Source organism: Canis lupus, chromosome 18 (assembly GCF_048164855.1).
Source record: "Canis lupus baileyi chromosome 18, mCanLup2.hap1, whole genome shotgun sequence".
NCBI lineage: Eukaryota > Metazoa > Chordata > Mammalia > Carnivora > Canidae > Canis > Canis lupus.
Window position 1 is genome coordinate 20,407,096 of NC_132855.1, and position 144,179 is coordinate 20,551,274.

General features: G+C 40.5%; 2 long non-coding RNA genes across 13 annotated transcripts; one reads left to right on the forward strand and one right to left on the reverse strand.

Moving 5' to 3' along the window:
• Nucleotides 1–10,105: 10,105 nt before the first annotated feature.
• LOC140608791 (uncharacterized) lies at nucleotides 10,106–90,834 on the reverse strand. Of its 12 annotated transcripts, none has more exons than XR_012010776.1 (8): nucleotides 90,583–90,834; nucleotides 84,369–84,497; nucleotides 73,429–73,607; nucleotides 53,124–53,310; nucleotides 50,888–50,976; nucleotides 12,082–12,464; nucleotides 10,585–10,881; nucleotides 10,106–10,492 (listed from the first exon to the last, which is right to left on the reverse strand). It is a non-coding gene; the product is annotated as an uncharacterized lncRNA (long non-coding RNA). The 12 variants fall into 12 exon arrangements; XR_012010777.1 differs by adding an exon at nucleotides 51,667–51,718 and having other exon boundaries at nucleotides 10,106–10,881; XR_012010781.1 differs by adding an exon at nucleotides 75,001–75,166 and having other exon boundaries at nucleotides 10,106–10,881.
• Nucleotides 51,373–62,414, forward strand: LOC140608792 (uncharacterized). Its single transcript, XR_012010783.1, has 3 exons — nucleotides 51,373–51,543; nucleotides 60,561–60,668; nucleotides 62,296–62,414. It is a non-coding gene; the product is annotated as an uncharacterized lncRNA (long non-coding RNA).
• Nucleotides 90,835–144,179: the final 53,345 nt, after the last annotated feature.

Genomic DNA, 144,179 nt, shown 5'->3' on the forward strand with positions numbered 1-144,179 from the left:
TTCTCAGTGAATATATCCTGTGGTAAAATGAAGGTGAAATAAAAACTTATCAGCCAAGAATTAATAGATGTGTCACCCTCAGGCACGTACTAAAGGAAATACTAAAGAGTGTTCTTTACAGAGAAGGAACATGATCACAGATGGAAATAAGAGATGAAGAAAGGAATAAAGACCAGTGGTAATAAGAAATAAGGGCAATAGAAGTATAAATATGTAGGGAACATAAATACTGATTATGATACTTTGTGAAATTTGTAATATGTATAGAATTAAAGTGCATAACAACAATGTCCTGTAAGTTCAGGAAAACTGGGGGAGGAGGGATAAATTAATGTACTAACTTTTTGTATTTTCCAAAGAGGGTAAAAATACAAAGCAACATTAGCTTTGATAAATCAAAGATATGTATTGCAGTCTCTAGGGAAATGCCTATAGAAATAGTGTTCACCCCCATGTGTATACACACACACACACATAGAAAAAATATAGGAAGTGTTCACCAAAATGTTAATTGTGATTGCATGTAGGTAAAAGCAACCTGGTTAATTTTTACTTTCCTTTGGTTATCTGTATTTAAAATTTTTTTCATCTAACATTTAAAGAAGGGATCATCAAGGAATCTCTGCATTTTAATTTTATGACTTGTCTATTTCCTTTTCCAGCTCTTCTGGACTACAGCTACATGATTAAAAATAAATTTGCCATTAATTTGAAGCCCGTTTTTAAAAAACTTAACAATATAACCTGAATGGCTTTCTCTGTCATTAAATATTATAATATAATATTTGTAATGGCTGTAGAATAGTGCATGGTATAACTGCTCCATAATTTATTTTCCTATTGTTGGACATTTGGATGGTTTCCAATTTTTAGAAGTAATAAATACCTCTAATAAGCATTCCTTCATATATGATTTTTTCCTGATGATATATTCTTAGAGGTATAATTGGTGGGTCAAAAAGCTGACAAAATATTAAGTTTTTTGATTCATATCACCCAATTGCCTTCCATTAAGGCTGTATCTAGCTGCTTTTTAACTGAGCAGTATAAAAGTATTGGGGATATATAAAAATAGGCTTAAGAGTGTGTGCACTGTCTATGACAGCTTGAAGCTTGCTGTCCATGCTGCTGTGGTCACACTCGGAGAATTATACCCAACGGTGGAGGATTGTGTGGAATTCACAGAAAGGAAGTAATCTTAGGAATCTGTGTTAGTCAGGGAGAGCTTCATGGAGGAGGTGAGGCTTGCTCAAGGGAGGCCTCAAAAGCAGGTAACTGACTGGTCTAGAGGTCAAGGGAACAGCTGATGTGAAGCAGAGACCCACTGGCCCCAGCAGGTGTCTGAGGGTGGCTGGAGGGGAGAAGGCCAATGGAGCAGGAGCAAGCTGGTGACAGACTGGCTGCACGCCGGGCAGCCCACCTCTGCGGGACTGGGTAAAGCAGGTAGCAGCATCCAGGCTCTGGAACAAGGCGACGGTTTGATGAAGGAGACACATCTGTGTCCTCATTTGACCCCCCACACTTGGTGGTTCCTCAGAAACAGACAGAAATTGGGGTTTTTCTCCTTTTCGTTTTATTAAGAAAAGAACTCCAACCCTGCCAATTTGCTAGATGTTCTTGGAAGGATAATAAAGATGAAACTTTCTTCCTCTCTCAGCAGAATGGAATTAGACTCACCTTGTTACAGATTGTGCTGCTACCAATTAAAGAGAGAGAGGAAAGAAACTCCGCAGAAACATTCTCCACTTTCCAGCTGCTTTTATTTAATCCGCATAAATTCCCCGAGGACCGTCAACTAAATCGACCACCAAATATTGAAAAATAAAAACAAACTGTTAATTAAAGGGATTGCAAAGCCTGCCTTTCCTTTGGCTTAGGAAAAGGGGAGGGAGTGGAGACGGTGGATGGGAGCCCCTTCCAAGGTGAAGAAGAAAGAAAGAAGTCTAGGGCGCCTTTCTCTCCCTCCAGGGACTTCAAAGCAAAGATGTGTCAAGACTCCAGGAATACTCTTGCAGAAGCAGGCAGGGGCCTCCTTAGAGACTCGTGGAAGGCCGGTGGAGGAAGCAGAGGCAGGCGGCCTCCCTGCGGATTGTGTCCCTGATCTGCACCCCTCTGTGGGGTTTGGATTGGGGAGTGGGGAACGACTTGTCTCTGAATTCAAAAGCAAGGCTTTGGGGATCAAGAAATGGAATCTTGGATTTCTAACCTGTCGGTTTCTGTTTTTCTTTAATAAGAGGACCTGAGGTTTGTGAGCCACAGTCACACTGCCCAGGTGACTTTAGGTGATTTGCTTTTTCTCTTCAAACCTGTCTCCTCTGTCAAATAGGGCTAAGGCTTAGAGTACACCTCTGAGGATGTTGCATTAGGTGACACGGGGCCCTTCACCCACCTAGCAGGGACCTGGCACACAGAAAGTGCTGGAAAATTAGGTCTCATTCACACTCCTGAGGCTAGGGGAACTGTTGCCTGGGTGGACCTCCATGGTAATTAGGGGTCAAGTAAAAATTACAAGCTTCCTTTACATATATATAATATATAATATATGATATATATATTAACAAGCTTCTTATTAAAAGGAAAAAAATCTTCCTTTTAAAAACGTCTTTTAAAAGAATCTTTGAGGCAGATGTGTTCCCTCTGGGCACATATGCCATATCTGATTCCAAGCATGAAGTGGGGTTCACAGGGAAGACAGGCACACAGGCATCGGTAGGCCTCCCAGACCATGTGAGCATCAAACCAGATGAAACCAGGCGCCAAAGAAATCTGAGGAGGTGGATTTTATCAACTATTTAGTGCCCTGCTGTTCAGGTCTTTTTCCCCTGATTTTCTCTGGCTCAAACACGTGTACTGTTGTGGTTATCTTGACCTATGTGGGAAGCCTGAAAATAATTATGTGGCACCGAGTTGGAATACATTTATTGATCCACAGGATTTCAGATTAGGGAACTCCTCCCTCCACCGAGCTCCACACACTAGGATTTAGAGGCTGGTGCTTGTAACTTCGCCTGAGTCAGGGTCTAATCCCTGTCCTTTAGGCGACCAGCCTTCCGTGGGGATACTGCCCCTGTGCTGTGGGGCTGCTGACTCAGCCTGTCAGAGTGCGTGGAAGTGGAAGGGGGTCCAGGGCTGGGGCGTCATCACGGGGCACACCCAGAGCCCTGCTCACATGCTGATGGGCCATCAGTCAGGATGCAGTGTGGTGGAGGCCGTGGAGGCCCACGGGAAGGCTGGCCATCTCCGCTTGGCTCTGGGGGCCAGGCTCCCCTTAAACTAGGCAGCGTCCAGAGGATGGTGCTCACAGAGCCTCCTGCAGTACAGGGGTGGCTTCTTCCCCTTCAGGGGCAACAGGGAGGGTTGGGGTGGTGGTGGAGCGTGGTCTGTGCTTCTGGGGGACACTTGGAAACTTCTGCTCTCCAGTCAAGGCCTTCGCTTTGCAAACATTTGCCAATCATCCCCCGACCACTTTCTGTCTCCTTTCTCTCTCTGCATCCTTAACCTAGTCCTATTTTGCTAAAAATATCGTAGTAACTGACATCCTGGAAAAGAAGGAGTGGGACAAGTCATAGTTTGATGCTCTGCCTCTTAAAATTCCCATCCAGTTTGCCAGGTGGCAGGAGCGAGGACGTTCTTTGATGTGGTGGTTGGCAAAGGCACCCAAAGAGAGGCCCTGGCTAAGCAAAGCCAACGTAATGTCCACCCTGTAAGTCCACCTTCCCTCCCAATTTCCTCCACGTGCCCAGGAATCTTAACTACATAATCATTAGAGATGTGATCTCTGTACAGTAAATTTTTAAGAAGGTGCTCACATGATCCCTTCAGCCCCCAAATGTATCACTGGATTGTATGTAGCATGTTTTCTCTGCTGTGTATTTACTGTATTTACCCAATTTACTGTATTGGGTTTTTAATTAACTATTTTTTTCTGAGTAATGCATGCTCGTAGCTAGAAACTAAAAATGTCCAGGTGATGGGACGCCTGGGTGGCTCAGCGGTTGAGCATCTGCCTTCAGCTCAGGGTGTGATCCCGGAGTCTTGGGATGGAGTCCCACGTCGGGTTCCCTGCATGGAGCCTGCTTCTCCATCTGCTTGTGTCTCTGCCTCTCTCTCTCTCTCTCTCTCTCTCTGTCTCTCTCATGAATAAGTAAATAAAATCTTAAAAAAAAAAAAGCAAATAAACCCATGGCAAAATAAGTAAATAAAGTTATAATAATAAAGTTACAAATAAAATGCCATAAATAAATAAATAAATAAATAATAAATAAATAAATAAATAAATAAATAAATAAATAAATAAAAAACTTCCAGGTGAGTGTGCATGAAAAGCAGGCTCCCTTCCCCTGCCCCCACCACCTACCCCTATGGCCTTTGCTTCCCCTGTACAAGGGGCAACCACAGTCACCACAGTGACCAGGTTTTCTGCAGCCTATCAGAGTTAGTCTACATACATACCAGCATGTATGTCTGCGTGTGGGCACGTGGTGTGTCTGTGGGTATCCTTTTCAAACCTGAAGAGGTGCTACCAATAAACACTGTGCATATTGATATTTTTTTCACTCAATTACTTGGAGCTTGTCCCACATCAGAATCACCTACCTCATTTGCTGTATAGTAATTTAACCAATCCCCCACTGACGGGCAGCTGTGTTGTTCCTAATCTTCTGCAATATGAACAAACTGCAGAGAATATCCTTGTGCATATTTCTTTGGGTAAATTTCATGTATCTGCGATTGTCCCTCTGAGTTAACATTAGATTGCTGGGTCGAAAGGCATATGCTCTTTAAAAAAAAAAGTCATCTTCTTTTTTTCTTTCTCCCTCCCTCCCTTCCTTCCTTTATTTGTATTAAAGTATAGAGACAGACAATGTTATATTAGTTTCAGGTGTACATCACAGTGAGTCAGCAGTTCTATGCATTTTGCAGCGCTCGCCATGATATGTGTTACCATCTGTCATCATACAGTTATTATAATATTATTGACTATATTCCCAATGCTGTACTTTTCATCCCCATGGCTTGTTTATCATACAACTGGAAGTTTGTATCTTTTAATCCCCTTCACCTATTTCACCCATCCTCCCGCCCTTCCCTCTGGCAACCATCTATTTTTCTCTGTATTTATAAGTCTGATTCTGCCTTCTGCTGATTCATTAATCTTGTTTCTTAGATTCTGCACAGGAGTGAAATCATATGGTATTTTTCTTTCTCAGTCTGACTTATTTCACTTAGCATAATACTCTCTAGGTCCATCCACGTTGTCGCACAGGGCAAGATCTCATACTTCTTTATGGCTGAGTAATATTCCATTGTGTATGTACACACACACACACACCCCACATCTTCCTTATCCATTCATCTTCTGATGGACACTTGGGTTGCTTCCATACCTTGGCTATTATAAATAATGCAGTGATAAACATAGGGGTACATGTATCTTTTTGAATTAATTTTTTTCTTTGGGTAAATACCCAGCAGTAGAATTACTGAATAGTATCTATTTCTACTTTTAGTTTTTTGAGGAACCTCCATACTGTTTTCCACAGTGACTACCCCAATTTATATTCTCACCAACAGTGCACGAGGGGTCCCCCCAAATCCTTGCCAACACATGTTGCCTGGCCTTCCCCTTGACAATGCAATAGGGACACCCCACCTTATGACATGGGGTAGGCAGGAAGACAGCCAGCTCAGTGGGATCCATATCATATGTGATCACTACCGGCTGAGCTTTCTTGTTTTCCAGCAGGGTAGTGACCATGTTAACCCCAGCTTGAAGGACAGGTGGCCTTTTAGTGGGGACATACCCTTTGCCCTCAGCTTTCTTCTCAGTCTGGACCAACAATCTCTGCTTCTTCTCTTGTTTTGTCTCTGGTCTGTACTTGTGGGCCAGCTTAAGCAGCTGAGTAGCTGTTTGGTGGTCCAAGGCCTGGGTGAACTGGTTAATCAAGGGAGGCACATTTAGACGTTTATAGAGATTAGCCTTTTGCTGTTGCAGCCGGATGCAATGGGGCCATCTGACAAAGCGGGTGAGGTCCTTTTGGGCTGGATGTCCTGTGTGATGCCAAAATCCTTAGGGATTTTCTTAAATGGGATTGACCACCCTTTTGGCCTTCTGCTTCTTCACAAGAGCAGGGGCTGGGGCCCCCGTTTAACCCATCACCTTCCTTCCTTTAGGCGTCTTAGGTGGCTGAAGGAGAGAGGCCATATTGTCTTTTGAAAAATGTCTATTCATGTCCTCTGTCCTATTTATTTATTTATTTATTTATTTATTTATTTATTTAGAAAATATTTTATTTATTTATTCATGGGAGACAGAGAGAGGCAGAGACACAGGCAGAAGGAGAAGCAGGCTCCATGCAGGGAGCCCGATGTGGAACTTGATCCCGGGACTCCAGGATCATGCCCTGGGCCAAAGACAGGCGCCAAACCACTGAGCCACCCAGGGATCCCCACCTCTGTCCATTTTTAAGTGGATTTTTCTTCTTTTTTTTGGTATTGAGTTGTAGGAGTTCTTTATGTATTTTGGATAGTAACCCCTCATTGGATGTATCACTTGCCAATATCTTCTTCCATTCAGCAGGTTGCCATGCCCTTTTGTTGATGATTTCCTTCTCTGTGCAAAACTTTTTAGTTTGATGCAGTCCCAGTAGTTTATTTCTGCTTTTGTTTCTAAGGTGTCTTAAATCTTGACATCTGCTTCTTGCTTCAGGTGTCTAAAACTCAGATACTGCTTTTACAAATGGCTCTAGGAATAGTCTTTCCAAACTTATATTTCTTTGGCCTTGTATTTCTTTGGAAACCTCGCTTTCCCTGTACTGTGATCTGTAAAATTCTGGCTTTGCCAACAGAAGGCCTCTGTCTCTGCAAACTGAGTGTGCATGTCTCCTTCTCCTTCCTGTCGGGAAGACCCCACATTTCTCTGCACACTATGGCAAGAGAAGGGTTGTTTTTGGAAAACTTTGGGTGAAGTACCTTCAGTTTTGTAACCAGGGTACGCTTGCCCTCCCCTTCACTTTGCACAGATACAAAAATGCTGTGCAAATCTATTACTTAGCTCCTTCATGAAATTTCTCTAGGTGTTAGTGTCTGATCTCTTTGTGGCAGATTACATTTTTCAAAGATGAATGCAGTCATGTCTCCTACTCCCCATGCTCTCTTGCAATGTGACCTTGACGCCCTCCCCATTAAGAAGGATTTTTGTCCCCCTCCTCCTTGGATGTTGGTGAGCCCACGATTGGGTCTTTCAATAGAGTATGGCAGCAGGGATACAATGTGGCTTCTGAAATAGGGTCAGGCCACATAGCTACAGCCTAATCTTCTCAGAATGTTCACTCTCCAAAGGCCCCCTCTTGGGACACTTCCTCTCAGAATCTAGCCACCAGGCTATGAGAAGCACAATCAATGAGGGGGATCCAGCTCGAAGTTCCAGCTGAGCCATCCTTCCATTTTTCCCCAGACAAGCACCAGACAAGCCAGGGAAGAACCCATTTGGGAAGCTGAACCTCCAATTCCAGCTATTCCAGCCCCTAGCAATCCAGTTCTCCCCAGCTGTGGCTCCAGACATGATAGAACAGAGAAGAACACCCCCACACCACCACCCCACGCACACACACTGTGCTTTTTCTAATGAGTGATTTCTGGAATCCACAAGCATAATAAATGGTTGTTGTTTTACACCATTAAGTTTGAGGTGGTTTGTTATGCAGTCAAATTAACTAGATAAGACACGTGCACACTTCATATCCAGTGCTGTGTGATCACATGGTGATGGGACTGGCTGCTTCATTCAGAAATGCAAAGCCCCCAAGAACCAACAGCCCCTCTCCCCTCTATTTTAGAAGAAAGGGAGACAATGGAAGTTCAGGTTTTTCTCTAAACATCGATTCAATGATTTGAGAAGCATGAGTTTTTTTTTTTTTTTAAGATTTTATTTATTCACAAGAGACACAAAGAGAGAGAGAGGCAGAGACATAGGCAGAGGGAGGAGAAGCAGGCTCCATGCAGGGAGCCTGATGCAGGACTCGATCCCGGGACTCCAGGATCAGGCCCTGAACCAAAGGCAGACAGACACTCAACCACTGAGCTACCCAGGCATCCTTAGAAGCATGAGTATTTAAAAGAAAAAAGATACCATAAACATTAAATATACTACTCAGATTCTAGTGCTACTTTTGTAATATAGAGTTGCAAGTTTTATTCCCTTTGCTGCAGATGCCTCGGATCTTGCAGCCATCCATTCCCGCTCTGAGCCCCTGCTCACACTCAGCTGTCTGGTTGAATGATATGGAATCACCATTTTTTAGGTTACAAACGGTTCAATCTCAGCAATTTCATGTGATTCAACCTAATGCTAACTTCCAACTCCTCAAATAAGTACCATTGGATTGTATTCTCTAAAAAAAAAAAAATATATATATATATATATATATTTATTTATATGAAAGAGAGGGCAGAGGGAGAGGGAAAGGGACAAGCAGACTCCCCACTGAGTGCAGAGCCTCCATCCCAGGACCCTGAGATCATGACCTGAGCTGAAGTCAGATGCTTAACCAATTGAGCCACCCAGGCACCCCCTGAATTGTATTCTTAAGTCTTGACCTAAATGGGATTTAACTCTGAGCTTTCCTTTCCTGTCCTACTCCACCTAAATTGGATTATTCTGTATCATAGCATCTTGTCCTTTCCCCCATAGCACTTATCACAATTTGTAATTACATTTGTGTTTATTATTTAATGTCTGATACTCTAATTAGACTTCTATAAACTCTGTGACAGTGAGCACTGTACATCACCGTATCCCAGCCCCTGGCAGGACGCCTGGCACTCGTAGGCACTCAATAAATGTCCACTGAATTAATGTATATACAATGTGGCTCTTTTCATATGCAGACAATGTTTTTATTCTGTTGCCAGAGTGTCCTGTACACAGTGGTCCTTGTCATTGTATCTGGATCCAATGTAAGCTTCTAGAGCAATGAATGGTTCCTAATCCTGACCACTCATTAGAAACATCAGGGAAGATTTTAGAAAATACTGAGGGCTCCTTCCTCACATCAATCAAAGCAATATCTTCAAAGAATGGAGGCCAGGCAAGGCTGAGAAACACTGCTCCAGAGGGCAAAGACCCCATCTCCAGAGATCTCCAGACCTAGTGTTGTGAAATCTTAATGCTTTCTTGCCATTGCCTTAGGGGTAGAGTTTCAAACCACAATCAGGTAATTTTCTGCACAGCCCCAGGAACCTTCGTTGGATGCTTGAGTTATTGTCACCAATAGTAAGTTTTCAAGAATCAATCAAACTTACTTCGCAAGTAACTTTTGTTGTGGCCTTACCAAGGGGTGGCCTGTCCAATTCATAGACTCAAACACTGCCTCCAGATCCACCCCAAATAAACATGAAATGTAAATTAAAAGAATATGTTCTTCAAAGCAGACTCTCCAACCTCTCCTTCTGACTATCCTCCCATGCTCACGCCCTTCTGGTAGAGAAATTCTCAAGCCAGTATTTAATCTTTCCTTTCTTATCCTTCCAGCTCTTGGGATTTCCCATAGGTCACAATTTAAGGGGACTCCACACACCCATGCATTTAACCTTCTTTCTATATAGCCATCTATTTGTCCATTTGATCAGAATACCCACTACGTAGCCTTTCTATACACTCAGGACCATGTCTTACCTATTACAGGCCCACCAAACTGAGTAAGACATGGTTCTGCCCCCCAGTCAGTGCATGGAACCAGAAACTGAAACTAGGGATGTGCTATTTTGACAATTTTCAAGAATCACCACTGGGATGCAGTGAGGAAAGTGATTCATTATTGGTAGGAGAAATAAAGGAAGGCTTCACAGTGGTGGCACAACCTGGACACTGATCAGTAGGGGTCCCCTGGGTGGAGAAAACGGACAAGTGACAAATGCCTGGGCGCAAGCAGAACCTGGGAAGTAGAATAAATACAACAGTCTTGGATGTAATCAAAAGAAATCAAGGAGTAGATAGGTATTTGTTAACCCTTTACTTTGAGGATCAGAACACAGACGGCTCTCCCTTCGTCTCCTAGGTACAGAACATGTTGTGCATTTGTTACCCACATTCACACACAACTAATTCCATTTTCATAAACTTTATTGGTTCCACCGCATTCTTTATAGCTACTGATTTTATACACTCTTCTCATCAAACTGCAGGTTGATTATTTCGCTTTGTACATATTGTAGTAATTGAATTGCTTACTTTAATGGCACGATGGTTTTTGCACACTTGGCCAGTGACACTGCTGACATAGCACACTTCATCTCACTTTACTGCATTGTTCTTATTAATTCTTCCACAGCCAGCTAAGCTGTTTCTCTTGGGAATTGCCTGGGAGGCAGAAAGTCTTATTTCTGTCCACTTTGGTATTCCTGAGGATGAGCAGAATTTTGAATTGGTTTCACTTTCCAGTAAATACAGGCTGCCTTGTTCCAAATCAGGGAGTGTTTTGCTGATCCAATGCTGTATAACAAACCACACTGAGAAATTCAGTGGCTTCAAATAACAACGACTGTTCATTGCGTTTCATGATTTTATGGGTCGACTGGGCTCACCTGGAAGGTTCTTCTGCTCCACATGGTGTTTGATGGGGCTGCAGTCCAGCAGGGGCTTCGCTAAGATGGCACTGTTAAGTGGGCTCACCAACGTGGCTGGCAGCCAGCATTGGCTCTGGACTGGAGGTTCCACAGGGCTGTCAGCCAGAGTACCTTAGTTCTCCTCCATTTGGTCTTTCCCCACGGCTTGAGCTTCTCATAGCATAGTCTAGATCGTAGCATTTCTAGCGCCCAAGAGCAGAAACTACAGATGTCTTAAGTCTCAGCCTTGGATGTCACAGTGTGGCTTTTCTTATCCTGTGGGAGGAAGAAAGTCACAGGGCCAGACTCAAGGTGAGAGGCTGTAGACTGCACCTGTTGAGGAGAGCTGTGGCAAAGCATTTGCAGCCCTGTGCAACTCACTTAAGTGGTGTCCCTGTGGACATCAATTTGCCTGCTGAGGACACGATGTACCACAAAATGTAGCTCTGACATTGCACACTTGTCTCACAAATGCATAAGTCTACTGCATTTCTTGGAAATCAGCTCAGAGGCCAGCACCATCCCCTCCTTTTTAAAGAAGTTATCTTACTGCTACGGAGAATAATTAGATTCAGGACCTATGCTTCTGTTTGCACTTCTAGCTCACCACTAGTGATGACCATTGGTAAATAAGAGCACGTTTGCATTTCACTTTTTCATTTATAGTTTGTCCCAATTGCATTTTTGGTTGACTAAAACTTCTATATCTTTTACAACCTCTAATCAAAAGAGAGCTCTAATCAAAGCAGGCTTAAATAGGTCTCCTTGAGAACAACGTTGTAAGCAGCAGCATAATTTGCCAATTGTTCTGGTCTGATGTTGGGATGAACTCTTAGCTATAACATTTGTCCAAGGCAATATTTTTCTAAATATTGCCAAATTGGTCTGGCATTTTGTACAAATTCATTTATTCATTAGTCCATCCATTCATACATCACCTTTTGGGCATTTCCACTTGGATAACCCACTCCAGTGCTATTGATACAAAGATAAATGAGACAGAGCCCCTGCCTGCCCTTCCCAGTCAGAGGAACTGAAATGTACACACCTGTGTATTTAACACGCTAAGCAGTGATGAGGGCAATGCTGGTGTAAAGCAAGGGATGAGGAAACACAGGCCAAAGGGCAATCATTTTGCCTAAGAGAGTCAGGGAAGGCTTTGTAGAGTATTTACAGGAGAAGGGCAGATGCCACGGGAAGGAGCAGCAGAGGAGCTGGGAGAGGTGGGTTGGGGCAGATTGGAAAAGGCATTGAATGCTGCATTTGGCTGCCCTCCTCTGAGCAGTGGTGAGAGGGCATAGGTTTCTAATAAGCAAGGGACACTGTCCTGAAGGATGACACTTTTGGCATTGTGGTATGGGAATTGGAGGAGAGTATTTCAGAAAACATCTTATAGAAAAAGCACACAGGAAAAAAAAAAAAGAAAAAGAAAAAGCACACAGATGTAAGAAGGGGCGGCACATATGAAAAACTCACAAATGGGTCAGTATTGCTAGAGGAGTGGAGGTGGCTCAGTAAAACCAGTGGCATCCCACGATGTCATTCCAAGTGGTGCCAGGCACCCAACTGTTTGGTCCCCAGTCTTCTGTGGTCTGGGTGGGCAACTAAAGCCTCTAGTGTGTGTCTCTGTACCCAAATGTTTCTCCTGCCCATGGCATTGGGACACCTTGGCAGTGGACTGCCTTCCCAGGCTACCAGTCCTTCTTGGCTCTTCACACTCCCTATACTGTGCAGCTCCCCAGCTTCGCCCTGCCAGAGAGGTTCCCCCTGCCACTCTGCTCCATGTCATGTCCACTTTGATCCTTGTCTTGTTGGAGTAGAGGGGTCACAGAGCCCCTGGCTGTTGTAACTCTTGGCTCCTGGGGGGGAAAAACAGAATTAAGATATCAAAATCCTTTATGATCTGTAAAGTTGTGTACAAACAGTATTATTGCCATCACAGTGAGGTCTAGAATTCTGTAAATCATTGGTGGTAAGGAGCCTGTGTGTTTTTAATTTCCTTTAAGGCACTTGGCCCAGTCTTTGGTGTTATATATATCCTCCATAAGTAATAATGCGTAACTAATAGTAATAACATATAGTTTATTTAATATCTCTGTTTATCCCTTCCAAGTATTGGGGTAATTTTTCCTCCAAGTCTTGGGTTCTGTGGACTATTTTAAATATACACCAACGGGCACCTGGGTGGTTCAGTTGGTTGAGTGTTGACTCTTGATTTCAGCTCAGGTCATGACCTCAGGGTTGTGGGATCAAGCCCCATGTCAGGCTCTGCGCTTAGTGTGGAGTCCACTTGTCTTTCTACTCCTGGCCTCCACTCCCCTTATGCAAGCTCTCTTTCTCAAATAAATAAATAAATACATACATACATACAGACATACATACATAAATAAAATATTTTTAAAATGTGCACCAAAGTTCAAGAGTTCTTTATCAATCCTTTCCTTCCCATTTTGGAATTTTAATACAACAGCCAACTGGCCATTAAAGCCTATATATCATGAGAGTGTAGGGACAAAATTAAAGATGAGAAATTAATGAGACAATGAGACACCACTTCACACCCATTAGGGTGGCTATAATAAAAAAGGTAATAACAAGTGTTGGGGGGATATGGAAAAATTGGAAACATCATACACTACTGATGGAAATGTAAAGTGATAATTTGAAAACAGTTTGGCAGGTCCTCAAAAATGTTTAACATAGGCTTATCACGGGACCTAGAAATTGCTCTCTGAGATGTATATCCAAGAGAATTGAAAAGTTATGTTGACATTAAAACTCGTACATAAATGTTCACTACAGTGTTAATGACCACAAAGTGGAAACAATCCACATATCCATGAATGGATAAGCCAAATGTGGTATATGCATGTAATGGAATATTATTCTGCCCCTAAAAGGAATGAAGTACTGATACATGCCACAATCTAAACAAATGTCGAAAGCATTATGCTGAATGAAAGAAGACAAAAGACAGAAGACCATGTACTGTATGATTTTGTTTCTATGAAACATTCAGAAAAGACAAATCCATAGAGACGGAAGGTAGGCTGCTGTTTGCCTAGGGCTGTGTGTCAGGTGGGGAGGGCAAAGGGGGGTGGCCACGAAGGGTATGGATTTTACTGAGGGGTGGTGAAATGTTCTAAAATTGATTGATGATCGTGGAACTCTGTAAATATACTGAAAACCACTGAGCTTTAAGTTTTTTAAAAAAATTTTATTTATTTATTCATGAGAGACAGAGAGAGAGAGAGAGAGAGAGGCAGAGACACAGGCAGAGGGGGAAGCAGGCTCTATGCAGGGAGCCCGATATGGGGACTTGATCCCAGATCCCAGGATCAGGACCTGAGATGCTCAACCACTGAGCCACCCAGGTGCCCCGAACTTTACGTTTTAAGTGGGTAAATTGTATGGCATGTGAATTATATCTCAATGAAGTTCTTTTAAAAAAGAAAGGACTGCAGAGAGATTTATAGGCATTCCAACTTTTTTTTTTTTTTGGTGTCCATCTATCTTCTAGTTCTGATCAGCCCTTCATGATGAGCTCCTCAGCTCCAAGACTGAAGTTGTGACCCCCACTACAATTCTCCCCCATCCCTGCAAGGTGCTGCACACGTAGTCGGCCTCTCAGCCACCCTTCCTTTCCCAGAATCCTTAGTGAACCATTCCCTACTTCTGCAGCATGAGCCTTGTCCCTGGCTCTATAAATCACCCTCTCCATTCTGCTCTCTCACTTTAAAGTGATCTGAGATACTTTGTATAAAGGATGGAGCAGCACATAAAAATAACTAGTATTGTACCGATTTGTCTCATCCGGTGGTTTGGAGGATACATATTTGTAAAGTTCTAGCAAATGTGAGAAGCCACAGAAAATTGCCTCTCATCCAAATGGAAGAGCTAGATTTTTTATTTTGTTTTATTGATCAGTGAGGTAGGTGCAATGATATTTTACTTCATAGTTTTTCTGCAGGAGTGACATCCCCCCAGTCTGCCGAAACTGCCAGGCCAACTAAATGAGCCAGCCAATGTGCAGCACACCGGAGGCAGCCATAAGGAAGGCCGCCCCTCTGGATTCATGGGCCCGCCAGCTGCATCCCCCTAGACTGCAAAAGCAACTTGAAATATATGACTTACTCAGGGAGCACTTTGTTACAGACAAGTTGAAAGAGTCTGTTTGACAGTTGAAGTCAGACCATTTTGATTTTTACATAAAGATAGTTAAACATTGTCTTGACAGGTTTATTCTAATTTGGTAAAGGCCATAATTTTATAGGATGGTAACTGTTTCCTTGCAGTCATGATTCCTGCTGTTACTCTTACATTTTCTTCTAATTGGCAGATTGATGGGCTCCCAAGAATTTGCTCAAAAACCATTTGCAGAAGAAGAAAGACATTTGATTTCAGAGGGGCTTACTTTCTCCTCTGAAATACTACTTCTAATAACATTGGTATGGGGGCTGTTTTTACACACAATTTACAAATGATTTCTGGCATATTAATGGATTTTTGCCTATTTAAATTTTATTTGTATGAAACATGCTTAGTTTAAAAGTCAACTACTACTACAAGAGCTCTAAAGAAAAACAGCAATTCTTTCCCAACCAACCCCCTCCCCCAATTCCTGCTTCCATGAGATTCCAGGAAATTCCTTTCATCTCTTTAGCTGTTTCTCCCATTATTTCCTTCACATTTCTAAATAAAAATATTATACTGCTATTTATTTTTCAGGTCTAGATATTGCTCATTAACTTCCTGCTATGGGAGATCAGAATTCAGCTCTCATATTTCTCCACCTTAATCATCACTGGAATTTTTTTCTTCTCTACCCTATGGGATCCTCTAATTTATTTTGTTTAAGATTTATTTATTTGAGATAGAGCAAGAGAGAGTGCACAGGCAGGGGGAAGGGCAGAGGGAGAGAGTCTTCAAGCAGACTCCCCACTGAGCACGGAGGCCAACTCGGGGCTCTATCCCATAACCCATGAGATCATGACCTGAGCGGAAACCAAGAGTTGAATGCTCAACCGATTACACCACACAGGCACCCTGGATCCTCTAATTTTTGTGTGTTTGTTGTTATGGTTGTTGTTAACTTCGTGTCTTGCTTGTTTTGGTGGAGCCAAAACCTCTACCTTGTTTTGGTGGAGCATCTTCTCGAGTAACTTTCTGAAAAGTAATACCTGGAAGACACATTCTGAGATCTTATCTTTCTTTTCCCTTCATTTTTGGTTGAAAGCTTAGCTAGGTATGAGACTCTTGTTTGGAAAGTATTTTCCCTTAGGACCTCAAGACATTATTCCATGGTCTTCTAACTTCTCGTATTGCTACTGAGTCTGATACCATTCTGGTTCTGCATGTGACTGTTCTCTCCACTCGTACCCTCGCACCCCCACCCCCACCCTGGCTTTCTCTGAGTTTTTATTCTTTATCCTTAAAACTAAAATATTATGACCTGCTTTGCTGTGGGTAATTTTCATTCATTGTGCTGGGCCTTTGTTGGATCCATTCACACTGAAAACTCACACCCTTCAGGAACATTTTCTTGTATAATTTTTTAGATAATTCCCTGGTCTGTTTTATCTGTCCTATCTTTCAGAAATTAGACTTGCTGAATTCATTCTCCACTTTCGCTTCTCTACATTTTTGCCTATTCTGTTTTCTGGAAGAGTTCACCAATTACCTGTCAATTCTATTACATTTAAAATCTCCATTATTATGTATTTAAGTTCCAAGGGCTTTTTAGTGCCCATTGGCTATTCCTCTTTTCCAGCATTCTTACTAGTTTTCTTCCTCTCTGAGGATGTATGTTCCCTGAAGTCTTGTCCTGCTCCCTGCACTGCCTGTGTGTCCTATACTGTACTTGCATCATGGAACAGATAACTCAATGCACAGCTCTAATATGACTGAGCCAAATTAACTGAAGGAAATCACTATTGAAATTTTTATCTTTTTGTTTCTAGAGACACTACACCATACAGAGTCTCTTCCTTATATGTTTGACTTCCCCCTCTTCTCCCCGTCTTTAATCGAGAAGCAGTAAGTTGATGGATCTGTTTCTAAACTTCAAAAGAAAAAAAATACCTCTGAGACTCTCCTTATTCTCACAGTTTCAATTCTTCCCTCAGTGTGAATCCATGGTGCTTCAGTCTATATTTCCATACTGTCTCATGCATAAGACCTGGTTTTATATCAACTACTGCCTATCAGACATTTCCTCTTGAAGATTCTGACATACTTTGAAGGCAACTTGTTTGCCCTAAACTACTTTCAAACCAATTTCCCACAAAATTAACTGCCCCCAGCAGCATTTCCCTCAGTCTCTCAGACTTGAAACTCAGAAACCACCTATTGGCCATTCTCGCCTTTAATTCCCTTAATCCATCAGCACTCAGCTGATGCTTACTCAGAATTTCTCATATTCACACATACCTCTCCATTCATTATCATCCTTCCATGGGAGGGAAGGTATATCTGAGAATGTTCTATGTACTAGGGACTGTGGGGAGGCCCAGTGCCATGACACATGTAAGATGTGGTCTCTGTTCAAGAGGCTTATGACCTATGACCTGGAAAGGCATAAAACCAAGTTAGAGCTATGTATACTCATCTTCTAGGTCCTTACTGTTGCAGGTTGGATTCTCCAGGAAGCAGACTCTGAGGAAGTGCAGGAAGTTTATTGGGGATGGAGAGGAGTGCTGCTGGAGTCGACACCCAAGGAAGGAAAAGGAAGTAGGTCTGGGCAAAGGGAGAAGATGACTTGTGATGTGGTCTTTGTGGCAGCCTCAGCAGACACTAAGCGGCGTTCTGAAGCTGGGACAACTCTAAAGAGTTGGGGCCTGGGAGCCAGAGCTTTATACTTCCATGGACCAGTCATTGGATACAGGGCACCAAGGGGGTGGCCCTTGGACAAAGCAGCTCCTTTTCAGAGGCAGTCCCCAAGGGCTTCCTGCCAGCAGCACTCCCAGCACTCGGAAGGGTCAGGCTTATGTGGCTAGTGGAGACTTCTGGCATCCACCAGAACTATAGACTCAAGCATAGTCTTGGACAACTCAGCATAGATAACAAATAGGGGTTGGTTGACTGAGTAAAGAATTCAGGAAGAGTGAGGTAATCTTTCATTCATTCATTTTATTACATGCTAACCAAACAGTCAGACTGTGTTAGGTACTAGATAAAAAATGATAGAATTCATAGGATCTGTCTTTAAAACGCTTGTAATCTTGTAGGGAATACCAAAAAGTAAGCAAACACTCTAATATTGTGAGAATCATGAAACAGAGGATTATAGACTAACAATGCATTTTCAAAGAAGTTTTAGAATGTTATAAAATGCCAAATGAAAAAAAAAGAGAGAATACAAACTGTTTAAACAGATTTGTTTAAGCATTCAATTTCTATCATGTATTTTTGTTAAGCTGATGCTAAAAAAAAAACCCTTGCAATCTGATTTTTAAACTTTCTGAATGATTTATTAAAGTTACCAGTCACCTAGAAACACTGCGTTCACTAAACTATTGTCAGCCAATATTCTCTGTTGTTTTTTGCAGCATTTGATTTTTTTCCTTTCCTGAGTATGCAAAAGTATATGAATATATGTATAGAAAAAATGCTGGAAATAAATGCATTTAAATATTAACACGGCTTATAACCCCAAGTTGTTGGCTTATATGTGATTTTTTTCTCCTTTAAGTCTTTTTGTCTAAAATCTTTTAATTGTCCCAATTGCCTACAATAAATCTGAGTGTCTTTTATAACGTGGGGGGAAGTACTTTAAAATCCAGTGTGAACATGTTGTGGCAATGCCATGGGAACACAGAAGGAAAGGAAACTCAGAGCAGCGAGGGAGGGACAGCTCCTTGGATGAGGTCTAGCCTCTGCTGAACAGTAAGGGTGAGTTGATGTGGGATGAGGAAGGATGGGGTGTGCATGATGCTGGCATTGAATGCCATCTCAAGCAGAAGGAACAAAGCAGACTCCTGCCCCTGGGTGTGAAGAAGCATGTTGGGGGAACTTCAAGTTCAGAAAGGCTGAGAAGAAAGGGAACCATTGAGTGGTAAAAGATGAATCTAGAAGGGCAGGAAGGGAGCAGATCATGAAGAGCTGGAGGCATCAGGAATGTGGACTTCATCTGGAAGCCCGAGTCAGACACCCCCACACCAAGGTACCGAAGCCTGGAAGGACCTCTGGCTGAATGAGATGTTGATTAATGGACACGGTTGTGTGGAACTAAGTTAGAAGCAAAGGCTGATTTAGAATGAAAAGCTTCATGCCTGACGTGGAGTTTTCTGGCTGTAACAAGGCGACCTGATTCGGGCAGGGAAGGTGGTCTGCTGCACACAGAGGGAAAGTGATTCAGACGTGATCCTGGGCAACACACGTGCACGCATGTGCACACGCACACACATACACACACTCTAAGGACTCCAGCATCTGATTTTAAAAAGAACAGACAAGGGCGAGCCCGGGCTCACTCTGCATACTTTACAAGTGACAGCCAAGATTTGTAGGTAGCCCCATCCACAGACCGGAACTCCCCACAGGTCACTAACAGCGCCGTTAGCAGCCTGGGAATCCATTACAAACACATGTCCAATGCGGCAGGAATGCGTTTTGCTGAACATTTACCTTACCTTTGCAGAGCTCAGCATCTCTGTCTTGTGTGCCAGTTGGGCTGGGCTCACGAGGGAAGCCTGTGGATCTGCTTTTTTCCAGGGCACCTTGGAGAGCACCCATGCTACTTTTCTGTCTGTCTTGATTCCATCTGTGTGTCCCCACTGGTCACTACTTTTTCTCCTGCACCTGTCCCTCCCCCTCCTCCCTCCCCACTAGTACTGGCTCCTGGACTCTTACCCCTTGTCCCTCAGACGGCTGCATTATGCTTCTAACTGCAGCCCCGCTCACCTCCACCTCTTCTCCAACTTACCACCTGGACAATCTCGGGAGCAGAGATAGGAGGGAATCACTTCCCTGCTCAAAACTCTGACGATCTCTGGCAGAGTCCAAACTTCTCACCATTTTTCCATGCATGTCACACAATCTTGCCTCTGAGACCAGATCCCATCAACCTCCCAAGTGTTTCTCCTGCCTGCAGCTTTGTGGGAGCACTTGCCATCGCAGAGGCACAAACTTTGCAGGCTCACCCCTCACAGCCTGGTTTATGTTATGATTTTTTCCCCCCTTCTCTGCCAGGCTGTCATGGGAAGAACGGGTTTGGGGATTAGACCAGCGTGGGTTTTAATCCTGTAATGGCATTGCTGAGTATGTGATCTAGGGTAAGATATTCAATCTCCCTGCAGTTCCTTGTTTGTGAGGCAGGAATCTGTCTCCCTAAGAGGGCTGTTGAGAGGATTAAGTCAGAGAGTGTCTGTGCAACAGAATGTGGGAGAGGACTTATCCTGTCAAGTCAGCTCTCAATTGACTCTCCAAGGTGGAGACCGTAGGTGATAAGGAACCCCACAGTTGAGGGGTGGAATGAGACACATCCCCAAGGACTTACAAAGAGGGGCCTGTGAGATCCAGCAATCATGGCCCCAACAGACTGTGCAAGAGAAGGCCAGAGATTAACCGAGCTTCATGGGGCTGACATAAATTTGCCCAGTAACCCTGTCTCACTGGAGGTAAGAGGGCAAAAGCACATGATTGAGGGTGAAGTTTTCCCCCAAATATCCTCCTCAAAAAACCCTCTCTCTTGGTGCCTACTTGAAGCTTCAGCCCCAACATCGCTTTCCACAAAGATGTAAAAAAAAAATCATGACCCCACCACACGTGAGCTCTCCAAGGGAGAAAGGTAGCAAAAGGCAGCCAATTACTGCCAGAGCACTTGGGTGGAGGCCAGTGTGGTTGCAGCAGCCAAAGTGTCTTGTTACTCAAAAGCTCTGCTGAGAATTTATTGCCCATCTTCTTCTAGTCAGGGAAGGTTGGCTGTAAGTTTGCCAGCTTGCTCAAATAAAGAGAGGAGGATATTGAACAATTACAGGGGCAGCTCATGAAGTCAGGCACAGCTGGTCTTCATGGGGATTGCAGATGGGAACTGGGAAGCCATTAGGGATCCAGGCAGGTTTAACCTTATCTGAGTTGGAAGTGTTGCTTTAGTCTAGACTGGACCTGAATTGGGCCTGTTTTCTTAATTAAAAGTGACCAGGGGAGATAGAGATCTGACATTGTCCAATGTCTGACAGACTGTCTTTGAAGGAGGCTAAGATGTTCCTAGATTAAAACCTACTTTACTGGGGCCATTCAGTAAAAAAGTATATCCTATATGTATAAACATTTAGCACATGTGTTTGGCATCTAATAAGTGCTCAATAACTATCAGCTATACCAATAATGGTTTTAATTGTTTTAGTATTATCACCTAGTGCCGGGCAACAGTATTATTATTAAAGTTATTATGTGCGGGCGCCTGGGTGCTCAGTTGGTTAAGTGTCTGCCTTCAGCTCAGGTCATGATCCCGGGGTCCTGGGATCAAGCTCCACATTGGGCTCCCTGCTCCACAGGGAGTCTGCTTCTCCCGCTCCCCCTGCTTGTGCTCTCTTACACGGTCTTTCTCTCTCTCCCACCCTCTTTCAAATAAGTAAATAAAATGTTTTTTTTTAAAAAAAAGTTATCATGGGCATATCTCTCCTTCGACTGGGCCAACACTCCATTTGTTGAATTAATTGTAGTGGGTGGGGGAAGAGCAAACTGCATGAACGTGGATTCCTTGAAGCCAACAATGAAGAGCCATGATGCACACAGGAACTAGCGGGGCCTGGGAGAGCCTGATGCCCAACACTAGAGTGTTCCATTCATTGGTTCCAACCGACTCTAGCCCAGGTATGTGGAGTTCTGGATTCTCTTCAGATATGATATGACTTCTGACAAGGAGCAGGGACAATAAGATTGAAGCGAAAGAAGGAGAAGGTAAGAAAAAAGACACTTCTAGGTGTCTTATTGTGTGCCATCGATAGTGCTGGGCCCTTTACATTTGTTATCCCATTTCATGAGATGAAATAAGGAGCAAATGCAAACCGTGGCTTGTATTACCCCAATAGGACATGGATAGAGTTTTTAAATGTGAAATGCTTATACAGAAAACTATGAGCCTTTTTTCTTCCATTATAATTTTTGTGTAAACATGAAATGACAAGAGTTTAAAGATGGAGCCTCCCTGGGCACAAGCATAAGAGCTCCTAATATAATCAAAATCCTCTTATTTATTTTCTTGCCTAAGTGGCTTCTCCCAGGAGGACAGCAGTTGCATTTCCTTCTTTCTGTGCAGCCGTGGTTGCAAATTAATGTTCTCTGCTATCAAAACAGCTATATGCACCTCTGCCAAATGTAGTTATCTCATCCAATAATAGGAACAGCCTAGAGACAGTGGAGTTTTAAACCCCAGATCTTAGAAATTCTGGGCAATTAGCCACTCACTTGCAGAAAAGAGCAAAGAAGGGCAAGGCTGCAGTAAAACAAAACCTTGTTGTGACAGCTGTTGTTCTAAATAATATCTCTTTTATAGTTCTAGACACTTCTCCCAGTCTATAGGCTAGCATGAGTGAATTGAGGTGATAAATGGGAGGAAAGAGAAGGTGAAGAATAATTAGCAAGTTCTCTGGTTAGAAGTGGTTCAAGGTGGCAGGAATTAATGGAGAATACCTTTACTTTCAAACTGGGATCAGAAGACATAAGGCTAAGAAAAAGTCATAGAAATGTAGTTTTAGAGAGAATTTTAGAATCAAGATATATCTGAAGCACATTAAGTGAATGATGTCTACCAGATTAAAGTCATATCTATATACAAGCCTGTAGAATTAAGTGGTAGCAATATAAAAATCTGTTGAATTAAATAAATCAGGTTTTTTTTTTTCTATATGTGTTCATTAGCAGGGTATAGTTTTCAATTTAGAAATAGCTAAGGTGAAAAACTACTGGTTCTAGACATCTATCTTAGGTTAGCTGTAGCTGGAAAGAATTTGCTTCCAAAGACCTGGCTTTAAAAAGTCTGCTGGAGGGCAGTCCGGGTGGCTCAGCAGGCTGGCGCCTCCTTCAGCCCAGGGCATGATCCTGGAGACCTGAGGGTTGAGTCCCACGTCGGGCTCCCTGCATGGAGCCTGCTTCTCCCTCTGCCTGTGTCTGCCTCTCTCTCTCTCTCTCTCTCTCTCTCTGTCTCTCATGAATAAATAAATGAAATCTTAAAAAAAAAGCCTGTTGGAGATAGTCATAAATGCACCTACATGATTTGACTCAGTAAAAACTCGATGTGCCCTTAAAAGACTGTTGCTTTATCTTTCACTATTTATGTTGAGTAATTCTAACACATGACTGTCTTGTTGACCTGGCATTAGGTTTATATGGAAAAGTGGGCATAATTAGCTCACAGCTCATGGGAGGTAGGGCTAGAGGCCTCAGGTACTGTCCTAGACTGGCCCCAACTAGCTCTGGGGGTAATATCTTCCTGGCAGACACGGTTAGCTGCCTACCAGATATTCCCCCTCTTCTTGCCCCTCACTTCAGAAACATCATTTTGCCCAGAGCAACAATCTATCCAATTCAAAATATTGACTTCTCAAGATTCCATTGCAACCAGGGCTGATACTTCATCTTCTAATTTGTTGAATATATTCTCTTATTATTACTACTGAGTAATCCCCTCAATTGTATGCATGGTTCTAGATTGTATTCATTGATTATACATTAAAAAGCAAATATTGGTTTTACCAAGACCCCAGGGAAATGAACAGGGCTAAAACCACCTCTTGCCTGGATTATCTTGTCCATGTATCTGGAAAGGAGTCATTTTAGAACTAACCTTTGATGTGTGGCATCAAGGAATCTTGATGCTAGGGCAAGATTTCTTTTCTTTCTTTCTGTCTTTCTTTTTTTTTTAGGATTTTATTTATTTATTTAGATTTATTTACTTAGAAGGAGAGAAAGAGAGTGTGTGAGCACAGGATTGGGGGAGAGAAAGAATCTTGAGCAGCTTTGTGCTGACTGTGGACCCCAACACCGGGCTCAATCTCACAACCGTGAGATCATGACCTGAGCCAAAATCAAGAGTCGGTTGCTTGACCGACTGAGCCACCCAGGTGCCCCAGGACAAAATTTCTGTTGGGAGAATGAATCAGGGTTTAAATTGGAAAACATTCAATTTAGAAAAAGTTTTATAAGATTTATTTATTTATTTATTCATGAGAGAGAGAGAGAGAGAGAGAGAGAGAGGCAGAGACACAGGCAGAGGGAGAAGCAGGCTCCATGCCAGGAGCCCAATGTGGGACTCAATCCTGGGACTCCAGGATCACGCCCTGGGCCAAAGGCAGGTGCCAAACCGCTGAGCCACCTAGGAATCCCCTAGAAAATGTTTTAAAGCTTTACAAAATTTCAAATGATGTTCATTGTTGACTGTCTTAAAAAATGAAGACCTCAGGATCGAAGAATCATAAGTACTTAAAAAAAATTAATACTTTTCTGTGTTTTTAAAATATTCTACAATGAAGATCTACTACTCTGTAACCAGAAAAAAAAAAAAAGAGATTTTTAGAGCACAACAAAAGGATTTAGAGGAAGAAAGAAAGGTCTAATAACTCTAATTTCCCTAGAGAATAACATTACATAAAATAACATTAATAAAAATAAATATTAGTATTAACATTTTCATCAAATATGCTCTTGAATGTCATCTGCAGTTTGCTTCTACCGTGAGCATTCCAAGTAACTGAAATTTTTAATGTCCAAGGATTTAATAATGTGCTCTGTAAAATTCCCACTGATCTAATCATCTTTCTCCTTATGGACAGGCAAGAAAAGCCCATTATCTGCCATGCAAGATTCTGCTTCCAGAAATGGCCTAAATCATGGGTCTGGAAACAAGAATTGAGCAAATCCAAATAACTCCTGGCTAACACTAGTATGACATTTGGTTGGGGAAGATGTCCCGAGAGAAATGTAAACTATTTGAAAACATCCTGTTACTAAAACTTGGACATAAAAAAGAATGACAAACGGACCCAATAACTTCATTCTAAGCACGCATGAGTTTGGCTCCTGTGGATACATTCTAACCACATACTATTTGTCATGTCCTCTTATATGGATATCATCCCTACCACATGAGGAAAGATCCACTGACATTTATTACTCACCAAAGAACAGGTTGGAAGCAATCGGCACCCTCACTCCTGGCCTGGAGTTGAGCCGAGTGAGTCATAGAATCCCCAATCCTTGCTGAGTGTCTTGTTCAGCTTCCCTCCAAGGCTCACCCGTGGGGACTGATTAGAACCATCTGCTTAAGGGCTATTATGCTGATTAAAAAAATTAAAAACTACAAGTTGTCCAACAGGAGGAATACAAGAACCAACAGGGCAAAATGACCAGATCTTAAACCATGCTTGGACTGCATAATCCCTGCAAGGCTTCAGAGGCATCCAGCTGAGACCTCAGAAGGTGTGGGTCAAGTGTTCTGAGGCTTCCTTTCCACTGGGGTTGGATCCATCGATGCAGGGATCCAGGAGCTCTGAGGCAGCGTGTGAATGTGACTGCTACATTTTCTCTGCTCTCAGTCCAGCTTCGTTTGGGAAAATTTGTGGAAAGGCTTTTTGGTCTGGGTAGTTTCTTTACTGGCAGATTTACTCTTTCAAGGTATTTTTAAGGCAAGGGAAGTGTAATAGGAAACTGAGGTGTATTAAGAGTTAGCTACTCCCTTGGAAAAAGTGGAATGATTAAGCGCACACTTTGAAGCATGCAATGTGTGATCAATATGTGGGGAGAGAGGATCGAGATGAGGAAATCTTAACTAGAAAGAGACAAGAGAAGAAGGTTTCAGTGCTAACACCACTTAAAAGGCAAGCATTCCTCTGATAATGAACTGTAGCTACAAAACCACAAGGGGTGACTGCCGATTGCTTTATTAAAAAGTAAAAAGATGAGGATGTCTAGACAAGAAAATATTAGGGATAACGTCTTAAATGTTCTTGTACTGAAAAAAATATAAAACCATATACAGTTCTTTTTCATTTTCCTGCTTTTTCACAATCCAAACCCAAGAGATGAGGAAATTGTGGAAGAAATTACCTGGAACCCAGGGCCATTCCCACATAAAACATAAACAGATGCCTCAATGTGACTGAAACTTTTTTCTCATCTCCTTTGTAAGACAGTAGTTGCTTTGAGGATAAAGGTCTGTATCTGATTTTTTTTTTTAACATTGTTCCTCCCACACACACACACCCCGTATTAGTCACAGAAAAGGCTCTCAATAAATGCTGGGTGAAAAAAAAATGCTAGGTGAGTTGAATTGAATTCAACTGAATTGTAATAGCTTGGAATTTTGTTGACCTTGTTCTGTAAGCCATATTTTCTGTTAGTTGTTGTTTAGATCTGCTGCTATTATCTCTACCATATGAAGAAAGATTAATTGCTATTATTACTCACCAAAGAACAGGTTGGAAGCAATCAACACCCTCACTCCTCGCCTGGGTTCAAGCCAAGTGAGTTCCAGAATCCTCAATCCTTGCTGAGTCCCCCGTCCAACTTCCCTCCAAGGCTTACCCGAGGGGACTGATTACAACCATCTGCTTAAGAGCTATTATTCTGACCAAAAAAAAAAAGCAAACTACAAATTGTCAAACAGAGGGAATACAAGAACAGGGCAAAATGACCAGATCTTAAACCATGCTTGGAATGCGTAATCCCCACATGGCTTCAAATACATCCAGCTGAGACTTCAGAAAGTGTGTGTACAGATTAAAGATGGAGAATGAAGACCAGGGAGTTTGGGATAAAGAGAGTGAAATGTGGTCTCGATTGCCCCCATCTGTTAAATGAGGAAGATGGACAAGGATGACTTCGAGTTTCTTCAACCTGAGCACGTTATGAGTTTTGCTGCGTCCTTCCATCTTGTTGATATTTTTGCTTCTCACATCTCCCAATTCAATCTCCCCCTGAAATATTGCATTTTCTATTCATTCCATCACTATTAATCTAAAATATCAGAATGCCCAGCAAAGAGGGCCTTTAAATACAGTATTTATTAGATAAAATATGAGCCATTTCTATAACAGCACTACTGGCAATGTGGTTAGTAACACGTTGATAATGTCACTAGATGGTAATTTATTAATATGGAGAGTTATTCACAAGGAAAACCATGATATCATGATAAAAGAAACACTGGGATATCTGGAAGGAGATTCACCAATATTTGATTATCTCCGATGATAGGATTCTGACTGACTAGTCTTCTAGCATTTTTACACTGAACATAGATGACTTATGTTATAAAAATAGGAAAGAAATAAAATACTGAACCTATTATCATCCTAAAAAAAACTGCTAATGCTATTCTTAAACTTTTCCTTGGGAAATGATTCCTTGCTCTCCATTTATCTGCTCAAGACTTCTTGACTTTAGAAGTGAACTGCAGCTTCCCACGTGACCTGGAATTCACCCTCCAGTTTGCATTAGCTCCACGGCTGCTCAGGCTCTTCCCATACATGGGGTCACCCACAGTTCTCCTGGTCACGATCCAGTCAGCTCCTTCCAGGTGCCTTTTTGTGTCACAGAGTTGAGAGGATAAACATTATTCCTGGACGACTTTGAGGTTGCAGTCCTAGGTGCCACTTAGGCTCTGCAGTGAGATGCTCTTGCGTGAAGGAGGCAGAAGCTCTCTTCTGCCGTGGTGCTGCTTGACAAGCAGCCGCTGACTCACGTGGTTGCACCAGCTCCACCAGGTCATGCATGTGGTTGTGGCCATGCAGCAGCCAGAGTGGTGGCAGTTTGGTTCCTCCAGTTTCTGCACCTCCACATCACAGCTGCCGTGGTGTGGCCTTGAAGCCAAATGTCCGGCCTGAAGATCCCCTGACTTATTCCTCTGGCCCCACATATGATTTTGTAGGCACCTAATTCCTTGTGTTTCATCCCTTTCTGCTTGATGTGCCTGGAGTGGCTTGTCTTCCCTGCACTGACCCTGGCAGACACATCGCTCAGGCAAAGTACCAGATGTGCAAAGCTTGATTCAGATCCTAGCTTCTTCACAAAGGCTTCACTGAAGATTGTGTGGATCTAACTAGCAATGACCTCACATCCTGGATTCCACTAGATTAGACCAGTGCTAACAGACTGCTGAGGGGCCCTCTTTGGAGGGTTTTGATTTGTTTTCTATTTCGGGTTGCATGTAACAAAAACAACTTTGGGACCCACTAGATTACCCTTAAGACAAGAATCCTCTTGCATAGGTTACGCTATTTCTTGTAGGATATCTGTGATGTTGCAACCGAAAGGAGTAGAGACAAAGAATGGGGTTTGTGCTATGCTTTCCTTGAGGAATGGACTTGTATGTTTTTCACTGTGGCTCCTTTCGGGGACATGAAATCCCACCCTTCCCATATCAGTTAAGCCTGGCTCATCTTCAGTGAGACAGGAACAGCTGCTCACCATCCTCTGGTTAGCATTCTCTCCACTCTGTCTGGGCTGTGTCTCCTCCTCCTGATTTTCAAATTTGTGCCCATCCACAGTGAAATTTGAAACTTTCTGCAAAAGGATTGGTGGTTTATATTATTTTGTACAGAGGGCTGAAGCAAGAAAATTGGCTTCTAGTGAGAAACTTACTGTGCTTTATTGTATCATGGCAAGGTTCAAAAATGAGAGGTCAAAATAGAAATGCCACTTTTCACCCATAAAGTTGAGTAGTTCATCTGACCATCTGACTTACACACAAAAATAATAGTTGTAGATTTAGTACATTTGCTCACAAATACATTTTTCTGTAAATCTGGATTGAAATTACCAAAAAAATGTTTTTGGACTGCAGCTCCTATAGAATTGAAAATCACTCTCAGTGCCCAAAGATGTTATAAAAGAAAGAACAATAAGGATGATAATGATTCATGTTAACACATCTTTCATCAAAAGCATTCTGATAACGTTTTAGGCTCCATGTAGGGATAACACAGGGTGTTTCTGGTCGTCACTGTCTTGGGGTGACTACTACAACTGTTTAATGATTTAATGCCTGGTGATTACAGCATAGGGAAGCACTAAAGGATCTAGTCTCCAAAAGCAATGCTGAGGAGCATAAAGTAATTCTGGGCAGTATTACATATATTCTAGGACCTAGGAATACTGTTTTCAGTATCATTGGACTCTTTAAAAAGCATCAAGTCAATGTCGTGCATGATAGGGGTTTCCTTTGCCCCTCTTGCCCCCTAACATGCTAGAGTTTTGTTTGTTTTGAACTCAAAGGATGACAGTTTCCTTCCGAAGAGGCATCTCATGTGAGTTTGCATTTAGGCTTGGGACTTAAGTGGCAGACACACACCAAATATCCAACTCAATGGGTGCTGAGAGGATTAGAAGAATGTAGAAGAATGTAGCATTATTATTATTATTTTAATTAAGTGTAATTGCCTTATTAATCCTCATTTGCATAATACTTGGTAAAGCACTTAGCTAATACATAGCTATATTTGCAATTTATTCATCCAGAATATTCCTATTCAGCATTTAAATAGCACCTATTGGTTTATGATGCTAATATACTAGATTCATGTTTCTGTTAAGGCTTAAATGAAAGAAGTTGAAAGCCAAGTCCATTATATTACCTTCTTTATATAGAACCTTTCATCATGAAGGATTCCAAATTGCTTTACAAAGTACAGTGAAACCTTTTACAATGAATTCCTAAGGGGACAGCTATAGCAATGTTAGCTGCGGCATTTCATTGTATGAGCATTGTATTCAGCATTATGGGATTGATGGGGAAGGGGTAGATTTTAAAATCTTACAGCCCTTGGGAACTCAGATTTTGTTATCTGCCAAGGTGTCTACAGTCCAGAGCAAAGGAAAAATTAAACTCTACTATTGATCTATTGTTAAATGAGATGTTAGTCTTAAAATATAAAGAAAGTATGCACAAGGAATATATTTAATGCAAAAAACCCTTCCTTAATACAATAAGTGAGGAATATGTCATATGCAAAGAACATGCTCATAAATACCAAGTATCTGATAATTAATACATTTCTCAAGAACACAATTTTCTTTCTTTTGAATAGTTTGTTGAAGTATAATATTCAGGAAAGTGCACAAGCTACAAAATGACAACTCAGTGAATTTTCAAAAAGTGAGCTCATCTGTGACCGTTGTCCTCTTGGAGAAATTGAATGTTGTCAGGACCCTACAGGTCCCCATATCCTCCCAGTTATTACCCAATATCCTAAAGGGAACTGCTCCCCTGACTTATAACACAGTAGATTAGTTTTGCCAATTTTTAAATTGTATGCAGATGAAGTTACATAGTATATATTCTTTTTTAATAGTATATACTCATTTATGTTGGCTTCTTTTGCTCATTATTATGTCTATGCATTTATCTACATACGTAGCAATAGTGCATTCACTTTGATCGCTGTGTGGTAGTCCATTTATGAATATTGTAGAGGAGGGAAAATTATGTTTTTCCTCCACCCCTTTAAGTTCTCTACTGGGACCTCTACAAAAGACAGATTAACCAGAAAAAAGTATACAAATTTGTTTAACGTAAGTTTTACGTGACACAGAAGCCTTCATTAAAAAATGAAGATCCAAAGTAAATCTGAGTATTTTTATGGTAGGGTTGATGTAGAGTGGAAAGTTGTGGAAAAATGTGATAGAACAAAGATAATGAAGTAAGTGTGGTAGGCTGTGGGAAACTTAGCAAGGCCTGTTCATTCAGATTTCTCTTTGTGTCTCTCTATTTTTGAAGATAAGGATGTTCCTTTCCTTGGAAAGTGAAGGGCACTTCTCCCATGAGGATTTTATGACCTGCTTCAGGGAAAGGACAGAAAGTCCTTCCTGCACATGCCATTTCTCAAATTTCTTAGTTTGAAATATTTAGTAGACCAAGGTGCTATATTTTGCAGTACTGTGTTCTGAACCCCATCAATACTATAATTTATGGGATTCCTGGGTGGCGCAGCGGTCTGGCGCCTGTCTTTGGCCCAGGGCGTGATCCTGGAGACCTGGGATCGAATCCCACATTGGGCTCCCGGAGCATGGAGCCTGCTTCTCCCTCTGCCTGTGTCTCTGCCTCTCTCTCTCTGTATCTGTCATAAATAAATAAAATATTTTTAAAAAATACTATAATTTATTTGACAAAGGACATATACCTAGAATATATAAAGAGCTGAGGTCAATAAGGAAAAAGCAGACAACCAACAGAAAGGGTGACAAAAATTTGTATAGTCAGTTGGACAGAAGTGAAAAGGTGAAAAGTCCCATTAATTATTATAGAAATGCAAACTAAAACCAGAAAACACCACCATTCTCCTTAGCAAAAGGGCTAAATGGAAAAAGACTGACAATATCAAATGTGTGGGTGGGGGGGATGGTTCATAAATTTCTGATTGGAGTGTAAAATGGTACAACTTCTTTGCAAAACTGTTCTAGTTTTTATATTAAAAAGCAAGACATCAGGCCCTAATCAGTCACTCATGCTAAGCTTTGTATGAACAAACTGAGACATAATATAGTTTTGGCTCGCCCAGAAATGGAATCTTAACCAGTCAATCAGGAATTGCCTGATCAGCACTGGTGAGATAAGCTGCCTGATAGATCCCTGCCATCCTCTGAAGGAAAGTAGCTTTGCAATAACCAACCCACATTTTGCCTAGTGTAACTTCCTTTTTCCTGCTCCCTTCACCTCTAAAAGTCATTCATTTTGTACAGTTCTTTGGAGCTCCTACCCATCTGCTAGACCAGATGCTGCCTGATTTGAATTAATTTTTGTTCAAATATATTCTTAACATATTTAATATGCCTCTATTTATCTTATAACTGATAAAGTCAAACATACATCTATCTCATTTCCATTCCATTCTTAGATATTTACCAGAGAGAAATGAAAATACATGTTCATATAAGTACATGTGAGAGATGTTCATACAACTTTATACATAATAGTTCAATCTGGAAACAATCCAAATGACCACCAAAAGTATATTGGATAAATAATTTTTTCTTCTTTTCAATAGGTCAAAAATAGCTTTGCTAGCAAACAGAAAGAAGGCAATAACAAGCATTAGAGCAAAAATCAATGAAATAGAGATAGAAAAACAATAGAGAAAAATCAATGAAGCCAAAGTTGATTCTTCAAAAGATCAACAAATTAGATAGCTTGCTGATATGGACAAATTTTGGGGAAGAAAAAACTTCCAAATTTATTCAAGAAGAAGTAGAAAGAGATTGAATTAGTATCAAAAAAACCTTCCACAGGAGCAACCGGATGGCTCAGTCAGTGAACCATCTACCTTTGGCTTAGGGAAAGATACCAGTATTCTTAAATGGAGACTCTCTTTGGGCTCCCTGCTCAGTGGGGAGCCTGCTTCTTCCTCCCTTCATCCTGCTGCTCTCCCTTCTTGTGTACTTGCTCTCTCTTTCTATCAAATAAATAAATAAAATCTTGAAAACAAACAAACAAAACCTCCCACAAAGAAAAGCCCAAGACCAGATGGCTTCACTGCCAAATTCTATTCAACATTTAAGGAAAAATTAATACTAATTCTTCACAAACTTTTCCATATAGGAGAGAAGGGAAGACTTTTCAAGCCAGTCTGTGAGGCCAGCATTACTCTGATATTAAAATCAGATAAAGACATCATAAGAAAACCAGAGAATAATATCTCTATGAATATAGACCCAAAAATCCTTCACAAAAACACTAACAATAAAAAAGATCATAGCTATGCTCAAGTGGGATTGACCCAGAAATGCAAGGTTGGTTTAACAACTGAAAACCAATTCATGTAATACAACACATCAATAGGAAAAGGATGAGAATATACATCAATAGAATAAGGACGAAACCCATTGAAATCCTTTCAATAAATTTAAAAAAAAAAGCATTTTGGATGTCTGGGTAGCTCAGTGGTTGAACGTCTGCCTTTCGCTTAGGTTGTGATCCTGGGGTCCTGGGCTGGAGTCCCACATCAGGCTCCCCGCAGGGAGCCTGCTTCTCCCTCTGCCTGTGTCTCTGGCTCTCTCTCTCTGTGTCTCTCATGAATAAATAAATAAATTCTTTATAAAAAAAAGCATTTGACAAAATTCAACACTCTTTCCTGATAAAAATACATAACAAACTAGGACAGAAAGGAATTCCCGCAATCAGATAAAAGACATCTATGAAGGAACACCCAGGTGGTTTAGTGGTTAGCGCCTGCCTTTGGCCTGGGGCATGATCCTGGAGTGCTGACTGTCCCTGCATCTCTCTCTCTCTGTCTCTCATGAATAAATAAAATCTTTTAAAAAGAGACATCTATGAAAAACTCAGAGTCAACATCATACTTAATGGTGTAAGACTGAATGTTTTCCCCCTAAGATCAAGAACAAGTCAAGGATGTCCACCCTCACCACTTTTATTCAACATTGTATTGAAGGATGCAGACAGGGCAATTAGGCAAGACAATGATATAAAAGGTATCCAAATTGGATACAAAGAAGTATAATTATCTCTATTTGCAGATGACATAATCTTGTATATAGAAAATCCTAAAAACTCCTCTAAAGAAACTATTAGAACTAATAAATAACCTCAGCAAAGTTGCAGAATGCGAGATCAACACACAAAACTCAATTGTATTGCTGCATGGAAGCAATAAACCAACCAAAATGATATTGAGAAACAATTATATTTACAATAGCATCAAAAAGAATAAAATACTTAGGAATAAATTTAACAAAACTTATTGTTTAGCAAATTTAATGAAAATATGAGTGAAAAATCCATATTCTGGAAACTACAAGATATTGTAGTTAAAAGAAATTAAAGAAGACCTAAATAAATGAAATCATATGTCCATGGATCAAGAAACATAATATTTGGATGGCAGTATCCCCAAAATTGATTCACAGATTCAACACAATCCTTTTCAAAATCCCAGCTGACTTCTTGGCAGATGTTGACAAACTGATCCATATGAAACTGACTCATAAAAACATTCAAGGGGCCCACAACAGTCAAAACAATCTTGAAAATGAAGGACAAATTGTAGTACTCACAGATCCCAATTTCAAATTTTCCTACAAAGCTGTAGTAATCAAGATAGTGTGGTATTAGTATAAGGAAAGAGATACAAATTAATGAATAAAACTGATAAACCAGAGATAAAGCTTTATGGAAACAAAATAACATAAATAAGAATTTATTTCAATTGATTTTTGATAAGGTTTGCCAAAACAATTAAATGAGAAAAAGAATAGTTTCTTCAGCAAATGGTACTCCACATGCAAAAGAATGAAATGGGATCCCTACTTCACATCATATACAAAAATTAACTCAAAATGGATCAGGACTAAGTGTAACAGCTATGACTATAAAACTCTTAGAATAAAACATAGGGGTAAATCTTTATGACCTTGTATTAGGCAGTGCTTTCTTATATATTACACTGAAGTGCAAGCAATAAAAGAAAAAATAGATCAACTGGGCATTATTAAAATTAAAAACTTTTGTGTCAAAAGACACCATCAAGGAAGTGAAAAGATAACCTACAGAATGGGAGAAAAATATGGCCCTTCATATATCTGATAAGGGACTTGTATCTAGAAAATGTAAAAATCTATTACAATTCCATTAAAAAAAAGACAATCCAATTGAAAAGGCAAGGAATTTGAATAGACATTCCTCCTAAGAAGATGTGCAAATGTCCACAAGCATACAAAGAAATGCTTAACATCATTAGCTACTCAGAAAATACAAATCAAAACCACAATGAGATACCCCTTTACATCAAGTAGGATGACTAGAATAAAAAAGAGACAATAGGGATCCCTGGGTGGCGCAGTGGTTTGGCGCCTACCTTTGGCCCAGGGCGCGATCCTGGAAACCCAGGATCGAATCCCACGTCAGGCTCCCGGTGCATGGAGCCTGCTTCTCCCTCTGCCTATGTCTCTGCCTCTCTCTCTCTCTCTCTCTCTATGTGACTATCATAAATAAATAAAATTAAAAAAAAAAAAAAGAGACAATAATTTCTGTTGGTGAGGATGTAGAAAACTTAGAGCCCTTATACATTGCTGGTAAGAATGTTAAACAGTTCACCCAACTTTGGAAAGGAGTCATCATGTGGTTAGACAGAATTATCACATGATCTGGCAACTACACTCATAGATATATTACCAAGATAAATGAAAATATACGTTCATTCATAGATTTGTAAATGAAGGTTCACAGTAGCATTATTCATAGTAGCCAAAAAACAGAAACAATGCAAATGTGCCTCAATTGATGAATGAATAAATAAAATGTGATATATCCACACAATGGAATATTATTCAGCAATAAATAGAAGTACTAATGCATGCTATAACTTATATAAACCTTGAAAAACATTATGCTACATAAAAGAAACCAGCCATAATAAGCTCACATACTATATGATTCCATTTACATGAAAGGTCCAGGATAAGCAAAGTTATAGTGACAGAAAATAGAGGATGAATGAGGGGAGTGCTTTTGGAGAATGACAGGTAAGGAGTATGGAGTTTTTGGAGGGTAATAAAAATATTCTCAAGTTGATTGTGGTGATGGATGCACAATTCTGTGAATATACTAAAGCCTTTGAATTGTACACCTTAAATGGGTGAGTTGTATAGTATGTGAATTATATCTCAATAAAGCTGTTAAAAAATAGCTTTGTTTCCAAATTACAAAATCAATACACATTCTTTGTAGAAAACTTATAAAAGATTGAAAATACAAAAGGATAAAATAAAAGTCAACCATAATTCCACAGATAACAAGAGTTAACTTTCTCTGTGTATCAAGGACATTCTTGTGCTCTTCTAAAGAAAGGAACAAAGTCCTGAACGTACAAACTAACAAGAACCTTACTGGCTTTACCAGTTCCCCCAAATCATTGGCATGTGATCTTGTTCTCACAAAGCCCTGATATTGTAGAAATATGTTCATTCTCTGATGCAGCTTAAAAGTGAAGCCATTTTCACTTTAGCAAGTGAGTTTGAAAGTGAAATCTCTTGGGGCTTTGGTGGAGTGAAACACCCAAGGATAAGTTTTCATGGGAGGTAGAGGACTAGAAAAGCCCATAATACCTTCTGGGCACCTAGAAGGCATTATGGGCTTAGGAAAGAAGAAAACAAAAATAGAAAAGTGAAGTAGAAGGCTAGGGGACAAGGACACATCTTTGAACACAAGCCTTACCCATCTTGATGATTTTGCATAGGACTAGTCCAGGATCTGACAAGAGGCATGCCAATAACCATGTCTAGCGGAGCTTAGCATTTACGTGATTGCTAACAATAACCTCTACCCTTCAGATGATATGACAGATTATGTTTTCCAGAGATGGCCACATCTACACATTTATCCTATCCCACATGCTCTTTTTACAGTGTAGCTAACACGTCTCCACCAAGAAATGGAGATCTATAGTCTCTCACCTAGACTCTTGGAGTAATTGCCCTAACCTATGGTGAAAGTGATGCTATGCTATATGACCTCTGAGGCCAAGTCAGAGAATGAATACAACTTCCACCTGGCTTCTTCTCTCAAGACACTTGATTCTGGAACCTACCTGCCATGTTTTAAGGAAGCCCAGTCCACAATAAAAAGCCACACGTGGGTCTTCTAACCCTGAGTCCCAGCTATACCAATAGATATGAGTGAAGAGCCTTTAGATGATTCTATCTTTTAGATTTCCAGCCTTCCAGCTGAAGCCACCAACACTGAGGAAGAGAAAAAGACATCCCTGCAATATCTGTCTTGATTCTTCAAAAGGGCCCATAAAGTTAAAAGGTGAGGCAAGTGTCAAGGACATTAGACAGATTATTCTTTCTCCTTCCTAAATTTAATGCCATTTTTATTCCAGTTTCCAACACTCGCTAACTGTAATGGTGAATCAGAACCATATAACCATCCAAACTACAAAACCACCCAAAGAATCCCACCATCCTTCTTCTGGAATGTTTTGCTTGCTGTCATATTATGCTACCCATGTTAGGTGTCCTATGTTGAGTAATGGTCTTGGTTATGAAATGATAAGGTGACCAAATGCTAAGGTGCATGCTTTGATTTGAGATCCAGCTGAGAACCATGACTTTTATACTAGTCAGTAGCTTGTATATATGTTCTGTAATGTACTTGTTAAATCCCCTTCCAGATCCTTGACAAACGGTCTTTGATCAGAAATATGGCTCAATAGAACCTTCTAGAAAGACATGCAAGAAGCATATTTTCCTTTGGGGAGTTAGTTAGTCTGGAGGGAAAAGAAACATTTTTACTTTTTATCCATTTTTATCGTTTGCATTTTTTGTAAGCATGTATTGCTTTTGTTAACAACGATGAAAACAAAACAAACCAAAAAAGAAGTTAATTTTTTAAAAAGATTTTATTTATTTATTCATGAGAAACAGAGAGAGAGGCAGAGACACAGGCAGAGGGAGAAGCAAGCTCCCTGCTCCAGAAGTTAATTTTTAAAAAAGGACATTGCTTCTGTAAGATGTTCACCTTCATCTGGATAGAATTTTCTTTTTTCCCCTTTTTTAGAGAAAGAGAGTAGGTACGTACAGGGGCAGAGGGAGAGAATTTTTTTCTTTTCTTTTTTTTTTTTTAAGATTTATTTATTTGAGAGAAAGCACATGTGAGCAGGAAGTAGGGGCAGAGGGAGAGAGAGGGAGAGAAAATCCTGAAGCAGACTCCTTGCTGAGCACAGAGCTCATGTGGGGCTCTATCTCACAACCCTGACTTTGTGACCTGAGCCAAAATCAAGTGTCAGACAGATTTTCAACTGATTGGGGCACCCAGGCACCCCTGGAGAGAATTTCTTAATTTCTTTTGAATTTACATCTGTGCTACAAGTGTAACAAAGGGGGACATCTGGGTGGCTCAATGTTTGAGTATCTGCCTTTGGCTCAGCACCTGATCTTGAAGTCCTGGTATCAAGTCCTGCATCAGGCTCCCCACAAGGAGCCTGCTTCTCCCTCTGATTATGTCTCTGCCTCTCTCTGTGTGTCTCTCATGAATAAATAAATAAAATCTTAAAAAAAAAAAAAAAAAAAAACAAGGGTAACAAAAGGAAGTTCACAATCCTTGGCATTTGCCATTGTTAAAGGAAGTTCTCTTTCTAAATCCCCACCTAGATTCTCCAGGAAATTGTGATGCCATAAGTACTTGGGGAAAACCTATAAGTTTGCAAAGACTACCACACTTTGATCCAAGGCCTTAAAATCCCTTGTGTAGTTCACTCAATTTTAATAATTATTGAGTCAAAGGGCCAGCATATCTCTGTTTCAACTTAAACCTTGGTCTTGTTCTTCTCTTTAGATGTTTTTGTTTTGTTTTAAAACCTTTTAAAAAAAATTTATACTGCTGATCCTTATAAGCTTCCTTAAATCCTTGCTAAAAGCAGTCCAAGTATATGTAAATGAACAAATTAAATAATGTAACAACTGAAGGTAAACAGCTTTATCTGGAGCTAAATGGAATTTAAGAGTTGATCTAATCCAACTCCCTTATTTTACCAATGAGTACAGGGAGACTCAGCATTGTTTAAAAAAAATTTTTTTAATTTTTAAATTTTATTTAAATTCAAATTAATTAACATATAGTGTAGTGCTGATTTCAGGAAAAGACTCAGTATTGTTAAGGAAGGCAAAAAACCATCCTTATTTGCCTGGCACTGAGAAATTTCTAGGGACATGGGACTTCCAGGGCTAAAATCAGGACTAGTTAGTCATCCTGCTGGGTTAAGTGATTTTCCTTAAGTTACACGGCAGTTAAATGGCAGGAATGGCACCAGAGCCCAAGCATTTGGCCCTGTAATACAACACTCTTCCCTTATTAAATGGCCTTTTAAAATACAATTTTAGGAAAGCAAGAGATAAAAATGTGCATCTAGGAATAATTTGAGGTCCATTCCTTAATTTTTATGTTTAATTTTTTTTCTTTCTCTTCTAGGTTTCAAAACTAAACCTTTTGGGTTTTCATAGGGAGTTGTACTTGACCTTTTCTCCTGTGCACAGTTGTGTCCATAGCTAGAAAGTTCTAAACTCTCCCTGAAGATAAACCCCTCATCCTCACAGCTTCCTTCAGACAGGTGCAGCTGAGGATGAGCTTCTTCAGAATGAGAAAAGAAATTTCCCTTCGTCTCACTACTCCAAGCCTCCCTGTTTCCCAGAGCAGAAGCTGACAGAGAACTTAGACTCACAATGGAGCTATACAAAGTCATGTGATCTCCTATGTCTTTTTTCCAATATAATACTGCTCATTTTGAAGAAATAAAACTAAAAATATCTCCTTCCACTTGTTTTACTTCCTCAGCCCGATTAAGAGACTGAAAATTACCTTCAGTGATACTCTGAGCTAAACAACAGCTTTTACAACTTACTGTGGAAGCAGATTCTGAAAAATTTTACATTCTCAGCTTATACCTTATTGGTCCAACATCCAATAATTTAAACCAGTGTTAAGCAAAACTTTGCACATTTAAAAATGGAAATCTAATTCGTTTTCCTGCCAGTTTGGAGAAGGAAATGAAAAGAAAAGTGCAAGATAACTAGGGGAACAGAGACTATTCTAACTCCTCCTCGGTTACAGGGCTCCTTTGGGTACAGAGCACAGTGATCCTGTGTCCAAGCTGATGACCAGAAATACACAGGAATCCTTAGCAATGGCACCTCTGGCCTCTGTAAGGAGGCCGGGCAGTGTCCTGCTCCTACCATGGCTGGCTGGGTGCCTTGGCTACTTTCCAAATTTTATAGCTTTAATAGAAGGTACAAACAATATTGTGTATTCTCAAAAACATTCTTTTGATTTCTAATTTTAACATTATCTTATGAGGACCTGTGCAGAAGGAGAAAATAACTTAGTATGGTATATTCTGATCAGATGGGGGTTAGTGTCATGGGAGGTGAAAGAATTCAAAGGCAGGGATCCCTGGGTGGTGCAGCGGTTTGGCGCCTGCCTTTGGCCCAGGGCGCGATCCTGGAGACCCGGGATCGAATCCCACGTCGGGCTCCTGGTGCATGGAGCCTGCTTCTCCCTCTGCCTATGTCTCTGCCTCTCTCTCTCTCTCTCTCTCTGTGACTACCATAAATAAATAAAAAATATTAAAAAAAAAGTTTAAAAAAAAAAAGAATTCAAAGGCAGAACAAAGATAGAAGTTTATTGAATATATTGCAAGGGAGCTGTGGGCAGGACAGCAGAGAAGAGAATGTCTACCACGTAGTGGTGGTGAGGGGCTATAGTTATAGGGTAGAGTGAGGAGATATGGGAACTATGGAATTTCCCCCTTTTTGGTAATCTTAGGAACTGTGCCTGGTTGTAAACAGCCCATTGGTCAGTTAGGGCCTATGGCTGTTTCTAAATGGGTTCCTTAACAAGCTTGTTTGCGTCAGCTTGGTGGTTGCTGGAGGCCCTTGTGCCTTTCTCAAGTTTCTATGGCTCAAGCCTATTGCCTCTAGACTTAGTACTCAGCCTTGTTGCCTGGTAGCCAAAGCATTCACCCTGCCCCAAAATTTCTTCCCCTCCCCCTCCTCCCTTTCCTTCTTCTTTCCTTTTTCTTGCTCTCACCCTCTCTTCCTTCTTTTCTGAGAAGTGTGTTATCCATGTGGTGACAAGCCATATTTAGATTTTATTGGTCCTCAATCCCTGATTCTATTACTGCATCCATCCTGAAGTTGTCTTATCAGGGACATGGCCTATTAAACACCCTACCAGGTACCGTCTAAGGACCAGCACGCATCAACACTATCTGGCAGCTTGCTAGAACTTCAGAATCTCAGATTCCACCCTAGACTCCCTAGACTTACTGAGTCAGAGTCTGCATTTTTATAAAGATCCCCAGGTAATTAATATGTACTTTAAAGTTTAAGAAATACCACCTAATATAGTTGAATCCCATTGACTTTGAGTTTTCTGCTCTTCTCAATTGAACAAATTCTATCACAGGCTCCCTCACCTGGTGACTCTGAGCTTCTCTGGTTCTGTGGTCTTGATTAGCCACTATTTGTTTCACCACAACTAACACCCAACCCCTCTTTCTTCCTACCATTGTCCATTTAGACAACCATCTGGAGATGTCTCATTTTCCCTGCTGACCTCTTAATCTATTTCTTAAACATCCAACAGATATGTAAGCTGGACCAATTCCAAATGGTTTTTAGAGCAGCGAGAGGGAGTTTTGTACTGACTAGCAAAAGACAACTTTACTATTTGTTTATTGCAAGGGTCAGAAGGGTAGCTCTTAGCACACCAACCCAACTCTTTGCAAGTGGTTTCTTGCTCAGGCCACCAGAGGTGTAGAGTTTCTGAAATACTTGGGACAGGAAGATTCATTAGTTAGCTCCATTGTTGTGTCTGAGCTTCAAAGGCAACTTTTTAGGCAGAAGGATATGAAAGGATCCCACTCTCCTCATTTATTTGGGGGGAGGGATGGGAATCCTGTCAGAAAACTTATTGATCAAGACAGCACCTGACATATGGCATATGCTTAATGAATGGCATATCATTGGTGTTCTCTTTAATATAGCCATGGCAATAATGTCCTTTTCAAGAGGGTATGGCCTATTTGACCATCAGTTAATACTGTTTCTCAGAAACAGGCAGCTAAAGCTGTGCAACCCACCATGTGTCCAATTTAAGGAGTAAATTGTGATTTTCACATTGGACTCCAGACATCACTTAAGGGTTTCCTGAAGATGCTCTTGGCCTGGGATGCCCTCTGCCTGAGATTCAGAGATTCAATTCTCCCCTGGCTCTGCAACTGATCCAGTGGCCTGGGGACAGTCACTCTGCCTCTTTGCCCTTCAGTCTCTCCCACTATCAAAAAGAGAACTGAACAGCATGACTGCTCAAGTACCCTCCAACATTCTAGGAACCCACACCTCTGCTCTGCTTGGTTTTTATAGCGTTTTGCTCAACAGTCCTCCTTAGAAGTTATTGCATCTTAGAACACTCCGAGTGAAAAGTGGAGCCCAGGAAAGTGAGGGGACCTACCCTGAGGTCTGAACATAAGAGAGACAAACAGACCTCTGGAAAAGTTCTGGTGTTGGCCATGGGATTGCATTTATCTCTGGTGATTCTCTGGGACCAGAAACAAGCCCATAGACAAGTTCAAATATCGGCCATATGTTTATCCTATTTAATGAAATCTAATTTTTAAATACAAAGTCTAGATTAGGATGTGGTTTTCTTGGCCTAAAAGGAGTTTTTTACTTTAACTATAGTTTATATCATTCACCTAAATATTTGAAATAGGACATTCAGCTACCTCCCTAGATCTTAAGATGCTGCCTCAATTGAATGGTGTTTTTTTTTTTTCACTGTATTTGCGTAATAAAACCAGTTAGTAGAACAGCCAGTGAGTTTGCTCTGGGGGGCTATTCATCAAGGTTATAATGGAAGGAAGAGCACCTGGTAACATTGCAAAAGCAGACTTCATTTCCCTTTGTAATTACAACTGTAAAATAACTTCCAAAAACCCAAATTGCTATTGAGAACCAGATAAGGCAATTCTCACGTCTCTACCTCAGTGAGTGACAGCCTCATTTCTGCCTAATTGAGCAGCAGTCAATTGCTTTTTGTAGCGAGGTGGTAGCAAGGGCTTGTTTGTCACTTGGGTGAACTAGTTATGATGGTGGGAGCGGCAGTAGCCTCCCTCAACCTGCTGGGGCTCATCTGGTAATTCCACCCTAGGCTCTACAGACGGACTCGGTAAATAGTGCTCCTAGTGAGCGCTACTGTAACTTGCCATTTCTTAAGGAAAGCAGAAAATAATCACAGAGAGCAACTGCATTACAGTGTTCTAACAGCAGTCGATTACAAACAGCAAGAATTCCATAAATGTTCCCTCTTAGGCTGATATGAACAGATTGATTTTTTTTTCATTTGCTGAAAAATCTCAGCATTAAATTTAATCGATATTAGCATATGACATGGGTAGATTAGACAATTGTTGGCCTTCACACAGACTATAAAATGCTGTCAATTACCCTCCTACATTCTCTTTCTCATTAAAAAAAAAAAAAAGCTATTACTACAGAATAAGTGGTTCTAGGCCAAGGGATGGCAGCTGTTTTAATTTTTGTCTTAATCTTAAAATTCTGGTCAGACTGTCATTCAAAAATCAAACTCAGAGTTAACCATATGTAGAGAACTATTTAAGTTAGAACAAAACATGCATGTATGTGCTTCTTAAATAAAAAACAATGCCTAAATGTTTATTATTAATCTCCTTGAATCCCAGCTGTGCTGTGTTCCAGCTCTAGGTCCTTGGCAAGCTCCTTGGCCTGGCCACAACTAAGTCTCTTCGTTTGTAAAGGGGCAGGAATAGCTCCTGTCTCAGACAGCCTGGGAATTAGATAATATTTTTATGTCCAGAAAGTTCACAGTACACTGCCTGATGTTACTGTAGTTCTCACTCTATCTAGTTTGCTGTTATTGTTACCACGCATTTCCACTCACTAAAAACTCTTAATTGCAATCATTGAGTCAGGTGATGCCTAGGAAGATAAATGTATTCTTTGGTCTCCCTAATTTGGTTTAGCGCGGGATGGAGCCTGCAGACTGTAGACCGTTCCTCTGAGGAGCTTGCCTGGAGGAGCAGGAATGAACAGGAGTGAGGTCACTAAGATGGTGCAGGGATCGGCCACCTTCTCCAGTGGGGGCTTTAGTCTAGGGCAGGGACACGTAAGCCCAGAAGCAGGGAGAAGAGGATTGGAGGAAGCGAATACGTGAGGGAGGGGAGGTCTGCTGAAGGAGCTTGAGGGGGGTTCTCAACCTGGGTAGGTGCCAATCAGAATCTCCAAGGGTCCTTTCCAACCTGTTCCACCCAGATTGCTGGGGCTGGGACCCAGGCACCCATATTTTGCAGGCTCCCCAGAGGACTCCAGTGTGTGGCCAGGGTTGAGAACCACTGCACACTGAAGGACGAAGGTGAGGAAGAGGCCATGTGTTGAGTCCAAGTGGAGGAATTCCAAACCGCTGCTGCTGCTGTGGGGAGTTCCCCAGGGAGTGACTAAGGTGGTGAATAAGTAAGTGCTCAGCCCTAATGATGGACCATCTGAGATTAAATAGCGTGACTTTGGAGAAGACTTCATGGTCAATGTTTCTTGGCTGCCTCATTTGAGATTCCTTTGGTTTGTGAAAGGTAGAAACACACCCTGGCCAACGTATGAGAGAGCAGGAGTTTATTGGAAGACGTGGGGGTGAATCAACAGGGGGCAAGAGAAGTGAGGAAGCCCGGGCAATGCTAGTGAGAGTCAGGGGCCCTCTCCCCAAAGTTCTGCCACTCTAGGCTCAACACACAAGAGCTCCCTTTGAAGGTCAACTTCCTGGGAGAGAGAAGAATGGGCCGACAGGGGCCAGTAGACTGTTCCTAGACCAATCAGCTGCAGCCAGGGCACAGGGGCCCACAGTGGCTGGCAGCTCACCCCATGTATTAGGCGCAGTTCCAAAGAATGGGGAGCATAGTGAGCCTGACAGACACACCAAGAGGGGTCCTGACTCCATCTTCTCTAACACTTGACGTCCTAGCAGTGGGAGTAGAGAAGACTAACTCCAAGGGTGTCCAGGACTGTACCTCGTGAAGGCAGGCAGAGCAGACTGACTGCCGTCGATCTGGAGCAAGGGAAGCCGTACAGCTGGAGAGGAGCTGTGAGAACAAGGAGCAGTGCTTGCAATGGGAGCAAACACCCATGTAGTGATTATGAGCCCCTACTACTCTACACATTTTACACACCTTTCTAAGCTCACTTCATCTTCACAACAACCCTCCGAAATGGTACCATGATTATCCCCATTTTTCAGATGAGGAAACTGAGGTACATTGTAATTAGATGACTTACCCAAGGTCACACAAACCCAGAAAGTCAGGATCCAGTGTTCTTATATGTTGTGAATCACCACACTTGTCTGAAGAGTGAGGAAGTCCTGGTGATGCTTATTGAGCGTGCAGCACAGAAAAACAGAGTGGTAATGATATGATGGGGAACTGAAACTGAATTTAGAACCTTGGAGGGAAGACAGATCTGAGAGATGGAGAACCCATTGTTAAGAAAGTAGACATGAAAATATTTATTTAAAATGACTCCGTCGGGATGCCTGGGTGGCTCAGTGGTTGAGGGTCTGCCTTTGGCTCAGGGCGTGATCCTGGGCTCCTGGGATCAAGACCCGCATAAGGCTCCCCGCAGGGGGCCTGCTTCTCCCTCTGCCTATGTCTCTACCTCTGTCTCTGCATCTCTCAAGAATAAATAAAATCTTTTTAAAAAATAAATAAAATGACTCCATCAAGTGACCCTTATTATAGCCATCCTGTAATTATCCTATCATCGTCTAGATAGTGATCTCACCATTCCATGGCTGAACTCTTTTTTGTTGTTGACATTTTGTCCTTCATAAGACCGGGGGCTCCTTGAGGGCAGGGATCACTTTGGTTGGTGCTCCAGAAATGTTCTTTGGTGGATCTGAATTGAGAGTTTATTTCCTTCTATTTCCTTTTGCTGGTCTGGAATAGTTAGCCCAGTGTGAGAGATACTTACTAACCAAGAAATCCTTCCCTCCATGCTTCATCTTCTATTTGCGCTGTCCAACTGTTCCTGCAATGATTCACTGCCATTGACACTGTGATTTAATTATGCAAAATGTGACAGATCATTTGAAAGTTGTTAGTTGCTGAAGAAGCACATTTGTGATGTGGAAAAAAAAAAGCCTTTGCATTTTGCTAAGTTTCATATCTTCTACGAACATGTTTTAGTGAGAAAGAACTTAAATTCTAAATGATTACCCTGCAGATTTATGAAATATCTCCACTAGATGTGAGAATGAGAATGTGCTCAGCGGTCTCCAGCAGTGAGAAAGAAAATTATATCCTTGGAGACCTTGCCTCTATTACCGGTGCAAGGTAAGTAAATACCTGCCTCCCATCAGCCCCCAGACCGCATCCATCCTTTTGTCTTTTCCACACCTCAGTGGAACTGTAAGGTAATCCTGCCTGCCCTCAGGTTACCTGTGCTGGGAGGTGTGCACTCTGGGACTCAAGCACCTCCGGGGATAACACGGCCAGAGCTAAGTTGATACACGCTAAGGGAACTGGTCCATGTCTCGGTCTGTTGACAGAGCCATCTTCCGATATGCAATGACACAATCGGCTGTGTCAGGATGCTCTGTTCCTCAAAATGCTATGACCAATGGTATCAGCATCACCTGAGACACGCAGGATCTCAGGCCCTGCTCCAGACCTCTGGAAGCAAAATCTGCATTTTAACAAGATCCCAGGGATTCATATGCACATTAAAGTCTGAGAAGCACTGAGAGAAAGCACTGATCCATCAAAAGTTCTTTAAAGGAAGATTCTGGGCCCAGTGCAGTGAGTGAGAACTCAGTTATCTATTGTATTGGAGTGAGGGGCTTATACATGCCAAGGCACACACTTAGGAAACTACTGGGGCTTCTCAAGAATGAAGAATAGCTGTCATGTAGTGGAAAAACAAGGAAGTCTCTTTTGTTCCCTTCTTCAGTGGCTGTTTACTGAGTACCTGCCATGTGCCAAGTATTGTTCTACACACTTGGGGTATAGTGACGAGCAAGACACACTGGTGCCTGCCCTCACAGAGCTTACCTTCCCAGGGACACAATAAATGAGCAGTTATCAAATCAAAGGTGAATAGGGTCTCTTTGGTTATTGGATACTAGAAACTTAACCCATTCTTAGCTAAAAGTTAAGATAGCCACAGGATTTTTCATTTGTTCTTCCTCATTTTTTTCTCTCTCCCTATCTGAGAATGGAAATAGGCATGATTTTTAGTCATTATCATTCTTGAGAGCAAGGCTACTTTCCAGGTGTGTTAGAAATCTAAATCAGGAATTTATAACAGTTCTTTCCTACCTTTAATGTTTCCCAGCTTTTTAAAAAAAAGATTTTATTTATTTATTCATGAGAGACACAGAAGCAAAGACATAGGCAGAGGGAGAAGCAGGCTCCCTGTGGGGAGCTGATGTGGGACTTGATCCCAGGACCCCGGGATCACAACCCGAGTTCAGCCACTGAGCCACCCAGGCGCCACCTGTTTCTCAGCTTTATGGCTTTATTTAAGGTCCATTACTTGCCCTAGTTTAGTATCCTGCAGAATATAAACAGGTGACCACTGTCACTTGTACCATCTCAGAATTTCCTTCTGTAATAGTTGGATGTCTGACAATCACAAGCAAGGAGACATTTACTTTAAAACATCCTTTCCTTTTTTTTTTTTTCATTACCTTCCAGATATGAGGACTCTGAAATATGATGCCTGAATTTAACCAACACATTTTTAGTGCTAAAAGTATGTCACCTTTTTCTTGGGTGAGAAGGCATGGAAGCCACCTTTTTACGAAGGTGGTAAAGGAATCATCTAGCTTTGGGGGAGCTCCTAATACCCTTACATGGACTCTTTTTCTGTGTAAACTGGCTGGTGAATGGGGTTTCTCTTGTCTGCAACTGAGAACTCTGACACAGCTATCTCTTCAGTTGGGTTTTAAAAAATCTTATATTAGGGATCCCTGGGTGGCGCAGTGGTTTAGCGCCTGCCTTTGGCCCAGGGTGCGATCCTGGAGACCCGGGATCGAATCCCACGTCAGGCTCCCGGTGCATGGAGCCTGCTTCTCCCTCTGCCTGTGTCTCTGCCTCTCTCTCTCTCTCTCTCTCTCTGTGACTATCATAAATAAATAAAAATTAAAAAAATAAATAAATAAAAAATCTTATATTAATAACTCTCAATCTTTTTGGTTTTGAGATCCTTTTGCTTAAAAATTGAGTCTTCCAAAGGATTTTTCTTTATGTACATTATATTTATCAATATTTACTGTATTAAATCTTAAGATTTTAAAAATATATCTATTAATTCCTTTAAAAATAACAACCCATTTCATATCAACATTAATAACACATTTATATAAAAATTACCACAATTTCTAAAATGAAGTATTGGTGGGAAGAATAACACTAGTCTTTTTATTTCAGGAAGCCTTTTTGATGTCTGGATAAACAGAAGTCAGCTCCATTTCATATCTTCTACATTAATCTGCTGCAATACATGGTTTGGTTGAAGTACATTAAAAACCTAGATTTACATAGATATTAATAGCCTTTCAGATAATTGTGGACATTCTTTTTTGCTACTACACCAAAACTTGACAAGCAGCACTTTCTTAAATATTTGCAATATGGAATCTAAAAACCATATCAAAGAACTTTTCATATGCCATTACATTAAAGTTCATTACTGTCTCTGTTTGATGAGATCTTTCACCCATGCATGATTTTTAAACATCACATATTGGTCATTTGGAAAATATACACTCAACATTTCATTATATAATAGTTAAAAACCATATCCATTATTATTATTTCTTATCTTATCAGAAAACTCTTTTTAAATATTGTAAAGTCATCAACCTCCAGGAGAAAACACAGGTTTTTCTAAAATTCTAATTTTCACCTGAGAGACCACATGTTATTCTTGGCAACAAATACTGTCACTTGTTTTCCTTGAAGTAAGTTTCAGTTTGTTCACTTTCAAGAAGTCTGTAAAAGTCCCAAGTCGGACTAATCATAGCTTCTTTGTTTGTTGTTCTTTCAAGTTAAAAATGGTATTCCATGAAAAAAGTAGTTACTTCATCTTACAACTAACTGTACAAGTGCTTTTCCTCAAGACAACCATCCTACCCATTATGCAGAAGTGCTCTATGTGAACTTTCCATTTCATCACACAGAATAGTCAAAGGATATGGACTCAAGAGTTGAGATTTACTAAAGTCAATAATTTTCACTGTGTCATCAATGACATCCTTAAGAAAAACCAGCTTTTTTTCTGTAGTGCATGATGGTGGTGGTCAAAAATATAATGACTATTCATGTAATGTGGTGCCACTCCCTGGATACCTATTATTACTTTTGTATCATCAGTGCAAATGTCAACATAGTACAAAAGGCAAATAAGAGCTTAATATTACTAGGGAAATAATTCTGACTTTGCATATCCCTTGAATAAAAGGGCTTGGGGATCCCTAGGAGTTACAAACTACATTTTGAAAACTGCTGATCTATATAAAATGCTTAACACAACATAAGTGAGGTAGTAAGGGCTTAATAAATAACTATTATTAGCTTGTAAATGAAGGATGAACACAAAAAAAGCCAAGAACACTTGAGAATATTCTTCTCCTTTCCCCTGCATATAAGTGATTAATGATATAGATTGAATTGTATCCCCCAAAAATTCATATGTTGAAGCCCTAGTCCTCAATGTGACTGTATTTGGAGAGGGGACCTTTAAAGAAGTAATTAAGATGAGGTCATAAGGATGAGGCTCTAATCCAATAGGACTGATGTCCTCATAAGAGGAGTTAGGGACCCCCGGGTGCACATGCGCTGAAGAAAGGCCATCTGAGGACATGATGAGAAAGTGGTTGTCTGTAAGCCAGGAAGAAAGTTCCTATGAGACACTGGCCCTGCCAGTGCCTTGATCTTGGATTTCAGGTATCCAGAATTTGAGAAAATTAATTTCTATTGTTTAGCCACTCAGTTTGTGGTATTGCATTATGGCAGCCTGAGCTAAGACAGTTAAGCGCAAGATATTTGGTAGTCATCATGGAACAAGCTTCCAGGGGATCCCTGGGTGGCGCAGCGGTTTGGCGCCTGCCTTTGGCCCAGGGCGCGATCCTGGAGACCCGGGATCGAATCCCACATCGGGCTCCCGGTGCTTGGAGCCTGCTTCTCCCTCTGCCTGTGTCTCTGCCTCTCTCTCTTTCTCTCTGTGACTATCATAAATAATAAATAAAAGAAGAAAAAAATAAAAATAAAATAAAAATAAAAAAAATAAAAAAAATGGAACAAGCTTCCAGCCCGAACCAGTCTATCTGTATAGTCCCGCACTCAATTGCTTTAATACATAGTAGAGCTTCTCTTTGCCAACCTGCTAAGTTAACTGACATTATATCACTTAGAATTCTTTTAGTCATAAGTAACAGGAAAGTGTCTCAAGCCAAAGGAAATCCAACCAAAAATATCTGAAACTGAAATAACAAGAAGTCTGAAGGTGGGATGTCTCCTGGATTGATACCTCAGAGGCTCGGACTCAAGGATTTTTCCATCTTTCTACCATTCAGCCCCATATGGTGGCAAAGTGGGTGTAGAAGTCTCATGCTTCAGAAACAGACTCTAAATCTCCAGCAAATAAAGATGTTTTGGAATTCTCTTACAATATTAATGGAAATGCAAACTGGTGCAGCCACTCTGGAAAACAGTAAGAAGCTTCCTCAAAAAGTTATAAATAGAACTACCCTACAACCCAGCAATTATACTACTAGGTATTTATCCAAAGGATACAAACATAGTGATTTGAAGAGGCACCTGCACTCCAATATTTATAGCAGCATTGTCCTCAATAGCCAAAATATGGAAGAAGCCCAGATGTCCATCAACAGATGAATGGATAAAGAAGATGTGGTATATATAATGGAATATTACTCAACTGTCAAAAAGTATGAAATCTTGACATTTCTAATGATGTGGATGGAACTAGAGGGTATTATGCTAGTGAAATAAGTCACTCAGAAAGATAAATACCATATGATTCTACTCATATGTGGCATTTAGGCAACAAAACAGATGAACATAGAGGAAAGGAAGGAAAAATAAAATAAGACAAAAACAGAGAGGGAAGCAAACCATAAGAGACTCTTTACTCTAGAGAACAAACTGAGGGTTGCTGGTGGGGAGGAGGGTGGAGGGATGGGGTAATAGGGTGATAGGCATTAAGGAGGGCACTTGATGTAATGAGCATTGGATGTTGTATGCAACTGATGAATCACTAAATTCTACCCCTAAAACGAATATACCATATGTTATCTAAATTGAATTTAAATAAATTTTTTTTAAAAAAAGATGTTCTTATCCAGGCGTCTCTTTTATAAGCAAGAAAATCCTTTTCCCTTACCCTGCCCATGCACAATCCCAACTTCTACTCAGGTTTCATAGGCCAGGGCTGGGAAACATGGCTGTGTTGATGCCAATTATGGGCAAGAGGACTGAAACCATGACTATCAAACATGACTCCCTTCCCAGGATCTAGTATGGGTCCAATATCATCTGATAGATAATCCAAAGGGAAAAATAAAGGGCTGTTTTGTTGGCTTCCTCTGGTTTCTGGTGTATATTTATGATTAAGCTATAATAAGCTTGTAATTATGTTTTAATGTCTGCACTTTGGACCCTTTCAGATGCTTGAGCAATGACTACAGTGTGACTCAAGGCACATTGCCAACAGTGAGTTCAGATGACCTTGCCTTTTTATAGCTGCTACAGGAAGGAGGCACTCTCCTGGTCAGGGCCCATTCTTCTGTCCCTGAAGCCTCTTCGTCTTCCAACTTGCACCCTTGAGCAAGAAAGTACAGATGTTATGATTCAAACTGTAGCAGCTGTTGTCTCTCTGTCCCATTCACATCCTTCTGACCTCACCATGTTCACGTGCTCCAAGAACAAGGACAATGTCCTACTGCCAGTACCCCTGTCTCCAAGCCCCCGAGCTCTTTCTGGAATGACAAAGCTCTCTGCCCCTAATTAACAACCCCTCTTCCAGTTGCCTCCAACCAATCACTGGCTAGAGTTAGTATCTCAATACCCTGGTTCAGCAGCTGTCTGCCATCTGGTGGGTTAGTTCTGGGATGTGTGTCCTGGATTCAGCTCTAGTCATTCCCTTTGACAGTTGGTTTAATTACTCACCCTTTATTGGCCACCTTCCCTGTACTGCCTCCCTTCTCCCCTACTAAGTGTTCCCTATCCCTCCCCAAGAAAGTACTTGCATCTGAATCCTTGCCTCTGTGTCTGCTTCTGGGAAGACTCAAACTAAGACACAGACTGTCCTATATTATATAAACCAAGCTGGGCTCGGAGTCTAGTGAATGCCTAACCTAAGTTTCAACTCCATCCTGAACCATGAAAGGTAAGAGGAATTTGAACCAAACTGGGCATATGGGCATAAACATCTCTTGGGTGCTGGAGTCAGAATTAGTTTTGAATGTGTTGTTCTAATTTTATAAGATCTCTTTTAAGAAAGTTGTCTTACCAAAGTGTCTTCATGAAACAAGCCTGCCAGGAAGTCAGGGACCTATATTTTACTTTGGAGTAAGACAAATAAAATCACTTCATGTTTACAAGGACAAATAAATATAGTGCAAGCTTAGTATGTATGAAAACTGAACACAGAGAAGAAATCAAAGATGGGAGTGGTTTAACAGCTCTGTCTTTAGGAACATGGACTCTGGCTCATGTCTGACCTACAGAAAGATTTTTAGAGAGTGTTCCTCTGGCTTTTGACTAATTAAGTGCAAGAAAAAGGCTGAAGTCAATAATAGAATGTTGTAAATGCAGAAGGAAGAAAATCTTTAAAACCTCTTTATATGATTTTTGTCCAATTTTCCATTTCTACCCATTGTTTTCTGTGTCTCACTAAGCTAAGCATACTCATTGTTAGGCATTTTTTACCGCAGTACTTCACTCTCTGAAGTGTGTTGTCATCTTTTTTTTTTTTTTTTTTTATCAGTTTTTCCTCACAGCAGTAGTAGGGTAGGTCAATATAATTTTTCCTGTTTGAGGAACGGAAAAAGCAAGGCAAGCAAGAGGGGAAATGCCATTGGCTCAGGTCGAACAGGAAGCTACCACCAAGAGATATTCACTGACCAGTCAGCCTGTAGCTGAGGAACCTCTGGGCCCTACCTCTGCAAACAAGTTCAAACAAGGCCAGTTACCTGGCAGAAAAACTACTAAATTGGAAAATAGAAAGCTTTTCTAAAAAAACACAAAAAACTATCGCTATATTAGTGACATGGATATTACTTAGACACATGGGATGCCAAATTAATTTTCTCTTTGATGATCCCTAGCTTCATCTCTCTGCCTATCCAGTTTGTCCCCAGAACAAACCCCACCTCTTTGAGGAGGTTCTCTGAGGCTATGTCAGCTTTCAAGAATTGGTCTCTCCTGTCTGCATCTGACAATACTTTGTAATCATCATATCACAAGTGTTTTTTTCTGGGCAGTACTGTTCACCTAGTCCCTTGCATGACCTCTGGTACACAATAAAAGCTCAATATGTTTTTTTTTTCAATATGTATTATTAAATGAATAAATGGGACATGGTGGGGAGGGTCCAACCCCAATCCTAGGCTCAACTAACCAGCAAAGGCAGACAAAGTTTCAAGGGCAGTTAAGATATTCCTTGAAGAAAAACTAGAGTGCCATAATCACAAAGGGTCTTCCGGGGACCACAAAACCGTGTCACTTCCTGTACATTCCTGACAAGATTAGTTCTATCTTTGAGATTCTGATTGTTCCTCACTGTTATAGAACTTGAATATATTACAGCTGAAGGCTCTCAAAGAAGCCAGTTCACTCTTTTGACCATCCAACAGAGAGCTCTATTACACTTTGGGGCTGTGGGAGGAAAAAGCAAGCAAAGGCTGCATTGCAGAAGCCAACCGTTCTATGCACGCGAGCATGTCCATGTTTTCATAGCTCACTTACATCCAACAGACTCAAACTCCTTTCTTTCCTTGACTCTTGGGTTCACATTTGGCCACTCTTAGTTTGTTCATTCACAAGTATTTCTTGAATAGCTATCATGGGCCAGGCACAAAACCAGGACCTGGATATATACAGCATATTTTCTTCCACATCAACAATGTTTCAGGTATTCTTCAAAGTTTCTGGTCTAAAAAAATAAAAACAAAAACAAAAACACAAAGTTTCTGGTCTACTGAGCATGCCTTATATCATTACAGGGCTGTTATATATTCTTTATGGTTATTATGTAGTTTTATTATAGGTGTTAATGACTAAGTATAAATGGTGCTCCATTTGAACTTGACCTAATCCTCCTGCATTATTAGCGGACACTCCCTGTTGCCCTAGCAGAGGAGAGGCAGCAGCAAAAGCAGGTCCCCATGTCGGTTCTTGATTCCTGTGGCTGTGACGGGACAGTGTACTGAGCGATCAGGAAAGCCACCACTTTCAGCAGCAGCCTGCTAAATTCAGTCCAGATTCAACAGTTTCTTAGCTGGTCCTTCCTCCCCTCTCCATCACCTGCATTTCCCTGGGGTGGGGGCGGGGTGGTTCCCTCTCATTCACTCAGCACACTCACATGGAATAAGATAAAGAAAACACCAAGCTTGGTGCTTCTCCTCACTGAATGCTTCGTTACAACCCAACAGGAAAGAAGTTTCAACTAAACAAATGCTCGCTTTCCTTTTCTTCCCCCACCCATCAGTCTCTGTCAGCTTGATCGAGAAAATATGGCTGTTAATAGCCTACCGTGGAACAAACATTTGCATAACTGTTACCTCAGAGCCCATAACTCTGAGCTAATTGGCTGATGGTGATTAAAATGATTAAGTGATTGTAATTTATATGATTAACCAATTAAACCATTCTCCAGTGATTGGCTCAGGGTAGGCCTCGAGATGTGCGCACATCTCTCAGCGTGAAGGCAGAGCTGAGCAGTGTTAAATGTTCTTTCAAATGCTGACTTGTTCCTCTGACCAGCGGGGGGAAAGTGTTTTACACTGGATAGTTGAATTTTATCATGTTAAATGAGTGGCTACCAAAAAACTCAGTGCCTGGCATAAAAGAAGTGGGAGGCAAGTGATGATTCTTTGAAGGGACAAAGTGGATCATGACTATTACTTGAAAGTAGCCCACATTCTACTAAAATGAAAGAAAGGCATGGTTAGAACTTAGAACTTGGGAGCCAGGTGGGCTGGTTCTAGCCCTGGCTCTGCCACTCACCGGCCGTGTTGTGTGATCAAGGTAGCTGACCTTTTTAAGCCTGTCGATTCCTCTCCTATAAATAATATTCTTACGAGTCTTTTAAGGTTATTATGAGGATCAGATTAGATTATGCATATTATACTTCCAATAAATATTAGCTGCTAGTGTTATTATTACTTTTGTTATGATTTATTATTCCTCCACTGGAATATAAACTCCAAAGACATTCTCATTTTTCTATCTCTGGTGTTCAGCATGGTGCCTGGCACATCACAGGTACCAAAAATATGTTTGATGATTGAAATGATAATACTGAACACAGAGCACTAAACTCACACTGGGTATTTTTCTAAATGCTTTACATTCATTAACATGGGTAATCCCTGCAACAACTTCATGAAATAGGTTCTGTTATCATCTTCTGTATTTTGGAGGTGAGGGAACTAGAGGTACGTAAACTTGCTCAAGATCCCACTGCTGGTAGAGGTGGGTTTGAAAGTGAGGCTGAGGGACGCCTGGGAGGCTCAGTGGTTGAGCATCTGGCTTCAGCTCAGGGCGTGATCCTGGGGTCCTGGGATTGAGTCCTGCATCGGGCTCCCCGCAGGGAGCCTGCTTCTCCCTCTGATTATGTCTCTGCCTCTTTCTGTGTGTCTCTCATGAATAAATAAATAAAATCTTAAAAAAAAAATGAGGATGATGTTAAGGCACCTCTATAACTAACAAGTAGGAGGATATTTAGACATTTCCCCCAAACAAGGTAAAATGTCAATGCCAAACGGGAATAAGAAAATAATATGGTTCCTTCCAAGGGGCACCTGGGTGGCTCAGTCAGTTAAGCATCTGACTTGGTTTCAGCTCAGGTCATGATCTCAGAGTGGTGGGATCAAGCATGGAATTGGGCTTGGGCTGGGTGTGGAGCTTGCTTAAGATTCTCTCTCCCTCCCTCTGCCCCTCCTCTTGCTTGCTGTCTCTCTAAAAAAACTAATAATAATAATAATAAATCTTTAAAACAAAAGTAAAGAAAAGAATATGGTTCCTTCTATCTAGTGAAAAGAAACAAGCTGGGTTCATTTACCTGATGACACATTTTGGGGACCTGACAAATTTGGCAAATGGAATAAGCAAGAAATAACTTGAGTTCTCAGTACCAACCAGACAGATAGGTTACAAAGCACAAATTGAACATACTCTGTTAATCTGTTAGGTAAACTCAAGTTCACTGTGATTCAGCATATGTCCCACCCCAAAACCCCACCCCAGGTGCCTTCTACCAACAACCATTTTACTCTCCCTGTGCCCTGGGCCAAACACATCCTCTTTCTCCCAAGACAGCCCTTTCTGGAATATCAGAAAGACCCTACTGGTGGCTAGACAGTTGGCTATTGGTGTTCAGGCTATGAGTTGCTAGAAAGTGGAAAGAGAGGCAGGGAGTTGGTGTCCCTATTCTGTGAGCTGTGGCCAAAGGTAGCTACATGTGTTTTTCTTTCAGGCTTCTTCTGGTTATTTACATCAGTGTAATAAAGTCAGTGAGTATTTTACTTCTATTTAAAAAATAACATTTAGGCACCTGGGTGGCTCAATGGTTGAGAGTCTACCTTTGGCTCTGGTCGTGATCCCGGATCCTGGGATTGAGTCCCATATCAGGCTTCCCACAGGGAGCCTGTTTCTCCCCCCTGCCTATGTTTCTGCCTCTCTCTGTGTGTCTCTCATGAATAAATAAATAAAACCTTAAAAAAAAAAAAAGAATAACATTCAGTTACGTCCTAGCTCTTACCAAGGATGAGGGGTATGGTACTGCCACTGCTACTTACTGCCATACACGAGGGTGTGCAGAGAGCTGGGATGTCCCCAGAACCCCACTTTATCAATTCCACAGCCATGTGACTCAATTCACTTTCTTCATCTGACTCTTCATCTCCTCTTCTTTTTATCCTTTTTATCCTTCATCTCCTCTTCTTTTTATCCTTTTTATCCTTCTTTTTATCCTTCCCACTATCATTCTTCCAAGTCCCTCCCTTCACCCTTTCCTCACTCCTTTCTCCCAATTCTGAAATGTGGATACTTCACACACCTATTTTCATGGGACAAACTATAGTTCATTGTGATGAATATGGCCATGCAGTAGTGATTGGTGCATGTGTGCCATCTTTAAGAACTCCCATGGTGTGGCAGCTGCAAAGTTCACTGTTGAACTGGTGTCAGAATTAATTCCACTTCCTTTTACCATCGATTCTTGGTGTTATGTTGGTGTGACTTTACCTAAGTTGTTATTTAAAACAATTTTTTTCTTTTTTTTAAGGATTTTATTTATTTATTCATGAAAAACAATTTTTTCTTATAACATCAATGCATTTTCATATTAGAAATCGTATAGAATACTGAAAAGACAAGACAATAAAAATCACTGGCATGTTTCCTCATATTTTTCTTTCCTTGAAATCTTCCCCTACTACAAAAAAGTGGAAAAATATTTTTAAACTTAAAAGATGATGCTCCATGTGTATGCAAGTGCACAAGAGGAGGTGTGGGTTTTGGAGAAAGCCCTTTGTGATTCACTGGGCTTGAAGATATTTGACAAGTTCAAATTATGGCTGGATCCCCATAGCACTAACCTCTGGATCCCTGATCTTTCACAGTGTCTAGCAAAGCCCATCTGTGGCTTTTGCATGAGAGAGAAACTCAAGCTCTGGACTTGGCAGGTCAAAGCTATTCAATTCATCTCTAAATCTTTACAAATCCAAGAATTTCCCTGAAGTCATCATTCACTCTGAACTTTTCCATTGCTTTTTGTAAAGGAGAGGAAAGAAATTCACTTTGGTTAAACATCAGCTCCTATGAAACCAGGCATTGAAAGGGGGCAGAGTCCATAATTGATTTTCTGACAGGTTATAAAATATTAAAAGATGGGAAAGTTTTAAAACTAATTTTTAGGTATCCATCTGAAGCCATGTCCAGTTGGCCTGCAGGATCAATGAAACAACATTACATAGAAATGCTGAACTCATACTCTCCTGGCTAATCTATATTTCAAAGATGAGACTGAGCTCTTAAATGACCTACTCACAGAGTGAGCTGATCCCCAGCTTAAGCCTCCCATTTGGAACATTGGTTGCAAAGATTAACTATTTCAAGGAAGTGAAAGACCACATATCCCTGAAGCCCTGGCAGGATGAGGAGGTGGGAGAGAATTCACCCAAACCATGTAAAACAAGGCAAGCAAACCCACAAGATCTTTTTGTTGATTTAATGTCAACTTTTTATTTTATATATTATGGATTTCCTTTTACTTTGCGGGGAGGCCTGGGAGACAGCGTTTATCATCCTGGATATTCCCTCGAGGTGGCATGAAAATATGTCTGACCTTATGTGCACACGAGGCCTCTCCTAGGAAGAACTAAGGTGTCTGTTAGTTTGCCAGCAGGAAGTCCCACCTGAGGAGCACAGGGTACCAGGAGCAAAATGTGAACTAGGCATGTGGCCTTAGGGGCTTCCAGTCCTGTCTGTAAGCAACCTTGAAGCAAAGGGAAAAATGGTAAATTTGGATGTGGATTCCATCTCACCATTCCGAACCACTGTCTCTTTTCCTTCTTTCAGAGGCTCAGCTTCCCTGAAATGCATTCCACTCTGTAAATGTCTTAAAGCCGTCAAAAGGTTCTCCAAGAATTCTAGGCATCTCACTGACCTCTCTGTGACCTTGAGGACCCCTTACACTTGGGCATAGCAAGTGTGTTTATTTCCTCCTTTCTTCCAACCTCCAGCTGTTCCTTCCCTACCTCTTACCTGACCACTCTCCCATCCTGGCCCCATGACCATGAGCCCCTTGAAAGCAGAGATTGGGCTTAGTTCATTCTTATTCCTAGAACCTACTGTAGCACCTGGTACCATGACCATCTGACACATATTTCATTTTTTATTTTATTTTGGGGCTCCCCATCTAGAACACAAGTTCAGTGAATGCAAAGCTTTTTGCCAGATTTGTTTACATCTCAATCCCCAGTATCTAGAAAAATGCCCGGCACATAGTAGGTGCTCAACAAACATTTGTTGGATGGATGGATGGATGGATGGATGGATGGATGGATGGACAGACAGCCAGATGAGCTGAGACAATGCAGTAGCAGAAGTGTGATCAAGGTGCTATGGGAATGTATGTCTTGAAACAATGTTTTGAAAGGGTTAAGAAGAATATTGGGAAAAACTTAGTTGAAGAGAAGCAATTAGAGCTAGACTTGAAAAGATAAGTAAATCTTTGCTACCCAGAAATGAGGAGATGTGTAGAGAGTAGAGTGAGGTAGAGAGTAGAGTGTGGTCAGGGCAAGAAGGCACAATTTTGCTTGGGACACACAGACCAAATGGGGAGGCTGAGGCCTGAGGTTGAAGCAGTGCACTGTGGAGACTAGCTAGAAAGGTTGAGGCCAGGATGTGAGGGGTCTGGAATATTGTGATGGGCATTAGCATTTTATTCTGTAAGACTATTGAAGGCTTTTAAAGAGAAGTATAATAGCATTGGGTCTCATTATAGAAACCGTGTGGAAGAGGCATAGGGTGTGGCAGGGAGCGGATTGGTGGCAGGCAGGCCAGAGAGGGACTTGCTATGTATGGGCAGGTTGGCAAGAGATGGGTGGGGGGCAACCTAGAGTCCCACCATTTACACCTGGATCACAGGAGGGGCTCGCCAGAGAGTGGCTGAAGGTGTGCCGCTGAACGGTGCTCAGGTTTATCTTAAATACATGTATTTTCAAACTTAATTCAGTTCACATTAGGGCACTGGTTCTTAACTGGGGTGACTTTGCCCTGGGGTGACATCTTTGATTCTTGCAGCTTGGGGGATTGGATACCACTGGCATCTGCTAAGGAGAGGCCAGGGATGCTGCTAAACATCCTACAATGCACCACTGCCCCCAAAACAAAGACTTATCCTGCCCAAAATGCGACGAGGATAATACAACTGATATTTAAATTAATAGATTAGAGGTAGTGGGTCCAGGATATGTGTGTTTTTGCTCTGCTGCAGGCAAGACCTTAATCCAAGAATGAGTCCTTTGAGTCATTTAGATGCCCAGAGGACTTCAGAGTTGGACTGACAGAGGCATTGGCTCCTGTAATTTGACCTCGAATGCCTTACTTGCAATTCCATGGCTGCCAACAGAGGCTCTATTCAAGAGATAACATAGGAAAGGGGCCCACCAACATGGTGCCTGTCACACAGTGGCATTCCGTAAGTGCCAGTCCTGGTAACGTGTCCTGATATTTCTTCCTGATTCCAATTCTAGTTGTTCCAAGAAGCACTTCTCCCATGTGTCTACTCAAGTGTCGCCTTCTCTGTGTGATCTTTCCTGGCTGTCCTATCTCAAACTAAAGCCCACCCCATACATACTTCCTATCTTCCTTCTCTACAATATGTTTCCCCATCTGACCTGCTCATATTTTGCATATGTGTTTATGGTGTGTTTCTCTCTACTAGAATGTGAGCTCTAACAGGGCAAGGGGCTCTGTCTGTCTGGTTATTGCCATGTCTCGGCACCCAGAACAGAGCCTGGCAGAAAGCAAATGCTCGATCAATATTTGTTGGATAAATGAAACAAATCCCAGTTTCCAATAGCCAGAGAGAGTTGCTCTGACATGCTACGTGAGGGTTTGCATTTTTCGATGACTAATATACAATGAATGTTTTGTGAGCAGAAGGAAAAAAATTCCACAAACTGCTGGGGCTAATTTTTCTCTTGAAATGAGGCAAATTGTTGTGGCCTGTAGGGCTCCAAAATCTTCTGTATGTGAAGGAAAGACGTTCAAGGCCAATCTTGCTCACTCTCCCTGCTCTGTCAGCAGACCCCTCTGCAGGAAGGTGGGCCGTCAGGCCCTATCAGCGCTGCTGGGCTCATAATCAGATTTTAATGACTGTCTACTTCCCTTCCTACATGTTTATAGTCCTCGGCACTCTGATTAGGTTTTTGGTCTCACAAGATAGTTAAAAGCCCACAATTTGCGCTGGGTGTTTTATTTTTTCTGAGTTAAGTGAGTAGGTAAATGTCCCTTTGATCTTCCTGCAGTGGATGAGAGCTGTTTGGGTTTTTAAGGCCCTCGCCAATTATATGAAATGGATGCAGAACTGGGTTTGAGGCTGGCCTTCTGGGTGGCTCCAAGGTCCCTCAACGGTTTTTATTCTTTCTCCTCCCATCTCTTCCACATCCCCAGTGCTGAAAGAACTGAGGAAAAGGAAGCAACAGGCAGTGCTGAAAGAAAAATGAGCTTTCTGAGCCCATGGTCCAGGAGGTCAGCAGTGTATCTCTCACCTTTGAGCGGGTAGGTTGCCAGTGGTGGGGAAAGCGCACAGCTTAACCTGCCAACCCGATGGAGTTTGGTAAGCAGCTCCTCCAACCAGGAGTCGACAGTCCTAACCATCTGCTGGGCAGGACTTACAGCTGAAATGATCTCTTGTCATTGCACGTATTCCAGCAATTATGCGTGCTGGAGGGATGAGGAACTCTGGGCCTAAGTAAGAAGAGAGGGGATCACAGGAGCCACACACAATTCTTCCAAGCTCCCCGTGTGTCAGGATTGAAATATGAACGCTGTGCTGGCTGGTGACTTCTTTGTGGCACGCACACATTATCTCCCCTGTGCCACAACTAAGTCACATGCAGTAACACTTCATTATTTTCATTAAGCTTATTGCAAGAGTAATCATCATTGCCATCGGTATCAATCATCAGCAATTTTCCCGATTATGGCCGTAAGCGATGACAGTCCATGTTGACAATAAATGATCACGCCTCTGGCTTCAATTGACACTTCATTGGACTTTGCAAGGTTGCTCCGAACACTCCTGGGCTTGCTATGTAAAGAACTATTTATCTATGACAAAACCTGGGTCTATCCGATATTTGTTTTTGCTTCCCAAATGGGTAAGTTCATAATATTTGCAAAATTCATCCTTTAGTAGATGACAGCCACGGAGTCCAAAACATATTTGGAAAGAAGTTATATGCTCTTAGCTCAGGGCTGTGGCATCACGGCCATTCCCCAACCTATCCTAAATGTGTATGCGTTGAGTTATGGCTCTTTCTTCCAAATGGACATGGGAAATGAAGTTGTTTCGATTGCAAAATGGCTCTTGGCTGTTTCCTATTTCTAAGTGGGAGCAGGAGGAAAGGAATTGGAGGGCAAACAGCTCCACTTCCCTTTATCACTGAGTCTTTCTGGCATCCAACATGATTGAAATTCTTCAACATTTAAATAAGACTTCTGAACAACAATAGCCTAGTTGCTTATTATTCTTGTTACTGCACTTCTATGGTTTAAAGCACTCCCTGGTCTCAAGCATTTGTGCTACAAATAATTTTAATTGAGCCGAGAAACCCTTGACATTTTAGAAATTACCTTCTATTTATAAGACTTTAAGAGGAACCTTCCTGGCTGTCCTGACCTCTGTACGATTTGGCCTTTTTTCCTCTACTTTGAGTTTAGTTTTTTATTTTCATTGAACCAAATTACTTTCATTCCTAATTTAATTTTGCAGTAGCAAATAAAAAGCCAACTTGATGTATCTGTAAAATCCCACACAGGCTATGAAATATGCAGGTTCCTTAGACTCGCACATATGAGGGAGCATCTGAAGTCCATTCCATTAAGGTTGACAAAATGAGTTCTGGGAATATTACTAATGACGAGGTTCTAAAAAATGGAGGCTGTATCAGATCTTAAAATATCCTTTGGGGTTTGTGAAAGTTTTCTGAACAGTGAAAATTTTAGTTTTTGTTATGTATTTTCTCCAACTATCAAAAATCCTATTGATGTAGACCTTGTTGAGATGAATTTCATTTTGATACAAATAATAAAATATTGTATATTTGTACAGTACTGTCACATTTATCGTCTCATTTCATCTTCAAAGAAACTCATTCATTCATTCATTATTTATATGTTCCAGGCTCTATTCTAGACACTCTGGGTGCAGCAGTGAACAAAACAGCTCATGGAACTTCCTTTTGAGGAGGGAGACAAGTAAAAAACAAATAAATGAACAAACATGTGTCTTTTGATGTTCAATGTTGAATGGTGCTAATTGTAATTGTAATAAAAACTAAAAACTAAGCAGGGAAGGGGAATAGGGACTACTAGGGTAAGAAGGCCTCACTGTAAGATGACGTTTGACAGAGATGTGGAGTTGCTAAGGGCAGGAACAGTCTTGCAGGCAGAGAGAACAGCACGTACAATGGCCCAAGTCAAGAACAGAAGGGAGCATTGAGTGTAGAGCAGAGTGAGCCAGGGGATTGGTGGTCAGAGTAGAAGCAAGAATTCCATCATGGGTCACCTGGGAGGCTCAGCAGTTAAGCATCTGCCTTTGGCTCAGCACATGATCCTGGAGTTCTAGGATCAAGTCCCGCGTCGGACTCCCTGCAGAGCCTGCTTCTCCCTCTGCCTATGTCTCTACCTCTCTCTCTGTCTCTCATGAATAAATAAATAAAATCTTTAAAAAAAACAAAAGGAATCCCATCATGGAGGACCTTGAAGGCCAATATGAAGACTTGGCTTTTCCCCTGATGACATGAGGGATCCAAAGGATTTTGAGCAGAGCAGTGACTTAGTCTGACTTATGTTTGGAAGGACCAGTCTTATGGTAGCATGACAATAGGTGGCAGAGGGGCAAAAGCAGGAGGGAGACTTGTTGGGAGACCATGGCATTCACTGAGAAAATATAAGTGGGTCAAACCAAGGTGGCAGCAAGGGAGGTGTCAAGAAGCAATCAGTTTCTGGATATGAAAATGAAGAAAGGAGGATATTATTTATTCTCATTTTAGAGGGAGAAAACTCAGTCTCAGAGTAACTGACTTTCTCAAGAATATGGAGCAAGTGTGTGACAAAGTGGGGTTTGAAACCAGACCTGTTGGTGTGAGTCCCTCCATGGCACCCTGTGCAGACCACCTGCCACCGAATACAGCCCAAATATCCATCCATCTTGGAGTTTCTGCCTCAGAGCTGTGGTCATGTTCTCATTAACATAATAAATAAGGAATCAGGAAGAGCAAGGGTACTCCAGTTCCCTGGATACCTGAACAACTAATGCTACCTGACATTAGTAGAAGGTAGAGCCTAATAAATGGCTGGGAGGAGGAGGAGGAGAGCATTTGCTTCAAGGGGAGGAGAGGCACTCATTAGCAACCTAGTTGCTTACATGGTTCACGTTCTTGTTTCAAGCAGGCACCTGCACTGTCAGGGGCCTTTCCGGAAACGAACACTACTACTATTGCTATTGGGGCCCTATGGCTTTTTTTTTTTTTAACTGAAGTGAGATTCATATAACAAAATCAACCATCTTAACATTAAAGTGAACCATTCAGTTCACTTTAATATATTCAAAATGCTGTATAGCTATCATGTCTATCTAGCTCCAAAGCATTCCCATCATCTCAGAATGAATCCACATTATGCAGTTACTCTCCCTACTTCTCTTCCCCCAGCCCCTGGCAAACACCAATCTAGTTTCTGTTTCTATAAATTTACCCATTCTAGATATTTCCTATAAATGGAATCATAGGGCAGCCTAGGTGGCTCAGTGGTTTAGCACCACATTCGGCCCAGGGTGTGATCCTAGAGACCCAGGATCAAGTCCCATGTCAGGCTCCCTGCATGGAGCCTGCTTCTCCCTCTGCCTGTGTCTCTGCCTCTCTCTCTCTCTCTATGTCTCTCATGAATAAATGAATAAAATCTTTATAAATAAATAAATAAATAAATAAAATCGTATAATGTGAGGCCTTTTTGTGTCTGCTTTCATTTAGTGTAATGCTTGTGAGGTTCATCCATGTTAGAGCATGTACCAGCATTTCATCCCTTCTTATGGCTAAATAATATTTTGTTGAATGTGTATGCCACCAAGTGTTTATCCACTCGTCCACTGATGGACATTTGCATTGTTTCTGCCATTTAGCTATTGTGAATAATACTGCTACAAACACGCATGTATACATACTAGTTTGAGTACCTGTTTTCAGTTCTGTGAGGAACATGCCTGGGAGCAGGAGCTGGGTGTTCTGTTCAACCTTTTCAGGAACCATAACTGTTTGCTACAGTAGCTGAATCCCTTCCATTCCCACCATCAGTGTACAAAGACACCAATTTCTCCACTTCCTAGCCAACACTTGCTATTTTCCCTTTGTAAAAAATTATAGCCATTCTGGTGGCTGTGAAGTGGCATCTCACTGTGATTTTGATTTACACTTCCCTAATGACTAATGACGGTGGACTTGGTGACCATGGATTGGTATATCTTCTTTAGACAAATGTTTATTCAAGTTCTCTATTCACCTGTTAATTGGGTTGTTCATCTTTTTGTTGTTGGGTTGTAAGAATTCCTTATATATACTGGATCCTAGACTCTTACCAGACATATAATTTACAAACATTTTCTCCTTTTCTGTTGGTTGTCTTTTCACTTTCATGATAATGTCCTATGATGTATGAAAGGCCTAAATTTTGATGAGGTCCAGCTTATCTATTTGCTGTTGCTATTGTTGCTTGTGCTTCTATCCCCTGGCTTATTTAAAACAATGTTGGGGCAGCCCGAGTGGCTCAGTGGTTTAGCACCACCTTCAGCCCAGGGCCTGATCCTGGAGACCTGGGATCGAGTCCCACATCAGGCTCCCTGCATGGAGCCTGCTTCTTTCTCTGCCTGTGTCTCTGCCTCTCTCTCTCTCTCTCTCTCTCTTTCTCTCTCTCTCTGTCTCTCATGAATAAATAAATAAAATCTTTAAAAAAAGCAATGTTAATGGTGGTAACCATAACAATAGTAGTGATAATAGTGAACACTGACACAGAGGGAGGGAACCATAGGAGAGCACCTGTGCTTTCCTATTTTAGGCCGAGATGTAGAGCAGACATGGAACTTCCTAAGCTCAACTGTAGACCTCAAAGTATTCCTCTTATAATCTCTGTTATGATATTGTTAAGCTGCCATCACAAGAGACCCGCAAATATAATGGCTTGAAGCAGAGAGAAATGCATTTCCCCGTCTCATGCCACAGGTAGGGTGGCTTAGCAGGGTCAGAGCCTTGGGCTGCTTCCAACGTCTTATTTACCATCCTTAACACATGGCTTCCATTTTGTGGTCTGAGATGACTGTTCCAACCACCACTGCCACATCAGCATTCCACTCAGCAGGAAGGGGAAAAGAAAAGGGGAGTTTGTGTCCTTTCCCTTTGAGCCTATGTCCCAGAATTTGCACACATCACTTCTGCTTACTCCCATTAGCCAGAAATTAGTCACATGGCCACACTTAAAGGAGGCTGGGAAGTGTGGTTTTTAATTCAGCACCCATGTGCTCAGCTGAAAGCTCTGTAATTACAGAAGAAAAGAAAATACATATTGGGGAACAAATATCCAGTCTCTGACATAGAACCTCAACTTTAGTAATTATCAGATTAGTATTGTGAGCAATGTTGCTAAAATTAGAATGGAAACCAGACTTCATTTTCACCCGTAGTTATTTTCCCATCCATTAAACGGGTCTCTGTTAAGGTTTCTTCAGACTACTTGGGAAGGAGGACCAAAGCTTCGTGCTAGGATAAGTCGTCAGGGAAAGGACTCAGTAAGTATAGGGAAAAGGAGAAGTAAGGAATTCACCAGTGAGCTGCCTAAAGAAGCACATAGATGATGAGATAATGGAGAGGAGTCATGTGTTTGTATCAGTGTCTCTGTGCTGTGGAAGATTTTTATGAGCAGAGATTTCTATCTGGAAGACAAACCACCACCACCAACAAAAACTCAAACAGATGTTATTTTGGTCCTTTAGAATTTTTAAGTGTTTTCACCAACTTTTTTTCATTGGGTCATTGTAACCTTAAATACCAGGAATGGGACACAGTACTACTTCCATTTCATCTCCATGATAAAAAGGAATCTCAAAGGTTAGGATGTTTTTTAGCTGTTTGGTAGCAGAGGCAGGATTCAAACAGCTCTCCATCACCCCATCTTGCACTTATTCAAGGATTTCCCATATGCTTTCCTCCCAGCCATACGCATGCATGAATGTAGCTAACAAGTCGCACCACTTACAGGCTAACGCCTGACATGCCTTCCAGGACAGCCTAAGGATCTTACCTGTAGGCCTACCCTCTATCCACACCTGCATTAAATTAGAAAAAGTCTTGGCAAGCTCCTGGAGTGTCACTTCCCTCACCTGCCTTTCTGGCTGGCTACCAGGGTGGTCTGGACAATGAGACAGTGGACCAGGGGAAGGGTGACACTGGCATGAGTGGTTTTGGCCAACATGCCATGGGAAACCTCTGTGCCTTCTTGAGGCTTTGCACTCATGCAGAACACTGTATCCAGGGCCCCAGTCAGGGCTCGGCATCAGGGCAGTGGAGAGTCAGAGGTAGGCCCATGCTGGTTCTTCTCCCTTAAGCAAGTCCATCCCCATTTCAGAAGACATCTTTGAGGCACTGGACACTTCACATTGACTGCATGGAAAATTACAGTGAAATAATACACCTTGTCTCATTTTTTCCTAACAAGTTCTTGAGGGTTTTAATGACCATGTCAGGAGGTTATGGCCTGGGACTCTTATCTAGACTCAAAGTGCTTCGAGGAAAAGACAAGAGATTTGAAGGTGGAAGTCCAGCTGCTAAGCTGCTAACTGGCCACATAACCTTGGGCAAGTCACACATAAGCTCACTGAGCCTCAGCTTCCTCATCTGAGAAATGAGAGTGAATAGGCACCATGAACAATAGCAAATATCTCTTAGGAAGTGGAAGCATCAAATAAGAAAATAGGTAGGAAATCACTTTGTAAAAGTGATGTGCAAATGCTAATTATTATTACAGTATAAGCCTATTCTTTAAATGTCAGGACAAAACAGGGTTAGGAGGAGATATAAGTGACAGAGAAGTTCAAGGACAGCCCTGAGAGCACTGACTATGTACTTGAGTCCTGATTTGCTGACTTTTCTTTTTTCTGGGCTTGTGTCAATGTCAATCATGAGTGAGAAACGTTAGGCTGCTTGGTTAGTGATTCATAGTCTCATCTCTCTTAGAGAAAAACTCATTTTTTTCAAAATGCTTTATACAACTTTTCGCAAAGATTTCATTCCTATAAATGTCAGGAAATGTTCTTTCTTTTAAATATAGTAGTAGAATCTCCTTTGTTAATTCTCAGGCAAATAGGCTTAGGACTCCAATTTCAAGATATGAAAAACTTTAAAGAGGCAAAAACATAGAGCCTGGGAAAACCAGCTATTGTACAAATCACAGCAATTTAAAAACGATTTTGCCCATCTAGGGATTTCTGTTACATGGCTGTCTCTCATATTATTTTTAGTATATGTTTTTAAATTGTTTTTCTCAGCAGTTTTGTATCATATCAAGGACTAGGGCTACACTCACTTTAAGCAGTTCTGAAAATGAGTCATCTACTCAGATATGTGAAGAGAGGGGATTATAGACCAAACTCTTTTTTAAAAAAATATTTTATTTATTCATGAAAGACACACAGAGAGAGGCAGAGACACAAAAGGAGAAGCAGGCTTCCCATGGGGAACCCGATGTGGGATTTGATTCCAGGGCCAGAATCACACCCTGAGCCAAAGGCAAACACCCAACGGCTGAGCCACCCAGGCATCCCATAGACCAAACTCTTAACAGTCGTTACCTCTGAGTGGGGTTGGAGCAGAACTGAGGAAGCGAGGAATCTATTGTAACTCTGTTACATGAGCATGTAATGTGGTAAAATTATAAATAATGTGCAATAATAATAGAAATTAATTGTTTCAGAAAATATTCTATTTCTCTAGATGAGTCCCCATATTACCTGGCAAAAAAAATACTAACTTAGAGCTCCATTTTATTTGCCCACCTCCATTCTCTGCCTTCACCTCTCTTCCTCCACAATGCATTGGTCTGACAAATCATTTGCCAATTACTGGAAATTTTGAGGAGGAAAGCAAATTCAATTTTGGCATGAGTGGCTATATTGACAAATCTGAATCCACAGACTGCAGATTCCTCAAGAACCAGGGGCATTTATGTTTCATTCTTTAAACATTCATTCATGTAAGTCATTCATTCATCCATTTAATAAATGCTTATCGAGCGCCAAGGACACCGTTTTCTCTGCATAAAAATACAGCAGCTAACAGATGCATATTTCTGCCTACAATGAACTTTCTTTTCCTAGGCTTGATGCATAGCCTTAAAACTTGTTAAATGAGAGAATTTGTTAATAAAAAATTATTATTATTTTTTAAAGGTTTTATTTATTTATTCACGAGAAACACAGAGAGGCAGAGACACAGGCAGAGGGAGGAGCAGGCTCCATGCAGGGAGCCTGACGTGGGACTCGATCCTGGTTCTCCAGGATCAGGCCCTGGGCTGAAGGCAGTGCTAAACCGCCAAGCCACCCGGGCTGCCCTGTTAATAAAAAATTATTAAGCACTAACTAGAACCCTGGCATTATTTTAAGGATTGAAGCTATAGCAGTGAGCCTGACAAATCTTATATTCTAGTGAGGGAAAGACAGACATAAACCAGATGAGTCAATACATCACTGTCAGACAATAAGGTGTATACAGCTTGGCCATTGGTGCCAATATACTTCCTGTGCATACAACTACAGCTTCCCAAATGGGAAAATTTACAGACATTGCCTGCTGGTTTAGGTCTTTGAATTTATCATGACAAATGGAACTAAAATTCCATTGACATCATGTGTGGCATTGGGTCAAATCTCCCATTCTTTTGTTCCGTCCTCCCACAAAGCTAGCTTGCCTAGGAGGCTCTCGGGCAATATATTAGTTTTCCATTGCTGCCATAACAAATTACTACAAAGGTAGTGGCTTAAACAATACAAATGTATTATCTTACAGTTCTGGATGTTAGAAGTATGAAATGGGTTTCACTGGGCTAAAATCAAGATATTGGTAGGACTGCATTCTTTCTAGAAGCTCCAGAGAAGAATACATTTCTTTGCCTTTTTTAGATTCTAGATGAGGGTTCATATTCCTTGCCTCATGACCTTTCTTCCACCTGCAATGCCAGCAACATTAGGATGAGACCTCCTCACTCTGCCATCTCTTTATTTCTCCCTTTTCCATGTTTAAGGACTTGGTAACTACACTAGCCCTACCTGGATAACCCAGGGTAATCTCTGCATCACAAGACAGCTGACTAGCAACCACATTTCCATCAGCAATGTTAGTTCCCCTTAGCCTTGTAACCTAACATACACACAGGTTCCAAGTATTAGGACACGGACATCTTTGGGAGACCATTATTCTGCCTACCACAGATAGGCTAGAAAGGAAGGAGCTACTTTTACATCTTCAGCCCCATCCCCAATTTCTAGCACAACACTGAATATCTAGAGAACATTGACTGGTTTATATATGATGCTGGTAAACAGAACAGAAAATACCACGTGCTCCAGACAGCAGGAACCTGTATTTATTTACGGAGCCTGGCTAGCAGCTGTATGAGACAGAAAGCTCAGTAACTCCCACAGGCAAACTCAAAAACTTCTTGCAGAAAGGTCTTTAATCATCTGCTCTGTGTTTTCTCAGAACTGCTAAAGTAGAAGGAAAATTCCTTTTAGCGACAATCTCATATTTCTTATCTTCATATTCTTCCCTTTTGCATAGTACTTTACAGTTTATAGAGCACTTTCACATACTCTCACTTGACCCTCATGAAAATTCTGTTGGGGGAAGGGTGGGGAGTCCAATTATTCCCATTTTGGCACTTAGGAAACTGAACTTCAGAGGGAAGGCATGGCCTGTTCAAGATTGTGAAGCCACGACTTGACCAGGTTTTCTGATGCCAAAGCTTACACTCTCTCCATTACAATGTGTTATTCCCCATTGGTCATTTCTTCTGGTTCAAGACTTTAGAGTCCCTGGACCAAGTTCCATCCTTGCTACACAATCATCACTGCCATTGCCACCATCATCCTCATTATCTTTACTGTCATCATTGTCATCCTCCTCATCTCATCATCATCATCATCATCATCATCATCATCACTGCTATGAATGTCTTCAAAGTTATTCATCAGAAGAAATTTCCTTCAAGTTTTAGGAATTACCTTTGGCTCTGTCTATGATGGGGGAACCATGGCCTCCCTTTCTGATTTGAGCTATCAATACAACATGTCAGGAAACCAGTCATTCTGATTTCTGTCCCTGTGAGTAATCCCTTTAGGTCCCCACATGGTTGAAAAAACTTGGAGTGACCCTTAACCAAGATCACCAATACTGGCGGCATCAATGTGCATCCCCGACATGACTATTCTAATTATCTATGGCTGCAAAACAAAGCACCCTGAAACTCCATGGCTTAAAACAATGCCCATATTTGCTCATGATTCTGCAGTTCCATTAGTGCTCAGCAGGGTGATTCTTCCCTCAGTCCTGTTAGTAGTCACTCATTTGAGAATGAGAATTTAAAAAGACAAATAGTACCTTGGTATTATTATGAAAATAGTTTTGACCTTACATACCACCTGGAGGGGTGCAAGGGTCTTTGGAATGCACTTTCAAAACCACTATCCTACCTGTTTGGGGTTCTCCATTTTCAGACTAGACCACAACTTGTCTGGGAGGAGACATACCAGTGAACTCCAGAGAAACTCTCCCAAGTCCTCAGGGTGCTGGAAAATTTTTCTAATTGTTGAACTATGTGCAAGAGTAATCAGTGCCCAGCCTGTTTGACATCACTAAATTCACTTTCCAATCTCCAGAGCTTCTTAGCCTCCCACAATGCTCTTACATGTAGACTCCAGCTAGCACACTATTCCAAGGCAGTATTTCTATCATTTTGTTACAAAGTATGTGGGATTTATCTTTGGTCAATTTTTTTCACATCAGAATTAAGAATTTTCACCATCCGGCCTGAGCTTCGCTCATGCTATATCTTCCATGACATTTTCCATATTTTCAAAATATCTCAGCAGCATCACCATTATGTTTATTAAATGGAGGAGGGGTCAAACATGCAGCTCTTATTAAAACCCACAGCAGTCACACTGCTTTGAAAATTTAGTGGTTAGCTAATATAAAAGTCATAAAAGGTTTGGGGTTCTGGGGACTTCCATAAACTTAAAATTTTAGGTGCCCTGAGATGCAATTTCTGAGCAATTTCTTTGATCTCTGGCTGCCCTGGTAAATCATTTATTAGGGCAGCCTTTTTAAACAGAATCCTCTCAACCTCTCCCACAAGATATATAAAATAACATACTCTGCAAACAGTCATCAACCCCCTGCACTTACTGTATTCACTGATTACAAACCGATGGAGAAGTTAGGAGTTTTTTTGCAGTCAAATCTTTTTATTCTCAGAAATTTGCAGAAGAGACAGTGATGAAGTGCTACATGATGACAGATTGTACCTGCCCGAAATTTCCAGAATGGGACATGCCATCCCAAAATACTTCAGTAAGGTTTGTTTTTAAAAGCTCTAATAGAGTTCTAAGCCTTACTAGGTCAACATTCAAGCCAGGTTGCTCATGCCAGTTCCTTGTAGCCTCCTTGTGGTTTCCTCCCTTCTCTCCCTAACCTGCTCAATCATTCTATCTGGCATGATTTTTAGGGACTTCAAGTGGAGTGGGGAGCAGTCATCAGATCTCCACAACTACCCTGCTTTCACTCCTGTCTGTCTATTGGTCTCTCTTTCTCTCTCTCTCTCTCTCTCTCTCTCACACACACACACACACACACACACCCACAAAGGTACACTTGCTTCCCTGCTTTCTCTGAAGACTTGAGAGAAGTCAAAAGTAACTGCCATCAGGAAAAGATCTGGCAACTTCTGTAAGTGTTGGGATACTTTCTAAGTGCCTAACACAACATGAGAAGAAGGGTTTGTGGGTAGAAGTCCTCACGAAGGTTTGCAAATGACAAATTTTCAAGTCTCTACCACCATTATATGCAAGGCCCAAAGTTTCCAGTGGTTGTGAATTAAAAAAAAAAACATTGCTTAAGTCATACCAAAAAGATGACTCTCATGACCTATTTAAGTAACAATTCATGCTTCAAGATTAGGGAGAAAGATCTATCCCTGAATTTGTAAACCTTGAAGAAGGAAAAACTTTTCTAAGTGAGACAAGAAGCCATAAAGAAAAAGACTGATAAATCTGACTATAACAAAATCTAGAATTTCTGCACAATAAGCCATATAAACTAAATCAGAAGACAAATGATTAATTCTAAAAAATATCTGCAATATAGATGAAAAAGGACTAATTTTTCTAAAATTCAAAAGCTCTTATTAATCAATAGGGTAGGAAAATGAATAAGGAAGCTAATCAAGCAGTTAATGAAAATATATATATAAATGGCAAATAAACATATTAAAAATTCACAAATAAAAACAAACAAAACCACAATGAGATATTGTTATGGATAGAATGTTTGTATCTTCCCAAAATTCATATATCAAAGGCTTAATCCCTTGTGTGATGGTATTTGGAGACAGGGTTTTGAGAGATGATTAAATTTAGATGAAATTGTAACAGTGGGGTCTTCCCTTCATGATGGGATGAGTGCCAATACAAGAAGAGACACCAAAAAGCTTTCTTTTTCTCTGTCACATTAGAACATAGGGAGGGGTAGTTGTTTGGCTGTCTCCAAGCCAGAAAGAGATCCCTCACCAGAACCCAACCACAAAGGCATCATGATCTGGGTCTTCCATCCTCCAGAACTATGAGCAATAAATGTCTCTTGCTTGAAGTACCTGGTTTGTAATATTTTGTTACAGCAATTCAGACTAAAAGATACACCATTTTCATCTGTAAAATTATAAGCTATTTTAAATGCTTAATGAGGGCAGCCTGGGTGGCTTAGCGGTTGGGCAGCCTGGGTGGCTCAGCAGTTTGGCACCGCCTGCAGCCCAGAATGTGATCCTGGAGACCTGGGATCGAGTCCCATGTTGGGCTCCCTGCATGGAGCCTGCTTCTCCCTCTGCCTGTGTCTCTGCCTCTCTCTCTCTCTCTTTCTCTCTCTCATGAATAAATAAAATCTTTAAAAAAAATGTCTAATGATACCTCGGGTTGGCAGATGTGAAGTGAAATAAACATTCTTACCCTCTTTTCTGCAACCAGTTTGATGAGACACATGGCAATATATATCAGCTTCTAGAATCCATATATCTTTTGATTCAGCAGTCCCCAGCTCCAAGAATTTATACTGTAGATCTACTTGTATATATACACAACGATATATATACAAAGATGATTATTGATGTGCTGTGTAACACCAAAAACTGGAAGAAGCATAAATATAAATCATTAAGGAATAAATGAAATAGTCTGTCCTAAGATGAGTTACTCTACATTCTTTTAAAAAGAATGTGGTAGTTGTAGAATTGAAAAGGTGGATACACAAATGTTTATCATATGATTCTTCAAAAAAAAACTTTTTTAGGGGCGCCTGGGTCGCTCAGTCAGTTATGCATCTGCCTTCTTAAGTCATGATCACAGGGTCCTGGGATTGAGCCCCAAGTCAGGCTCCCTGCTCAGCAGGGAGTCTGCTTGTCCCTCTCCCTCTGCCTCTCCCCTGCTCTTTCTTTCTCTCTCTCAAACAAATAAATAAATCTTTGATATTTTTTTAAAGAGAGAGAAAGAGAGCATGCATGCATAAGCCTATGGAGAAGGGGGCAGAGGGAGAGAGAGAAAAACTCTAGCAGACTCTGTCCTTGGCGCAGAATCCCACACAGGGCTGATCTCCCTGGGCTCGATCTCCTGACCCTAAGATCACAATCTGAATTGAATCCAAGAATCGGACGCTCAATTGCCTGAGTCACCCAAGCACCCCTAAAAAATTTTAAGTAAATGTAGGGCTTGAACTCATGACCCTAAAACCTTGACTGACTGAGTCAGCCAGGTGCCCCCATCATATGATTCTTTACACTTTGCTGTTTCTTAGAAAATCTTCATGATAGGGATGCCCAGGTGGCTCAGCAGTTGAGTGCCTGCCTTCGGCCCAGGGTGTGATCCTGGGGTTCCGGGATTGAGTCCCACATTGAGCTCCCTGCATGAAGACTGCTTCTCCCTCTGCCTGTGTCTCTGCCTCTCTCTCTCTCTCTCTCTCTCTGTCTCTCGTGAATAAATATGTAAAATCTTTAAAAAAAAAAAAAGAAAGTCTTCATGATAAAAAGTTGGGCAGTAAGGTAAAAATATAGTAGACTTGTAGGTGCTGTCATGAAAACCAAGATAGACTAAGTGTAAAAAATAAATTGTAGAACAATGTATATTGTATTATTCAGATTTTTCCAACTTTTGACATATCATTTATGGATGTATCCAAAATTAATTCCCTAATTTCTTGTTTTCATTATTACAAATAATTCCATAATGAACATATTTGTTTTTTTAAACATATTTGTTTATCATCTTTTTATACATCTCTCTTATTTTAGAGCAAAATCATAAAAGCTTACAACTGGGTGGGGCTTATGGACATTATTAAGGCTATAGATTTATATTCTTTTAAATATTTCTGGAAATGTTGTTCTAATTTGTTTTTTACCAGGAATTCCACAATTTAATAAACATATATTGCATCTATATTATTGAAAATACTGGAGAGAACACTTTCCCCAAATTCCCAAGGAGTTCCGAACACTTTTCTCAAGTCACCGGTATAATACTACTTACCGAGTGCTACGTGCTACGGTAAGCCAGGCTCTGTGCTGGGTGTTTTACAGGCCATGTCCACTGCCAAATCCTGACTCACTACTAGAGGCTGTGTTGGAGTTATTCTGGAGAACTGATTCTTAAAGGGGAAGCTAATCTCTCTGTCCCTTCCAATTTGCCATTCCAACTATCATTTCAAAAAGAAAAGAAAAAGATGAGTTCATTCCTTCCCATACATCCAGCCCCCCTCTTTGAAATGAGGGCTTCTTTCCCCATGATTAACATTTCAGCACTTCTGAGGCTTTCTGCTGGAGAAGCAGCCATTCTTCCACCTAATTGGAATGAAGGAGGAAAGTCAGCGAGGGCCTAACTCCAGATGGATTGGTAAACTGAGAATGAGTGAAATTGCAGAATGTCCCTAATAGGCAGGAAAAAGGATGTGGCTCCTCTCAGGATAATGCAAGTGCATGAGGCATGTATTTAGAATTAGCTCTACAATAATTTTTATCTAAGGAACTGGTACGCTTTCTTTCTGAATAAAAGAAATGGGAAACCCAGAGCCAAAGCTGGTGTTAATCTCCGCAGCTCTATTAACGTCCATAATTTGTAACTGTCTTTCTTCTTCTTTTTCTTCCTTTTGATAATCTATTTTAATTTCTAGTTTGCTACATGTTGTATAGATGCCCTTTCATATTGTTTGCTTCAGATCATTTTTAGAAGGGAGCCTAAGATATAATGGAGGTGTTCCTGGCCACTATGTGCTGGCTTTGGTGGCCATGCATTTGCATGCTTCTTCATCCATTCATTCATTCAGCAGAGATTTATAAGCACAAGGGGAGCAGGGTAGAGTAGTAGGAAAAGACAAAGGTCCCAGAATCAAACAGTCTCCACCACTTCTAACCTGTGACCTCTAGCAGGTCACCTATTTTCTCTGTGTCTCAGTTTCCACATCTGGAAAATGGTGACATTCTTAATTATTAATCTTAATAGTGAAGATTCAGATAATACAGGAAAAGCACTTGCAACAATGTCCAGCACACAATATCTCAATAATATTTGCCTTCATGATCATCACTATTAGTATTTATTAGATGCTGTTATGGACTGAATTGTGTTCCTCCCCAAAACTTTTATGCTGAAGTTCTTACCCCCAATAACTCAGAATGTCATTGTATTTGGGGACAGGATGTTTAAAGAGGTCATTAATTTAAAATTAAGCCTTCGGGGTGGCCCCAAATCTGATACAGTCAGTGTCCTTATAAGAGAAGGAAGTCTGGGCATAAACATAATGGAGGGAAGACCATGTGAAAACACAAGGAGAGATGGCCACCTACAAGCCAAGGAAGGGAGCTTAGATGGAAACAAACCTGTCAACACCTTGATCTCAAGACCCCCAGAACCTTCAGACAATACGTTTTTGTTGTTTAAGTCACCAGATCTGTGGCACTTTGTTACGGCAATCCTAGGACACTTACACAGATGCCTACTATGTGCCTAGTAGTGTGGGTTCCTAGACCTGGGACGTACAGCAGTAAAGATGACAAAGTCTCTGCCTCTAGGGAGGCTACATCCTAGTGAAAGTAATAAACATGTAAGCAAATCTATGAACAACATAATTTTAAGAAATGGTGAATGCTATGAAGAAGATAGTAAGGATGATGTGAAGGTATGACCTGGGGTGCTGGTACATTTATTTAGACCAGATGGTTGAACAACCAGGGAGAGCCTGTCATGGACTGACAAGAGGAAACTGGCATGGGAACACCAGCTTCAGAATATTCTGGGAAGAAGTGCTTGATCTGTTTGAGGGTCAAAGAGGTGGACACAGTGCTATGGCCAGAAGACAATGAAGAAGGGGATGCAAACTGGAGAGGAGGTCAGGGAGAAACTGGGCCAGGTCACGTAGGGCCTGCAGGCCAACGAAGGACATTTGGGTTTATATTTTAAAGCTTGCTCTGATGAGAGGATAATGGAGAGGAGGCTGGAGTGGAAGCTGGGAAAGCAGTCAGAAAGATGGTACACTTGGACTAAGAGAGAGAGGTGGAGACAGAAAAAAAGAAGATGGGTGGATGGATGCCAGACATATTTTGAAGGAAAAGTTTATAGGACTTGCTCATGGACTGGATACAAGGTAGAGGGCAGGTGAACATTAGAAGAGGGATTAAGAAGACACTAGGTTTTTAACTCAACAACTGCATGGAAAGTGGTACCATTTGCTGATTTGGGGAAGCCAGCGGGGGTTGGGGTGGATTCTAGAGCTATCCCATGGCCAGACCATGACTGACCTATTAGATGTGGCCTATTACACATTCAAGTGCAAATCAAGGAGGCTGTTAATATCATATCAGACTTAGATTGAGGAGACAATCTAAGGGAGATTGAGGAGCAGAGACACACATTTGCGAGTCAGCCCTGGGAATGGCTGGGATCACCTACGAAGGCTCCAGAGCAGAAAGCCTGGGACTAGAACAGAGACTTTACGCACTACAACTTTAAAAGCCTAAGAAGGAGACTAAAAAAGAGCCATCAGTGAGGTAGGAAGAAGAGCAGAGAAGGGCATAGCACATGGGTGGAGAGGGAAGGACAGGCGACAGCTGCACACAGTGACACCACGCTCACACGTAAAAGGTACTAAGCACGTCAGAGAAGGCATGTGTGCTCCCAAAGGACTCACACACACATGTGCACACGTTGTGGGGGCTGTCTGCCAGTGTATATAGTTATAGAATCTGATGCTTCCAGGGTTTGAGGCTCCTTTTAAAATTACATTTTACACATCAGTAAACTTGTAATGCAGGAACTGCTTTCTTAGAGTTATTTATATCCTTGGGTTGCAGAAGGATTTGTCAGGAAATAATATGAATGTTATTTATCTGACTGTTCAGCTTTATTGACTGCTACATTTCACATCCTTCAGTTCTTTTTGGCAGAGGAGTAAATAACACTGCTATTAACCTCTAACACCAGTATAAAAATAGGCAGTTATTAAGGGGTAAATATTACTTTGACGATTATTGCCCCGGTCTGCTTTCTCTGGGAGATGTAATAAATAAGGCCTCTCGTGGGATCCACAAAGTTCCCAATTTTGTTGAGGAAGCTGGCAGCTCTTGTGGCCACAGGCTGTGATTTGGAGCCATGTGGAGCAGATAGAAAAACCCCATGAAGTATTGCTCATTCCTGAAGGAAATCAAGGCAACCTTAATGCTCCACTGTAGCTGTGTATCCAGGAGCTGAAGGTGAAGGATCCAAAGGTTTCTACCAGAAGAGATTTAGAGAAGACTGAGCTCCTTGCTAAGAGCATTGGGAGCTGGGCTTGGGAGCAGGTAAGCCTATGGAAGCTGGGGCTTTGTTATCTCAACCTGTTGAACTCAAGCTATGGCTGTAGGAGCTTAGGCTCCATGGTCGCTCTTTATTAATGAACAGGTTAACTACATGGAGTACCCCCATTTGGGAGGTAAAGAAATGAAAAGTTAGTTATGGTAATAGGTAAAGAAAGACCCTTGGACCAGAAGCCAAGAGCACTAAACTATAGTTTCAACCCCAGCCTTCATTTGCGTAATGATCCTGAGAAAGTTATTTGTTTCTTCATCTTATAAGTAATAGGACAGAACTACATGGCTTCCTAAGACCCTTCTGGTCCTGAAATGTTTTGACAATCACCTGGTTAGGCCTGGTTGGATGAGTCCACCAGGTCTGGGAAAATCCTAGTTAACAGTGAGCCATTGCCTAATGATGCCTGCCCACACGGTGGACATGATTGTGTGCCCCAGCCAGCAAAGCCACTAGTCATCCTACAGGAAGCCCCAGCATGCTCCAGCAGGCCCCTGTCCGTAGCTTAGATGCTACATGCTTATCTTTGCCGTTCTGGCAAGGGCTGCTGGAACACTGGCAAACATTGCATGTTTTCCTTTGCTCTCCAAGACTAAATATTCTTAGCTTCGTAGATGAGTTTTGATCTTGTTCTATCCTCTGATTACAAATGTAAAAACACGGAGATCCTTTCCTCCTTGAAAAGCATTGAAATTCAGACTGCATGATTAAAATTAGTTGGAATGCTTCATGCAGAATGAGAGGTATATGTGGACCTCTCATACTTCATATCATGCAGGAGGCTAACTTCTGAAAAGGTGGCTTGATGTGAATGTATTCTAGGAACTCACTGCTTAAGGAAAATTTTGTAAAATGAAAGGTTCAGCATTAATTTAATTTGTATTTCAGGTTTGGGTTTTCACACATCAGTGGTGATTTGCAGTAAGGTACATTTCTGCTTTCTTGCATCTAAACTATGCTAAAATAGTTGAACACTGTGCCAAGTACTCAAGCTACTTGCCTCCATAAGACAAAACTTTGGAGGATGTAACCATCTTGGCATCTCCAGTCCACTTAGAAAATGGATGATGCTTATTCAAGTGAGCTTTACTTATGAAACAATAGAAATATGCACAAAAAAGAGTGAAGAATATATTGTTATAGACCCATTTGGAATAAATGTCAGCAGAATGGTTTGGATATCCACACCTCATTTAATTTTCCAAGAATTCACTATTTCATACTGCAATGTTAATAGATACTGCACCAATATTTCCTGAAGGCTATACATTGTGGCAAGAGGACATTGAAAATCATTATGAGGGCCACTTCAAGTAGCTAGTAGCCCCTCAAATAACCCTCCAAAAAACACATTTTTGCAAAAGAAAGGATAATTTTGTGTTAAACAGTAACATAGGGCATAGACACATATCATATCCTATACATATACAATGAGATAGGAGCAATTGGAGAGAAAAAAAATAGAACTTGTAAAAAATGGTGAGAAGAGATCACAGAGGTCGGTATAGCCATGGGAGGGAGAGGTCCTTCCCTGAGCATGGAACTCTTCACTGATGAGGAAGCTGCTCACCCATGCCCAGTCACATAAGGTCTACTTTAGGATGAGACAGCCAGTCTGGGGAAAGTCAAAAGTTCCTGCACTAACACACTGCCAAGGAGTCCAGCCCTCCCCTCACAGCAGAGTCCACTGGTCTGGGATCACCCGAAGAGTCCTGTGGCTGTGCAGATTGGGGTTGTAGTGCTCCTTAGCACTAACTCTTTCCAAGAACCCTTTGCTCCTGGCCACCCTCCTTTTTCTATTGGACCTGTTCTATCTTTCTTAACAACAAAATGAAGCTTGGTATGGCCATGGTTCTTACTTGGAAATGAGCAGGGATTCAGACAGGGCACCCTGATGGGTGGTCCCCTGGATGCTTTTCGGTAGTAGGTAATGGGAGCCTTGTGAGAGTTGTTCTAAAGGAAGTTAAACCATGATACCTGGAGCTATACAGAATAGTTTGGGACAAGTGATTCTAAAGACAATGTGGTGTCTTTTACCTAGAAATGTCAGCTAGCAGGATTCCCCATTGGAATCACTGTGTGTCTTGTGGTTGAGGGCAGGGGGTGGGGTTTCAGTAACAGAGCTAATTAAAGGTGGAAATGTTTGTGACCCTGCTGGAGCCCCTCCCTAAGACTCCACCCCCATAAGAACTATCACAGGGCCATTGGACATATTTAAGAGGTGCTGTACTCTTGTGAGAACTCATTCAAACAAGAGCTAGTAGAGCTTGAGTTATTGTTGTTATGTAATTCCATTTGTACTCCAGTATGAGACTTGGGGAAATCAAGTCCCCCAGATGCAAGTCACATGCCCGCCTAGATGCACCAGTGCACATGATTTAAATCCAATGTCATTGCCTCCATGTGGCCTTTGGCCTGGCAGCATCAACACCATCTGGGAGGTTGTTAGAAGTGCAGAAGCTCAGGCTCTGCTCTAGACCTACTGAATCAGGACCTGAACTTCACAAAACTCCACGTACATTAACATTAGAGAAGCACTTCCCCAGAGCAGTGGTTCTTAGTTTTGGCCAAATACCAGAATTATCAAGGGGGCTTTAAAAAACTACTGGTGCCTGGGTCCTATTCCTAGAGATTCTGATGGTGTGGCCTGGCCTCTGGGATTTTTTGAAAAGCACCCTATATGATTTTAATGTGCAGCCAGGAAAGAGAACTAAAGGAAGACCTCTTTCAGAATCTATGCCAATGGCTTTTTGCCAAGTAACCTATAATGGAAGCCCCTTGGCCAATGGATGCGTGCTTGACTACCTACTGTCCTATGTATTTTCAGTTTGTTGGGTGTATTCATATTAACATGTTTGCTTTTACTAAATTTTGGTTGTGATCTGTGATCACAATTACAAGTACAGTTTGGTTTACACAACAGAAATAGTATGAAAAGTCATGTGCAATAACATGTTTGTAGCTTGAACCATATGTTCACACAGATATATTAACATTTCAAAAGTCTTTTATCTAAACCTATGCCCTCCATTAATTAGTATTATAACAAAAGATATACTTGTTATCTAAAGAATCCTTTTTGTAAAGCAAAGCACCTATTTCTACTGTAACCATCTCACCTATTTTTTCCAAGATTACATTCTCATACATCAGGCTTCTTTGATGTTAGGGGTTAACAGACATATCACATACATTATAGTCTCATATTTCATGACCTTGTCTTGTGGCTAAGCATTTAGTTCCCATATCTGAACCTCAAACTCAACCAGAATTAATTATTCCTTTCTCTCTGTATCCCTGCCAATGTCCCTCTGTTAGAATAACTTCTTCATTTACTCTGCTACTGATTACTTCTGTGGTCTCTTTCCCTCCCAGTAGACTTTATGCTCCTGGAGGAATGAAAAGATGTGTGATCAATGACACGTCCACTTGAGGTGCTCAATAAATGTTTGCTGAGCATGCAGGTGAATGGATGTGCAAATGAACTAAGCCAGAGGGAGATGCATAATGTCCTTAATACTTTCTTTGGCTGGTCAGGGAGGCAACATTGCCTTAGTCAAGCACTAGGTAGGGTTGGGTAAGCACATATCCCCAAGCTTCCCCCTGCCTCCCATCTTCTTTCCCTGATGAATTTCTACTGTCATTTGCCTGTGGGCTCACGCTCCACTGTCTAATGCTTGTTGGGCCTCAGGTGCCTAGGTTTTCCCTGAGTTCTGTTGTCTACAGCTGTGTTGTCACCTTCTTTTTACAGGAAAGAATGGCCTCTCCCACTCCAAGTAAACATTCAATCTTTTCTCATATCCCTCCAAAAAAGGCACACAAATAGGGGAGGCTCATGTGAACCAAAATAAACATGCTAGACAAGATTTGCAGTGCAAAATTGACATGGCCAGGACATCATCTGACTTGACCAAGCAGTATTGGGCCATCAATAAGGAGGGAGCCACTTAAAGACAATGCTGGCATTATTGTCAAGATGTTATCTCACCCAAATTTGACCCTGAAGTGAAGTTAATGCTTTGAATTGTCTTAAACAATACTTACTGATGGGAGGAGGGAAAGAGAGAAGAAGGAAGGAAGGAAGGAAGGAAGGAAGGAAGGAAGGAAGGAAGGAAGGAAGGAAGGAAGGAAGGAAGAAAGGAAGGAAGGAAGGAAAGGATAAAGAGAGGGAGGGATTTACTCTTATATTCAGAAAGTATTTTTTTCCATGAACCAAATGCTGAATTACAAGGAAAATACTAGGAAATATTCTGATGCTGGGTTAGTATACAAAAAATATAAAGAACTGATACAACTCTTATAGCAGCATTATCAGCAATAGCCAAACTATGGAAAGAGCCCAAATATCCATTGACTGATGAATGGATAAAGAAGATATGGGATATATATACAATGGAATATTACTTAGCCATCAGAAAGAATGAAATCTTGCCATTTGCAATGACGTGGATGGAGCTAGAGTGCATTATGCTAAATGAAAAAAGTCAAAGCAAGACAAATGCCACATTATTTCACTCATATGTGGCATTCAAGAAACAATACAGATGAAGATATAGGAAGGGGAAAAAAACAGAGAGAGGGAAGCAAACCATAAGAGACTTAACGATAGAGAATAAACAGAGTTGCTGGGGGGAGATGGGTGGAGGATGGGCTAAATGGGTGATGCGTATTAAGGACAGAACTTGTTATGATGAGCACTGGGTGTTATATGTAAGTGATGAATCACTAAATTCTACTCCTGAAACCAAGATTACGCTTGGTTTCCCAGTTACCCAGTCATCCCAAAATAAAATTTTTATAAAAAAAGAGAACTGATACAACTCAACACCAAAAAACAAATCATTCAATTGAAAATAGAAGACATGAACAGAGATTCTTTAAAGATATATAGACGGCCAACAGACAAAGATGCTTAACATCAAGCATCAGCAAGAAAATGCAAATCAAAACCACAATGAGATATCACTCACATCTGTCAGAATAGCTAAAATCAAAAACTCAAGAAACAACAGGTGTAGGTAAGGATATGGAGGAAAAGGAACCCTTGTTGGGTTGGTGGGAATGTAAACTGGTGCAGCCACTGTAGGAAACAGTATGGAGGTTCCTCAAAAAGTTAAAAATAGAACTACCATATAATCCATACTACAGGGTATTTACCCAAAAAATACATAAACACTAATTCAAAGAGACACATGCACCCCTATGCTTATTGCAGCATTATTTACAATAGTCAAATTATGAAAGCAGCCCAAGTGTCCATCAGTAGATGAATGAGTAAAAAAGTGGTGTATATATGGAATGGAATATTATTCAGCCATAAAAAGGAATGAGATCTTGCCATTTGCAACAACATGGATGGAGCTAGTGAGCATAATGCTAAGTGAAATGAGGCAGAGAAAGACAAATACCATATGATTTCACTCATGTGTGGAATTTAAGACACAAAACAAATGAGTGAAGGAAAAAAAGAAAGAGACAAACCAAAAAACAGATTCTTAACTCTAGAGAGCAGACTGATGGTTACCAGAGGGGAGATCCATAGGGGCATGGGTGATATAGGTAAAGGGGATAAAGAGTACACTTATCGTGATGAGCACCAGTAATCTATAGAATTGTTGAGCCACAATATTGTACACCTGAAACTAATACCACATTGTATGTTAACTATACAAGAATTAAAATAAAAAAAAAAAACAAAGAAAAAAGAGTATTTTCTCTTTTTTGCTGAATGGAATCATGGAATAATGAGCAGAATAAGTTATTTTTCTAAATAGTTGAGAGAAAATATAATGTCACCAAACAGGGTTGCTTCCCACAGAGAAAATACTTTTATTAGGTTACAGAGAGGAGGATGGTAGGGTAGGGTCATCCTAACCTGACTTTACTGAAGGGATTACAAAACCAAAGGAAAAAATACAACTTTCTAGTTAGGGAAATGGAAACTTTAGTATCCATGTTTCCTCCAATGTCTCATTCCATCACTGGTCTTTTTCTTGTCAATAATTTTTAAAATTTAGCTAATGACTAGATTTTCCATTCACAATTACACATTTTCTTACCTCAGAGGGAACTTTATTTCATAGTTGATGATATGTTCCTCCCATCAAACAAGGACAAGCTCCTATTTTTTCGCTGCTTTAGGGTTTTCTGTTCCATCCACAAGAAGTATCAGAGGGTCAGGTCAGACTCTTTAGGAAAGCACAGACAAGGTTTAAACAGTCACGACTGGACATTGAGAAATGAGAGAAATGCCTAAAGAAAAATCTAGACCATCTTTCAATGGCCATACTCCTGTTAGATAAGGACATCTAGTCAAGGCAGCATGCATCTCTCACATCTGTGCTTCTCGAGGAGGGATTATGTGTGCTGTGTCTCATCCCCTACTCTCCCACACTGTGTGTGTGACAGAGTAGCAGGATCACAGGAAGCCACTGGATAAAACTCATGAGTCTCAGAGCACTAATTTACCTAGGATGTGGAAGAGAATTGAAGTAAATGGACCCCATCCACACTTAGGTCCCTCCAACCCATTCTGTACATGGGTCTTGTCAAAGTGTGTATATGATCCCATCACACTTTCATTTAAGCCTCCCTTGCTTTTTGTGTACCAACCTACAGGATCACACTCCTTTGTCATCTCCAGCCTCAACCTGTATTCCATCTCATGGTCTTTCTTTCAGTTTATCAAACACCCCTTGTCTCCCCTGCCTCAGGGCTTTTGCTCCTGAGGCTCCTTCTGCAGAGAATGTTCTTCTCTCCCCCTGGTTGCCTCCTATTCCTCAGGTCTTTATTGAAGTGTCACTTCCACAAGGGAACTCTTCCTAACCCCCCCACATCAGGTCAGATACCTCAGTTACCTGCACATATAGCACCCACATATTGATAGCACCCTGTATTTCTTTCTCCCAACACTTATGATGCTTGAAATTCATGGGTTCACCAATTAATTCATTTCATTTATATGTGTACTGTTTATTCTGTTCACCAGATTGTAAGCATCATAAGGACAGAGCCCATTCCATCTTGTTCAACATTATCAACATAGGATAGTACTTGGCAATTTAGTAGCCACTCAGCAAATACTGTTGTTGTTTAATAAATAAGCAAATAAAGTAGCATCTTAACCTTTTTTAAAAAAGATATATTTATTTGAGGGAGAGAATGTGAGTTAGGAGAGGGGCAGAGGGAGACAGAGAGAGAGAAACTCAAGCAGACTCCCAGCCGAGCATGAGCTCCACCCATGACTCCATCTCACGACTCTGAGACCATGATCTGAGTGGAAACCAGGATCCCACACTGACTGAGCCACCCAGGTGCCCCACGTAGCATCTTTATGTTAATGTTAACCTCCAACAGAACACTAACCCACTTGAGACAGCAGTCCCACGCCTCAGGCTATATATATTAGGCCCCAGCTATGTGGCCAAGAAAGAAAAAGCAACCATGATAGTAAGAGAAAATCAGAGCTGTCGGGATGAATCAGAGCTTTTGTACACAGCACAAAAGATTCAAGTAGTAGAAAGAATCATGGAAAAATAGTGGCTTTTGAAAAGTAAAATGAAGAAGGAAGAAGGGGAAGAGAACTATCAAGGTGGAATTGGTGAGGAGCTTAGCACTCTAAGCTTCTATTGATGCAACTGAGCTACCCAGCAGCTCTGGCAGGGACTGTAGGATGAGTGAAGGGAAAAGGTGGCCCTGAGGTAGCAGAGGGACAGTTAGGAGCCTCCGGCATTGGCACAACAAATTCATCCATCCAGGTTAGCTCAGGTGAAGCCGAGAACCACGTTTATATGGCAGAGAAAATGGGGACTTTTCTAGTCCCGGGAATAAAGAACTGCTTGCAAGAGATGAGAAGAGGAGGAAAGAATAGAAAGGCCTGTAGAGACACCTGACTTTAAAGAAAGAATATCATCAATGAAACTGATTTATTTAACTGAGAGGCCAGCCAGAGCATCAATGTTAAAAGGCCATTTGTTTTTCCATATCGCAAAATGCAAATCACTAACTTTGCAATATGAATGCTTTATTATACTTTAAAAATTCTGAATTCTTTAGGCTATTCTTTTTCTGTTCCAAAAAAGCTATTTTAAAAGCTCACGTTAGAATATTTTATAACTCTTTTATCCTTCCTGAACATCTGTGAACTGGAAAGAATATAGTATATTACAGAAACAATCCATTTAAAGAAAAACAATTAAAATGAAAACTACTTCCATTTCTGTGACATAAAACTCTAATTCTCTCCCCTTTGCAATTTTATTACCACCCTGACATGATATAGTCACAGCTTTACTTACACACAATGTTAATTTCACTCATACTCCACTTAATCTTCAAAACATTGCAGAATAACATTTTTCTTTAGTAATTTATCATTTGCTGTGATAAGGCAATGTGTTTAGAGGATGTTAGAATTTTTTTAAGTTTGCATTTATCTCAGTGCTGAAATGTGCTCTGAATGCTATTAAAATATATCATTTATACACTTTCACATTTAACTATATTAACTATACCTTAACTAGACATTTATTAAGAGCAGCATATTTATTTCCCATTCAGGACTTTTTAAATCTGTGGAGTCAGCTCTATGGAAATGAGCAATTTTTGCCAGCCTTACACTGTGTTATAGGTTAAACTGAGCAGAAACCCCAGGGCTCCATTGTGGTGGGGTACACAATTACACATCTTTTCTGGGCTTCCTTAAATCGTTTCCCAGTACAGGACCTCTCATCATTCCACCTGCCGCCCGTGATACGTTCTGAACTCTAAATAAGCTCATTACAGTTCTCACTCATTCATTTATCATTTAACAAATATCTTCTGTGTATGGGTATTCCAGGATGAACATGTTTTTTTTTTTGTTTTAAGATCTTTCCCTTGAGATTAATAAGAAAGCATAATTTTCTCTTGTTAATTTAATTTTTATTTCTATCAAAATATAACATATGCACATAGCTTAGAAAGCTTTACAGGCTTATAATTTAAAAACTACATTTCTTGTCCTATCTCTTCCATATCCATAATCCTGCTTTTCAGAGGTCATCACTTTAAAAAAAGATTTTATCTATTTATTTAATACAGAGAGCGAGAGAAGGAGGGAGAACACTCTGCAGAGTGGCAAGCAGAGGGAGAGGAGAAGCAGACTCCTCACTTAGCAGGGAGCCCAATGCGGGGCTCAATTCCAGGACCCTGGGATCATGACCTGAGCTGAAGGTAGATGCTTAACCAACTAAGACATCCAGGCACCCCAGAGGTCATCACTTTTAATTTCTAGCCATTTCTTCCTGTATTTTTATCTCCATAACTCTAAATAACATGTTTTCTTACTGCTATTTTCTTATTTTTCAGCTTTAGCTAATATCTACTGATTCCCAACTATGGAAGATAATGGGTTTTTTCTTCTAATGCTATAATTTCCCCACATACACCAAACACTTGCCCTCCCCTTCAGCCTCTCAATGTCATATTATGATAAATAAGTATTATTCACTATTGAGTCTTAGTAGTAAATTTTAATTCGATTTCCATTTTTGTATAACTTTCTGTTTTCCCTGGAGTTAATAATTGCTTTTCTAATTTATTTACTTTCCATGTTCCCATAACTAATTGAACCCTAAATCCTCTGATAGGAATGTAAAATCTCCTCTCTATATGTTCAAATACATCATGTTGTTTTGTCACTTTCTTCTTGGAGTCTTGTCCTTCTACAATCTGGACTGCTTACTTCCTATATCTGCCAACCATCTGTTAGGTTTGCTCTCATCCTGGAAATTTCCTTTACCTCTTTCTTCAATCCTAGGTCTTTTTCTTTCTCCATTTCTGTTCTGTTTTGCTGGGGGTCCTCTAGCAACTTCCTGAGAAAGGTGCATGGGAAATACAAGATGCCTTTAAATAAATCCTGAGCCTTTCTATGACTCCATGGCACAAAGAGCTTGTTTCTCATTATAATCTTTATTTCATCTGCCAATTATTACAATATAAACCATAGACCGTGAGCTTAGCTCACATACAACTTCAATGAATGTAATATTTTCTTTTTATGTTTAAAGATTTTATTTATTTATTCATGAGAGACACAGAGAGAGACAGAAACATAGGCAGAGAGAGAAGCAGGTTCCCTGTAGGGAGCCTGTTGCAGGACCCTATCCTAGACCCTGGGATCACGACCGGAGCCAAAGGCAGATGCTCAACCACTGAGCCATCCAAGCACCCCTGAATGTAATAATTTCAAAAGAAAAATTCAATCCATTCTGATTTGAAACCCCACTTATTTAATAAGCAAAGTCACAATTTTCTTAGCATAATAGTGTCCTGCTGCATTGCCACTTGTTCATTTTTGAAAGCTGAGATTTTGGAGGGGCGGGGGAAGATAGGTGTGGAAGATAGGTGTGGCTAGGCCTCTAAATTCTAGTATCACCCATAAAGAGGTAGAGCCAGAGAAGGATTGAAGAAGAAGAGCCGCAAGAGTTACAGGAATTTTGGCCAGATGCCAATGAGCCCTCTACTAAAACAATGATATGCTAATGGCATGTGAGAATTTGATGGATGATGCTAAGGGTCAAATAAAAGTGAATTGACACAGGCAGTACACAATATGGAGGAACCAGCAGGCAGCAAGAGAAGGGAAAAAGATCTACATGAGAGACTTAGCAGCCACAGACTAGAAGAAGGAGCCAGAAAAGGAAAGGACTCCATATGCTCTTGGGACTCTCCCACAATGACTTTTAAATGTTGAGCTAGAATTGGCTTCTGGAATGAAGCCATTATTATTAGGTCAGTATAAATCTTTTTATTTTTATTTTTTTAGAGATTTTATTTATTTATTCATGAGAGAGACATAGGTAGAGGGAGAAGCAGGCTTCCTGTGGTGAACCTGAAATGGGACTCCATCCCAGGACCCTGGGATCATGACCTGAGCCAAAGGCAGATGCTCAACCACTGAGCCACCCAAGTGCCCTAGTGTAAATTTTTTTAGAGAGGACAGTAAGATGTTGTAAAATTACTTAAAATGTTTGTCTCTTATTATATCCCTCTATCCTTTGGGATTGTTTTTTAAGGAACTGAAGGTAAAGTTTCATAAAAATATGAGTCAGAGAAATGAAATGAATCTTGGGGAATCACCTAGCTCAAGCCTGTTTTCTATATATTAGGAAACTAAGGTTGAGGTTAACCTGGCCCATGTTAACACAGCAATCTTGTCTAGTTATTTGCAGCTCAATGCTGGACAAGTAGGGTCTGACTGACCTATGGTATCCCTCCCACCTAACACTCACAGAGTCTAGCCCATTATAGGTGCTTCATAATACTTCTTGAGTGAGAAATGACAACTCCCCATTTTTCTGTAGCATTATTCCTCAGAGGTCTGTCTTGTGAAAGGCTGCTATTCCCTCTAACTCATTTCTAGCACACAAAGTAATAATGGCTATGGATAGCAAACTGAATGTCTGTAGTGGGAAAGTTGGAATTTAAGGAAATATGTCATGTCAATCAGAAACACAGAGCCCTCTGCAGCACCAAGGCCCCAGGGATCCATGGCATACCTTCCACACTCACAGATGAGACTTCATAGAGTACCACAGTGCCCCTGTGAAAGTTGTTCACCCACAGAGCTGACAAGTGACATGTAGCTTTAGGTTTATGATTACTTCTTGATGACTCCACTCATCCTTCTGTTAAGTGGAAATCTGTTTTTTCTAAGTCCTGGGAGTTATTTAAATGTTTAATACAGTGTTTTTGAGAACTGAAGAGAAACTGACATTATTGCTAATGATATAGCATTAGTTAGTCCTTGGTTTTCCATTTGGTCCAGACCTCTACGCCAATCTTTGACAACTAGTAAGGCGTGGTCAAGTGAGATACATACCAAAGGGCAGATGTCTGCATATAAACATGCTGAAATATCACACCTACCCTCTTATTAGAGTATTATTAGAGTATTATTTTACTCTATCCACATCTAGAGAAATCAAGGCTTAGCAAAGTTAAAAGCTTTTCTGAAGGCCATGTAAAAGCCCAGGCTCAAACTAAGGACTGTCTGACTACAGCATCTTTTCCATACTCCATTCATTTCCACTAGTGAGATTTCAGTCGGACTGAAAAAATAATCAGGACCAAGCAGGTGGCTTTGGGGTCAGAAGAAAGATTTACTGACCTGTAGTAAAGGCTGGTCTTTAGAATTGTGATATCTGTACTGAGCTTTTCTTGGATGTCTTTCTGACCATATATATCACTATGTAATCTATACAGTGGTCTTTTAACGGACAGAGCTCTTACCTGTAATAATTTTCTTCGAACTCATATGCTCTAAGAAATGTCAATAAACTCAGTTGAAGTAATTTCTTACCCATGGTACATGCATTTGCGCAGAAGGACCCTAGATCTTGGGAACAAGAGAAGAACACCCTGTAAAGTCTGCACAGAGCAGCCATTACATGCAAAATGGACGTTTGAAAAAGAAAACATTTGACCCTTCCATTGATTGAACTTTCTTTCAAAGTGCCCTTCAGGGAGTACTGAGCTGGTTGCCAGGAAACAGAGATTCTTTTCTGGAATCAATTCTTGCCGTTCTAAGTGTTTCTGAGTATGTCACTTAGAATCTTGGTTCCCAATTTACAATGGGAATATTCTCCTTACTGAGCTTCCTCAATCTAGAAATGTCAAGATTCGGAATATATCTGTAAAGAGTTATGGAGTTATTTTGAATGTTTGAAATGACAATCTCTTTAAATTGTACATTATAATAAAGCTATTTTCAAACATGTCATTTAGGAGTCACTGAGTGAGTAATTGAAATAATGAAAAAGAATTTTCTACATTGGTCCTGTATAAAGTATAAACCTTCCCTTGGTGTTAGGACATAAACACTGTGGTGATACATTTTGAAGAAACCTGGAGTTTTGGAACAAACTTGGGTGAGCAGACCCAAGTTGTAGCCCAGCTCCTTCACCCACTAATGCTATGATGTAGGGCAAGTGTCTCCATGCCCTGGGGCTGGGGATTTTCACTTGTAAAGAGACAATTAGATGAAGTAATCTCATAATGCTTGCTTTTATTCTGTAATTGTGCCATCTCTTCCAGATCACCCAAAAGAATACAATGACTTTAGCCTCAATTATTTTATACTCCACTGAGGGAGTTGAAGAACAAACAAGTAAATGAATAAATAGGATAATTACACACTGTGATAAGTGCCAGGAAGAAGTAAACTAATAATAGTGATTGAGTGCAATGATGGAGGGGTGCTAATTCTGAAGGGCAGAAAAGTATGGAGGGCAAGAGGAAGTCTTCTAATTTCCTCATTTTTTTTACAGCAGGGTGTCAAAATATATTGCTTGAAGTTGACAAGTCAAGAAGACTTTCAGTGTATCATTAAAAGTTACTGGGGTATCATTAGAATAACAAACACTAGAATATCAATCTTCAAAATTACTGGAAGATAAGTACATCACTCAGCATAGAGCTTAAAGCAAGAGAAGGTAGGCCATATAGCAAAAGACAAAAAAAGAGGGTAAAATAATAAATCATGTAATAAGTTGATAGAACTAAGATCAAAAGGAATTTATCAGTAAATATAAATGAGAAAGCTTTTCTATTTCAAAGAAAAAGGCTTAAACTGGATAAGAAATTATAATGACCATATAACACATTCAAGAAATGCGTCTGTAAAAAATTACTTAGAAAGGTTGAATGTAAAAGGCTCAGCCAAGACATGCAAATTAACTACAAGGAAAAAATAGGAAGAATCATAATACCAACCAAAGGTAAATTTTAGATAGCACTATACTGACTGGCTTAGTCAGTAGAGCATGTGGCTCTTAATCTTGGGTTGCACGTTGGGTGTAGAGATTGCTTACATAAATAAACTTTAAAACATTTTTAAAAAAGACACTTTGTAATGGTACACATATAATTCAGTGAATTTTCATGCAGCAAGTAGCATTGCTTCAAAATGCATAAAAGAAAACTGCAGTAAATACATAAATAAATAGAAAGGTGATTGTGGGAAAATTTAAATCACTTTTCTCAGCCCATGCCAGATCAAGTAGACAAGAAAGCAAGTAAGGCTATTGCAAATCTACACCTCATAGTTAGAGTCATGGAGCCCGTGTGTGTGTATGCATGTGCGTGACTATCTCATATCTACATTGGTATGTATGTATCTATACTTCTAAACTCTGAATATAGAGAATATGCCTACTATTTAATAATTCTTGAAATATTGATTAAAATGACTATATTTACAAAGGTTAAGCTACAAAGAAAAATCTCAATATATTAAAAAAAACAGGAATATTACATATTAGAATCTCTGATCTCAGTACAAATAACTGAAAATTAATTTTTTAATCAAAGACAAAAAATCTTGGGGTGTCTGCTCAGTTGGTTAAGCATCCGACTCTGGAATTCAGCTCAGGTGGTGATCTCAAGATCATGAGATCAAGCCCCATGTCAGGCTCTCTGCTCAACACAGAGTCTGCTTGTCCCTCTCCCTCTTCTCCCTGCCCCCACCCACCCCTGCCTCAAATAAATAAATAAAATATATTTTTTAAAGATTTTATTTATTTGTTCGTGAGAAACACACACACACACAGAGAGAGAGAGAGGCAGAGATATAGGCAAAGGGAGAAGCAGATTCCCCATGGGGACTCTGATGCAAGACTTGATCCCAGGACCCCAGGATCATCACCCAGGCCAAAAGTAGATGTTCAACCACTGAACCACCCAGGCACCCTAAATAAAATCTTAAAAGACAAAAAAATCTTAGTCACTTGGAAATTGAAAAGCTCTCTCTTAATTCTTGGTCCAGGAAATAATAATATGGTATCTAGAAAATATTGATAATGCAAGAATTATATATCAGAACCTTGGAGATACTGCCTTTTACAGCATAGTTTGACTTACTAGTATTACTGATCAGGAAAGAATGAAAATAAGGGCAAAGTCAGCAAGTTAGAAAATAATAATAAAATACATCCAATAAGGCACAAGGAACTAATAAAAAAAATAGTAGAACTAATAAATAGATCCAAGAGATGGTTCTTGGGAGAAATAAAATAAAGCAAAGCAAACAAAGAGAAAAATAAATCATTAGCCAACCTAGTCAATTAAAAAGGTGGGACTAAATACACAAATATATAAAATTAGAAGTAACCACATAAAAGCAGGAAACGGTATAATAAAATGGAGAAACAATAAATAAATCCAAGAGCTAGTTCTCTGAAAACAAAAGAAAACAATAAACTTACTGCTTAATTCAATTAAGAAAAAAGTGAACAAACAATACAAAATGAAAATAGTAAGTAGGGAACTAATAAATATATATAAAAATTAAAAGAATTCTGAGATACTCTTTGCTCAGCTCTGCTAAAATGGAGCTGAAAATCTGGATGAAATGTATGGATTTTCTTTTTTAAAAAAATCTTATTTATTGATTTGAGAGAGAGAGAGTATGAGTGGGGAGAGGAGCAGAGGGAGAAGCAGACTCCCCACTGAATGAGAAGCCCAATGCAGGGCTCAATCCCAGGACCTTAAGATCAAGACTTGAGCTAAAGTCAGATGCTTAACAAACGGAGCCACCCAGGTGCCCCTGAAATGGATAGTTTTCTAGAAACATATAATTGACTAAAAGTTGTAGAAAATCTAAATGACTAATTATTATGAAGAAATAGAATAAATTATCAAAAATTCATCCTCCTTAAGCAGAATCAGACACTTTTATAGCTGTGAAGAATGTCTTTTACCAAATCTTTACAGAAAAAATAATTCCAGGGCGGCCCAACTGTTCCAGGCCACAGTAAAAGAAGAAAAACACTCAAATTAGATTTGAAACAAGCAAGATATTTATTTCAAAACCTGGCAAAGATGATACACACATATATAAAAAGAAAAACTATAATCTAAATTAATCTATTAATATCAAGGCAAAACAATTTTAAATAAATTTTTAGCAGACAGAATCAAACCGAACATTAAGAGAATACTGCCTCCTGATAAAAAATTTAAAGATAGTTAATGAGCATAGCTGTTGAAAGTTTAGATCCTGGAGCCAAACTGCCTATGTTCAGTTCCCAGCTCTGTTATTCAGCAGGAATAGGACCTTGGACACACAATTATTTAACTTCTTGAAGTCTCAGCTTTCTCATTTATAACATGAAGTTAATAATAGTGTATTGAGAGGATTCAATGAATTAATGCATGTAAAGCACTTAGAATAGTGTCTGGCATATAGTAAACATTGAATCAGTATTAGCTATTTGTTATTCAATATTGGAAACAACAATTGCTATTATTCACCATATTAATAGAACAAAAGAGAAAAATCATCATAATCACTTCCATTGATGTCAGAAAGTCATGAAAACCATCTTACATCCATTTTTAATTTTTATACAACTTTTAACAAAATATTATAGATGAACACTTTCCTAATATCTTAACTCAATAAAATAACATGATTATTAACTAAAGCCCTGAACCATATTGAATGGGGAAACTGTAGAAGCCTTCGTATCTAAATCAGAAGATCAAGGTATCTATTAGACCCACTGACATTTGATCATGTTCTATATGTATTTCCATTGTAAATAGAACAGGAGGAGAACGAAATAAAAATTGAAAATACGGGAAAAGACGAGGTGAAAATTATTTACAGATTACACAAAAAGATGCTCAATCGAAAAACCATTATAAACCATTATATTATAAACCAAAAGAATTTAGAAAATTCATGGATATGAAAATATCCAAAAATATACACAAGTCAGAAAACAAAATGGGAAAAATATCCATTCACAAAAAGGACCAAAAAATACCTAAGAATGAACTTAACAAAAGTATTCGCATTATATATGAAGAAAACTTTAAAATGCTACTAAAGGACACAAAAGAAAACCTGAATAAATGGAAATGCTATTCTTTTATTGGATAGGAAGACAATAAACATAAAGAAGTTCAATTCTCCTTAAATTAATCTATAAATTTAATGCAGTCTCAGTAGAAATACCAGCAGGATAATTTCCAATTCCAGACAGACTAATTTTCAAGTTTCTATGGAAAAGTTAATAGGCAAGTATATCTAGAAATTTCTGAAAAAGAAGAGTAATGGAGGATACTAGTCTTACCAGATATTAAAATGCACTATAAAGTTACACTATTTCTTATAATGAGATTCTGGTAAATGAATATGTCGGTCAATGGAATGAATATAGATCGCACAAATAACCTGCTCGAGCTCAAATGGGAATTTAGACTATTATTATAGTGACATTGCATAACAGAATAGAAAAAAAATGGATTATTTAGTAAGTAGTGTCGGAACAAGTGAGGAGTCATTGGGAAGCAAAATGAAAGTAGATCAATATCTCCTTATATCAAAGTAAATATTTTTTAAAACCCACAAAACCATAAACCACAAAATTACTAGAAGAAAACAAGGAAGAACTTTAAAAAAAATCTTGGATTGGGAAGCCCTTTTTTAGGCATGACATAAAACTCAAAAGTTACTAATAAAAAACATGATTACATTTAACTACAGAAAAATTAGAAGTTCCTCCATGACATAAAACAACTTAAATCAAAATCAACACTTCAACTAAATCCAAAGTGAAATGACAAGTTGGGGAACAGTACTTAAAATTTACGACATATATGGCAGACAAAGGCTAATTCCTGATATATATAAATAGCATGTAAAACTATAGAAAAAAAATTCAACAACTAGTAGAAAAATAGGTAAATGATTATAAACAGACTTCAAAGAAAAAGAAACACAAATACACATATGAAAAGTTATTCACTGAGGAGCACCTGCCTGGCTCAGTCCGTAGGGTATCTGACACTTGGTCTCAGGGTTGTGAGTTCAAGCCCCATACGAAGTATAGAGATTACTTAAAAATAAAATCAAATAATTTTTTAAAAAGTTGTTCAATGATATAAAGAGAGGTATGAATCGTAGATTTAGTTAATAATAGCATTAGTTTTGGGGCACCTGGGTGGCTCAGTGGGTTAAGCATCTGCCTTTGGTTCAGGTCATCATCCCGGAGTCCTGGGATCAAGCCTCACATTGGGCTCTATGCTCTGCAAGGAGTCTGCTTCTCCCTCCCCCTCTGCCCTTCTCCCCACTCATGCTCTCTCATGCACTCTCTCTCAAATAAATAAATAAATAAATAAATAAATAAATAAATAAATAAAATCTTTAAATGAAATAAAATAATGAAGCATTAGTTTCGCTTATCAGGCAAAACATTAAAGTTGTCAACACACTATAGCATATGGTAAAATACTGGCACTTTTGGATATTGTTGAAGGAAATGAAAACTGTTGTAACCTCTACTGAATGTAATCTGCCAAATTAAAAACACACAAAGCCTTTGACCCAGCAACTCTGCTTTAGGAAATTTTATATTTGTCAACATAATCAAAGGTGTGTCTACAGCATTATCTGGAGGCACAAAACTGGAAACAGCCAAAAGACCATAAATAGAGAACTGATTAATAATTTATGGTATATTCTTACAAGAAGTGTATGTGCTATTGTGAAGGAATCCCCAACATAAGTCTTTAAGTAAAAAAAAGAAAAGAGGGCAGCCCAGGTGGCCCAGCGGTTTAGCGCTGCCTTCAGCCTAGGGCGTGATCCTGGAGACCTGATCTCTGGGAAAGGGTAGTTTTTTAATCCCCCTGATGTAGGGACTGACATGTCGAGTCCCATGTCAGGCTTCCTGCAGGGAGCCTGCTTCTCCCTCTGCCTGTGTCTCTGCCTCTCTCCCTCTCTCTCTCTGTGTCTCTCATGAATAAATAAATAAAATCTTTTTAAAAAAATGCCATTCTCTTAAAAAAAGAAAAGGAAAAGAAAAGAAAAGAAAAAAAGAAAGAAAAGAAAAGAAGAAAAGAAAAGAAAAGAAAAGAAAAAAAGAAAAGAAAGTGTGACGTGACTGTGTGCCTGTGTTTGCATGTACATAGATGTATGTTTGGACACCTTCTAGTAGGCACATATGAAAGTTTCGTTTGAGGTTTCGTTTGAGGTTAATGCTAGGGAATCACCCCAGAGCCAAGGATGGGAAGGAAATTCACTTTCCATTGTATAACATACTGTGCTATGTAAAAAAATTTTTACCATGTGCAAGTATTATTTTAATATAATAAATGTTAACTCTTCTAACATTGAAATGAAAGGAAAAAATTAAGATTCAAGAGTGACTTTATAAGGGACTTGACTTACTGTATATGAAGAATGGTCCTACCATGGACAGTGGCTAGCCATTCTCAATTTCCATAGAAGACATCTTCTCTAACAAGAGGAAATAGCAGTTTAAAAGGAACATATATTTTGGATTGGACAAAATGAATAATTTCCTAATGGAGTTGGAAGAGAACTATAAAATCCTCTGAAGGGCTTTGGAAAGAAGGTTTGAGCCTGGAGTAGACAGTGAGTGACTGGGGGAGGGGAAGACCCTGGTAGCCTAGGGAGGCTTCTTTCCACCCCAGGATGCTGTGACCCTCTTCCCAGGAGCAACACCTCTCTGCTAGCTGACAGTTTAATGAGCATTTTACCCAAGGCATTCACATGGGTAGGAAATCCTGTTAGATTTACAAGTGCCCATTAGTAAAAAGATCTCTAGAGCCGCTGTGTAAGGTTTCTGTTTGGGACTTCCTTGTGCTTCCCAGGTTGAATATCCAATGCAGAGAGAGCAGCACCTCTGGAAATTTGGTTCTTCTCTTGTATATTATAAACAGCCAGGGTAGCAAAATCTTGAGGCTCCTCATAGTTGACAAACCACGCACCATAACACTCTCCCACAAGAAGCTCTAGCCTGTAGGGTAAAAATGAGATTCCTTCCATGGACAAATGACACAGGACACTTCAATAAATAGAGGAGCATATATACTACTAATTAGCACACTAATCCAGAGCACAGAGAAAGCCAACTGAGTTTGGACAACTGCTATTTTCTCTTTGCTAGAAAACACACTTCGTCATTTATCTCCTGTTTGGGTCAGTGGTTCTCAGAGTGTGGTCCCTGCACCAGGATCTTCAGCCTCACCTGGAAACTTGCTTGAGATGCAAATTATCCCAGACCTCCTGGTGTCTGGCCAGGCAATCTGTACTTTGACAACAAGCTCTCGTAGGGCTTCTGATATGCTGAAGTTTGAGAACCACTGCTCTAGGTTTCTGGAAGACCACCCACCTACAGGAATGAGAGAACTGGTTTGCTCTGCATTCCTCCTTCCAAGAGAACTCAAGATGACACAGCCTGATGTCTCTGGACAAGTTTTTAAATTTCAGCCTCTAGGTGCCTCTTCAGGTCTGGGTATTAATTGAGCATATGTATTACCTCCCCTAAGAGGATCATCCTCTGATAATGCTAGTTATCCCACAGAAGGTCTGGACATGGGGCATCTGGGTGGCTCAGTGGTTGAGCATTCGCCTTTGGTTCCGGTCATGATCCCAGGGTCTTGGGATCGAGTCTTACATCAGGCTCCCCACAGGGAGCCTGCTTCTCCCTCTACCTCTGTTTCTGCCTCTCTCTGTGTGTCTCTCATGAATAAATAAATAAAATCCTTAAAAAAGGAGATGAAGAAGGAGGAGGAGGAGGAAGAGGAGGAGGAGGCAGCCTGGACATTCCAGCTCTTGTGCGCTGGTGTGAACACATTCCTGAAGGCCAAGGGAGATAAGGCTGGCCCTATGTTCCTGTGCAAGCATGATAGCCAGATACTGGAAGTCCACCTCATCCTTCAAATATATACATGCCAGTGATTGTAGGGTACTAAACCTCACCTCTGGACACTGGAACCTTTGTAGATCAAAATCTTCTATTAGGATGATGATGATGCCCTCAATGAAATCATCCAAAGCCTGGCAAGATGAGCTTTGTAACTGTCCCTTATATTACTTTAATGCTTTGCAGGCTCCAAAGTGTGTTTTCATCTTTTTTCCCTTTGATGCTGGGCCCTAGACAATCCAGAGAAGCCCATGTAGTGGACCATGTCAGGTGCTGCTCCAGCATCATTTACCCACTCTTCTTTCTAATAGGAGTTCAGTTTTTGCTCCAGCACCCTTCTCTTCCCCCTGAAGTCCCTCTCCTCTGCCCTTGACACCCTCTGACCCTTAGCTCCAGAGGTGAATCTAGTTCATCTAAGGCAATCCCTCCCCTCTGCAACTCAATTCAGGCTACTGAGATTCAATAAAATGTTTTCCAGGCAATTTCTTGCTCATCTTACTCTTCTAGGAAATCTTCCAGAGACAAGCCTGTGTGTCTCTGCTGGGTGCTCTATGCCCCCATGTCAGGTTGTGAACTGCTGCCCTTGATTCTCCATTAACCCAAGGCTGGCTTGACACAGGAGATTCTGGGAAAGGAGATCAGAGCCACTGAGCTAACTCCGCCCTACCTCTGTGCTTCCTGTTCTAGTAGTCCGTAAGTATTCTGATTGTTGAGGATAATTTGACTTGGGTTTTCTCTTACTTTAAAAACATTTTAAAAGATATTTTATTTATTTATTTGAGATCAAGAGAGAGAAAGAGCATAAGCAGGGGGAGCAGTAGATGGACAGGGACAAGCAGACTCCCTGCTGAGCAGGAAGCCAGATGCGGGGCTCCATCCCAGGACCCCGGGATCATGACCTGAGCTGAAGGCAGACGCTTAACCAACAAAGCCACTCAAGTGCCTGGGATTTTCTGTTACTTATTGCTAAAAACACCCAACTGATAGAATGAGGATTATTATCCATTTGCACATATGGGGAACCTGAGGCACAGAGGTGGGGTTTTGTTTTTTGGGGTGGTGTTGTAACTTTGCATTAAATGAGAGAAGTCAGAGTGGAAGTTGATGCTCTGCTGCCCACTGGAGAGCAAGTCACTTGGCTGAGAGGGTGTTTCCTGGGTGCCAGGGGGTGGAGAACAGGGAGAAGAGTGGTGCAAATGGGGTGTCAGGGCAGGCCATGGGCAAACTCTACCTACACCGCGGTTTTGTCTAGGGGTGCTCAGATGTGGGGACTGAAGGTAGGAATATAAGAAAGAAGAAATGCCGGAGAAGGGAAATGATAGTCCTGCCACATGATGGCAATTAAAAAAAATACAACGTGTTTTTTAGCACTAGGGCAAGAATCCAGCCTCTATGAAAAAGTTAACAAGTCTCTGACTGGCCTCTTTAACGGCATTCTGTTAGCTTACTGTTACCTACAGAGAGAAGTGGCCTGTGTTGTGCCGGAAGCACCGGAGGCCAGTCTGCCCAGCTCTCTCACTTCGTGACTCAACGCTGCTGCCACTGAGCCCCCCGGGAGTGTTAACATCCAGCTCTGCAGTGCAGATGCACAGAAATGTGCTATGTCGGTACACTGGGAAGATTCACCCAATTAGGGACTGGGGATACCAACCACAATGCCCGTAACCTTGAGTAGCACCAGCAAAGCCTCACTCAGAGCTCCCCTCCCTCCAGACTACCCACCCACCATGAGGAAAACAGGGCTGTTCTGAGCCTGCAAATCTCTCCTTCCCCATCCCACCTAGTCAAGTTGCAAATCAGTATTGCTTGGTGGATAGCAAATCAAGTTTCAAGGTTATAGGCAACAGGGAAAGGAAGAAGATACATGGGAAATAATTTATCAAGACCATATTTAAAAGGAAAAAAAAAACCCCACCTCAGTTCAAAGATGAAACACAGTCTCTTAGCTTTGCTCCCCATTGGTGTGGACTGAATCTCAGATTGCTGTGAAATTTAAATGTTGTTTTCAATGGGTTTTGCAATTTGGGATTAGAGGCATCATAAATGTTCTTGGTCACTGAGTGTAATGCATTTTTTTTTCTCCACTAAAAGGGATCAGGTGGCTTGTTGTCCAATGTGAAAATATTAGCAACTTTGGGGATGGCCAAGTGGGCTTTGCTCCTTAATCCACACCTTAACTTTTCAGTTGATCGCCTTCTAAATTAGATACATTTGTCTGGTTTAATAAGGAATTCAGTGTTTGGAGGAGTTCGAGATCGTGGGTAGGGATGCAAGAATAAGAAATCATACTGTGAGGTTGCAGGTTGGGGATGGGGAGATAGGGAGTGAGGGTTGTCAGCAGTGAGCAAACGTACATTCAGAGAGGCTCAGTGAATTGACTAGATGAAACAGCTTGTTCCTCATTCTGATGTGAGGCTAAATGTAGAAATGGCCAAGGGAGTGTCATAAACAAAAGGCACATGTAGGAAGGACTCTTCATCTCCCATTACTTTGGCCACTGATAAATCTTGACTTGGCCACGAGCCTATAGACATTGATGCAGAGCTGACTGGACCACACAATCCTGACCTGGTGTCACGTGCAAAGCAGGGACAACTGGACATCATAATCCCTGATGTAGGAAAGACCGTTAGGGTTCGAAGCCGATGGTCAAGAAACAGTTCTTCAGACGTCTTTGACGCAAAAAGGTGGTTTTATTAAAGCATGGAGACAGGATCCTTGGGCAGAAAGAGCTGCATTGGGGTCCTGAGGAGTGGCCCATTATAGACTTTCAAGGTGGGAGGGGGTTAGGGACGGTGAGCATAAGCCTCCCTAGTATTTTGGAAACAAGGTTTCCAGGATCCTAAGGGGGCTAGCTATTGTTACAGGAAAGGTCATTTATTACTCCTTAGTAAAATTTCCGTCATTAGACTCTTCAGATGTATATCAGTGGGTCATATGCTTGGGGGATGTTTGCTAACAGGTATCTTGCCAAGGTTAGGGGCACAGAGATAAAGGAAGTTTCCAAAGGAATTTTTATATGTTCAAGTAGACCTACAGGATCCTGGAGGGTCTGTCGGGCTAAAATTGCCTTTTGCCCTTAGCAAAGTATTAACATCGGGGCAGCTGAGTCCCTAGAGGAAGGTCACTCTGCCCATTTCAAGAACTTGTCAGTGGGCTGTAGATAGTAAGGAAATTTAATAATCTCTCTTCTGCCTTTGTTTCCCACATCATCCCCTACCACCATAACCCAAGACAGGGCCCCACAGAAGCAGCCGATCAATTCTGGCCAGCCCACTGACCAGCTCATACACCACCAGCCCATTAGCAACACATGGAGACTTTGCTTTCTAATGGAACACAGAGATGTTTGCTGTGTTTTGCCTGAAGGATCTACCCCATTTATCCCCAGCTCTGGCACCTCATACCCTAGAGCCTAGACACAGATTCCCTGACTGGCTATAAAACTTTTCCACCAACCACTGAATCTTTGACTTCTCAGATCAAGTCAACAACACTTTTTGCCCACTGCTGCCTCCATGATCCAGAGGAAGGTGGCACAGAAACAAACAGCTTACCTGTCAATTGAAACAAGTCAAATGAAGCATCTCCTGCCTTCAATAATAACCCCTCCTTTTTCCAAATCAAGTCTCTTTCAACCCAAGCAAATAAACTCTTCTCATAGGGACCCCCAAGCACCTTGTGCAGAGGTGTGAAATGTGCTCAGTAGGGCTACTAGATCACCATCTTGTTTCCCCACAGAGAAACAAGACAGACTGCTTATAAAACCCACTGTGCTTGAGAGCAACAACAGACCTTTGATTATTTCTGTAATAGTAAATGGAGCGAGGATGTTTTATATTATATTATTGCAGATTTCATCCTGGCACTTAAATTTTTGCTTTCAATTTTGGGACCGGAAATATTTCCAGAAGCTGCACGTTCCAACCTGCATCTGAGCTGAAGGACTGATGATATGTAGAGTAGAAGCCCATTACCACTTCAGCCCAACTTGCTTACGTTCTTCATCTGAATTTCTCTTAATCAAGTATCTGTTATTTTAACACTTTCTTTGATACTAGTTGAGGAATCACATACATCTTACGCTTTTCTGTTATCTATATGCTGGTTTACATCTGACTTTCCACCATCTTTAATATTGAATGAATAATTGCATTGTGCACAAAGATCTGCAAAAGGACTTTCCCCTCATTTAATAAATGTCCATTGTTCAGAGGGAAGAAAAAAAAGCAACAGGGCCATTCCACCTGGGTGGACACACCAGAATGGGGAAGAAGGCCTTTGACATTCTGCCCTTAATTCTCCCCTAGCCCCAGACACAGACTGAGATAGAGACTTTCATATATCTTCCCTTGCTCTCCTGAGGGCAGGCTTTCACTGGTTAAGAGAAGTCAAAACAGCCTTACAGCCTCTCCTTAAACTATTTCCATTATTCCTGGGTTTAGTTCTCTAACATCTCTGGCAAAAGAGAAGCCCAGATAGGCTCACATAAGGACTCATAGCTGTAAAACTGAGATGCAAGTAAAAATGCCTACGAGGCCATTAAAGTCTTTGTACTTGCAGCCAGAGTTTTTGAATCCTAAGAACTAATTTAAAATCCATTTGTCCTTCATGTTTGGACTATGAGTCTCCGGGGGCTTAATCAGAATGAAAAAGAATCAAATACCCCATCAACTGCTAGGTCTCTGGTACCCAGCTCTTGCTGGTTGACCAGCAGGAGATTTAGATTTCCATGTATTCCCTAAAAATCACCTCAGAAGCAGAAAAGGATATCACCAAATTCAGCTCCAGCTACTGAATGGAAGAAAAGCCACAGCAGGCCGGTGAACAATGCAGTTCTAAGAAACACCAAATGGAGACAGTACTCTTTAGCTCCTGAATCAAGGTCTCAGGGCAAGTGGGTGGGGGTGGACCTCAGGAGGGGGCTACATGCCACTATAAAATGAAACATGATATGCAAGCTATCCCCTTGCAGGTGAGAGCAAAAGTGAAGGGCTGTCTCAGTAGAGGGTCTATCTGCCCAACCCAAGTGCGGACAGGGATGCAAGGCTGCTTTTTTATGGGCTGCATGAAACAAAAGACATCAAAACCATTGCTTTATTCCTTGTCTAGCCCAGAGCCACAGTAACATTCTCATAATAAGGAACCAAAGTCAGAGACGTTTCCAACTGCTTGTGGAATGTGTGGCTCCAGCCCTCTCAATTTAAGGGAGGCCTCAAGCTACTGAACCCACAGCTGTTAATCTGCATGATTACTGAAGAATAGTAAAACCATCGACCCCCGGGTCCAACTTAGCAGGGGGGCAGGAAGCAGTCACCAGCTTGATCTCTGGGAAAGTGTAGAAGAAAAGGGCCTGGCTGGGAACCTGGCTTGAAAAATCAGCCCAACAGCCCATCACATTTTCCCCTCTCAGACGTTCTTTCTGGGCCCAGGTTCTGGAAACATCAGTGAGAAGGGGCGGAGGGGGGCATCATGAAAGCGCTTTGTAGTATCCTTGGGAGCTGCTAATAATTGGGATGGATATTCCGAACCAGTTTAGTTTAAAAAGTAGTTTGTAATTTTTCATGATCCACTTAATTAAAGGACAGAAGTCAGGAAAAAAGAAACACTCTAATTATGTTCTCTAACATAGGAAGGTCAGGGTGTCTCTTTTACAGAAATGCAAAAGTAAATTTAAAAAGTGTCTTCACTAATAAGGTCTCACTCAATTCATTTACTAAATATTCATTGCGCATCTATGAATGAGTCCCTTTACTAGGTAAGACTAGGAGCCAATGAAGGGCCAGGCCAGGTCATTTCCCACAAGGACCAGCAGCCTGGAGGAGGATGGAGGTCGTGCCCTTCAGCAGAATGGGCAAATTGGAGACACTGGGAGGGACATGAGGGGGACACCTGACCCCATCAAGGGGGATCAGGGAAGGCTCTCCAGAGAGGAGATGTGGATGTCTGAAGTGTATATCAGACAATGATGATAGCCAGGGACAAATCAGGAAGAAAGTTGTTGTGTTGGATGGGGTAATCCTTGTCTCTGTTCCCTAATCTTGAGTCCAGAACTGCTCTGGATTTTTAGGAATAATGATGAAAGCATTTTTTCTTAGCCTTTATAGCCTAATTCCTGTAGGGCTTATTCTTATTCATTTCCATGTCCCTGAATTCCAAGCTTTTAAAACAGGAGTCTGGGGACACCTAGGTGGCTCAGTGGTTGAGCGTCTGCCTTGGGCTCAGGAAGTGATCCCCAGATCTTGGGATTGAGGCCTGCATCAGGCTCCCCACAGGAAGCCAGCTTTTCCTTCTGCCTGTGTCTCTCATGATGGATAAATAAAATCTTTAAAAAAAAAATAGGTTCAGCTGACTGTTTAGATTTTAGTTATTTTATTTTGATTACTCCACTAAATTAACTTGAAAATAATTCAAACTACTAGAAATTCTTCTGTTCTCATTATATTGGAGAATTTTATAGCAGCCTCAAGAATAATGTTTGGCTGAGTCTCTATGGAATGTGAATTTCTGAGTTAAAATGTGTTGCCTGGAGGAAAAGGAGCAGAGGACAGGAGGGAGATTCCTGCTGGACTTGAAGAGGAAGGACTTGGCAAAACTTACTGGGGAGGTCTACACTCAAATTAGGTGTAACAGTTTTGCCGCAGTGGAAGTAAATAAGCCAGGAGTCAGACAACATGGAAACAGGTTCCCGAATGCATTTATTGCTGAAGTGCAGCTGACAGAAAACAGAGAGAGAGAGAGAGAGAGAGAAAGAGAAAGAGTGAGAGATGAACTGAATGGTAAGATCTGGGAAAAACCACAAAAGCATCTGGATTTACTTGGCGAGATAGAATAAAGGAATTATACCAAGTACAAAAAGAAAGTCGGTTATCAGGGATCTCTTTCCTTAAAGTCAACATGGTATTGGAGTTAGGCACATAGATTTGGAGTCCAACCACCTGGACTGAAATCCCTGCTTAACCCCATATTAGTCATTGGGCCACTTTACTTAACACCTTGTGCCTCATTTTCCCTTTTCTATAAAATGGGGCTATGAGGGACACCTGGGTGGCTCAGTGGTTGACCATCTGCCTTTGGCTCAGGTCTTGATCTCTGGGGTCCTGGGATCGGGTCCTGTATCTGGTTCCCTGCATGGAGACTGCTTCTCCCTCTGCCTAGGTCTCTGCCTCTCTTTCTGTGTCTCTCTCGTGAATAAATAAATAAAATCTTTTTTAAAAATGGGGCTATGAGAACACTAACCTCATGAAGGGTAGAGATTAAATAATACAGATGTGTGAACATGCCTGAAACATAGTAAGGCTCAATAAATTTAGTTATTGTTATTTTTATCCCCTATGCACCCACTTTATTTTTTTTTTAAAGATTTTATTTCTTTATTCACGAGAGACACACAGAGAGAGAGGGAGAGACACAGGCAGAGGGAGAAGCAGGCTCCATGCAGGGAGCCTGACATGGGACTCGATCCCGGGTCTCCAGGATCACACCCTGGGCCGAAGGCAGGCGCTAAACCACTGAGCCATCAGGGATCCCTACACACCCACTTTTTATCAGAAAAGAACAAGAAAAGAAAATGGGCTTCATTACAAAGAAAGTTAGTCTAAAAGAGAAAATTTCCCAAGAATGAGGATGCTTATCAACATAGCAATAGTTTTCTTAGACAAAGCAAGTCTCAGAAAGTTGTCATGAGTCCATCAGGATGAGATTGACCCTGACCTGCTGCAGATGAGTAATGTGAAAAGACAAGGAGGCCCTGCATGTGGGGATGAGGAGAGGAGAGTGTTCAGAGCCAGAATCCTTGAGGTCAAGTCTCAGCGTCATCATGCTTAAAACAAGACAATAGGCCCAAAATGGTGTCATCAGTATGATAAAGTCCACATCAGCAAACCAAGACTTATAGTTTAGTTCTCCCAGAAATTGAATCTGGGATGTATCCCAGTTAATCATGAACCACCTGAACAGTATTAGGTAATCTGCTTATTAGATCCCTAACATCCCCTATAAGGACAGTAACCTTGAGATCACCAATCCGCTTTTTTGCCCAATACAACTTCCTTGTTCCTGCGCCTTTCTGCCTGTACCATCTGTTGCCTTGGAGATCTCTTAGAAGGTCCCTTCTATCTGATTGGATGCTGCCCGATTCAACAATCACTGAATAAGCCATTAAGATCTTTCAAATGTACTCAGTTGAATTTTGTTTTTAACAACCACAAATCAAATCCATACTGTTTTCCATAATGGCTGTACCAACAGTGTACAAGTGGGGACCCTTTTCTTCACGTACCCCATACACCTCTATCCATCTGTAGCTGGGAAGCCCTTTAAGCTGCTCCTAGGCTACATACTGATTGATGATTGTTCTCACATTGCATGTACATGGGAGACCTCTCATTATTTTGAAAGACTTGTCATGAAAAAGTTCAGATGAATTTGAAATTCAATCACATTAATAAAAGAAATTTCAAAGTTATATTTGTCAGTGAAAAAAAAAGGAAGACCTATTAAATTTTTTAATAGATCTGCAACTGTAGAAAATTTCCGAGTGGTTATAAAAATGGTTTTAAATTTTTTTTTATCACCTACTTCGAGAATAAAGTTTTTCTCTGGGGACTATAAGGAATTTGACAAGATCATCATTAAAAGAAAAGTCTTGATTAGGAGTTGAATACAGCCATTTCAAACATAAAATCTAAAATAGAAAAAAATGTCTATAGAAGTGAGCTCAAGTTTCGAAAAACTTGGAAAGCTTTTATTCTAAGTTTTTTTTTTTAAGATTTTATTTATTTATTCATGAGAGACACAGAGAGAGAGAGAGAGAGAGAGAGGCAGAGACACAGGCAGAGGGAGAAGCAGGCTCCACGCAGGGAGCCCAATGCCGGAATCGATCCTGGAACTCCAGAATCACGCCCTGGGCCGAAGGCAGGAGCTAAACCGCTGAGCCACCCAGGGATCCCTATTCGTAAGTTTTATATAAGTTTAACGCTTATTATCTTTCTGAGTACTTTTTACTTTTTGTATCCTGATTGTATAGAATAAGAAAAAGTAGTGATTATTTTCAGCAACCCCTATAAAAGCTCCCCAACCCTCTCCAATTTACTCCAGTGAGCCACGTAAATACTAGAATGTCCAACGTGTGCCATGTTGTAAAAATCACTGGCAATCACTAGGCAGAGAAGACCACGGACCCTATTGATGTCTTGACAGCACGACTTCACTAACTTTTTCCTTGTTCATCGAACTCCCATCTGATTCAGATAGTAAGAGTGTCTGTGCTTCAGAGGAGGCCAAATCTCTTCCTAACCCCAAGCCAATCATGTAATTTCATTCTCCTTGTCAATAATAGGATTGGAATAGGAATGTAATATGATTCTAGCCAATGAGCCATGTGAGAAAAAACTTCAGAGTGGGGCAGACAGAAGGGCAGAAGCTTTCTAGAAAGAAAGTTATCTTCCTCTTAAGACAGCAGAAAGGGACATTCTTTCCTTCAGCCTTTGTACATTGTTGAATGAGTCTGTGATGCTTCGAGCTGCCGCAGCCATCCTGCCACCATGAGGAATTAATCACGAGGACCTCCACATGCTGGGGAAGGCAGAGCAGAAAGGCAGAAAGGACACAGGGCCCTGATGACCACTGAGCCACTCAATTAACCATCCCTGGAACTCAGTGTCCTCCGACATCTTGTTATGTAAGACAAGACATTTCCTGATTTAAGTCATTTTTTGTTTACATTTTCTAATACTTGCATCTAAAAGTATCTTCACTGATGATACACAATGGGTTCAATGAACTCCAGATGACAGTCTCAATTTATACTATACTAGGAGAATATGAGAATGCCTGTTTCCCCTTAGCAGCATTAGACTTGTAATTCTTTGCCTATGTCATAGGCACCATCTAGACGAAGATTGATAGGCCCTGCTCATTTACTTGGGCAAAAGAGCTGTTTTAGGACCTCTGTCTCCTCACTGCAGCCCTGGGTCTCTGCCTTAATCCCAGTGAGTCTGTCAGTTGATTCAAGCAGGCCCAGCAGGACCTCTGCTTTCAGATGCTTAATTCCAGTCATAAAGTATGCTTAAAAGTAATATGTTTGCATTTAAAAGGCACACATTCTTTAATTTAAGCTTTTCATTGATTGCCACCAATCTTCTTCCAATTTGTTGTTTTAACCATGTTTGTGGTTACAACCATGTGTTGTAAAATGAAAGTCAGTTGAAAGGAATAAACTAATATGTACCACCATCATGCACAACTTGTTGAGATTAAAGAGTGTGTGAGTGTGTCCTATGTGAGAGAGACGGACAGAGAGAAGGTGGTAAGCCAAGGGAGAAACTTGGTGGAGGGGAAGAGAGAGAGAGAGATGTACATGTACACAGCCATTTCAGACCTCTCCCCATGAGATCCCATTATACAGGGAGGTGTGATCACAGCGACCTTTGTCCCTTGACATCACTCTCTCAGGGTGAAGGCACGAGAGGCATTTAATAAGGCCTCTGTAGACTGGACTTTCAGTGCTGTAGCTGAATCCAATTTATTCATTCAAGTTGGCGTGGCACCACTTCTGCTGTTTAGTTTACTTCTCACAGCAGGCTTATTAGAAAAGTATCGTTATCCTCATTTAAAAGACACAAAATTGGGGTGCCTGGGAGGCTCCGATGGTTAAACATCTGCCTTTGGCTCAGGTCATGATCCCAGGGTCTTGGGGTCGAGTTCTGCATCGGGCTCCCTGCTCTGTCGGGAGTCTGCTTCTTCTCTCTGCCTGTGGTTCGCCCTGCTTGTGCTCTCTCTGTCTCTTTCTTTCTCTCTTTTTCATCAAATAAATAAATAAAATCTAAAAAAAAAAAAAACACACAAAATTGAGGTATTAATGAACATTAATGTCCAGGGTCATACAAACAATATGAGGCTGTGTGGATTTGACCTCACATCTAGGTGACACAAAAGTTTGCGATGACACTGCTCCCTGGGGGTGCTTTCTAGTGGTCAACTACAAGACCTGAGTAGATAGACACTAAAAAGGCAATTTATCTACAAAACTCATTTGTAATTGGTCAAATAATTAGTTGACATGAAGTTTCAGTTCTGCTAAATCATACGGAGCAAAAATATTATAGGTTTCTTCTGATATCACTATGTTTTGGGATTTATTTTTATTGTTTACTTTTACTGTAAAAGAGATAACAAAAAAGTAATGTGTTCAGGATAGAAATTTTGAAAAGTACAAGGAATTAAGTAAAATTAAATAAGCACCTGTTGCCCCAACACACAAAGAAAAGTTATTATTAACATTTTGGTGATAATCCCTTGGCTTCTCAAAATCATGTAAAATGTAGAACGATTGCTCTCTATTAGCATTGTAATTCTTTAAAAAGAAAAAATTTAAAAAATAAATAAAAATAAAAAGACAAATTTCATCTAATGTGACTATGATGGTCAAAGGAGCCATCTGTGGCTACATGATGGTACTTACCATCTTATCATTACTGCTTCATACTCTTCCTTACGCTCTGAGCCAAAGGCAGATGCCCAACCACTGAGTCACCCAGGTGTGCCTGTTCTGTCACTTTAAAGAGTGTGGTCACCAGGGCCGGCTCCATGGACCTAAGACCTGTACAGCCACAGAGCCCCACGATTAAAGGGGCCCCATGCTTGATTTAACACTCTGCTGTCACTGTCATAAATTCTTCATTTTTCAATAAGGGGCCCACGTTTTTATTTTGCACAGGGCCCCACAAATTATCTCACTGGTCCTGCTAGTCACCCATGAATAACTAAGCCTCAAGCCTCATTTTAAAAAACACAGTATTGGGGGTTTAGAATTGTGTTTTTTGCTTTTATTACTAACCTAGGCCTAAAGCCTTTACAGAAAGTACTTTCCCCTTGCTTCGGTGAATCCTCTACTGGAAACACGTGGTGTTATCAAAACCTTCTTGGCTTTCTTGTCTTCATCATCTCCAGTAAGCATTGTTTTAAACACTGTGCATTTCCTGTACTGCAGGGTCTGGTCCTTTGGACTCTGGTATGTGCGGCCCATCCTGGTTTTATAGCTGATCAGTGTTGCCTTCAGATTGAGAGGCAGGTGTCTGCTACAAAGAAGGCTTTACATATTTGGAACACCTGAGATTCTTCCAAACAAGAAAATAAATAAAAGCTCCATGGTATGTACTGTTGAAAAGGTCATTGTCAGGGAAGATAGATAGGATCATGTTAGCTCTACGGCCCTGCTCTTTTGAATGGAGTAGTAGTTGGGACAGTAGTTTGGTATAAGAAAACCACATCACTGGGGGCACCTGGGTGGCCCAGTCAGTTAAGTGTCTGCCTTTGGCTCAGGTCCTGATCCCAGGGTCCTGGGATCGAGCCCCACATGGGGCTCCCTGCTTCTCCCTCTGCCCCAACCCCTGCTTGTGCTGTCTCTTTCAAATAAATTAAATATAAAAAAAAATAGCCCACATTGCTGATAAACTACCTCATAGCACATTTATGAATATTTTAGACCACCAGGCCTCCTTTCAGGGAAAACAATGAATTCTCATCTGCTTTCCCTTCTGGAATTGCATAGGATTTCATCTAACTTCACTATGTGTTTTCCCTTTTACTATGGGATCTAGCACAGAATTAAGTTAGGGCCCCTGGTGGAGTGAATGCTTCCACCAAACCAATGGATTCCTAAGGGTGATGCACAGTAATCATGCCTGTGAAAAGCCCTATGTCTTGCTCTGGGTAAGCAGAGGCCACGTGGAATAACAGGGATGTTGCTGTGGAAATAAAATAAGGAAATAGATAAAAGACAGTGAAACAACAGAATTAAGTTTTTGGTGAACCCCTCTGACCAAACAAAATAGTCTCTTTTTGCTGCTGTCTTCCATAATAAACACATGGATTTTTTTCAAATTTGTTGGCTACCAAATTCACAGGATTCTGTTGATCCATTTCCACTTCTTCCTTCCCACAAAAACCCTGGTTTTGTGCAGGTAAGTTCCCTTGCCCTGAATATTCCATGTGACTCAGAATTGGCTTTGATTAGATTAGATTAAGCCAATCATAGTAATCCCCTGGCCTTTTCTCCATCACTGATGGAGAAGGTGTCATATGCTCCACTTCTGGAGAAGGAACAAGGGTGGCTTTGATTAGATTAGATTAAGCCAATCATAGTAATCCCCTGGCCTTTTCTCCATCACTGATGGTGAAGGTGTCATATGCTCCACTTCTGGAGAAGGAGACAAGGGTGTCTGGAACTGTCTAGTAAAAGCTTACCTTACTTTTTAGAAATAACACTGGGGAGGGACGCCTGGGTGGCTCAGTGGTTGAGATCTGCCTTTGGATCAGGGCATGATCCCAGGGTCCTGGGATCACGTTCCACATCAGGCTCCCCACAGGGAGACTGCTTCTCCCTCTGCCTGTGTCTCTACTTCTCTGTGTGTGTGTCTCTCATGAGTAAATAAATAAAATCTTTAAAAAGAAAGAAGAAAGAAAGAAAGAAAGAAAGAAAGAAAGAAAGAAAGAAAGAAAGAAAGAAAGAAAGAACGAACGAACACTGGGGAAATCAGACTCTTTCTTGCAAGGGTGAACTAGGAAGCATCCTGCCCCAATTGCTACCGACCACCATTTCACAGCTAGCTGGAAATCTCCTGAGAAACACAGAGGAAAAAGAACTGCATTGAAATAGTCAAAACTTGAATGGAACCAAGTCTGAAGCCTACCCCCTCTGGGCTTTCCATTATATGAGCCAATGCAACTCTTGATTATTTAAGTGTGTTTTAGTTGGCTTTTCTATTGCTTGTACCTGAAAGCACAAAATTACTCTCCACACCAGAGCCAATCTGGGATTTGGAAGAATTGGGCTCTAGGCTCCAGCCTAATTATTTACTGTACAGACTCCTTTGTGCGAATCCCAACTTCCCCAAACCTCCATTTTCTCGTGTAGTAAAACATATCATAATACCCATCCTGCTTACTTTGGAGAAATGTCACTAGAGCTGAGGAGATAAGACATACAAAAGCCCTTGGAAACACATCATTGTTATATCCATAAGAGCTATGATCACTTTAGGGTAAATAAGTTTGTAGCATGTTAAGAAATCTGCTTGTTTTTCTGGATACAGGTACACAAATAATGCCTTAGTTTGAGTTTCCTTGTTTTCTTTCTCCTTTCTTTTCCCCAACCATACTAAGCATCTCATCAATGTATGGAAGGCAGTGATAGAGTTATCCAACATCATTTTTCTCCCTAATTTGCAGATACCCCAAATCCCAGACAAAAGGATACAGTAAGTACTTTAAAGCATCTCATTGAAACCCCTCCTGTTCTGTGCTTGGAACAGGCATCTGAGATGTGGTACGAAAGAGGCTTTTGTGGGTCAGAAAGAAATTTGTCTAATCCCAGAACAGAGTATGTCGTATGTTTATTCTCTTAAAAGGTAAGTGAAGTTGTCAAAGACAGGTAATAGATTGGCAGAGTTTTAAACGGAAACTGGTGTGTGTTTTCAGAAATCCACTAACTTGTGATCATTCACCGCAGAGGGAAATTAAACTGAAGGAAGGAAAAGAAAAATCTAGCCTGTGAAAAACACAAATGCAAAGCAGGAGCCATCAAGAATCTGTGAGACCAAGTGGTCAATTAAGTGCCATGTAAAGATTTCCAATTTTCTTGTAGTAAATTATTTATTTAGCTCTTACATACCATCAATATATTTTACAAGTTTAATACCCAAATTATAGCTGGCCCACCCATTTATGGCCCCATAAATGAGTCCTGACTTACCAATGTGAATTCTTGTTCCTGGCAGTGTCAGATTTAGATTGGATTTGGATCTATTGCTTTTATCCTTATCAGACATTTCGAGGCTGATATTTTATTGCTATATTTAAAATGGAAAGTGCTTTAAAATAGACTTGGGGGGAGAACACTGATTCCTGCCCCGATATGTCATTTCCTGACTTAACATCCTACCATAATCTAGGTTAAAGGGTTGGAAGTCCACATAGAATCCTTCTCCACGGAAGATTTCCGCCCCCACACAGAGAATTTTCTTAGAGGAAAGTGAGTGATTATAAAAAGAATGACTTTAATCTTAAGTAAGAGTTGCTAGAGCTTTCAGTAGTAAAACTGACAGGCAATTTCCATGCCTATATACTTTGTAAGTCAAATGAATAATAAAGAATATCAATGAAACACATCAGCCATTTCTTAAGTTTTAAAGTATATATGGAGCTAAATTGCCAAGGCTTGTTTTGCAAGGGTAGGATTTTATAAAATATGTAGAACAAACCAATAAATTAGCAGCAGAATGGAAGACTAACAAATCAAAGCTAGGGAACAGCTTCCACTTACAGTTATAAAAAGTATTATAGCTCTGAGATTAGTAAACCCCACAGTTAACAAATATGAGAACAAATGCAAGATATGATTAATGACACCCATGATTATAATATCTGATTATGGTTTGAGGCCTTTGAAAAATACAGCCAATGTGATTTTGGGGGGCCTTTTTACATTACCTTTTTATTTTTATTTATTTATTTTTAAAGATTTTATTTACTTATTTATTTCAGAGAGAGAGAGAGAGCCTGTGAGGCAGGGAAGGGGCAGAGGGGAGAGAAACTCTCTAGCAGACTCCAGGCGGAGCAGAGTCCGACACAGGGCTCAATCTCACAATCCTGAGGTCTGAGCCAAAACCAAGAGTCTGACGCTTAACCAGCTGAGTCACCCAGGTGCCCCTACATTACCTTTTTGGAAAATTTACATGGTTATTGTTCTCTTGAAGATTTTTTTTTAAGATTTTATTTATTTATTCATGAGAGGCACACAGAGAGAGAAGCAGAGACACAGGCAGAGGGAGAACCAGGCTCTGCAGGGAGCCTGATGTGGGACCTGATCCCGGGACTCCAGGATCACGCCCTAAGCTAAAAGCAGATGCTTAACTGCTGAGCCACCCAGGGCATCACTCTCTTGAAGATTTTTATTAAGTTTTTAAATGGATCTTAAAGTAATAGATCGGAGCTTGAGGATCATAAAAGCCAGTCATGCTCAGTGGAATGAACAGAAGCATATGAACTCTCAGCCCATGCACCTGGAAGGACACCCCACGGACAAGCCACTCCTTGGAGCTTAACTGTTCTTATTTTCAAAATGAGCCTATCTCAGGGAAATATAGGAGGGGCAAAGTGCTTTGGAAGAGAAACATGGTAGGATACCTGGGTGGCTCAATGGTTGGGCATCTGCCTCTGGCTCAGGTAGTGATCCCAGGGTCCTGGCATCAAGTCTTGCATCAGGCTCCTTGAAGGGAGCCTGCTTCTCCCTCTGCCTACATTAAAATATTTTAAAAAAATTACTAAGAAAAAGGAAGGAACTGTCTTAACCAAGCAACCTAGAGTCATTTTTAAAAATAAAATTAGATCAAGGGCACCTGGGCGGCTCAGTCAGGTAAGCATCTGACTTAGGCTCAGGTCATGATCTCGGGGTCCTGAGATTGAGCCCCAAGTCGGACTCCTCACTCATCGAGGAGTCTGCTTATCTTTCTTCCTCTGCCTCTCCCTCCCTTCACGTTCTATCTCTCTCCCTCTCTTTCAAATAAATAAATCTTAATAAAATAAAATTAGATCAGTTTTACAGTTTCAACTATTCCTCTGAGGCCTCAGCACTGTACTTGCACACCTTTCCCTGGACCCATTGTATCATGCAAATGTGGGGCCCCTTGTTCACAAACCAGGGAAAACTAGAGGAACTAAATTATAAAGCTTTTCTCTTTCTCGATCTTTCTGCTTGGTGTGTTCTTATTTACAAATGCTGTCCTAAATCAAGAAAAATAAAAAATGTGAATGATTAGCATGAATTCTACTGTTTTTTTATTTTGTACAATGCCAGTTTAAAAAAAATACAAAGTCACTGAACCTGTATGTGGAATCACTGAAATTACATATTTTGTACTTTGTACCTCACCGGGGAAGAGCTATTTTATTCTTACCACAACAGTGACAATGGGACACAAAACGACTTCAACTGTTTTTTTTTTTTTCACTTCTTGATAAGCACGTATCCTACCAAGCCCTACTTTTGGCTTTGGCTGACAGATGAGGGGGGAGGACCAGAAGGAAGAGTAACTGTGGTTGCCCCTTGTCTCCTTTTGCCTTTACATCATCATTTCTGTGTCAGGCTGACAGGGAAGGTAAGAAAGCCTAAGATAAGAAAGGACACAATAAGATCTTTAGGCGCATCTATGTATAGTAGAACTCCACTTCCTTCTGCACTTTTTGGAGCAAATTCTGGAAAGCAGGTTTTCAAATGGAAAGCCTGGCCTCTTGAGGCTTAGTCAGTGTAGGCATCAGATGCTTGCCTCTGTACTCACTTTCAGTAGTATTGAACCCCCACACACTGGGGGGTCCACCAGAATTTTGTGCTCAGGAGGCATCATGAGAACGGGGTGTAAGGAACAGTGAACGTGAACATTGCATGAATGCTCATGCACATGTTCCATGGTCCATCAGACTTTGTATACGATACACAAGTTCAAAATCAAAAAAAAAAAAAAAAAAAACCAAAATCAAAATTATTGAGAGTTAAAAGTGCTACAAAAAATACTTACTAAAAAGATTGTTGCGGGTCCTGTTATTCATTCATTCACTCAAACAGTATTTATTAATGCTAAATATGTACTAGATACATTTCCAGATGCCAGATAAGGAGTGGTGAGTAAAATTGGAAACAAAGTTAAAATTTTCTTTTAAATAAGAAAAAAGAAGGAATGTCATTCCCTGTGCTGGGAAAACAGAGTTTGATATACAGCTGTAAGATAAATGATATTAAAGTTGTTGATGTTCTTTATATCCTAAGTTATTTTTGTATCCACTTTATTTCTCTTTAGACTGAGAAGTATATGTTAAAATCTATGACTAGTGTATTGATGTCTTTAGGGTTTTGCATATAGAGTTTTTTGCTTGCTTGCTTTTTTTTTTAAAGATTTTATTTATTTATTCATGAGAGACACAGAGAGAGGCAGAGATATAGGTAGAGGGAAAAGCAGGCTCCCTATGGGGAGGCCGATGCAGGTTTCGATCCCAGGATCCCAGGATCAAGCCCTAAGCCAAAGGCAGATGCTCAACCACTGAGCCACCCAGACATCCCTAGTTTCTGCTTTATTAAGGTTATGCTGTGCTACTTGGAATACAGGTATGAATAACTGCATATAATTCTTGTGGATAGAAAACAAAAAGGCCACGAGAAAGAGAATCTCAAGATATTGACAGGAGAACCTTAAACCAAGTGCGCACCCCTTGAGTGCCAGACCTCGTGCCCCCATACAAGTCATACACCTGTGAAGCTCTGCCTTCCACCAAATCCATACCTGGCATTTTCTGGGATTCCCAGTAGGGCAGAGTCACAAACCTCCAATAAGCTCTTCTCTATCCACATACTTATTACCTGCCCTGCCCTAGCCTAGCTCAGGAAACCCCCTGGAGACAGCCTTACCCTCCTCCCCTACCTCCTCATCTCACCCATCCTCTTGCCAGGTACAGACCCATCCCAACCTGCCCCAATTATTTCAAAACTTTGAGGAAATACAAAACAGCTGCTCTTCCAATTCAAAAACAAGAAAATAAACTCCATTTCCACTTGCCTGTACCTTTCTCTTTTCTCTTAAAACACTTGTTTAGGCCTCATGCCATAGAGCAAATTTCAGTGAATGCTTGCTGTTGTTACATTTTATTTTTTTACTTTTTTAAAGATTTTATTTATTTATTTGACAGAGAGATTGAGCCCAGTAAGGGGAGTGGGAGAGGGAGAAGCAGGTTCTCTGCTGAGCAGGGAGCCTGATTCGAGGCTCAGTCCCAGGACCCTGGGATCATGACCTGAGCGGAAGGCAGATGCTCAACCAACTGAGCCAGCCAGGCACTACTGTTGTCAAATTTTAAAGGCTATATGGCAAAGGATAGAATTTTCATTTATTGAATTACCAAGGTAGAATTTTAGGGGGGAAGGCAAGATACTTCTAAAAAATCATGGCCTGGAAATTTTTACGTTTTTCTGTACAATGCGACTTTATGTGAGTAAAGAAAGAGCTCACCTAAGAAAAATCACAGCTTTTGGATGAAACCCATGCATTTCCATGTGCAATGCAACTTGGGACTCCGCTCGAGAGGGGAAAAATGATGAGGTGGTGGAATAATAATGAAATAGGGGTAAGTTTATTAAGATTCCTTAAATGATCCTGAAACACAGGCAGGTATTTGGAAACTTTTTTCACTCTCTGAAGAATGACGCCTGAGGGCATCATTTTTGGGTCATTTTCTTCATTTTCCCTTTCTCTTCCCAGGCTAGCATTCCTAGAGTTCCCAGGTTTATGAAACACTTAATGAAGAAACAAGACCGCAGAGCTGCTCCCATTAATCCACGAAGTTGTTTTTCTCCTATTTGCACCTGTAAAGAAGTATCTTCACCTATATAGAAGTAGGAATTGGTAACTGTCTGAGTTAGGAGAGGGAAAAGGTATATGATCTCTTCTTTTGCTTTTTGAAGCTTCAGAATGGCATCCCAACAGAGCCCTGTCACTGAGCCACTTCTCTCTGAGATTTAAGATCAAAAGAGTCAAGTATCCAGGTCCCTGCAGATTTAAGCACCAACCTCTCAGCAAATGAATAAGAGACTACACATCCTTTTCCAAGAGTCCAGTTTCTTCGGCACTTAACAGATTCAGGATGTTGGATGGAGCACAAGGGCGTCCTTCTACAGAGGTTAGGAAACTCACAGTCCATACTTTACGTTGATAACTCCATGGCAGCCAGAAGCACATTCCTCACTTTGTTCATAATCCCCATTAATTAGCCCTTGAATGTGGCCAAATTCCAACTAAAATCATTTTATTCAGTTCTACTTAGGCCTTTCCTGGAACTCTAAATGGACATCATTCTTCCCTCCTGGCTGGTTGGCGGCCTGTTGTGCTCCAAAGGCGGTTGTAATTCAGGAGGAAGGAAGCTGGAAGCTCTGACAGGTAAATAGTTAATAATCCTGAGAACCCTTTCTCTTCAGATCCATGTTCTTTTCTTCCATGGCCTTTGGGGCTAAGTACTTTGGAATAAAAATAACTCTTTTTCGTTGTTGTTGTTAAAGATTTTATGTATTTATTACTGAGAGACACACGGAGAGAGGCAGAGGCATAGGCAGAAGCAGGCTCTCTGTGGGGAGCTTGATGCAGGACTCAATCCCAGGACCCTGGGATCACAACCTGAGCCAAAGGCAGACGCTCAATCACTGAGCCACCCAGGTGTCCCTAAAAGTAACTCTTTAAAACATAAAACACATTCAGAATACACAAATCCACAGAGACAGATTTGAGGTTGCCAGGAGATGGGAGAAGCAGAAGTGAGGGGTTACTACTTAATGGACGTGGGGTGTTCTTTTGGGGTGATGGAAGAGTTTTGAAACCAGAGAGAGGTGATGGTTGCATGACATTGAGAATGCACTAAATGCCACTGGATTGCACACTTTAAAACAGTTGTAAATAAAAATTAAAAAAAAAAAAAAAAAAAAAAAAAGGGATCCCTGGGTGGCGCAGCGGTTTAGCGCCTGCCTTTGGCCCAGGGCGCGATCCTGGAGACCCGGGATCGAATCCCACGTCGGGCTCCCGGTGCATGGAGCCTGCTTCTCCCTCTGCCTGTGTCTCTGCCTCTCTCTCTCTCTCTCTGTGACTATCATAAATAAATAAAAATTAAAAAATAAAAATAAAAAAAATAAAACAGTTGTAGGTGATACAGAGCTCAGCTCAATTTCTTAAAAAAGTAAAACATGTTCTCCCAGATTTCATTCGTTTTACATTCTATCATCAATTCTCTTATGAAACAAAGTTTCAGAGATACATTTTTGTAGAAAACACATCACTGAATGGGTGTCTAAGAAGAGAGTAACAATTAGCCAATGAATCTGTTTAATTCATACTCTTTGAAAGAAAAATTTTTCTCAATTATTTGAAAGGACTTCATCTCATTTTCCTAAGTAAAGACTGAAGATATGTGTCCCTCTCAATGACCAAAGAATGAAAACAGTGAGAGCCGCATAAAGTAGGATGGAGATGCCAGAAGGAGTAGCCCTGTGGTGGGCTATGAGCCTCCTTGCTCAACGCTTATGTGTGAATGGCTCTGGCTGCTGAGGGAACACCTCTGCTGGTTGAGATGACAGGGCTCATTATGATGCCCACTGTGCCAGCCCCCCATGAGTGACCCACTGCTTTCTCCTACTTGAAAGGATCAGACAACAGATACGATTCCCTCCATCCCTTCGGTGTGAGGTAGGCTCTAGAGACCCACGGCACGTGACTTGCAGTGCAGGTGCTGCATGAAGCAGTAATTAGAGAAAGGTAGAAGTCACACAGACCAGACCATTACACAATCCAGCCCTGACGGGGGCTTAGACGTGCCTATTTATGAATGTTTCACCCTGTCACAGGCATGCAAAGCAGAGCTGCTAAGGTATGAGCTAATTGATTTGATCAATGTTCTGGTTCTTTCCAAAACTTTTTTTTTTTTTTTTTAAATAGCCAAAGTAGGTCCGTGTTTTGGAAGTGTATATTCAGTTTGAATCTTTTGTCGCAGCAATTGTGACAGATATACAACTCCAACTGGCTTGGTGCTGTAATTGCAGGAGCTTCTGAGTGTCCATAAACCCTTACTTACTAACTCATGACTGCCCTGCTGCCAAGTCCATTTGAAGTTTTAGATTTCCCTGGTATATGATCAGTGCTGAATTGTTGGTTTGTTTTCCAATAAACACATATAGCATACAATAAAATTTAGAGAACCTGTCGGCACTCTTCGTAATGTCATAGGAGCATAGAGCCAAAGAGGCTGTGAAGAGTTTATATTCCAAATGTTCTCATTTCAGAAATGAAGTACAGAGAGGTTGTGTGACTCCTCTGGAGCCCCACAGAGGGCTGGTGATGGTGTCAGACTAGAAACCAGGTCTCTAATCCCTCTTCATTGGTTGCGATCCACCACTTTGTCCTTCTTCACTTAAGATGTGATGAAGCCAAGGGGTGATGCAATTTCAAAAATATACCATGATATCATCTTTCAAATTATTTTTCCATACAGAGTATAATGAAGAAACACACACACACACACACACACACACACACACACACAAAACCACAACAGTACCTTAGAAATCAGCATCACGTCTCACACATGTCTCTCCTCTGGCATTAGGCAAACACAGCAGGCCAGGGCCTTGTTGAAACCTTAAAACAAACCAGGCCAATTCTGAGGTCTAGACAGGCCCCAGACAGGCTTTCCCAAAGCTTTGAAATGCGATTTTAGAACTGGTAATTTAGAGGCAATTTAACCTCGAAATCAAACTGACATTCAGAACATTTATTTTGAAAACATTTTTAAAGCATCTACTCACCCCTTTAAAATACGATTTTGTGTTTCACTTGGGGCAGACCAACTGGAATTGCAATGATTAAGGTTCAGATTCACTAACTCTTAGTGAATTCTAAACACAGAAAGTACAGCCTCCTTCCTAGCACACTTACCCAGGATCCAGGAGAAACTTGCCTTGCCAAAAAATATTCCAAAAATCATGTGCAACTTTTACACAGTTTTTGCAGCAGCAGAAGGTTATACTCTGTATTCACATATTCAAAAGTTCTGGCAATAGCTTCGACCATATCTTTTGTTCAAGGCAGAGGAATTATTCATCTATGCAAAAGTATCACTGCTGCAGAACTCGGTCTTGCAATTTAGTAGGTACTTACAATTTTTCCTTTTGGTGATAAAGTGAGTACTCTCCAGACTCCGTGTTCTAGGATGCTTAGACTCGGTTATAATCTTCTTTTCTACAAAGCAACGAGGAGCCACAAATGAAAAAGAAGCCCCAAATCCTCTCACACTCTAAGGTCTGCAAATTAAGTGGAATTCCTAAGATGTGGAGAAACAATTGTTTCCATTTCAGTCTCATTTTCCTCCCTAGATCCTTTGCAACATCAAGATAATTTCATTTTTTTAGATAAATGACAAGGTTGGATGGGAACGTTAGCCAAAGATCTCTGAGAAAATCAAAACATGAAGTTCATAAATGAGAGTGAATATGTATTTCTTAGAGTTTAGGTCTTGAGAACGCACAGTTGCTCTCTAAATAACGTGTGATTGTTGTTAATTATATTAAACTATAACCGTAGGAAACAGTATCAGGCTGTGATGGCTCTGCGATCTTGGGGTTCCTTCTTTTAATCTTTACTAGTCATTTTAAATTCAGCTTTTTAAAAGTCTTAGTCCGATTGCCCTTCGGGAACAATAAAGTGGCAATTAGGTATGACAAAGGCATGGAAGAGACACAATTACTTATTGCCATAGTAAAAGAAAAAAGATGGGTCTATGAACCTATCAAGAAAACCTGCAAAATGGAATGGGCTGCTGGACCTTATGAAAAATGTATCCAAATATTTGCAAAATGTATTTTTGGCCACCTCCCCATAGAGATATTAAGCCATTTTCTTTTATCGGAGGATTTACAACCATTACATTTTATATTAATTTAACGACTTTGATCAGGCAATCATCATTTATTTGCCTAAATTACCAGTCCCTTAGTACTTCATCGGCAAAGGGAAATATTTCATAGAACATGAGGCAAAGCCTCTAATTACTATTAGAGCATAATTTAAAGTAACTTCAACAGGTATTATAATTTTGACCAATTGAGTTACTAATTTGGAGAATCAATTATCTCCTGGACCCCTTCAATTTGCTGCCTTGCTTAATTGGCAGTGACTGTCCAATTACACATCTGGCATAGCAGTAATATTTGCATCTGCAAATCTTCAGCCAATCAGCCAACTGAGCCTGATTGTCAGGTAATAATTGTGTGGGTTTGAAGACTTTGGTACATTTGTGTATCAAATTATTTTTATTATTTGTATCAACATACTCATAAACTTTTCTCCCAATGTATCTTTCCTTTAAAATTTTTAAAAAAATTTGAAGTCATTTTATCCACATATTTCACATATTTCATCTGATTCCTGTCTTTTCCTTTGGCCTCAATTTCAAAAAACAATCTAAAAAAAAATCAAAGGGAGAAACTTGCTAGTAGCAAAAACAGAAAATAATAATATCAATAACAATATCAATTTAAATAATATCATCCAATGCTGCCAGGTGAAACCAGTACAATCTTTTGCCACTAATTATAATGTAAATTATGCAAATCTTTGAAAAGCAACAGGACTATAGGAGTCATAAAATGCCCATGCACTTTGAGTCCATAATACCACTTCCAGGGTTTTATCCTGAGGAAATAATTCCATAGAGGAAAGAAGCATATACTCTAAAGCTGACTCTAACAGTTACAAGCAACAGCCAATAAAAGTACAAACAAAAACTAGAACAAAAATGTCCAAATATAAAGAAGTATTTAAGCTATATAAAAAAAATAGACATGTAGCCATGCAACATGGAAATTATTAAAACTATGCAGAAATATGGAAAATATCTATGACATTAATGAAATAGGCAAACTATAATGTGAGATGGTGCAACAATGTACTGATGAGTGCTCCTGTTCCTTATGTGAAAAGAAGTAGAGTGAGTGCTATGATCTCTTGTAGCAGAACTATGGAGATGGCACATGCAATTGTCATTTGAGAAAGTTAAGAATGGCTTATTGCAGAAGAGAGAGTTCCATGCCAAGGAGGTGTGCTACATACATTTGGGGACCACCAAGGGTTCAATTTGGTTTCATTGTGGAGCATAAAAATCGGAAAGGTGATCACATCTGCCGGCAAGGAGAGGCCAACATCTTACTGAGGAGGGCCAAAGGTTGAAGTTTCTTTCCAGGAGCAGTGAGAGAAGCTGAACATTTTAGAAAAAGAAGGAGACCATAGGCTATTGGCAGACAGAGATTTGGAGGCACTAGTTTTGAATCCCACTCCTGTCCCCTGGTAACTCTGCAGTCTTGGACAAGTGACTGAAGCATTTTGTTCCCTGGTTTCCTCATCTCAGCAATGGTACCATATACCAACAATAAGGGTGACTGTGGGAATTAAAGACAATATATATAAAGTACCCGGTACCCAGCAGACACTACATAAATTGTTATTTTGTTGTTCTTAATCAGAGTAATATCAGGAAGCAGCATGGATTAAAGTAGAGAGAATAAGAGGGTGCAGTGAGTACCACTTTAGGCACTTGCTCTGCTAGATTACATGCAAAAATAAACAAAGTCTGAAAAAGGTGATGTTGGTAGCAAAGGGAAGGATGACACACAGTCAAGAAACAGCATAAAGGAAGAATCCATAGGTCTATGCCAGGGGCTAATCCAGGTTTGGTAGAGTATGAAGCTTATATAATTTGGAGTTCTTTTTATTATTATTTTTTTTAAGATTTATTTATTTATTCATGATATATATATAGAGAGAAAGAGAGAGACAGAGACACAGGAGGAGGGAGAAGCAGGCTCCATGCTGGGAGCCTGATGCGGGACTCGATCCTGGGACTCCAGGATCGTGCCCTGGGCCAAAGGCAGGCACCAAACCACTGAGCCACCCAGGGGGGGGATCCCTGGAGTTCTTTTTAAAGAGGAAAGAATAAAATAGTAAGTAGGAAACTGAATATTTATTTAGAACTAGAAAAGAAATCATAAGAAATTACAAAATTCTCTCTCTCTCTCTCTCTCTCTCACACACACACACACACACACAAAAAAAAAAACCATATCTTTAAAAATGAACTGCCTGACATACCCTTATAAATCTTGTTTCGGTATATTTTTATCTCTATAGTCCTTGATTGCCTCTTCATATATGACCAATATTTTATAACATCATTTTCCATAAAGGGTATAGAAAGATAACTCAGTCTTTCCCCTAGCATGGTTGATTGAAAAAGTTTTCTCTATTGGTAGTTTAGCAAAGTTTATTTTGGCTCGCAATTCATTATTGGTGAGTCATGTAAATTTCTAGGATTGTTTTCAAATTGAGAAATATTTTTATAAAGATTTTATATTTACACAATCTCTACACCCAAAATGGGGCTGGATCTTACAACCCCAAGATCAAGAGACAGATGTTCTATGGACTCAGCCAGCCAGGTGCCCTGAGAAACAGTTCCCTTAGTTTTTGTAACATGAGTTGTATATCCTTACTATTCATAGTCCTGGGACAGGTTTGTGCCACACAAACACAGGCTGATAAATTCTATTTTTCATTATTCCCATTACAAAAGAAAAAATGTATAGTGAATTCATAATTGTATGCCCTGTGTTTTAGAGTATATTTCTAATAGGAGAGAACTGGTATGTTGACTAGGTGTTAATAGAGAAGTAAATTCTCTGCTTACATTTTACCTATCTGAGAGACTGAAGAATTTTCCACAGACCAGCTTCTGGTTCCACACGTTCACAGCATGTCTCTCCTCACACCTGCATGGCATAATATACTCTGACCTTGCTTCTCTGTCGTATGAACCAGGCGATTCAGCAGAGTGGGCCATAGGAACAGATTGAAAGCCATCCGCTACATTGGAACAACTAGCAATAATTAAATGTAAACAGGATTGCCTCCAAAACACATAAATATGTCCCACCAAATCCTAATAAATGTATCTCCAAACTCAATTCAACATTCCTTTTGTCCAGTCTCCAAACGGGCACTTAGTAAGAGTGAAATTGTGGCTGAGGAAAAGCTTGAGTGGAAAGAGACATCAGCTAGCTGAAACATCTTATTTTTCCAAATTTTATGAAAATGTATGGCTTTTACAAAAACACACTGCCCTAGAAGACACCTGTGTACAAGAGCGGCCCTGGACTGAAATTTTATCTGCCTCTAGGGAAATGTATCTCTTTTAGCAATGACTGACTATAGCAAGTACACAGAGAAACAGGGAGTAAGGTGACCAGTAAGGGGGAAAATCGTGGTGCCATTAAAGCAAGGGAGAAATCAAAATGAAAAGGAACAGAGTTAGTATTGTTGTGTTATAAAATGGCAAGGGAAGGATATAATAGTAGGTCTTATCTTAAATAAATATCTTACTATCTTAAGATGTCTGTGGGGGGCACCTGGGTGGCTCAGTGGTTGAACATCTGCCTTTGGCTCGGGCCATGATCCCGGGATCCGAGGATCAAGTCCCGCATCAGGCTCCCCATAGGAAGCCTGCTTCTCCCTCTGCCTATGTCTCTGCCTCTTTCTCTGTGTCTCTCATAAACAAACAATCAAATAAATAAATAAATAAATAAATAAATAAATAAATGCCTGTGGGACCTTCGAGTAGAGGTGTCAAGCAAGTAAAATTACTTAAGAAGGGTTTAAAATCAGAGATTCTCTGATGAACTGAAAATACACCTCTGAGTTCTCAACCTGCACCTGGAATATTTGTTTCCATTCCTGATCCTTTCATCAATTCCTGACTTGGCCATTTCTACCTTTTACTGAAAGCAAACACTCGTGGGCTGATAGTTTTTGTACAACAACAAAAAACCCAAAATCGTAGCCTGAGATTACAGCGTTTGGAGTATGGGTAAGGAACCTGACATAAAGCTTCAGTGAAATTGCCAAGTCCTACTTTCTATTCTCTGTCTTAAATAATTCACAGCGCCTTCAGTGTTTTAAAAGAGTCCTATGACACAGAACCAGCAGGAATCTCCATTTACTGTTCTCTTTCTGCCAATTCTCCTAGCTTGGAATGAAAATAAAAGAGATGATAGATAGTTCACTTATTATCTTGGTCTTCATTTGGACCATTTTGTCTACAGTGCAAACAGAGTAATCAGAGGATGAATCAACAATGAGAACCATTGTGGCTACTGTACACGACTGTAAATTCATGCTCATTGGGGCTGACATTGTTTGACAGACTATTTTTCATGTATATTACCTTTGCTATCTATTCGTGTCCTCGTCTATTGATAGTTAATGCATCTTCCGTTATTGTTCCATGTAGCAATTGTGGTTATCCAGTAACAATACAATGATATAAGAAATTAAATATTAATAGGCAATTTATAAAAGGGCTGAAATTTTACATTCCAATAGATAAAATTGAAAAATGGAACATGTAAAAGGCTATAAGACTTGGAAGGCTGTTTCTCACTGAATGTGTAAATCAGAAGCTTCCAATCCTTTTAGTATTGTCTTAGAATGAAAAGAAGTTAAAACCTAAATTCTCCAACAGAAACTGGGAAGCACCACCTGGATGAAAAGAAAAAGTAAGACAGTCTTTGTTTTGCCCTTTTGGGAAAAAAAAAAAAAAAGACTAAGTAATTGGGCTGATTTCAACTGATAAGACAACAGAAAGAGTACATTTTTGCAAAAAGATTTCTGTACCATCTAAACAAATCATTCTCATAGGGCTCAATAATGCTCTTATTAAAAAATCTTTTCTCTTTCCTTTATTTGTTTCATTTGTGATAGAGATATGTACCTCATCCCACTTCTCCATCTGAGTCATAGATCAACAGTTTTGCAATGTAAGGAGAACCCTATTGTCACAAAATTCTGGCCTAACTAGATTTACGATCCTAATCCCATCTACAAAGTCTGCTCTCATGGAGCTGGCTTTCATTCAGCCGGCAATGCCGATTGGGCCTCCTGTGTGCCAATCACTGGGCCAGGCAAAGAGATAAAGGCCCGACCTTGGGTGCTAATGACAGGAGAGGGAGATGGATGGTATGCATTCTAGTTTCCATTGCTATGTTCAGATTACCCCATAACTTCATGGCTAAACACAATAATCATCCTATCCCTTCTCATGGTTTCTATGGATCGGAATTTGGGAGAGCTCAGCTAGGCAGTCTATCTTGGTATGGCCTATCACAGTTGTAGTGGTAGTTGAAAAATGAAAAGCAGAGGCATGAAGCAGCTGGGAGCTAGCCAAGCATTGGTCTCTTCCTGGAGTCTCCAGGCCCCTCTATGTGGTTCATCTGCATGAGCTAGTTTGAGGTTTCCCATAACATGAAGGCCTTTTGCTGACATGTTCCAAGGAGCCAGGTGGAAGCTGAATCACCTCTTATAAATTATCCTGGAAAGTCCCACAGAATCACTCTATTGGTCAAAACAGTCACAGAAGTCTAGTTTCAAGGAGAAGATATATAAACTCACCTCTTAATGGGAGCAATGTCAAAGAATTTATGTGCCCACCACAGTAGGGCATTAGAATTGATGGGGCTTAATGATTGCTTGGGCTTGGGGAAAAGATATGGAATGAAAATTAACTCCAAAATTAATCACCTGGCACCTTAGTCTATTCCATGCCTATAGTCTATTCCTTAGGCTACTCCATGATCAAGGTACAGGCAAATTCAAAGTCTGAAGGGAGTCGGCTTTCTGGTTCAGAAATGGCTATCTTCTCACTGGGTCCTCGTGTAGTGGAAAGGAGGAGAAAGTTTCAGTGAGAAAGAGGTAGCTTTAGGACAGACATGTCTAAGCAAAGATGACCAGCAAGGCAGTTAGAAAGTTTTTTTCTGGACCCCTGGAGAAAGTTGAAACTAGAGACGGAAATCTGGGAGTAACTGGAAATAGGGAGGCCATAGGCTGGGATGGAAATTTTCAGGGAGAGTGTATAGATCAAGAGTAGAAATCTATAGGGGTACCTGGCTGCTCAGCCTGTGGAGCATGCAACTCTTGACGTCAGAGGTTGTGGGTTCAAGCCCCATGTTTAGTGTAGAGATTACTTAAAAAAAAAAAAATACAAGTCTATAGATAATTGTGGCAATTTGAATTTAAATTTAAAAAATTAAATTTTTTAAAAAGTCTATAGACAAGGGCAGCCCGGGTGGCTCAGCAGTTTAGTGCCATCTTCAGCCCAGGGCATGATCCTGAAGACCCAGGATCGAGTCCCACATCGGGCTCCCTGCAAGGAGCCTGTTTCTCCCTCTGCCTTTGTCTCTGGCTCTCTCTCTGTGTGTCTCTCATGAATAAATAAATAAAATCTCTTTAAAAAGTCTATAGACAAAGGAAATTAAATATTTTTGAGGACATTTGAATGTTCCCAAACACTAAGTAGGCTGTATCTATCCCAAATGGATATAAATATGACTGACATCACAGGATTTTGTTCATAGGTGAGTGGATATTGAGTAGGGCTGGCAACTGGGAAGCCATCGTGATGATGATGGAGTAGAACTGCCCAGGGCTGTCTGATCCTGAAGCCCGTGCTCTTCCCCTAACTTGATCACCTCCCTCCTTGGTATACGTTCCCTTTTTATTGGAACATTCAACAGTCTTGTCTTGTTTCCCATACTTCATTTCTTTCTCTTTCACTCAGGTCTAGACTGAGGCTGATTCTCAGCTCTGCCCATCTGACAGATGAAGACAGATTTACTTAAGAAACATACATACTGGGCATCTGGGTGGCTCAGTGTTGAGCGTCTGCCTTTGGCTCAGGACGTGATCCTGGGGTCCTGGGATCGAGTCCCACATCGGGCTCCCTGAGGGGAGCCTTCTTCTCCCTCTGCCTGTGTCTCTGCCTCTCTGTGTGTGTGTGTCTTTCATGATTAAATAAATAAAATCTTCTTTAAAATTTTTTTAAATTAAAATAAAAAGAAAAAAAGAAACATACATACTTAGGTTTCTTAAGACATTCCACTGGCTTGCACTATCTTTTTTAATTCAAGTATCTACCTCTCCTCCCTCCAGGAAAGGGAGGAGAAGCTTTTCTAGATTCCTCTGACTTTCATTGCTCTGTTTTCAAATGACTGAGCCTAACCACTTACACTCACACTGAATTAAACTTTACCAAATCACATGGTATTTTCTACCTACTGCTGAACTTCATATAAAAACCAGGTTTAAAAAAAAACAAAAAAACAGGTCACCCATTCCTTGATCGCAGTGGAGATTTGAAGATTAACTTGAAAACAGAGTTTCTTAAGCATAAATGTGAGCTTACTGGATTCTCTTAGGAACCTTGTGAAAGAGATAAGCAAAACAGGTACTAACGTCATTCCTATTTCTACTGATAGAGAAACGGAGGCTAGAAGAGGTCGGGTCACTTGCCCCAGAAAACACTACTACTGAAGAAGGTAGCCCAAATGCAAACCCAGGTCTCCTGCTATGACGCTATGACACCGTGACACACCGCTTCTCCTAGGCCTGTTATATGTGACTTCCACTATAGTGAAACATTTAGAATAATTTTTAGGGGACAGAATTGTTTGTAATGGAAATAGACATCCTGAAGAATCAATACTAAATCAAGAGGATACCAGTTGGATGATGTTATGATCCCCGTCCCATGGAAGGTATTCAGTGGCAGGGTTCTTTTGGTGTGTTTTTTAGGAACAGCATTGACACGTTGGTTATAATAGTATTAGGATGGCAATATCTTTGAGGCATTTCTCTGGAATAACACCTTTTAATCCCTAATAAAGTCCTGGCTTTCATTATAATCATGTGGCCAGACACCGAGGGGAAAGCTAGAGGTTTAACCTTCCAACTTTATATCCTGTTATTAAAATAACTCCTTTCTAGGGAGGTACCATGAAAGCAGAAAGAGGACTCTACTGGCTGCAAAATGAGGTGGAGGGATTTCTGTCACTTTTGCCAGAGGCTTTTCCTGGCCCTACCTTATTTAAACACACATGCTCCCTTACAGCCTCCTTTGATTTACACTGCTGCAGCTCAACTGTTTTGAAAAGCTGATGTTGTGGAATCCTTAAGTCATCTGTGACCTAGGTCACTAAAGACAGGAGCAATTTAGTAAAAGTATTAATTGAAACTCTCCTGACAAGCCCTACTCCCCCAGATAAAGTTACACATCAAACCCACACAGGCTGCTGGGCTATTCTGAACAGCCTGAGATTTTCAATATCTCATAAACAGGCCCCTCAATCACTACAATCTAATAAGGCTATAATCATCATTGACACTATAATGATTAAAATGAATAAAACCCATTAAGAAAAGTCATGTTGAGTTATTAAAAGTTTCGCTCTGCGTGATATGTAATCTTTTATCCATTTTTTATGATGAAATCTGTAACCATCTATCCACAAAAGACCATTAATTTACTGCTCTGTGGATGTTACCATGCTCTTTAGTTTAACAGCTTATCATTGATTTCTTGAGGGAGATATTATATTTGGAGAAATACACATGGAACAAAAGCCCGAATGTTGCTGTAAATTTCCCACTGACAGGATGATCAAAGCATTTTGGCCTGGTCTGCAGCCCGGGGCTGGCAAACAAGTTTTCTAGAGCAAAGAGAGGCCTCCGGCTACCAGGCGGCAGATCCATGTTTTCAGGCATTGCAAATGCTTCTAAGGAAAGGTCATGAGCACGGTGGGGGGAGAAACAATAAAATGTCCATTAACTGGAGCCTAGTTAACTGGCTTATTGGCATCTATTAGAAACAAATTGCAAACAAAACTGATCCTATTATAAACTTCTCCTCTGTCCCTCCATCAAGGGCAGTCTCTGATTGGCTCAGAAGAAGTCCAACAAATACAATGTTGGCAGATGACTCCTTTATTAGCAAGGAGAAGGTTGGGTTTAGGCCAGCAGCAGCCTACAACTCTGATCAGCAGAGAGCTGGGACAAAGTTGGGAGGGATGCATGGCCCTGCACAGCAGAAAGACACCGGACAGGCAACGAATGTATTCCTGCCCACATTCTTTCACCCGGGACTTTTTTTTCTCTAAGCAAACAGCAATAAAAAAATCTGAATGGAAGAATGTGTACAGAGCATTGAGCTAAGTGGTGGGGGAGACTAATTCTTAATGTATACTTTTTCTCACAATAAACTCTGCTCCAATATCTTTACTGCCCATCTCTCTTATTTAATCCTATTAACAGTAAAACCTAAAAAGATTCTGTGAAGCCAAGGAAAGGGTAATGTCTTTGAAGGCGTTCTTCATTTTTCTGGAGATGATTAATAAATTTGTTTGCCATTCCCTCTCTGAACAGACTTGCCAGGGTTGCCCGGCAGGTAATGACAAGGTCCCACAAAACAAGAGGAAATGTTTTATCAGATTTTCTCATTTTCCAGATTTGCTTCCCTCACTGAGGTCCTGCTGGGTTGTTTATTCTCTTTTTTTCTTCTTCCTCACTTTATCTAAATAATATTAGGTTATAAACGTCATTCCATAATATACTATCTCTTTTACTAAGGGAAGCCTGACTTGACTAAAATAATCAAATATTCTTTATGATTCTCCCTTTTAAGAGAAAACAGCAAGTTCCATTTATAAGGTTGACGTGTAGTTCAAAGCATGGGGAACAGACTTCGATTTTTATCAATCTTTGGAGAGTTCATTTAAATCCATGCCACTCCATCATGGAAGACAAAAATGGTTGCTAGATGAAATTAAAAGGCAAATTCACTGAGAATAAAAGGGAAATCATTCTTTATCTAACACATCCTTAACCTGTGGAAATAACCGCTTCAGGGCATAATGGAGGCTAACAGCTTAGTAAAAATTTTTAAATGATGTAAAACTTCTACAGATCAAAATGGCATTAGCAACTGGTAACTCTATCAATCCTCACACTTCTGTACGTACACTCATCTCGATTGAAACCAGGGAGACATTTCGCTTGCCCTCAGCATACTCACACTAAGTTGGTGAGATATAAATACAGCAGTATCCAGTGCATAGACAATTAGCTTTTTCTGCTCTTCTCGAACCTTCCTCTCACCCTGACTGTATTGATGTCAGGTATGGTTCAGAGTGCAAATGAGACTATTTCTATTTGGCAAATCTTTCTTCCCCTCCCTTTTTGGGGGAGATCAAGATATAATGCAGCCTAAATGTTCCTTTGACCATATCTAAAGGCCTTAAGAGAAATACAAAATCACTTAAACCTTCCAATAAAAAGGGACTGATATTTAGAAGAAAACTGCGTGTGTCTGTATGTATAACATAAAGTAAAATAAATAAACCAGAGTAAGGGATAAGGAAATAAGGAAGAAAGCATTCCAATACATCAAAGAAGCCTTCTTTTAGTATATCTTCAGAGAAAGTGAAATCGACTGTTAAAATACCTATAAAAATTTTAAAGACATTCATGAATTTTAATTTATCATCATGATATTAGAAATATAGTCTTCTCTATCCATGGAGGCCCTGAGAATTTTGTGACATGAAACTTTTCCTGGTGTTAATTTGAGACTTTAATTAATTACAACCTTTTAGAAGGTGGTTGTTTAACTGGGGAAAAAAAAAAAAAAAGGTTACACAGAAATGAAGAAAAAAACAAGACTCCTTGCAGATTTTAGTGAGGCTGCGTCTCCATAAGCAGTGGTTCTAGAATGATGAGTCAGCACTTCTGTGATTACAGGTGGAGAGAGCAATAAAATCTTGCTGAGTTTAGTTATTGAAATTATATGGTTTCATAAATAGCATAATGTTGTTCTCAGCGGGTAAATGTTATATTTTAATGCCATCTGTATTATAACACATACCAATTCTCAAGCTCAAGGTCAACAGGGCCTCCTTCAATATGAACAGCTGGAGTCCATCTCAAAAGTTGGAGAGGAATGATTCAGCCTCTGATGACGGTGCAGGGAGAAAACTGAGATCACAGTAACTTATCAATTAGTAGAAAAATTATTTTTCTGGTAGGACATCTGGAAATGTGTATAGATTTGAGCTAGTTAAAACTGGTATGGGTGACCTTTGGTTTCCAGCCTTAACGATGTTAAAGCACAAGTTGTCATCCTCCTTATTCCATTTCAGACCAGTCTACCCTGTTTCAGCCCAGAAGTCGGAAGGACAGGTGACACACTTACACACCTAAACTCCCTCTTGAACTTAATATTAACTTAAGAAAAAGAAGTTTGATGAGGCTAACTTGGGTTGTTCATAAGTCAGCTTTGTTTCATAGGAAAACCTATTTACTTTCTGTAATCCTTCCAAGCATTTTCCCTTTAAACCTTCTTGATTCTACTGCCAAGATCAGTGTGGATGTTTTTGCTTCTTTAAATGGCATATTATGGCTTCTATTTAAATATCTCTCTCATGTATGAACCACTTAATAGTTTACAAAGCACTCTCCCTTGCATCACATTTTATTTAATCTTCACAGCAAACTTTGAGATACTATGAGGTAGACAGTATCTCTGTATTACAAATGATGAAAATAAGTCAAAGAAGAGTTGATTCATTACCTAAGGTCAAACTGGTAACAAATTTAAGGTCAAACAGAGAACAAATTTAGGTCTTCTTTCTCCAAATCCATTCCATTTCCTAACATACCAAACTACATATTAGGAATTTAGAACACCACATTGTGCTCAATAGCCATCTTTAAGTCACAATGTGATAGTTTATCATTGAAAATTATTCTATAGATTATGTTCTTTACATAAGAACAGAAAATATCACAGAAAACATCTCAGAAGAGAGTACAATAAGAACTGCTGCTCTTATTCTGGTGAACCCAAAACAAACAGTATGAGAGATGGTAATAGATTTGACTGGTGGTTCACTCCACAATTATCTTCTCTGCCTTTCCTTGTTGAAAGAGCCTTGATTTTGTCTGGGAACCATGCTTCCTCCATGCAATTCACAGGTAAAGCTTGATTAGACCAAGCCAATCAAGGTAATACCATCCTCTTCCAGTAATTGGTTTAGGATAGGTTATGGCCAATGAAACCCAAGAAAAGGTCTGCCAGATATCTCTTGGGAAGATTTTCTTGGTTAAAAAGAAGATGAAGAAGAAGCACTAAGGAACACTCCTTTTCTTTTAATCAATAGCTTGTCACATGACCATGAAATGAGCTAGCCTAAGGAATACGCTAATATACTGAGAATGACAGATGATAGGAAACTGATAATGACCTCATGGTTTCACGAGCTCTAGAGTCATTATAACTCATGACTTTTTGTTAAATAAGAAAATAAAATGCCCTTACTGTTCAAGACAGGTGACTTGGAGTTTCTCTATTACTTGCAGCCAAACATCTCACAAAATTTGTACAAGTGAACATGTACATTTCCCAATGTACATTTCCCACTTCCCAAAAGTCCTTTTTCAGGACTTTTAAAGTTACATTACAACTAATAGAATGTCTTATATTGTCTAACCAGTATAGGGTACTACTATATGAGGTGCTCTAGCTTTCTTAAAAATATACTTTATTTTCCCAAATGAGAACCTTCTTTTATCTAGATCAGAAATCACCTGAAGGGCTCAATATAAAATCATTTCAGTATTTTAATAGTGACATGATTAAAAACTTGGAGATTAGAATAATGAAATTATTAGAAATCTATTAGTGGGGTGCCTCAATTGGGTAAGCGTCTGACTCCTGATTTCAGCTCCGATCATAATCTCAGGGTCATGAGATCAAGCCCCACATCGGGGTCTGGGCTCAGCGAAGAGTCTGCTTCTCTCCCTTTTTCTCCCTGCCCCCACCCCTGCTCACATGTGCTTTCTCTTTAAAATAAATAAATCTAAAAAAAAAAAAAAAAGAAGAAGTCTATTAGTTAAAAGCTTTGGATACTTTGGTATGCAGTCTTGGAAACCATTATGGTTCAAAATCTTGCAATGGAGATAATTCTTATATTGACAGGCCAAACTGTATCACTGCCTCTGTTAACACCATGAAAATGTTTATAATAACTCACAGAGTCCCCAAAATAATACTTCAACCTCAAGACTCAAAAAACACAACCAAGATTTATAATCATGTGAGTAAAGTGTTCTATTATGTCTTCCTTGTGAAATGTAGTAATATAAAAGAATGCAATGTAAACCATACTTCAGGGAGAGAGTAACAAAGAGGTAAAATAAAAATGGAGTGCTTTCACATCTAAGATCCAAGTGTCCTCATATATGTCAAATTACTCCCAATGAAGAACATCTTAAATCAAAAATACTTGAGCTATTCGTTTTACTATCAACAAATCTCAGGAAATTCAATTCATTTAAGATAAAGGTCATTTTCCCTAGCTCCTGTGTACTCTAGATCAATATTTCTCAGGGCTTATTAGATGTTAATTGACGTGTTACCCCTCCCTCCCTGAGAAAGCAGGGCTTGGTTAGGATTCCCTCAGAAATATGGCCTGGGTCAAGAATTAAAGGACAACTAGTTTACCTAGGAGGTGATCCCAGGAAACACAAATGGAGGGTAAGGAAGAGAACAGAGAGAAGGAAGGGACCAATATGGAGTGCTTTATCAGGTCAGGCATTACTCTCAGCAGCTGGAACTCGGGCTTCCTGGGGAACTCTGGGAGTATTGTGGAACATGCCTCAATTTCCTAAATGAGGCACAACTGAGTAGTATATCTGCCAACTCTCCATCCATCTTTGGTTGAGCACTGCTTTGGGGGACATTAATTCTCTTGTTCTTTCAGCTTGCCTGTTAAGGGGTTGAGTGTACTCCCATTGCCTTCTCTCTCAAAGAAAAAAAAAAAAAACGCCTTCAAGCAAAGAATTACAGACCTAACTCATACTTTAATTTCAGGCTCTGTCATAAATCATTGGCTAGCCAAGGAATTGTCCACTCTAAGTCAGGTGCCCTTGATCTGGGTGTGCTAGATTGGGGAAGGTTTACATTTTTCTTGTGAAAGATGATCTGGAACAGCTCCTTGGGAATTTTATTTGGGAGACATGGAGAAATATAGGCAATTAACAGAAGGAGTGGAGACTTGAAGGATGTAAAAAGAAAGAGAAGCCATGAAATAGTGTTGGAATTATGACAGGGAGGCAGAGTAGGAGCTGTGTGGGGTCTTGGCAAGCTGAAATTATCATTAAGCCAAAACCATAAGAAAACAAAAACTATGAATTTTTTCTTAAAAGATAAAGTAAATGAAAAGAGAAAGTGCTTTAGAGCTAGCTAGTTGTAATCAGAATCAAAGAGGAATGGATATCCAGACTGCTGAGGCACATCACTGGTGGATCACCAGAGTATAGACCCATAGACTTCTGGTCCTTAGGCCATTAGGGCCACCTTGGACCCAGAAATGCCCTTGAGTTCTGGACTTTGTGAAGTCTGGCTCTTTTTTAGCTGTGTTCTTGGAATTCCATGAATATCCATGTTAATCCTTACATAAACTGCTTCTTTCTTGAACTTGCTTGAGTAGATCTCTGTTGCTTGTAACTAAACAAGTTTTGTCAATCATAGTCCCTGAGGACCTGATAACAGATCCTACTATGAAGCAATATCTGTGACCAGCAGAGAGGCTTTGACAGACAGAATAGCAAGAAAATAGAATTTAAAAAACTAAAAGGATTCTTTTAAGAAATTAAAAGAAAAGAAAATAGAGAAGTGAGAAAGGCATGCCGGGTATTTTCTCTTGTTGAAGATTCATGGAACAAGGTTGGATTTCTGCCTCTAGTCTGGGTACTGGGAAACTTCAATCCTGGTTCTGGACAGAAGCAAAGGCAGTTGCATTCAAGTGGAGGAGAAAACTCTGAAGTTTTCTCTGAAGAAAAGGTCTCCTGCTCCACTAGCCTTATCCTCTGGTTCTCTTCCACTCAACAATCTGACCAGAAAATGATGCAGTGTGGAGAACTAAGGATGGAAAGTCAGCCAACAAATAAATCCATTAAGGCTTGCCACTGGATGGGGAAGATGACCCTGAGGATCTTTTGTCTAAGTGGAACTCATCTTCATAGTGTATTGTCCTAAATGGTGAGCATTCTAACAGATATTTGCTTTGAAATGGCACAATAGAATGAAGATGGACTTTGGCATCATACAGGCTTGGGTTCAAATTCAAGCAGCACCACTTTGATTGTCTGATGGACGAACAAATTACTTAAAATCTGTGGGCCCCTACACCCTCAACTACATATTCAACTAATCTTGGAAAAGAAGGAAAGAATATCCAATGGACAAAAGATGGTCTCTTAAACAAATGGTGGGAAAATTGACAGCTATATGCAGAAGAATGAAATTGAACCACTTTCTTACACCACACACAAAAATAAATTTAAAATGGACGAAAGACCTAAATGTGAGACAGGAATTCATCAAAATCCTGAGAACACAGGCAGCAACCTCTTTGACCTCAGCTGCAGCAACTTCTGCAGTGTCCAGAAGCGAGGGAAACAAAAGCAAAAATCAACTATTGAGACTTCATCAGGATAAAAAGCTTTTGCACAGGAAACAATTGACAAAACTAGAAGGTCACCTACAGAATAGAAGAAGAGATTTGCAAATGACACATCAGATAAAGGGCTAGTATCCAATATCTATAAAGCACTTATCAAACTCAGCACCCCAAAAATTAAACCCAATCAAGAAATGGACAGAGGAACATGAACAGACATTTCTCCAAATAAGACATACAAATGGAAAAAATGCTCAACATCACTCATCATCAGGAAAATACAAATCAAAACCACAATGAGACACCACAGCACACCAGTCAGAAAGGCTAAAATTAATTCAGGAAACAACAGATGTTGGCAAGGATGCAGAGAAAGGGGAACTCTCTCACCTTATTGGTGGGAATGCAAACTGGTGCAGCCATTCTAGAAAACAGTATGGATGTTCTTCGAAAAGTTAAAAATAGGGGAGGGGCAAGATGGCAGAAGAGTAGGGTCTCCAAATCACCAGTCCCAACCAAATTACCTAGAAAACCTTCAAATTATCCTGAAAATCTATGAATTCGGCCTGAGAATTAAAGAGAGAACACCTGGAATGCTACAGTGAGAAGAGTTCGCGCTTCTATCAAGCAAAATGACTAGAAGGAAAACCTCACCTCAAAAGAAAGAATCAGAAACAGTCCTCTCTCCCACAGAGCTACAAAATCTGGATTACAATTCAATGTCAGAAAGCCAATTCAGAAGCACTATTATACAGCTACTGGTGGCTCTAGAAAAAAGCATAAAGGACTCAAGAGACTTCATGACTGCAGAATTTAGAGCTAATCAGGCAGGAATTAAAAATCAATTGAATGAGATGCAATCCAAACTAGAAGTCCTAACGACGAGGGTTAACGAGGTGGAAGAACGAGTGAGTGACATAAAAGACAAGTTGATGGCAAAGAGGGAAACTGAGGAAAAAAGAGACAAACAATTAAAAGACCATGAAGATAGATTAAGGGAAATAAACGACAGCCTGAGGAAGAAAAACCTACATTTAACTGGTGTTCCCGAGGGCGCCGAAAGGGACAGAGGGCCAGAATATGTATTTGAACAAATTCTAGCTGAAAACTTTCCTAATCTGGGAAGGGAAACAGGCATTCAGATCCAGGAAATAGAGAGATCCCCCCCTAAAATCAATAAAAACCGTTCAACACCTCGACATTTAATAGTGAAGCTTGCAAATTCCAAAGATAAAGAGAAGATCCTTAAAGCAGCAAGAGACAAGAAATCCCTGACTTTTATGGGGAGGAGTATTAGGGTAACAGCAGACCTCTCCACAGAGACCTGGCAGGCCAGAAAGGGCTGGCAGGATATATTCAGGGTCCTAAATGAGAAGAGCATGCAACCAAGAATACTTTATCCAGCAAGGCTCTCATTCAAAATGGACGGAGAGATAAAGAGCTTCCAAGACAGGCAGCAACTGAAAGAATATGTGACCTCCAAACCAGCTCTGCAAGAAATTTTAAGGGGGACTCTTAAAATTCCCCTTTAAGAAGAAGTTCAGTGGAACAATCCACAAAAACAAGGACTGAAAAGATATCATGATGACACTAAACTCACATCTCTCAATAGTAACTCTGAACGTGAACGGGCTTAATGACCCCATCAAAAGGCACAGGGTTTCAGGCTGGATAAAAAAGCAGGACCCATCTATTTGCTGTCTACAAGAGACTCATTTTAGATAGAAGGACACCTACAGCCTGAAAATAAAAGGTTGGAGAACCATTTACCATTTGAATGGTCCTCAAAAGAAAGCAGGAGTAGCCATCCTTATATCAGATAAACTAAAATTTACCCTGAAGACTGTAGTGAGAGATGAAGAGGGACACTATCTCATACTTAAAGGATCTATCCAACAAGAGGACTTAACAATCCTCAATATATATGCCCCGAATGTGGGAGCTGCCAAATATATAAATCAATTAATAACCAAAGTGAAGAAATACTTAGATAATAATACACTTATACTTGGTGACTTCAATCTAGCTCTTTCTATACTCGATAGGTCTTCTAAGCACAACATCTCCAAAGAAACGAGAGCTTTAAATGATACACTGGACCAGATGGATTTCACAGATATCTACAGAACTTTACATCCAAACTCAACTGAATACACATTCTTCTCAAGTGCACATGGAACTTTCTCCAGAATAGACCACATACTGGGTCACAAATCGGGTCTGAACCGATACCAAAAGATTGGGATCGTCCCCTGCATATTCTCAGACCATAATGCCTTGAAATTGGAACTAAATCACAACAAGAAGTTTGGAAGGACCTCAAACACGTGGAGGTTAAGGACCATCTGCTAAAAGATGAAAGGGTCAACCAGGAAATTAAGGAAGAATTAAAAAGATTCATGGAAACTAATGAGAATGAAGATACAACCGTTCAAAATCTTTGGGATGCAGCAAAAGCAGTCGTAAGGGGGAAATACATCACAATACAAGCATCCATTCAAAAACTGGAAAGAACTCAAATACAAAAACTAACCTTACACATAAAGGAGCTAGAGAAAAAACAGCAGATAGATCCTACACCCAGGAGAAGACAAGAGTTAATAAAGATTCGAGCAGAACTCAATGAAATCGAGACCAGAAGAACTGTGGAACAGATCAACAGAACCAGGAGTTGGTTCTTTGAAAGAATTAATAAGATAGATAAACCATTAGCCAGCCTTATTAAAAAGAAGAGAGAGAAGACTCAAATTAATAAAATCATGAATGAGAAAGGAGAGATCACTACCAACACCAAGGAAATACAAATGATTTTAAAAACATATTATGAACAGCTATACGCCAATAAATTAGGCAATCTAGAAGAAATGGACGCATTCCTGGAAAGCCACAAACTACCAAAACTAGAACAGGAAGAAATAAAAAACCTGAACAGGCCAATAACCAGGGAGGAAATTGAAGCAGTCATCAAAAACCTCCCAAGACACAAGAGTCCAGGGCCAGATGGCTTCCCAGGGGAATTCTATCAAACGTTTAAAGAAGAAACCATACCTATTCTACTAAAGCTGTTTGGAAAGATAGAAAGAGATGGAGTACTTCCAAATTCGTTCTATGAGGCCAGCATCACCTTAATTCCAAAACCAGACAAAGACCCCACCAAAAAGGAGAATTACAGACCAATATCCCTGATGAACATGGATGCAAAAATTCTCAACAAGATACTAGCCAATAGGATCCAACAGCACATTAAGAAAATTATTCACCATGACCAAGTAGGATTTATCCCCGGGACACAAGGCTGGTTCAACACTCGTAAAACAATCAATGTGATTCATCATATCAGCAAGAGAAAAACCAAGAACCATATGATCCTCTCATTAGATTCAGAGAAAGCATTTGACAAAATACAGCATCCATTTCTGATCAAAACTCTTCAGAGTGTAGGGATAGAGGGAACATTCCTCAACATCTTAAAAGCCATCTATGAAAAGCCCACAGCAAATATCATTCTCAATGGGGAAGCACTGGGAGCCTTTCCCTTAAGATCAGGAACAAGACAGGGATGTCCACTCTCACCACTACTATTCAACATAGTACTGGAAGTCCTAGCCTCAGCAATCAGACAACAAAAAGACATTAAAGGCATTCAGATTGGCAAAGAAGAAGTCAAACTCTCCCTCTTCGCCGATGACATGATACTCTACATAGAAAACCCAAAAGTCTCCACCCCAAGATTGCTAGAACTCATACAGCAATTTGGTAGCGTGGCAGGATACAAAATCAATGCCCAGAAATCAGTGGCATTTCTATACACTAACAATGAGACTGAAGAAAGAGAAATTAAGGAGTCAATCCCATTTACAATTGCACCCAAAAGCATAAGATACCTAGGAATAAACCTAACCAAAGATGTAAAGGATCTATACCCTAAAAACTATAGAACACTTCTGAAAGAAATTGAGGAAGCCACAAAGAGATGGAAAAATATTCCCTGCTCATGGATTGGCAGAATTAATATTGTGAAAATGTCAATGTTACCCAGGGCAACATACACGTTTAATGCAATCCCTATCAAAATACCATGGACTTTCTTCAGAGAGTTAGAACAAATTATTTTAAGATTTGTGTGGAATCAGAAAAGACCCCGAATAGCCAGGGGAATTTTAAAAAAGAAAACCATATCTGGGGGCATCACAATGCCAGATTTCAGGTTGTACTACAAAGCTGTGGTCATCAAGACAGTGTGGTACTGGCACAAAAACAGACACATAGATCAATGGAACAGAATAGAGAACCCAGAAGTGGACCCTGAACTTTATGGTCAACTAATATTCGATAAAGGAGGAAAGACTATCCATTGGAAGAAAGACAGTCTCTTCAATAAATGGTGCTGGGAAAATTGGACAGCCACATGCAGAAGAATGAAACTAGACCACTCTCTTTCACCATACACAAAGATAAACTCAAAATGGATGAAAGATCTAAATGTGAGACAAGATTCCATCAAAATCCTAGAGAAGAATACAGGCAACACCCTTTTTGAACTCAGCCACAGTAACTTCTTGCAAGATACATCCACGAAGGCAAAAGAAACAAAAGCAAAAATGAACTATTGGGACTTCATCAAGATAAGAAGCTTTTGCACAGCAAAGGATACAGTCAACAAAACTAAAAGACAACCTACGGAATGGGAGAAGATATTTGCAAATGACATATCAGATAAAGGGCTAGTTTCCAAGATCTATAAAGAACTTCTTAAACTCAACACCAAAGAAACAAACAATCCAATCATGAAATGGGCAAAAGACATGAACAGAAATCTCACAGAGGAAGACATAGACATGGCCAACATGCACAGGAGAAAATGCTCTGCATCACTTGCCATCAGGGAAATACAAATCAAAACCACAATGAGATACCACCTCACACCAGTGAGAATGGGGAAAATTAACAAGGCAGGAAACCACAAATGTTGGAGAGGATGCGGAGAAAAGGGAACTCTCTTACACTGTTGGTGGGAATGTGAACTGGTGCAGCCACTCTGGAAAACTGTGTGGAGGTTCCTCAAAGAGTTAAAAATAGACCTGCCCTACGACCCAGCAATTGCACTGTTGGGGATTTACCCCAAAGATACAGATGCAATGAAACGCAGGGACACCTGCACCCCGATGTTTATAGCAGCAATGGCTAAAATAGCCAAGCTGTGGAAGGAGCCTCGGTGTCCATCGAAAGAGGAGTGGATAAAGAAGATGTGGTGTATGTATACAATGGAATATTACTCAGCTATTAGAAATGACAAATACCCACCATTTGCTTCAACGTGGATGGAACTGGAGGGTACTATGCTGAGTGAAGTAAGTCAATCGGAGAAGGACAAACATTATATGTTCTCATTCATTTGGGGAATATAAATAATAGTGAAAGGGAATATAAGGGAAGGGAGAAGAAATGTGTGGGAAATATCAGAAAGGGAGACAGAACGTAAAGACTGCTAACTCTGGGAAACAAACTAGGGGTGGTAGAAGGGGAGGAGGGCAGGGGGTGGGAGTGAATGGGTGACGGGCACTGGGGGTTATTCTGTATGTTGGTAAATTGAACACCAATAAAAAATAAATTAAAAAAAAGAAAAGTTAAAAATAGAACTACCCTATGACCCAGCAATTGTACTACTAGGTATTTATCCAAAAGATACAAAAAGAGTGATGAAGCACATGCACCCCATGTTTATAGCAACAACGTCTGCAATAGCCAAACTATGGAAAAGAGCTCAAGGTTTCCATTATGGATGAATGGATAAAGAAGATGTGGTATATGGGATCCCTGGGTGGCTCAGCAGTTTAGCACCTGCCTTTGGCCCAGGATGTGATCCTGGAGTCCCAGGATCGAGTCCCACGTCAGGCTCCCTGCATGGGGTCTGCTTCTCCCTCTGCCTGTGTCTCTGCCTCTCTCTCTCTCTCTTTCTGTATGTGTCTGTCATGAATAAATAAATAAATAATCTTTTTTAAAAAGATGTGGTATATATATACATATACTCAGCCATCAAAAAAACAACATTTTTCCATTGGCAATGATATGGATGGAACCAGAGGATATCATGCTAAGATATGCTAAAATAAGCCAGTCAGAGAAAGACAAATACAATATGATTCCAGTGATATGTGGATTTAAGAAACAAGTCTGAC